This window comes from Homarus americanus, unplaced genomic scaffold (genome assembly GCF_018991925.1).
Source record: "Homarus americanus isolate GMGI-L3 unplaced genomic scaffold, GMGI_Hamer_2.0 scaffold31742, whole genome shotgun sequence".
NCBI classification, from domain to species: Eukaryota; Metazoa; Arthropoda; class Malacostraca; order Decapoda; family Nephropidae; genus Homarus; species Homarus americanus.
This window is the reverse complement of record NW_024742078.1, coordinates 2,641-146,819: the sequence shown is the minus strand read 5'-3', so window position 1 is coordinate 146,819 and position 144,179 is coordinate 2,641. Positions and strand designations below refer to the sequence as shown.

At 40.4% G+C, this 144,179-nt stretch overlaps 4 protein-coding genes across 7 annotated transcripts; 3 read left to right on the top strand and 1 right to left on the bottom strand.

Annotated features, from left to right (window-relative positions):
* Positions 1-26,920: 26,920 nt before the first annotated feature.
* LOC121876479 (polysialoglycoprotein-like) lies at positions 26,921-29,202 on the bottom strand. The gene is made up of 4 exons (XM_042381582.1): positions 29,034-29,202; positions 27,783-28,590; positions 27,453-27,650; positions 26,921-27,161 (listed from the first exon to the last, which is right to left on the bottom strand). The coding sequence occupies exons 1-4, from the start codon at positions 29,200-29,202 to the stop codon at positions 26,921-26,923; spliced, it is 1,416 nt and encodes a 471-aa protein (XP_042237516.1).
* A 33,270-nt stretch (positions 29,203-62,472) lies between these two features.
* Positions 62,473-74,635, top strand: LOC121876481. Its single transcript, XM_042381583.1, has 15 exons — positions 62,473-64,077; positions 64,222-64,458; positions 64,882-65,198; positions 66,108-66,191; positions 66,425-66,631; positions 66,771-66,924; positions 67,079-67,242; positions 67,532-67,639; positions 67,905-68,042; positions 69,028-69,189; positions 70,093-70,182; positions 70,485-70,641; positions 71,193-71,404; positions 72,229-72,394; positions 73,673-74,635. Exons 1-15 carry the CDS (start codon positions 62,484-62,486, stop codon positions 73,888-73,890), a joined length of 4,008 nt encoding a protein of 1,335 aa, XP_042237517.1. The 5' UTR covers positions 62,473-62,483; the 3' UTR covers positions 73,891-74,635.
* Positions 74,636-86,848: 12,213 nt separating this feature from the next.
* LOC121876477 (2-aminomuconic semialdehyde dehydrogenase-like) lies at positions 86,849-109,861 on the top strand. 2 transcript variants are annotated; one of them, XM_042381577.1, is made up of 10 exons: positions 86,849-86,986; positions 93,294-93,468; positions 94,538-94,738; positions 94,981-95,192; positions 98,633-98,799; positions 103,865-103,960; positions 104,956-105,035; positions 105,355-105,526; positions 107,800-108,009; positions 108,677-109,861. In XM_042381577.1, the coding sequence occupies exons 2-10, from the start codon at positions 93,299-93,301 to the stop codon at positions 108,824-108,826; spliced, it is 1,458 nt and encodes a 485-aa protein (XP_042237511.1). In that variant the 5' UTR covers positions 86,849-86,986; positions 93,294-93,298; the 3' UTR covers positions 108,827-109,861. The 2 variants fall into 2 exon arrangements, with proteins under 2 accessions (XP_042237511.1, XP_042237512.1); XM_042381578.1 differs by lacking the exon at positions 86,849-86,986 and adding an exon at positions 91,327-91,422.
* Positions 109,862-113,618: 3,757 nt separating this feature from the next.
* Positions 113,619-141,339, top strand: LOC121876478 (acyl-CoA dehydrogenase family member 11-like). 3 transcript variants are annotated; one of them, XM_042381579.1, is made up of 14 exons: positions 113,619-113,773; positions 118,392-118,535; positions 119,736-119,908; positions 120,073-120,214; positions 123,785-123,975; positions 124,212-124,311; positions 125,419-125,573; positions 128,120-128,213; positions 128,335-128,485; positions 128,615-128,758; positions 129,964-130,153; positions 131,547-131,655; positions 135,011-135,175; positions 138,625-141,339. In XM_042381579.1, the coding sequence occupies exons 2-14, from the start codon at positions 118,415-118,417 to the stop codon at positions 138,798-138,800; spliced, it is 1,911 nt and encodes a 636-aa protein (XP_042237513.1). In that variant the 5' UTR covers positions 113,619-113,773; positions 118,392-118,414; the 3' UTR covers positions 138,801-141,339. The 3 variants fall into 3 exon arrangements, with proteins under 3 accessions (XP_042237513.1, XP_042237514.1, XP_042237515.1); XM_042381580.1 differs by having other exon boundaries at positions 113,701-113,830; XM_042381581.1 differs by lacking the exon at positions 113,619-113,773 and adding an exon at positions 114,111-114,168.
* The last annotated feature ends 2,840 nt before the right edge of the window (positions 141,340-144,179 follow it).

Here is a 144,179-nt window from a genome sequence, read left to right as displayed (position 1 = left end):
TGTCAAGGAAACCACCAACCAGTAGGGTAATGAAGCAGGGTGGTATACATGTATACATTTAATACATACATTGACACAACACATAGTATCTTATTCAGTACATCCGCCCCACAGTGTCCTTGAACCTTAGGTAACAAATATTCGACACATATGATGGAAGAGTGACTGACATTGTACTCTGTGTGTGTGTGTGTGTGAGACTGTTTACTACCAGGGCCGCCATTGGGCTCCACCTGTTGACAACCACTAGCTGGGCACAACGCTATTGACTCATGTACCGTTTGGTCTCAAGGCCGGAGAGACAGAGAGATTGAGTGAGATATAGATGGATAGATATGTAGATAAATGCATTAGATATAGAGAGAGAGATGATGATGATGATGATGATGATGATGATGATGATGAAAACTGAGATAGAGAAGGTAGGTAATCACATTGACCTTACACTTCCTTAATTAAATATAACCTTTTCATTTACTACCCAGAAGCAGTGGAAATAACAATGCTTCCTATTAACATCAGTAACCATACACCTCAAGTTACTCTTACATAACAGTAAAATGATTATTACCTAATGACTCGCCTCCAGCCAACTCTAACACTATCACCATTTATTATGCTGCAACATATGGGTCAGGATTATAAGGTTAGGTTAGGTTAGGTTTGGTGAATGTGCCTAGTTCGTTTAAAGGGTTCCTAACCTAGCCTAGATTAAGTTAGGTTAGGTTACGTTAGGTTGAAGTAGGTTAGATTCGTTTAGGTTAAGTTAGGAACCCATTTCACGAACTGGCCAATACATAATAAATTAAAAAGACTACACTGCGTGGTTAGTGTTCGGTTAGTAATACTTAACACGAATAACTGTACTGTAAAGACACGAATTTAGGGATCCTGTGTGTAGGGAAAGGAAAAGATGGTAGTGGGACGTTCTGGGATTAAGATAAGTAAGTTGGAGAGGTTCAAATGGCATTAGTGAAGATTGTTACACTATATGTTGAGAAGGAGTAAAGCATGAGAGGGGTGTTGGTATTATTGTAAACCAGACGTTGAGTGTAAAGAGATATCGGGTGGTGAAGCTTAATGGACTTGGTAGTAGGCCTAATATAGGTTTATACACCAACAAAAATTATAGTGAGGATGAAGTTATAGAAGAAAAAAAATGAAGATTTAAAGAAACCAAATGAGGCCGCAAAATTTAATGAATGATTGATTATAAAAGGGGGATTTTTATGCAAAAGTTGGGAAATGGAAAGTAACATCAGAAATATTAATTGACTTATGTAATGAAAACAAGATGATAATTGCAAATCCATGGTTTGAACAACTCCCTAGGGAAGCTCAAGTGGGTTTAGGGAAGCTCAAAACAAGGGATAGGGAAAGAATATGAAATTGAAACCGAATTTGGATTTTTAATATTGTAGGAGAATGACTTTGATGAACAAGAACCACGACAACAACGTATTAATTACAAAGAAATAATATTAGAGACTGTGGAAAACTTATACACAACTCACTAATGTGAACCTCTATATGTATACACTTGTGTGTGTGAGTGTGTGTGTGTGTGTGTGTGTGTGTGTGTGTGTGGTTTACTTCACTTTCTACACTTGTCTTGCATCACTCCCCATTTTCTGCCTTTGTTGAGTCTTCTGATCTCCCTTATCCCATCACATGAAAAGAGGCGGAAGGTTATACAAAATATATATATATATATATATATACGTATATGGAGGAGAACAAGAAAACGACGACACATTTACAGCGACCTCCTCCTCTACGCCGGTCGGGTATTATCTCAGAATTTGTTCATGTTAATATTCTTTTCGAGATATTTATGTTACCAGAACGTTCCACACACTAAGTTTTGCTTCCCTAGGCGCTGAGATTAACAGAGATTAATATAGAATAGTTATTATCCCTTATAATATAATAATGTAAATACGACGGATTAAATACTAATGAACTGTAGTGACGTTTCCCATATCCTTCCGCCTTGGTTATAAGACTGTATTAACTGAGTGCAGTGATTCCCTAGTGTTGACAGACTCATATTCACGGTGCCTTGGCCTCCACATAGAGAAAACGACATCTAAAAATCACTTACTTTTAAATAACGAAAAAAATAATTATTAACAAAAATTTTAAAAAGTTATGCGGATTTTGATATATTAAAAGGTTAATTCATTTTATATTACAACCAAACTATAAAAAAAGACAAAAATATAAGCTAAAATAAGGAACATGGAAGAAAATAAAGATAAAGAAAGAAAGACTAAGAAACCCGAAATACATAGAGAGACACAGCCAACACAGACGCAGCTGAGCTTCTCTGATTGGACAAGTAGGAAGAACCTCCGCGAGATGATAGGATCACAAAGTGGTGTTTAGGTATGATACGAGCAAGAGTCGCTCTCTCGGTGTAGAAACAGAGGAATATATATTATACACTAAATGCCGAAATGATATGTACAAACACACACACACAGACACACACACACACACACACACACACACACACACACACACACACACACACACACACACACACACACACACACACACACACACACACACACTAATCACCAGTAAATAATTTGTTCATATAATGTTCATCGCTTAGCTCAACTGGCATTTTAATTATAAACAACATTTTTAAATATCTATCAGCCTTTGTAATTTTTTTTCCGCTAAATCTTACTTGTCAACGGCACAAACACTGTAAATTAACTTTGTATATTTTTACCCTTTAAATATAGTACATACTTATTATTAATAAAACACTCGGTATCATATGTAGTAATTTTATCATTATTGGTTTTAATAATTGGTATTATAAATGTCCACTGAAAAGAATGGACTAAACATCACACAAACAGACAAACACACACACACACACACACACACACACACACACACACACAGACAGACAGACACACACACACACACACACACACACACACACACACACGCACACGCACACACACACACACACACACACACACACACACACACACACACACACACACACACACACAGCACACACACACACACACACACACACACACACACGACAGTCTCATCATCACTGACTCTCTATCCTCACTACTTGCCCTTGGTACCCTCGACTCAGGTTGTCACGATCTTGTCTCTGAAGCCAGACACAAATATGCGTGCCTTGTTGACCGGGGTGTCAGGGTCAAACTGTTGTGGATCCCCTCTCACATAGGCCTCATAAAACATGACAGAGTTGATGCCCTCGCCAAACTCGCGTCTAACAAAGACACCGTTGAATACAATTTGGGTCTGTCAAAAAGAACCCTTAAAACTGTAATTAGGAAAGAACTTATTGATGAGTTTGACGCAAGTAGACAAGTGCAAACAGGCACTAGTCGATCCATAGTTTACCATGATGAGATGTATCATGAAACATGTATATGGAGCAAGTAACAAGATCACTAGATTACAAGATGTTGTAACCGCTAGATTAAGGTTAGGATATAAGTACCTCTGGCAGTATGTTCTCAAGCAGATGTAAACAAAACTAAATGTAAAGTGTGTGGCCACACATATGGCCACACACTTGAACACTACGTCCTCGACTGTGTGAAGATAGAACCTTTTAGGGACAGGTCCAAGCACACTGTGTGTGAAATGGCACAACACTTCATCTCTAATGGCAAGATAGCCGACATATTAAGATTGTATCCACTTTTTTGCACTCAGTAACTTTATCAGTTCTCATGTACAGAACCAAATACGCAATGTGCTTGAATACCTCCCACGTAAATGTGAATAACAAAGTGTGAGGTCAGACATACTGCCTCACACGCCTGTTCTCACGCATTTGTGAATAAGTTACCCTTTATGTATAGAACTAAACAAATAATGTAAATGAAATACTGTGTAACTTTCGGTGCCATAATATCCTGACAACCGGGGTTAATTATTATGACCCTTTGTAAACCCTACTCTGTAATCCTTTTGCGCTACCGCTCACAGGATGAGTGTGGGGTGCACAATAAAGTAGCCGCTGCAAGCGGCAAAATCAAATCAAATCACACACACACACACACACACACACACACACACACACACACACACACACAAACACACACACACAAAACAGACGTTCATTAACCTGGTCATTGTGTTTGGTAATAACAAACATTGTTAACATTTATTGTCCTGCCCTCACACCCCTCTCTCTCTCCTCCTTTTGTCATCTTCTCTCAATCTTATCTCCTCTATCTTCTCACCCTTCTTCTCCCTCCCCCGTTAGTCTTCCCTTCCCTCTTGTCCTCCCCTTTCTCCTGCTTTCACCTCTTCCCGTCTTCCCCTTCGCTCTCCATTTTCGTTCTTCCCTCTTATTTTCTTCCCTATTTTCATCATATTTGCTCTTCCCTCTTCTGCTTCGCCCTCTCCCAATTTTCCCCTCCCACCTTCGCCCTTCCCTCTTCCTCTGTTCCTTCTCTTCTTGTCTTCTCCTACCACCATCTCCTTCCCACTCTCCATCATCCTGTTACTTCTCCTTGTTATTATTTCATTAACTGGGTCCTCTTGTCTCTCCCCTTCACTCGTCTACAGTTCCTTCTCTTTCCTCCATTCCCTCCCCTTCCTGTCCCTTCTTTTTGCCTCCACCCCCTCCTCTTTCCTCCCTTCTCTTTCCCTATCCCCCTTCCTACCCTTCCTCTAACCTCCAGTGCCTCCTTTCTCCTTCCTCCTACCCTCTATTCCCATCACCCTTCCTTATCCTTCTCCAGCCCTTCCCTACCCCTTCTCCACCCCTTCCCTACCCATTCCTCACTCCTCCCCGCCATCACCCACATCTGTCATTTACATACGATCAATCTTCTCAAGGAATACCAGTGAAATTAATTAAAACAAAGTGATTGGTTGATGCTACTACTCTGTGTGTATGTGTCAATCGCTTTTGTACTGTCATATTAATAGTTAAGTACACTTTGGTTCAGTCAATTTAACGTTATTATCAAGACTTTTGGCAGAGTCTGTTCTGAAGTTTCTCCGTTTTCTGTGTTAGGTCGGTGGGGTCAGGGAGTCTTCGCTTAGGCATGGAGGTATTTGTTCGTGAGGAAAGAAAAAAAAAGATGTATGGAGGAAAATAATGATATATAGTAATAGAGAGAGAGATAAAATGAGGGAAAATATGAAATAAAATGTGAGAAAAAGAGAAAATAAGGGATAACTTCATTAAAACTTTATTCTTGGTTCTTTGATGTAGGAAGGCAATTAGAAGTATTGTAGTTTTAGAAAGTAGTTTATTTGTGTAGATTAAATTATTTAAGATATTTAATAATTATATAGATAAATATCATGAACAACGAAAGTGGCTTAAAAAGTAAAAAAAAATGCGTGTACTGTATGTGTGTTTCTGGGTGTGTATGTATTCAGTGTATGATGTGTGTATGTGTGTCTGTGTACGTAAAATCGCTTTAATGCATTCTATTAAATCAGATAATCAGTACTTTACCAGATGCAATTAATCCACGAGTAGATTATACTTTGAAATATCCATAAATTACTTTAAACTCTGCTAAATTAGGTAAATAATTTGTTCAGCCCATATGACTAGTAGTAATACAGTGATCTTGATGTGTGTGTGTGTGTGTGTGTGGAAGAGCAGACACAAACATAGAGGTGGTCATGTGTGTGTGTGTGTGTTGGTGTGTGTGTGTGTGTGTGTGTGTGTGTGTGTGTGTGTGTGTGTGTGTGTGTGTGTGTGTTGGTGATATATCCATCTCCTTAACACAGCTAATTATTTGTACAATTTAACCTAGGGTGTTCAGTGTAAATTTCTCGGCCCAGAGGTAAACACTCACCCCCCACAAAGGATCATCACGGAGAGGATCGGTGAATTCCACAATGAACACAGGACTGAGTGATACACGATAAACATCTACTTTACTCTCATATACACACGACCATAAGAGAACCAAACTATGAACCTTTTCTATGATACTTTAATAACTATACAATTCACACGTGTATGAGCCTAAGCGCCTCCCGTAAATTCCTTCGCTCATCCTGACACTTGAGTTGGAAAGACAAGCAATGCAGATGTTGTGTATTTTTTTAGTACTTGTTTAAAATATTCCTACAGACGCACAAAGACACATGAATAAACTTGTATGGTTAGTTGATGTTTGTAAATAAGGAATAGCTTTTGTTTGTGTTCTCTGTATGTGCTTGTTTTATATCAGAACTTGTAAGTTTAAATTGATATGATTATACTGTAATGATACAAATTTACCTCTTGAGTAAAACTGTATCATTAAGAGTGAAGATATGTGGTACATGTGGTGTAAAATGTGAAATATTTCGTTCATTTCATGCCATTGTACTTTATGAACACAAAATGAAATCCAAACAGTTTTCATAATTGATGTTATTTTCAATAATTAGTTTGTGTAACAGTGACAGGGGTAAATTCAGGCTGTTAATTACAGTTTACCTAGATAATCAAGCTGTCTGTTATACCCGTCACGATCAATTAGACGAAAAGTGCTGCTTTTATCATTTTGAAAGAGTAATTAAGCTATCGGTCATTAAACGTAGGGCAGTTGGGGTGTCAGTGATGTATGTGGCTAGTACGGTAGTTCTGGCTCGTAGTTAAAGCTTCATATAGTACTGTACGAGAACTATTAAGTGGTAACCTTATAGACGAAGACGAATTAGGTGCCAGACTTATATCTCCCGTGAAGATCAACTCCTCAGCCCAAAGATGATGACTATTCACTTATATGGTGTTTCATCATTGTCGAATGTTTACGTCTGATGATCCTTTAACAGCTAACAGCGACCAACACTACACAGAGGAGCCACAATAATTTAAGGATCACTGATAATGCATTGAATGTATTAAAGATGAGACGAGATTTAACTTTGACGCCTGTGTTATAACCGCCTAGCATACCGTCAGGGAAGACCGGCCAGAACAACACAGTGGTACATCCAGCAGGACAAGTCGGGCAGCTCACGAAGGCACACATTGACCAACTGCACGACAAAAAGGTTAGAGGTAACTGTACTCGTGTTACTAGTATATACGGATAATGATAACTCTGAGGGTCCTGTCATCCCGTAAAGGTAAAATGAAACTTAACTCTCATTTTGAGGCTCCACGTTCAGTAATGATGAGACATGAGATGACTCAGAGTTTGTGTTGGGGTCTGTAGAGTAATAGCTTGAGGATTCGAACTTGAGTAAACACATCAGAGGAGACAGTTTATATCCCTCAGCAGAAGGGTAAGAAAACTTCCCCCTTTTCTACTATGAATGGACACAGCGCCATCTATGACCTGTATACGTCACAAGACTCTCTGTTCCACTACTGGTTTTCACTGATTTTCGTATTTTATATTATATATGAGGACTGTATATGTAAGTTTCCTGCCATGATGGACTGTCTTGTGATTGGTGGATGATCAGACTTGGTCGGCACTGGGCTAAAAGTAGAGGAACAGAGCAGAGCCGGGGAGAGGGGGACGTCAGCGGCGGAGTGGAGTGCCCAACCCTCACTCTCGCCCATGGATTCAGAGAGTAAAGGCGAATTATACCCATAAGTACAAATCAGATAAGTTTATTTTTGTGCTATGTATAAGACTTTCAGCCTCCTTTTTGATAGTGTCATTAATAGATCATATTAGTTAACTTTGAATATTTTTGAATCCATAATGTAAGCGTGTGAAGGTGACAAGTGAAATTCATTATGCCAGGGTTATGAAAAATTATAACATCATCCGTAGTCGAAGTAATAGTCTGGAGTTTTTTGTGACAGTTTGGGCAATGGAAGTTTATTTATGTTCATGAGTGAGAGGAAAGAACCACTACATCACAAGCATCTTCCATTGGATGCATTGATGGAGAGACTGGAATTTTTCTTTTCGTTTACCAAGTGAAACAAAAGTATAAATGTCATTGTTTACAGGAATAACAACCACAAAATATTGAAGATTTCATTTTTTTTCTTTAATGCTAACGATTAGTTTTTGTGATGTAGCTATCCCTCTTTTTTTTTAATTAATAGATAAATAAAGGGGTTAAAAACACAATATTCTCGCCTCTCATAACTCACACAGACAGAGACAAGTACCACCACTTTAATTTCTTTGTTCTCTTGATTATGCAAGTGTATTGAATTGCTGGAGGTGTAGAGGTAAGCTCCTTATTGATGAAACACTCTACCCTTGCGTTACTAAATCCCCGCCAGGTACTTAACGCCCATATGACCTTCCATAAACACACTCGTACCTTCATAAGCACCATACACTCCTCTACAAACACCGTCCGTGATTCAGCAAAAGCATTCGTGGAAATACACACTGAAGCTTTTGTACGCTCGAGCAGGTAAATCCATTTTTGTATTATTATGAAAATCTTATTATATGAGTATGAACCTTTGAGTATTTATTGTTAACTCTTACAACTAGTATCCGAGTCTCTGAAGATATGTTATGAATTAGTAATGTAAAACAGGATATATCAGACCAGTAATATTAATCCCAGGAGCAATTCATTTAATAGTGTTATTCATCGAGTTAGTATTGTGGATTGTTGAGAAAATTTTGTGAAGCGCTAAAGCCCATTGTTGAGTTTGAATCATCGAGACAATATTTTAAATGAATAAGACGGTATTTTGAATCACTAGAGCAATATTATGAGTTATAGGATAAATATTAGTGAAACGTTGAAGCATTGTCATGAATAATAAATACATTAATAACAATCGTAGAAGCAATATCATAGATCAATAGATGAAGGGACTGAAGCGTTTAAGCACTGTCATGAATCATCGATACAATAGTGTGATTTATAGCAGCACTATCATACATCATCGAAGCAACATTTTGAATAATCGGAACATTGTTTGGAAAGATTGGAACTACATAATTGAAGCAGTGTCGCGAATCACTGAAGCAATATAAAAAATCTCTAAGGCTTTAAAAATAATAACTTCATATCCCCGAATGATGAAATTCCCTTAACAGCTAAACTTTCAATATAACTCATATAATATATTTTAAAATCTCTGAAGTGAGTTTAGAACCATGAAACACTACTTGAAGCGTCTCGAACAGCATCATTATTGTGAGTCTGTCGGAACAGTGTCATAAATCATTCGAAACAGCCTCGCCAGATACCATGTCAACAAACTCTGCCGCCATTCATAATAATTAAATTTTCAATGCGAGAAGAGTGAGAGGAGAGGGGGGAAGGTCGGTGTTCTCACAAGAGTTTAATATATTAACACTGACAAGGAGTTAAGGAAAGCATTTGAGTGTTGGCTTTCAATTTCACCTCATTCTGAAAGTGTCTGGGTTATTTTATATAACAGAGAGGCGGAGGTGAGTGTACAGACAGACTTTATACAACGGTAATAAAAACTGAATTATGTATGTGAACTTTTTTGTGTCGTTCGTAAATACTGTTTTAGCCACACACACACACACACACACACTATAGGGAAAAGTTTGTGTTCTCGCATTATAGCATTATGGAAATTAATCCACTTGTGGTAAAAATTTGTTGAGCTTCATCTAAGACGTCTGTTTCTACTGTTACGCAACCAGACTGTACTTGAGCTAGATAATATGGTGTTGTGGCAGTGATGAGGCTCTTCAGCTATAGTTTGTGTTATGGTTGTCTTTATAAACCAACCATTTTGAATTTTCGAACAGAACTACATAGATATTATCGCTTTTTATTACATAATCAGCGTGTCATATTTATATTATTTAGTATATATAAAAATTAAAATATGTAGATATATATAATCTGTAACATGGACGATATATAAGTTATACAAATTTCTATATAATGTGTAGAATATTTTCAATGTGACTGCGTCCAATTTTTAATGTTAAAGACCTTTTAGTACGACAGTATAACTCTGATGTTTAATAAATACTTTCCTTCCATGTTAAATAAAAACATTGTTATAGTAGGACGGACATACAGTATCTATTTCCATTACCGAAACAATTTTAAAATAATGCGTGTTATATCGCTGGCAAGGAAAATGTCGTCTGAGAGAGGCCAAGTGTTCCCTGGTTCTGTTATTTCAAGTCATCCCCTGGAAAATGTCAACACTGAGCCCCGCCCTTCATCTTCTCACCTGTATGTAGAGGCTACAGGTACTGTATACACCCGTACAGAAACACCCCCGTCACACACACACACTAAAGCTGTGTTCGCCATTGAATATTCCCCCTAAAGGAAACGCCACTTTCCTGTTCACAGGCAAACTTTCTGGTCTTTTGTTTATCCTTGATTATGTTAGAGAATACGTTTGTTGTAAGACCGTACACTGGGCCTGCTGCCGTTTCAGCCAGTTTTAATTCACTCAGAATACTTAATACAGTAACTTGGGTAACTTCTAGTCTTCCGGCAGTTTCATGTGGTAACTTCCGCTGGTAGTTGGACTTATGATACAGATCATCGACAGAAGAATATCACTGATACAAAACCAATATTATATAGAATATCCAAGGGAAGTGAAGGAGCGGAGGGAGTAGACGATAACAACCACTAGATACACGTGGCTGATCATCTCCTCAGGCACTGTGGCCAAGAAGGCCCTAACGAACCATGTGGTTGTGATGAAGGAATCATTACCTCTACATTAAGTGTCAGTAAACTATGAATACTGTATATTCAAATACTCCGAATTATACAAAAGGAGTTCCAGCAGTTTTCTGGAAATCTGAGGTATTGAAACCTCTCGCCCTTGCTTCAGATTAGTTACTCCCTCAACAAAAAATAATTATTTAATTCAGAGCGCATCTGACCATAGCCTCGCTACTATCCTTACACTATTTATAACTTCCAGAAATTTAGAGAATGTAAATATTAGAATTACAAATCACCACTAAATTGCTGGTCTGAAGATTACTCAGCTCTGTCTTGAGTTATGCTCCTGGTGTTGTGAGATACTGTACCTGAGACCTCACCTCTCGTGGCTTCATCTCGTTTCACTCAATGCCTTGGTCTCATCCCGTCTGCTCCTCATCTCTCCTTATCCTCACATCGCTTCCTCCTCTCCTTGCCTGAGTGTGATGTCAAATATCGATTGTTTATATAATCTTGTTTAACTTCAGTGAATATCTATCAAAAAACTAAGCAATTTATAATATAACCGGCTTACAAAAACCTACTGTGATACCTGAAGTGTAAATTCACCTGGCGTACCTGTAATTAAGAATGATTTACCTGGCGGACCTGTAATTAAGAATGACAGGATAGACATAATATTAAGCCAGGAACATAAAGACAATCGTCCCCATTGTTGTCTTGACTGGCTTATGTGAGGCTTTTGGCTTGGTGTTGGTCACGGTGTCACCTACAGTATATGTCTCTTACCATCTCGTTGTTGTGTTGTCATGTTTACTTCAGATGTGTTCATGTAGTAGTTTTATTTCTCTTCTCCCGTTCTCTTTCTTCCTCTTCCCTTTTATTTCTTCTTCTTCTTTCTCTCTTATTATCCACCTCCTCTCTTCCCTCTTTTTTCTTTTCTCGCCACCTTCTACTTTCCTTTTCCTATTACTCGCTTCCTTCCTTCCTCTATCCTCATCCTCGCTACCTCTTTCTCCCCTCTGCCCTCACTCCCTTATCCTCCTCCTCCTCCTCACTTCCTTATCCTCCTCCTCCTCCTCACTCCCTTATCCTCCTCCTCCTCCTCCTCACTCCCTTATCCTCCTCCTCCTCCTCACTCCATTATCCTCCTCCTCCTTCTCTCACACAGTAATGGGATTGGGGGTCAGGTTAGTGAAGACTCACAAGCGCTGTGAATTACATGTGATCTTGGGTTTGATTAAAGGCAAAGTGGATTATTTTCTTTGATGAGAGAGTGAGTGAACTTCCTTCCACCCACACACCCGCCCCGGCCAGCAGAGCCCAACTGAGACTCTTGGCTTCATGTTTTACTTTCTTCTCTTGACCTCTATTTCTTCTTGAACTTTTCTTTCTTTCTTTCTTTCTTCCCTCTTTCTTTCTTTACCATTAGCCTCGCTCGGTCTTTTTCTTTGTGCCTGTCCATGTGTCAAAATTCTGTAAAGAGTATTCCAATGGATAGAAGCGCCTCTTAGCAACATTGTCTTGTGCAACAGTTTCACATTACAGAGAATAGCAGCCTGACATAACAGCATTACAGTTTAGTTTATAGTACAAGCACATCCCCAAACCATAAATGAATCTCAAATATATATATTTATATATATATATATATATATATATATATATATATACAGTATATATATATATATATATATATATATATATATATATATATATATATATATATATATATATATATATATATATATATATACAGTATATATGTTTGGCTTTTCCCATAACATTAACCAAAATAACACATCCCGTTATAGCGGTTACAGCGCCAATTTCGGCCCATGTCTATTTGCAGTTAGAGAGGCTCTCACAGCTCCAATTGGGAGGAAATTTCAACTTACAAACCTTTCTGACTCCGGGTCCACCTCGTCACAGTTACTGGGGTCAACTTGTTATTACCTTTGATTTGGGTCAATTATTGTACTGTACTTTATCCCTGTTTGACTGTGTAACAACCACCAAAATACTCTGCCAATTTGGTTCTATATTGAGCAGTAATAGTCTTTGACGGTATTATCTGTAAGTCCTACAAAGTTATATTAAATATGTTGGACAAAATCCTCACATGGTGAACAACATTGGTAGTGTGTGTGTGTGTGTGTGTGTGTGTGTGTGTGTGTGTGTGTGTGTGAGAAGACCGAACCTTTACTCTGCCAACTTTAATCTGGTCATAAGGTATCACAAAGTTATCAAGCTATCTGGGGGGAACAGGAGTTTGCTCTCTGGATACAATAAAAAAAATCCACAAAAGTCTCCGGTTTATATTAATGTAGCATCAGTGTTTTAGCCGAGGTATAACTTTTTTCTTTTTTTTTGTGGAATGAATTAGTAAAGAAATTTACCAGGTTGTATTGTTTATTCATTTTGTAGCCGTGAGTACAGTTTTGAATGTCTCTCACTCTTCATCTTTGTCCTTTTGTCTGTCTGTCTGTCTCTGTCGCTGTCTCTCTTTCTCTCTGTCTTTCGATCTGTTTCTCTCTTTCCTTCTATCTTTCTCTCTGTCTTTCTCTCTCTGCCTTTCTCTCTCTGTCTTTCTCTATATCTTTGCCTCTGTCTGTCTGTCTGTTTCTGTCTTTCCCTCTGTCTGTTTCTCTTTGTCTCCCTCTCCCTCTCTCCTCTTCAGCGCCTCTGTTTGTTGTTGGACCACTGAGCTACACTCCTGGATCTCGCATGTTTGTTGACAACCTGTAGCGTCGAGTGGTTGCATGCTTCTTTCCCCTCCCTCCCTAACTCTACGCATGGGAACTGGACTAACTAAGAAAGAAGTTATTTTCAAGGTTACGTAGAATTTATTTATCTTTAGATTGACAAGAACGCATCAGACTTAATATTATTTAAATTTACTCCTCAAGGCATCAAACTGAGTCATTAAAGTTGCGTCGTAAAAACAAAAAATAAGGGCAGACAAAAAATAAGAGTTGTAATTACACAGAGACTCAACCCCACCTGTTTTCTTATCCGTAATTACGAAGAAATAAATGAATGCTGCGAGGATTTTAGAGAATGGACGCTCATTTATACTGATGAACTTGTCTGCCTTTGTTTCCAGGAAAGTATTGCGGTGCTACACGATGCCACAATCTTCAACAAATTCCTGCAGGTGCAGAAATTAACACACAGGATGCATGACTTATAGAGGCAAGGCGAGTTAGTCGAGGATTAACTGAGCTACAAGGAACAACGCTGACTAGCTCTGTAGAATAATAACTGGGGTAGTAACTGTAGAACAAGGAGGGAGATTAAACAACTATCCCTGTAGGCCACCAAGGTCTGAAGACGGCAAGCGAGTGAGCAGTCATCAATTAGTCTGATTTGCTTTGGCCTGGATGGTGTCTAGAATATTTAAGCTAGACGACAGAGCGTCACCTTGAGAGTAAGAGCAGCACTCAGACACAGGCCATGATTACTGTAAAGTGTGAGGAGGTGATGGGATATTATATTTTAAATGCTGTGGGCAGGAAGACTGTACCCCCGGGGGCCTTCTTGGAAATAATAGTGGTGCTGGATTGCCTCGGGAAAGTCTCAGTGAATATATTCCAGATGTATGATGTTTGTGTTGACCGTCAGGAAAGAGAAGGGGTGGGACACTGGAGTTAATCTTCCAGAGTATGAGGATTGACTTTTGTATTTGTTTAGTTGATAAAAACGAGATTGTCTGAGTCCCAAGTGGAGTTTAGTGATCAGTGAGTAATACTGGACGCAGAAGACAAAATGACGGAGCAGGTCTCGTGAAGTTGACCCCTGACCTCTGAAAATGGTAAAAACACAAATAAAAAAGAGGAGAGAGTAACTTAGTGGTTTACTGAGAGCGACTGTGTGCAACTAGGAATGGAGTCATCGGTGAGGGTGTAGACGGCGCTGGTTGTGGTTGAATAGAAGTGCGGATCTTTGGGAAACAACAGAGAGGTTCACTGTTACACTTCTTAGGACGCTTAATGAATGAATGTAAATTTCTCCGTTTATGGTGATTTCCTATTATATATTAATCTCGATGAAATAATTTTGTGTGTTAGAATATTTTACTTCCATATGAAAAGCAAAGAGAAAAACAACACTGTGATAATTCTTGAGCTGACACCACCGCCTCATAGTGATCTAGATGAAAGATAAACATTCCTCTTCAAAAACATCATAAAACAAACGAAATAATTTTTTTTTTTTGGAGGGAGTCAGTCATTTCCCCCCGAAAGACTGACCCCCCTCCCCTCAAAAAAACAAACAAACAAACAAAACATACCGGGTCTCCATAAATGATTACCCTGAAAACCGTATGATCTCATATTTTAATCAGGGTAATGATTTATGGACACCCTGCATTTATTTAATAAGTCATATATGTGTGTTACTGAGTCTGTCAACCTGTGACCCATTTTAATAATAATTACTCGTTGTTATGATGATTCTGTTCCGTTCAATTCGTTAGGTCATTATTTCCTTTCTGTTGTCAATTACATTTCATTCCTTGTTCACATTAGCCTCATTTCCCGTTATTTCCTCCTCCTCCTCCTCCTCCTCCTACCCCCTCCTCCTCCCTTCCTTTATTCCTGGTATTTACGCGGCCCTTCCTTCTCACCCTCTTCGTTTCCTTTGATGTTGTCTGCAGCAACATTTCTCTCAGTGAATTAGAGAGATTAGGTTTTCTTCTCTTTGTATCTCTTAATTGTTTGATCACTCTCTAATGTGCTTTGTTGTTTGTCTCTGTCTCTTTGTCTGTGTCCGTCTGTCTATCTCTCTCTCTACCTCTGTCTGCCTGCCTGTCTGTCTGTCTGTCTGTCTGTCTGTCTGTCTGTCTCTGTGTGCCTGTATGCCCGCCTGTCTCTCTCTTTGTCTGTCTGTCTGTCTCTCTCGTGTCTATCTATCTGTCTCTCTGTCTCTCTAGCACACCAGGGGAGGGGACCACCCCCCCGTCCTTCACCACCACCCCATAGTGCGGCAAATTTAATCAGACTCATAACTCTAAAGCACCGTAGCTGGGCCTACCCCTCTAACTTATGGTAGGTAGTCCTTTCTTGGAGGAGGGAGTGAACACCTATCCTCCCTCCCTCCCACACTCCCTTTCTCCTTCCCTCCTTCCCTCTGTGCCTTCTTCCCTCACTGACCTTCTTTTCCCTACCTTCCTTCCTTCCTGTACTATCTCCCTCCTTCACCACCTCTCCCTCATCTTTGCCATTTCTCCCTCACCATCTTTTGTCTACCATTCCCCCCTTGCCATCTCTCCCTTGCCATATCTCCCTCATCATCTCCCCTCACCTCCCCTTCCTCATCATCTCCCCTCACCTCCCCTTCCTCACCATCTCCCCTCACCTCCCCTTCCCCATCTCCTCACCACCCCTCACCTCTCACCACCTCCCTCTCACCACCTCACCTCCCCTCACCACCCCCTCACCTCCTCACCATCCCACCTCACTCACCCCTTCTCACCATCTCCTCACCTCCTTCTCACCATTCTCACCTCCCTTCTCATCATCTCCCCTCACCTCTTTCATCATCTCCCCTCACCTCCCCTTCCTCATCATCTCCCCTCACCTCCCCTTCCTCACCATCTCCCCTCACCTCCCCTTCCCTTACCACCTTCCCATGCCTTTGTGATGGAATAAAAACATTACTCTTTGAGCCAACTCGGATTATTGACACCTCTTTGACATAATCCTTTGAGAAGCAAGTTGCTTAATCTACATTTTTATACACACTGTTGTACCTTGGGATGCAAACAGCGCATTATAAGTGAAACCATATTGTAAAAAGCAAACTCCTGAACGAGCATAAACAACCAGCCCTTACCGTATATATTGTAGTGTCATCCATCGCCACCTCAGATACATATTGTACAGGTGTATTTTATAGTTTTAATTACCTGGAGTTAATTATCTAATCTATGAAATACCTCAATTCTCAACCTGTTTGTCTCAAAAATTCCCAAAACCTGACATGAAATGGGAAAAAAGAATAGAATTACAGGAAAGTTTTTACGAATATCTTAAAGAAAGTCCGAAATAGTTTGTTCTCTTTTGGTATACGAGTTACTTAAAGTATATATGACTACCAGTTTGTTGTTGTTTGAGACACTGAGGTACTGTACTGTATCTTTGAGAGGTATTCTATTTGGGTTGTGACGTGATTTTACTGGAAGGAGAACGCGTCTTGGGTCTTGTTTCGTTGAAGAGAGACAGACAATGACGGGAAGAGACAGATAGTGACGGGAAGAGACAGATAGTGACGGGAAGAGACAGACAGTGACGGGAAGAGACAGTGTCACGAAGGAGTAAAATTAGTTAAATATACCTGGAGAAATAGAACAGAGTTAAGCATGAAAAAAATATAATAGTCACAGATAAAACAAAAGTGAATAATGTAAAGGCAGTGTTTGTGTGTGTGTTCGTATTTGTGTCCGTGCGCGTGTTTGTTTTGTGTGTGTGTGTGTGTGTGTGTGTTACGGCATTTTTGCGAAATTGACTCTTTGCAAAATGGCCAAACAGCTGGAGGTGTGAGGTAGACACTAGAGGTTACTGGAGGTGTGAGGTAGACGCTAGAGGTTATTGGAGGTGTGAGGTAGACGCTAGAGGTTACTTGAGGTGTGAGGTAGACACTAGAGGTTACTGGAGGTGTGAGGTAGACACTAGAGGTTACTGGAGGTGTGAGGTAGACACTAGAGGTTACTGGAGGTGTGAGGTAGACACTAGAGGTTACTGGAGGTGTGAGGTAGACGACGTTCATCACTTTAAGGCTGACAAGATCAATAGTATCCAGTACATTATTTCCTCACGTAGTTTAGTATAAAATCACGTTTCTTCCATCACTCAGAACCATCAGACTTCAGAGCATCGGAAAACTGGACAAAAGTAATAAAACAACACATTTTACACTAAATTCTTATTAAGTAGCATTTTTGTCTTTGATGTTCTCAACTGGTGCAAACATTCAATATTTTCTTCAATTGTTTATGAGACATGGCAGATGTAAGTAACAATGTGCATTTGTTTCAAAATCTGATCAAACTAACGAGGATTGTAATAAAAATGCCGAAATTTTTTATCAATTTACTTTATACTGTGAAGAGATATGTTTTACAGTTATGTAATATTGGTATTATTGTAATTGTACCCGAGACCAGGCAAGCCAATACAAGTTGCACATGATCATTTAATTAATTTCCTATTTCTGGAGGGTGTATGTAGTCAAATTACTGAACAATCTGTTTTCTAAATGAACTTTTGAAGTACAATTACAATAAAAATATTTAATATGTACGACTGAAGAGACAGTTGTTTATGAACGAAAATGGTTCCTAATCTTAGAAGCGCTGTGATAGCTTAGTTGTTAATGGTCCTGTGTCTCTTGGGGAAACTGAAACCAAAACCTTACGAGATCATCATATGTGTTAATCATCCTGGTTTCGTTGTTAGCATGAAAATCTACTATTACAAGATAAAAAGAGTCATACGTGCTCGCTTCACACTTTAAAATAGAAAACTGCACAAAATGAAAAGACTCAGTGGACAGCTCTGGGACTCTTATCATGAAGGCTTACGGAAATACTCCAGTAACTCCGGCTTCTACCCCGTAAGGTCCGCTGTGTCAACAAAGCCCAAGTTTATCGTGGCTGAGAATTTTAATTAATGAAGGAAATTGAAAATACTGTCATCTTCAGTTTGGCTTTCTAGTATCTGAAAGAAAAATACTTATTTGCCTTTATCTTGAAGTTCAGTATTGACTTTGTTAAGGCACTCAAGTACATCTGTCAGAAGTACAGGAAGAGGCGGGGGTGGGGGGTGGGAGGGGGTGACGGAAATATTGAGTGTTCCTTTGACTAATTTTGTAGGAAATTATTTAGTTCATAACAAAAAAGGATCACTGTTTCATGATCTTTCTATAATACAGTCATCTAAGACCAGTGTACATCAGCAGTGTATGGTGATCGATGTTTTCGATTTAATGACTTGTTTGAACATGAGGCAATTTAAGCCCCTCACATTGACGTATTTAACAGTTGTAGCCACTAGCCTTTCACACCTGAGAAAAATAACTTAGTTCATTTCCTGACTTAGCCAGATTCCCAACGCCACACTTTTGCAAAGACCCGTGTGACCCCATTGACCCTCTTTGTGACCCCATTGACCCTCTTTGTGACCCCATTGACCCTCTTTGTGACCCCATTGACCCTCTTTGAGACCCTTCATAATAAGGTTTCCGATCCTATTTGGGAGGGCGATGCTAGTAGATCTGAGACAGACACTAGAGGTTGTCGGTGGTGCCGGAAAACAAACGCGTTATTCTATTCAGGAAAAATAAATAAAAACACTTGCATAATTTACAGGAAGTCCGCCATTAATGAAGACGAGAGGCAGTGGTCGAGGGTGTAGAGGAAGTGACCCGTAAATAACAGGAACGAGGGAAGGGGAGGAGAATACTAAGACACAGGGAACGTTGATAACTGTGTGTGTAACAAGGCAAATGATTTATGTGAAGAAAACAACGTTAATTACTGTGGGGGACTGTTATCACATCACCATTCACCTTCTAAGAAACAACACCTACTTACACACACACTCGCTAGTGGGAATAATTATATATGACACAAAACAAGTTAGAATTATATGATTATTGCTTAAATTTCATAAAGGGTTTTGTGAGTGTGTCTTTCAATAATTTATTTATTTAAGGAAATGACAAACACTAAAAAAAAAATACAGGTACTTTGATTTATTAGTTTCATTTAAAATGTTTGATCAGAATTTAATACCATCTAATGTTTTGAAACTTAACATCTTTTTGGTCCATTATGTGTCGCTATGTATATGGTGGTGTAGCAACAGGGTCTTGCTCACACAGATTCCTAGTGGCACTGTACACGAAGGCCTGCAGACTCTCGGTGACTCATTATTGCTTCTCTGTGTCGTGTCATCCAGGTATATAGTTTGCTTGCCTCCGTACAGTCAAACTTGGAGTGATTTCAGCAACTGTTTTATTTTCATTGTGTGGAGTTGCGTTAAGGCTAAAAAAAAATAAATTTGAATACGTTCTAGTTATTAACGTTGAATACTATGTGTTAAGGATAGTCGTCGTGGTTCTGGTAACAAAATCAACTTGAAATATTAACTTCTGATTCTAATTCCATCAGCGACTATTCTTGACGTTGTTTTGTGGTGTATTATTCGTCCTTCATATATAAAAGGACCTCGTAAAATCATATAGCACCAAAGATCCAGCAAGGACTTACAAAACCTTGAAGGACTCTTTTGGACCCCACAAGATCTTATATATATCCTTGAATCATTATTAGATGCACTTTTAGAATCACGTAGAACACTGTAGAACCTAAATACCATAAGACCATTGAAATCTTACACGAACTCGTAAGACCTTCCAAGAGCCTGGCTGTATGACCTCCTACGATCTTACAGGACATTGGACAGAGGTAACTTGGAAAATCTTACCGGGTGTTATAGGAGTCTGAAGGGCCAATACACATACATATATAAGCCCAAGTTGTCAATAAACGTCTAATATCCTGTAGCAGCTACTCAAGGAGGAGGTCCTCGGGTTGTTGGCCTCCTGAAGGGTGACATTGATGGACAGGAAGAACAAGACCTGTAGTTGTAATAATAATAATAATAATAATAACAATAATAATAATAATAATAATAATAAAGATACTTCAGAAAATTATTTCCCTCATTAGTGTCACTCTGTCCGGTGTCTATTAAAGAATTAGTTCCTTACGAACCTTTCTGACTCCGGGTCCACCTCGTCACAGTCACTGGGGTCAACTTGTTATTACCTTTGATTTGGGTCAATTATTGTACTGTACTTTATCCCTGTTTGAGCGTGTAACAACCACCAAAATACTCTGCCAATTTGGTTCTATATTGAGCAGTAATAGTCTTTGACGGTATTATCTGTAAGTCCTATAAAGTTATATTAAATATGTTGGACAAAATCCTCATATGGTGAACAACATTGGTAGTGCGTGTGTGTGTGTGTGTGTGTGTGTGTGTGTGTGTGTGTGTGTGTGTGTGTGTGTGTGTGTGCAGAAGCTAAGTCTCTGCATGTAGAGTTTTGTTATTCTTCGGGAAACACTAAATATCACTCTCTTTGTGTTTATGCATAAGTGTTCAAATAATTACTGTATTTATCTAAGCTGCTACCCAATATCTATCTTACCTCATCATTATTAACTGAGGCACAAGTTTGCCTCTGTAAGTCCATCAGTACAAAACACGGCTTCAGATTTGTAAGTCGCGGGACACATGTTCTCGTGTGGGAGGAGAGACTACCCAAGGCCCCCCCCCGCCCTCAGAGGTCAATATCATTATCCTTCACACTCTATACTGATTATCATTAGACTTGGCTCTTATGTGTTTTTATTTATTTTATTTATCTTTAAGTTTCTTTTGAACACCCATAACTCCTTAACGTTAGATAATACTGAAGGCTCGAGGACTAGTTTTTAAAATAAATATTTGTTTTGATGGGATCATTATCTATGAGTCATGAAAACAGTTTTATGTTGATGCCATTATCGGTGGTCATAGGTCAAAGAGTCGATAACAGAGAAAGAAACAAGACAGAAGAATTAGTGAACAATAAAACAATGGGTCTCTTTGTTACACCTTCTGAACCTCCCTCCCCACATCTTCACATAATCAGGTAAAAGACAAAGACTCGCCCAACGTAATTTAATAATTAAGTCAGGTTTGCCCAGCAGGTAAGAAATAATAGGGTATCATCTGCCACTTTTCTTTGTCTGATAATAATATGGGTGATTATATAGCGGCCACAAATCCTTCAGCTCATCACTGTACATCAGGACTTGGGTTCACTAAAGTGCCAGTCCAGAGCGGTAACTACTAAGTCACTCAAGTGCTAGTTTAGAGCGGTAACTACTGAGTCACTCAAGTGCTAGTCTAGAGCGGTAACTACTGAGTTACTGAAGTGCTAGTCTAGAGCGGTAACTACTGAGTCACTCAAGTGCTAGTTTAGAGCGGTAACTACTGAGTCACTCAAGTGCTAGGCTAGAGCGGTAACTACTGAGTCACTCAAGTGCTAGTCTAGAGCGGTAACTACTGAGTCACTCAAGTGCTAGTCTAGAGCGGTAACTACTGAGTCACTCAAGTGCTAGGCTAGAGCGGTAACTACTGAGTCACTCAAGTGCTAGTTTAGAGCGGTAACTACTGAGTCACTCAAGTGCTAGTCTAGAGCGGTAACTACTGAGTTACTGAAGTGCTAGGCTAGAGCTGTAACTACTGAGTCACTCAAGTGCTAGTTTAGAGCGGTAACTACTGAGTCACTCAAGTGCTAGTATAGAGCGGTAACTACTGAGTCACTCCCAAGTCCGGTTTAATATTTGTGTTATGAAAGAAAATACTTATTTAAGTTTTGATTACTAATATCATATTACTTTATGCTTCGTCCTGGATACAGAGTGTGTGGTGGTGTGTGTTGTAGTGTGTGGTGGTGTGTGTTGTAGTGTGTGGTGGTGTGTGTTGTAGTGTGTGGTGGTGTGTGTTGTAGTGTGTAGAGTGCATGGTGGTGTGTGTGTGTGTGTTTATGTTACAGACTGTACAGTATAGTGATTGTGTTACATAGTGTTACAAGCAGTGTATGCGGGCTGTGTGTTACGAACAATAAAATTAACTTCACGTTCTTAATAACATCATCGTAAACAAATATTTATTACCTGATCTAAGTTTTATATTCCACCACCACCAGGAAGGGAGTCTAGCCAGCGCAATGACTTACTAAATAATGAATAACTTTTGGGTACGTGTTTGAAGTGACCGATGGACCGCGTCACTCAGAGCTCGAGCCCTTTTGTTCAATGTGGATGAAACTCTAAACACACACCACAATGATTATGCTAATTTCTCTGCTATATACTATGTTAATTAAAGACTTTTCACACATCAATCTTTCTTTAAAATCTTGTGTTGCATATCTCACCCCCTGAGCCCCCAGACATCTTAATTACATGGTTGATGATCTCAGAGACACAAAGCGTAACCAGACAGGAGGACTGAAGGTTACACAGTCTGTCGCCTTTAATATATCAAAAATGTATTGGACCATCAATCAATCTGGACATGAGTGGTCTCCTCTGCCCTGGGTACAAAGTTCAGTTCACAGGGCTATTGATGCAGTGTGTCGGGGCATTGTTTTTGTTTTTATATAGAGAGAATGATTTAATTGTCGAGCTGTGACAAAAAAATTTACCGGGGGATATTGTTTATGGACAAATGAGGGTGTTCTCCCTTTCTTTGTTTTCTTTCTCTCTTTCTTTGTGTTCTCTTCTCTCTCTTCGCTCTTCCTGTATCGCCGTGTCTCTGTTTTTCTCTTTTTCTTTGTTTCTTTACCCCTTTTCTGTGTGTTTCTCTCTCTATTCGTCTCTTTGTCTTTCTCTCTCATTCTTTCTTTAAATGTCATTTCTTTGTCTCTCGTTGCTATGTATTTAATCTTCACCCTCTATTATTTTTCACCTTTTCTCAATATTATATTTATTTCACCCTTTCTATTATTCCTTCTCATTAAGACATTTGCTCTCTCTCTCTCTCTCTCTCTCTCTCTCTCTCTCTCTCTCTCTCTGGCCTCTCAGTGTTTTGGCTTCGGAATGTATTTGATTATTCTCTCCCCTTTTGGACCCAACGCACTTGCTGTTATCTTTCGTTGCTCCTACTGCTTGAAGCTGCTTTGCTGCTGTTCTAGTAATGCTGTTATTGGTACTGTTAGCTAAAGATGACTGACGGTGACATTACTTGAACGTTTTCTACTGCTGTGATGATTGCTGTTATTGCTCCATAACCACTAGTGTGATGGGGTACTGGTATAGCTGTTCTTATAGTGATGCTGTTATCGCTGTTATCGGTACTGTGGCTACTGATAGTATTGTTTACAGGGTTTTTCCTTTACTGCTGTTGTTATTTGCTGTTACTATTGTGGTTGTTATTTATCACAACTGCTGTTAGCCTGTTCGTGGTGCAGTTATTGGTAAGGTTGATATTGAATGTGTGTTCCTGTCTTGTCCTGCCTGCAATACTACTGCTGTTATCAATGGTACTGGCGATATTGATGTTATTGGTGATTTTTCTGTTGATATTGTTATTGTATTTCCCTTTTCCATTATTATTATTATTATTATTATTATTATTATTACTACTTGGTCAGATTTTTTAAAAGATTTTAAGAACGTGAAGTTAGTTACCCTTCATTACTCGTAACACACAGCCATCATATGCTGTCTGTAACGCTCTGTAACACACACACACACACACACTACCAATGTTGTTCACCATGTGAGGATTTTGTCCAACATATTTAATATAACTTTATAGGACTTACAGATAATACCGTCAAAGACTATTACTGCTCAATATAGAACCAAATTGGCAGAGTATTTTGGTGGTTGTTCACAGTCAAACAGGGATAAAGTACAGTACAATAATTGACCCAAATCAAAGGTAATAACAAGTTGACCCCAGCGACTGTGACGAGGTGGACCCGGAGTCAGAAAGGTTCGTAAGGAACTAATTCTTTAATAGACACCGGGCAGAGTGACACTAATGAGGGAAATAATTATCTGAAGTGTTGAATAAAATAAACTGATCTATCAAATAATGTTATAGACTGTTATGGGAGGTCGTTGTAGATTCTTCTGTTGATATGAAAAGCTTTTGTAATTCTGTTATGGAAGACTCTTGTATAGCCAGCTGTAACTAACACCTGTGATTCTGGCATACCTGTTGATAATTAGCATAACTACCTATAGTGACCACCTGAGATACCAGTACATCCCTGTTACCTGTTACAACCCTTCACTGTTGCAGCTTAACTCATATAATACTGAGAGTGAGTGAGGTCAGTCTCCCCTGCCTCCCTCACATCAACTATCTCAGCAATGTGGCAATATAACTATACTATGCAGGCTATACAAGTTAAGTCTCACACTATTCTGGCAATACTGGAGGTTCAATATGTTCAATCTAGCGCTAAGATACATTACTTAAGTGTTACAGTACAGTTTTAAAATGGAATATTTAATGTTTAATAAAATTGATCTAGCAATATAAATTTACTTGGTCATAATATAGCTCTAACAATAGGTATTTTAAGGTTCATAATATAAATTAATTAAGAGAATGCTCAAGACTTATATATTAGTCCTTATGATCTAGAATGGATGAGGGAAACAACAAGGCTTTATTTTCATCTGTCACCAATTACTTCATTTGGTTGGACACTACATTTTATCCTTCATAATATTCATTTCTTCTAATAATTGTGTTATATTTTATACTAACTTTGTGTGTGTGTGTGTGTTTATATCCCCTATAAGGAGTACGATACCTTTTCCCGAATTACTGGCAGCGCTCCAACCCCACTGCCAAATGCAAGATGAATATGATACCATATTACCTTACACAGCTTCACCAACAATGATTCCTGGAAATTGTCCTAGATAATTAATCAGGTGAATGTAAATGAAAGAAGAAAGAAAGAAAGAAGTAGAGGTCAAGAGAAGAAAGTAACACATGAAGCCAAGAGTCTCAGTTGGGCTCTGCTGGCCGGGGCGGGTGTGTGGGTGGAAGGAAGTTCACTCACTCTCTCATCAAAGAAAATAATCCACTTTGCCTTTAATCAAACCCAAGATCACATGTAATTCACAGCGCTTGTGAGTCTTCACTAACCTGACCCCCAATCCCATTACTGTGTGAGAGAAGGAGGAGGAGGATAATGGAGTGAGGAGGAGGAGGAGGATAAGGAAGTGAGGAAGAGGAGGAGGATAAGGGAGGGAGGAGGAGGAGGATGAAGGGGGTGACAGGAGAACAGGATTTAGGATAGAAGAAATAAGAAAGGAGAGGATTAGAGGAAGAAAGGGGGAGAAATAGCAAAGCAAGGAAGGGTGAGATGAGAAGGAGGGAGAGGAAGAAAGGGGAAGCAGAAAGAGGGCAAGAAGTGAGACAAATGGATGGAGAAGGGATTTAAGTAGGGAGGGATGGAAGGACGGGGTAGACGATGAGTAGAAAGGAAGGGAGAAGTAAGATGGCGGAGGAAGGAGATGAGGAAAGAGGAGAGAGAAAACGGAAGGGGAAGAGAAAGTAGGTGGTAGATAAAGAATCGAATTCCTTGTTGTCTTATTATTGCAGAAGCTGGGAGAGAAGGAGAGGAAAGAAAAGAGGGAAAGAAGGAGAGAGGAAAGAAGAAAAAGGAAATAAGAAAGATGACTGGAAATGAAAAGAGGGAAAGAATAGGAAGGGAAAGAAAATAAACTGAAAAAAAATAAAAGGAACGTAGATATGAACGTAGCCACTGTGAGCCGGATACAGTGACAACAGTCTACTTAATTCCAGAGTACGACAGGTTTATAACAAGTCAGGAGACGCATTAACTACAATACTCATTTCCTATATACCATTTCCCGTAAGTACTTAGTAACCCGGAAGACTTGTACAGAGCGTTTTGTTGTTTCAGGTTTACAAAAGTGTCTCTAGTGATTACGCCTCTTAGCTCATGTAACAATATAACGTAAAATTAAACATTAATATTATAAAGTAACAACAAAACTATACTGTGGTTCTACTCTAATTATAGACGCTTATATAACAAGTCAGAATATACATTTAAGGTACAAAACCACTGTGTAACTATCCTGTAATGGCGCAGCTTGTTAAGGCAGAATCTTTGTCTTGTTTTCATGTTCTGTGTGTGTGTGTGTGTGTGTGTGTGTGTGTGTGTGTGTGTGTGTGTGCGTGCTCTCATCACTACACGTGGGGAGACTGAACAGGAAAAAACGACGTGGAGAGGAGATAAGACAAGAATTAAACGAGACAAGTTGAAGATGAGACGAGATGAGAATGAGAAGTAGAGCCAGAGTATGGGAACAGGACCAATATATCACATGTCACCACTAATCGATAGTTAACAAGGGGTTAAATGGTGAAAATACCGGAGAAGTAACACTGCTTACATAACTCCCCTCTCTCTCTCTCTCTCTCTCTCTCTCTCTCTCTCTCTCTCTCTCTCTCTCTCTCGCAATAATTGCTTTCTTTACATGTGATTGTTTATATCCATTTTCAACGCAGGGAGTAACTGTACATTCACCCCCCCCTGGCCCCACCTCCGTAGCTCACCTGGGACGCGCCTTCCACCTTCAGGTCTGTCATTAATATTAGAGAACCACTGCCCACACCTGGGGGCTTGGCCGTCCATCTGAGGTCCACCAGTCACATGATAGGTCCACCAGCCCTCATGGGTCCATCAGCCACCTGAAGGGTCACCAGTCACCCTAATGGGTCCACCAGCCACCTGAAGGGTCCACCAGCCACCTAATGGGTACATCAGCCACCTGGAAGGGTCCACCAGCCACCTGAGGGAGTCCATCAGCCACCTGAAGGGTCCACCAGCCACCTAATGGGTCCACCAGCCACCTGATGGGTCCACCAGCCACCTGATGGGTCCACCAGCCACCTGAAGGGTCCATCAGCCACCTGATGGGTCCACCAGCAACCTGAGGGTCCACCAGCCACCTGAGGTCCACCAGTCACATGATGGGTCCACCAGCCACCTGGGGTCCACCAGCCACCTGAGGGGTCCACCAGCCACCTGAGTCCACCAGTCACCTAATGGGTCCACCTGCCACCTGAGGTCCACCAGCCACCTGGATCAGCCACCTGTCCACCAGCCACCACCAGCCACCTGAAGGGTCTAATGGGTACATCAGCCACCTGAAGGGTCCACCAGCCACCTAATGGGTCCACCAGCCACCTGGGGTCCACCACCACCTTGGGTCCATCAGCCACCTGGGGTCCACCAGTCACCCAATGGGTCCACCAGCCACCTGAAGGTCCACCAGCCACCCAATGGGTACATCAGCCACCTGAAGGGTCCACCAGCCACCTGGGGGTCCATCAGCCACCTGAAGGGTCCACCAGCCACCTAATGGGTCCACCAGCCACCTGATGGGTCCACCAGCCACCTGATGGGTCCACCAGCCACCTGAAGGGTCCATCAGCCACCTGATGGGTCCACCAGCAACCTGAGGTCCACCAGCCACCTGAGGGTCCACCAGTCACATGATGGGTCCACCAGCCACCTGGGGTCCAGCCACCTGAGGGGTCCACCAGCCACCTGAGGGGTCCACCAGTCACCTGATGGGTCCACCTGCCACCTGAGGGGTCCACCAGCCACCTGAGGGTCCAGCCACCTGAAGGTCCACCAGCCACCTGATGGGTCCACCAGCCACCCACCAGGGTACATCAGCACCTGAGGGCCACCAGCCACCCAATGGGTCCACCAGCCACCTGAAGGGGTCCACCAGCCACCTCATGGGTCCACAGCCACCTGAAGGGTCCTGTACCTGATGGGTCCACCAGCCACCTGATGGGTCCACCAGCCACCTGATGGGTCCACCAGCCACCTGGGGTCCATCAGCCACCTGATGGGTCCACCAGCAACCTGAGGGTCCACCAGCCACCTGAGGTCCACCAGTCACATGATGGGTCCACCAGCCACCTGAGGGGTCCACCAGCCACCTGATGGGTCCACCTGCCACCTGAGGGGTCCACCAGCCACCTGAGGGTCCACTATTCCACCTGAGGGGTCCACCATTCACCTGAGGGTCCACCAGCCCACCTGAAGGGTCCAACCATTCACCTGAAGGGTCCACCAGCCACCTGAGGGTCCACTGGCAACCTGAGGGGTCTACAGAGCCACCTGGGGGTCTACCATTCACCTGAGGGTCCACCAGCCACCTGGGGTCCACCAGCCACCTGAGGGTCCATGCCACCTGAAGGGTCCACCAGCCACCTGATGGGTCCACGAGCCACCTGATGGGTCCCCACCTGGGGTCCACCAGCCACCTGATGGGTTCCACCAGCCACCTGATGGGTCCACCACCTGATGGGTCCCAGCCACCTGATGGGTCCCAGCCACCTGATGGGTCCTCCAGCCAGCCACCTGATGGGTCCACCACCTCATGAGCCACCTGGGGTCAAGCCACCCACCACCAGCCACCTGATGGGTCCACCAGCCACCTGATTCACAGCCACCTGAAGGTCCATCAGGGGGTCCACCAGCCACCTGAGCGCCAGTCACATGATGGGTCCACCAGCCACCTGGGGGTCCACCAGCCACCTGAGGTCCACCAGCCACCACCAGCCACCTCAGGGGTCCACCACCTGATGGGTCCACCAGCTACCTGACCACCACCTGATGGGTCCACCAGCCACCTGGGTCCACCAGCCACCTGGGGGTCCACCAGCCACCTGGGGGTCCACCATTCACCTGAGGGGTCCACCAGCCACCTGATGGGTCCACCAGCCACCTGAGGGTCCACCAGCCACCTGAGGGATCCACCAGCCACCTGAGGTCCACCAGCCACCTGAGGGTCCATCATTCACCTGGGGTCCACCAGCCACCTGATGGGTCCACCAGCCACCTGAGGTCCACCAGCCATCCACCAGCCACCTGAGGTCCCCCAGCCACCTGAGGTCCACCAGCCACCTGAGGTCCATCCTGAGGGTCCACCAGCCACCTGTGTCCACCAGCCTGATGGGTCCACCAGCACATGATGGGTCCACCTTGACTGTGTTACCTCAGATAATACTGTGCACAGACAGACAGATAAGTGGTGATTTTTTGACTTGCAGAATCTTGTCGTTAATTCTGATTGCTGTACATTAGATGACGTTTGGCGGACGAGGAGGAGGGAGAATGGGAGGAGGGGGGGGGAGGAGGAGGGAGGGGAGGAGGATGTAGGGGAGGAAGAGGAGGAGGAGACGCGGTAATGGCATATTAATCGGTAAATACTCCAATTTGCATTTTACTCCCGCGTAAATTCATAATATATAGACAATATTTTGCATTATACCACTGGGTCATAATAATTGACACCATCTCATTATAAATCGACCTTCCATCAGATCACTTCGACAGACTTGCAGATATTACACCGACATGAAGCTCTCAAACAGTCTTCTAGTTTTACGGCATTCAGTTTTCCATAATGTTTCCATGTATACAGTATATTGTAATATTATAAGTGTTATTAATATTTGCCCTATTGACTCACATATGTTTATTAAATGTTTGTACAGATACACTTTGTCTAACTAATGAAGCGTGTCTCGAGTTTTGTTTCAATTATTGTCCTTTTTATGAAACTGATTCGAATGATAGTTACGTAATTGTTTAGAATTTTAAACTGTTCATAATAAACTGAAAAGTAGTGGAAGTAAAGTGTAAAAAAGGCTACTGTATTCTCCAGGGGTTACGCGGGCGAAGTTACGATCCATGCCATCCGTCTGTCTGTCTGTCTGTCTATCTGTCTATATGTGTATCTGTCTGACTGGCTGCCTGTCTTTCTTTCTGTCTATCTGTCTATCTGTCTGTCTGTCTCTTCATTCGTATTTCTCGACTTTTATTTTTTGTTCATTGATTCCTCTCAAGTAATGACACCGAGAACTTACAGTACCAAGATGATGTCATGAGCTGGGCCACATCAAGAGGTTACACTGTGTCGGACGAGTAGGAGGATAATATTATCTCAGTCAGTCAGCCCAGCTCAGTCAGTCAGTCAGTCAGTTAGAAAGACATTGATAAGGTTCACTAACGTAGTCAAAAAACGAAATCAAAATTCAGATATAAAAAAAAAAGCAATACACATATCTCGTCAGCACAAACATAGATTCATAAATAAAACAACAACAAACAAAGGCACAAAATCTACAATGTTTGCAATAAGTTTTTCGTGAGTTGTTGCTGTTATTGTTGTTGTTGAATAAACAATGAAAGTTATCAAAGCATAAAATACACACAAACGCATGAAAACCTCCCATCTAGATTCTTTTTTTTATCTTTACTTAGAAATTTAAACACACACACACACACACACACACACACACACACACACACACACACACACACACACACACACACACACACACACACACACACACACACACACACACACACACACACACACACACACACACACACACACACACACACACACACACACACACACACACACACACACACACACACACACACACACACACACACACACACACACACACACACACACACACACACACACACACACACACACACACACTAAGCAGGAGGAAATGTATAAGGCAATATGTTTCCCATTTCACCGCAGCAGATGACTCTTAAATAGTGAGCGAGGTAGCAGGAGAGAGGGAGAGAGGATGGAGAAGGGACTGTGGGTGAGGGAGAGGAAGAAGGGATGAAGGAGAGAGGTGGAGTGTGGACAGGGGAGAGGGAGGTATGGGGAAATGAAGGTACGACTTGGGGAGATGGTTGGGGAAAGGAGGAAGATGGGATGTGGGGACAGCAGTGGAATGTGAGGAAAGCAAAAGGAGAGAATAATGAAATAAAGGGGAATGAAGGAGAGCAGAGGAGAGGAGAGGAGAGAACTGATGAAAAAAAGATTGTCTGGATGTACTCGAGTAAACTACAGGGTGTCCCAGAAATTAGATCAAGAGTCTAGCTACAGGCAGCATATTTATCGATATTTCAAAAGCAGTTAAAATTTATTAAGTAACGTAGAGAACAGTAATAAGGACAAAGTCGATGGTTTTCTGTATAAGAGTCAGAAAATCCTAAGCATTATTCATGAAAATCTTTAACAGGATCGGATATAAAACAAAAGGAAAATTTTTACATATAATTTTGGGGGAGAAAAAAAGAGAAAAATTATATTCAAATACAAGAAAAATAACGAAAAATCTAATAATACAGATGATCTTGAAACGTCAAACGAATATAATAATGTTAATAAAGAGTTATAGTTCTCAGATTAGATTAAAAGAAAAATAAACAAGATATATATTGATAATTAATGTTAGTTTTCATAATCTTTGAGACGCTACAACCGTGAGGAAGGAAATAAGTCCTGTGAACATAGTCGTCTGGGATCCCACCTGAGTGAAAGACAAAAACGCATCATGAGGAAGAAATTCTACCTCTTAGTTTCTTTGGGTTATACTGTAGTCTGGCGAGTGTCCAAGGCCACACACCTTAATGGGGAAAGGAACAGAAAGAGAGGGATAAACGAGGAGTAAAAAGTGCGAAAGGGAAGAAAATAAGGAATAGAGAGATAAAGAAAGGAAGCCGGAGAGATTTATGTTGTCTTCTTTTACCACTGATGCATTTCTGTGATCGCCTCATATCTTATGAATGTGTTATCAGCCTCACCCAGTGTGATATTACTTTACAACTCACTCTCGTCTCCTCCTTCACCATTTCTTCATCATAAATCAAAGCGACTTTTAACCGTATAGGAATTTTATATATCCTTTTGAGTCTTAATAAAACTGAATTTAGAACAAACTGTCTATAAATAACTGTCAAAATATACGAGACAGACACAGCCATATGTCTTTGATCGTGTGCAAGTATTTGGTGCATCATTAGGACGTCCATCCCACGTTTGTGTATATCAGCAGAAAAATTCACGAAGGCCACAGAATGTTGCAAGTCTCTCATATTGCACAGTTGAGTGCCTCCACTACCCACTCCCCAATGAATACCAAACAATGATAAAAATTCTTCTTGGTCAGCAAGCCAAATGGCACTATTTTTGTTTTATTTTTTGTTTTCGCGTAGTTCTTTTCACAATTTGTTGAAGGTAAACTGCATCAATAGTATTAACCATTGTTTGACAAAGAGGATCTATATTTCCTAATGTAAATCAAATTCTATCATAAATCTGAATTGATATTTGACAAAATCCTTAAGCAGAATTCCTGTAATCATACAGTTTTTTTTTGCATATGTATGTATGTATGTTTAAGAAACGAAGGCAGTGTAGTGCACATTGATTCCTTGTGTACCAGTGACAGACCAGGTTGCATTCAGTGTACTGTATCCGCACTGCCTTTAACACGTAATCCTAACTAACTTTACAAGTGTTGTATTAAATATCATAAGTATTAATACGGTAGAAACATTATCACTATCCCTTTATTATTATTATTATTACTCTCGTCCCTAATGATGTTATTATCACGATCAGTTAAAAATCGTTTCTCGAGCAGTGACCACACCAGTTAAGGCCCGTGGCCGCGTCCCGCCTCCTATTAGTCGACCATTATCTCACCGCCTCCCTTTTAGTGGGCCGGATTTAACAGAAAAATAAATATCTACGAATACTACATGATCAGTGAGTAGCTGAGGCACTTTGGTCCTTAGGTTGTGCGCACGTCAGCAGTTTTATCCATCGAGTGGAATTGGATGTTGGAAACTGCGTACACGTTTGGGTTACTAGTTTATATGTAACAATGATCACGGCAGAGGAGAGAGAGAGAGAGAGAGAGAGAGTGTGTGTCACTGTCGGAGGTGAAAGGTTATACTACGTGAGCAGCAGTAATACATCCTCCCCCTGCCACCAGTTGTTCTCTCAGTAAGGGTAGGAAGGCCTCTTTGCCTCCACCTCTCCGTCAGACCAACACGATGACGCCATTAACGTCAGTCCTAGAGGTTCTATTTCTGTTTCATAAAAGAAGTTTGTGTACGTGTTTGTGAATATACTGTTACCCGGGATGTATATGTCATCCACAATTGTGTACCTGGTGTCTGTCTCGAGGGTTGACTGTGGATAACACCTTCACCGATAGAGGGAAGTCATATCTTTACTGCTTCAACACCCATAGACATCTTCTTCAGTTGAGTATCGACACTATGGACATGCTCTTCAGTTGAGTATCGACACTATGGACATGCTCTTTTGATGAGTATCGACACTATGGACATGCTCTTCAGTTGAGTATCGACACTATGGACATACTCTTCAGTTGAGTATCGACACTATGGACATGCTCTTCAGTTGAGTATCGACACTATGGACATGCTCTTCAGTTGAGTATCAACACTATGAACATGCTCTTCAGTTGAGTATCGACACTATGGACATGCTCTTCAGTTGAGTATCGACAGTATGGACATGCTCTTCAGTTGAGTATCGACATTATGGACATGCTCTTCAGTTGGGTATCGACACTATGGACATGCTCTTCAGTTGAGTATCGACACTTTGGACATGCTCTTCAGTTGAGTATCGACATTATGGACATGCTCTTCAGTTGGGTATCGACACTATGGACATGCTCTTCAGTTGAGTATCGACACTTTGGACATGCTCTTCAGTTGAGTATCGACACTATAGACATGCTCTTCAGTTGAGTATCAACATTATGGACATGCTCTTCAGTTGAGTAATTGATACTATGAACATGCTCTTCAGTTGAGTATCTATACTATGACATGCTCTTCAGTTGAGTATCGACATTATGGACATGCTCTTCAGTTGAGTATCGACATTGGACATGCTCTTCAGTTGAGTATCGACATTATGGACATGCGCTTCAGTTGAGTATCGACTTTATACTGAAGTGGATGTTTCCTTCTGACATCGTTGGTTTAATTTGCAAACGTTCTGTACTACCGCCAGAAACGTTTAGGACTGGCCTCTCAAGTATATGTGTATATGTGTATTCCATTGGGCGTCAACAAACACTTTGTAACTGTTATGATTGCCTAACCAATTAGAGAGCGTGTGTTCCTAAGTTCGCAGCCAACCAACCAATGCCTGTGTGTAATTGGTTACGGAGGTGTGAGTCAGTATACAGCCAGGAGAGTGGCATATGGGTTTATAAACAGTGTGTAGTGTGAGGCGGAGACACTCACTGATTGAACAACTTATGACAGCCAGTAGTACTCAACAACGATTGCTAATTTGTGATTTATTGTTAATTTATAAAGCACTAGCAGAATCGCCGCCCTCCAGGCGGCTCATCCGCTAGGCCACGGTAGGACGCCACCCTCCAGGAGACTCCACATTGTCTCACTGTTCAGTCCCCAAATCTTCTTCTTCCATCAATAGTTCATTAACGGTGTATGTAAGTTCCACCATGTTTACCACTACAACGGTACATCAAAGTATATTTTTTTAGCATTAAACTGCTATTATTTTATTGTCTAATCACCACTACATATAACACCACCCATCATCACTACATATAACATCATCCATCATTACTACGTATAACACCATCCGTCATCACTACATATAACACCATCCTTCATTACTACATATAACATCATCCATCATCACTACATATAACAACATCCATCATCACTACATATAACACCATCCATCATCACTACATATAACACGACCAATCATCACTACATATAACATCATCCATCATCACTACATATAACATCATCCATCATCACTACATATAACATCATCCATCATCACTACATACAACACCATCCATCATCACTACATATAACATCATCCATCATCACTACATATAACACCATCGATCATCACTACATATAACACCATCGATCATCACTACATATAACACCATCCATCATCACTACATATAACACCATCCATCATCACCACATATAACACCACCCATCATCACTACATATAACACTACCCATCGTCACTACATATAACACCATCCATCATCACTACATATAACAACATCCATCATCACGACATAACATCATCCATCATCACTACAAATAACACCATCCACCATCATCACTACATATAACACCACCCATCGTCACTACATATAACACCATCCATCATCACTACATATAACACCATCCATCATCACTACATATAACATCATCCATCATCACTACATATAACACCATCCATCATCACTACATACAACACCATCCATCATCACTACATATAACACCATCCATCATCACTACAAATAACACCATCCATCATCACTACATATAACACTATCCATCATCACTACATATAACACCATCCATCATCACTACATACAACACCATCCATCATCACTACATATAACACCATCCATCATCACTACAAATAACACCATCCATCATCACTACATATAACACTATCCATCATCACTACATATAACACCATCCATCATCACTACATATAACACTATCCATCATCACTACAGATCGGTAAAGTAGTTTCCGAGATTCTCATGCGGACACACACACACAAACACACAGACATACTTCTTTATTTTATATAAATAGATTGTGATACAGTATCTTGGCTAGTTGTAGGAGAGGACCGTGTTGTTGTTGTTGTGTGTGTGTGTGTGTGTGTGTGTAATAATAATAATAATAATAATAATAATAATAATAATAATTGACGGTTTATTGAAAAAGTTCTGCAGCCCGAAGGCTGAAAATATACATTGGACATAAATGACTTATTACATACATTGGTAGTTTAACAAAAGCCTTCATTAGAGAAAGGTAAAGGAACATACAGTGAACATACAGATTAATGTAGGTGTTGAACAGCAAACTCGTAGTGTAGTAACTCCCTCACAGATGGTGTTATGAGGGGCCTCACGTGGTGTAGTAATTCCCTCACAGATGGTGTTAGGAGGAACTCACGTGGTGTAGTACTTCCCTCACAGATGGTGTTATGAGGGGCCTCACGTGGTGTAGTAGTGTGTGTGTGTGTGTGATATGCAATGGAATTAACTATATTGGCAGGTGCGATTTGATTATGAATTTGGTGGAAATAAAATTTAATTTGTGAAATATATTTCACCACGGTATAATATTAATGAGTTGGAACTTAAAAATGAGATACAAATTTTCACAAACGGCTGTGTGTGTGTGTGTGTGTGTGTGTGTGTGTGTGTGTGTGTGTGTGTGTGTGTGTGTGTGTGTGTGTGTGTGTGTGTTTATGATCATTATGTTAGTACATGTAGTAATTATTATTATTATAGTATTATTATTATTATTATTATTATTATAGTATTATTATTATTATTATTATTATAGTATTATTATTATTAATATTATTATTATTATTATTATTATTATTATTATTATTATTATTATTATTATTATTATTATTATTATTATTATTATTATTATTATTATTATTATTGTTGTTGTTATCATTATTATTATTATTATTATTATTATTATTATTATTATTATTATTATTATTATTAATTATTATTATTATTATTATTATTGTTGTTGTTGTTGTTGTTGTTGTTGTTGTTGTTGTTGTTGTTGTTATTTGTTATTATTATTATTATTATTATTATTATTATTATTATTATTATTATTATTATTTATTATTATTATTATTATTATTATTATTATTATTATTATTATTATTATTATTATTATTATTATTATTATTATTATTATTATTATTATTATTATTATTATTATTATTATTATTATTATTATTATTATTATTATTATTATTATTATTATTATTATTGTTATTATTGTTATTACTGCAACTGTTATTTTGACATAGTATTAAACGTTTTACAACTATCCTGTATTGAACACACTTATAATGTCTGAGGTAAACCCACTTTCTTATGATCTCTGACATAATCTTAAAAGACAGAGACAGACGCTCCCCTGTAACACCGTCTGAGAATAATAATACAAGAACTACAGACTCTATACATATTCCCCATCAACTGGTGTAAATATGGCAATAAACTTTACTACTGGAATCTGAAAAAAATATAAAAGGTTATATGAAACAGAATTTTAGAGAGAAAATTCTCACTGCAAATATTTCAGTACAGTCCGTTTTCTCTTTCAAAAAGCCTTTCAATGAAATACCTGTGAATTGCTTTTGTTTGTGCTTTCAAAAGGGAAAGGTAACAAACTTTTGCTTTTCCCTTTTCGTTATGTTTTTTTTTATTGCAGCATTTCATTAGGCTGTTCTAGGTACCTGTAAACACCTGGAATATTGTTTTCTTGAATGGCGTAATTTATGTGTGTGTGTGTGTGTGTGTGTGTGTGTGTGTGTGTGTGTGAAATCAGTGAAGTGAGACAGCGACATGGGCCAGTGTACATTGTTGATATACAGTATTCACTTCGTCTTTGTAACAGTGTATTTCTCCTTGGCCTCACTTGGATTATTATATTGTAGACGATAAGCTTATATAGATCTTCAAGATAAAAATATGTACACCTTTCATTTATAAAGTTTCAGAATAAAATCTTTTACGATCATTCAGCAAGTGTGTGTGTGTGTGTCTCTCTCTCTCTCTCTCTCTCTCTCTCTCTCTCTCTCTCTCTCTCTCTCTCGCCGTGTACATCAGTGTGTAATTGTATCACTCTGTTAACGAATATATCTTTCTGTTTACTAAATATAAATCCCAAAGAATCAAGGTGAGGCTTTTTTTTTTTTATAGAAGGTTTTCCCCTTAAGTTGTACCTTCTCATACTGTAAGCCTCTACCGAGTCCTGGAGCAACAAGCCATCAGTGATACAGGCAGAGGTGGAGTAAATAATCGTGTATATACAGTCTATATTGGTTGTACAGTATATCATTGTTTTATTTTTTTTTCAGTAAGATTCTAAAAACAGTAAATAAATCGAGTTTTAGAGGCAAGCAAAATGAGAGGTTGAAGATCAGAGACAAAGCCGCTTGTGTGTGAAGTAGCAAGTTCTGGTAAATGATAAAAAGCTACTGAATAACTAAGCTTTGTCTAATTTTAGTATAAATGGATCTTTGGACACTGCCAAACTTTAACCTGTTATGGCTGAAATCAGTCGTAGGTAATTGATGGATTGTTTTGGGGCAGAGCTCAATTAGCGGTTTAATGAAAGAGCTTCTAACCTAACATTATAGTCTGTACGTATTAAAATCTTGTCATAAATGGTGCGGCCGTGACCATTTTGTCCAGAACCATACAAGCACTTAAAGAAGAGCCTAGTCCCAACCATTGTAAAAATTATCAACAACTTGTAATCAACGAGCGTGTTCACTCTCAGCCAATATTACCTTTTAGAACTGTTACCGTGTTGAAATGCCCTGTAGTATGACCTTCTCCCCACCTTATTTGTATCACTTATGTTACTTGTATACTATTTGTAAATCAAGTGATACATTCCCCAATTATGTAACTGTATATTTTCAGCCTTCCGGCCGCCATGCTCTTTCAATAAACCGTTAATTATTATTACACACACACACACACACACACTGGAGAGAGAAGGCATCAAGCTCCTGGTTCTTAGAGATTAGCGCTGTTATAGTCTTAGAGTAATGTCAACACCAACCATCGTTTGACCTTTGATCTGTTTACATTACCTGAAGGGCTACCTTTTATTTGTTTATAACCCCTTAAAGACCACCAACTGTTTGTTTACAACACTTGGAGGAACAGCTTTTGCTTACATCACATACCCTTTACTGCCTGTGGCTTTACATCACATAAAGTAACATGACTTATCTCTACTGCTGGTTATCGGAACCATGGCAGAGAGAGAGAGAGAGAGAGAGAGAGAGAGAGAGAGAGAGAGATTATCTAATTAAGGTTCCTCAAAGAGCAGTAACTGATCGAGTCCATTAAGGTGTAATCTGGGGATGTTTCCCTCCGCCACTTGCTAATTGATGTCTCAGGGTGTCTCAAGGTGGGTATTATACACAAGGAGGAGTTGTGTTGGTCTGTCACACACACACACACACGCACTTTAAAGGTGTTAGCCATCGTCATTTACGTTCTTATTAATCATATGTGCTGCCTGCATGTACTGTATACTTACATTCTCGTACGTATATTTAAACAATATATTTATACATTTATACCATTCATAAAGCGAAAATTAATGTTCTTCTTGCAGTTTGGGGTCCTTTTTGGCCCCTTTTTTTCCCCATGCTTCCCATAAAGAATACATGCCTTAGTTAACAACCCTACTGTGAGCACCGATAGTTTCAGAGTGTTTCACGAGGTCCCATAGCCAAGATACCGCTCACCACCGCACAGGCGTGACCTCATATAACTTATCACTAATGGTCAAATTCAAAAGAGAGCCAGAGTTGAGAGTGACATCTTGTGTGACTCGCTGAACCGCAGGTCGTCACTTACCTGGAGTATCACTGAGTCAGGTCATTTTCTAACCTGACAGTGTGAGCGCGTCAAACTTTCCTCACACCGGCCGATTGCGATTTATGAGTTCTCTCTCGCCTTGTTCACATTTTGCTTAAATGTCATCTTTATATTTTTGCACCAATTCTCTCGTCGATTTATAGCCAAGAATTTGCCAAACAAAAATTAAACCATAATTTATAAGTTGACTTTTACTCGATATACTTAACGTACTGGTAATTTGAAGGTAATTCTTCTGCTAGACAATTTTTTTTTCGGGGCTTTTGGGTGGTCAAATGCAAAATAAAAATTAGATAAAATAATTATGAGGGTATTTGATTTAATTTTCTTAATTTTATAATTGATAGTTTAGCAATACTGCTTTATGATGAGTTGGCACGAGAGGGTGACGTACTAGGAACACAAAGACAGTCATTTCGTCCTGTTCCACGTTTGAGTTCCAGGGGCGGATCCAGGAATATCAAAAGGGGAGTCCAAGACTTTTGGGTGGGAAAACCACCCAGCTATTATTATTATTATTATTATGTTTTTTTTTGGGGGGGAGCACTGTAAGCCCCCCAAGATTTTTTACTTATTTTTTAATCTGATCAATATCGTGGGCATTTTGAGGCCATTTTGAAGCTATGTGCACTTGATATTAAGGGATAGTCTGAGGTCAATAGTGATTAATTTTAAATTTACAAAACTGTCTAAGTTCAGTGCCTTTCATACGACCTTCGCTTCAGAGCCTTTGTCCAAAGTATCTACACGCCGTTTAACAGTGACTTTCGGTGAGTCCTTAACTCTTAGTTCTTTACTTGTTGTTGAATCAGACATTTTGAAATTATATATATTATTAATAGTCACCTTTGTTAGCAGTACATTTTCTATGATATTCACCCGTAGTATCACTCTATCTTCTTCTGGATAATTATGGTTAATAATTATTATAAATTTTAGAACTTTTATTCGATATAATACTACTCGACCTAATTTAAAGTTGCTTAAAGAATCTGTTGTGCAGTATGTCATACTATATATACATAATGATAGTTAAGAGGAAATTAAATGTTACTGATAATCTTTATAACGGTCTTGATTTCAAATTACCTCCGTTATCCTGTGTAGATGTCACATTGAAGAAATAAAACGTTTTTTATGACGTCTTGGTCTCGTAGCCAGTCACAACTCATACACAGGAGTGAGTAAAACAGGTGAAAAGCGATGTAGTTAAGACGTCAGGTCAAGTTCTCAGCTCAACAAAACTCGGCTGAAACAAAAGTTGGGAAATCTTAATAGTATTTTTATTGTCTTAGTCGGAAACCGTTTACTATAAGAGATAAGTTACACCACTAGCCCTAGAGCCTCAAAAATCGTACAAGAGCCTCAAAACCGCACGAGCCTCAAAAACCGTACTTTATTTATTTATTTTTATAACTGGTGATTGAAGAACGCAAATAACAGGCTAAAGTCGGGTGCAACTTCAAAGTACAGTACGTAGCCGGAATGACGTCAAATAATACAATGGAACTTTGTTATATATTAAAGTGTGTTTACATTCTCATTTTGGGGTGAAATACGAGGCAAGGAGAGGTGTGCCCGTGGTGGGGGGGGGGAGTATACTTGCCGGAGTGACGAGGATTTTGGTGGTGGTGGTGAAAGGAGTGTTGGTGGGGGTAGTGGTGGTGGAGGTAATGTTGGTGTATAGGTATTAGTAGTGGAGGGAGTGTTAATGTAGGTAGTGTTGGTGGAGGGAGTGGTGGTGGAGGGTGTTGGTGGAGGTAGTGGTGTGGAAGTAGTGCTAAAGGTTGAGCTTGCAATGGTGGGAGTGATGGTAGTGGTGGTTATGGTGTTGGTAGTCGTGGTAGAGATATTGGTTGTGGTGTTGGTAGTGGTTGTGGTGTTGGTAGTAGTGGTTGTAGTGTTGGTGGTGGTGTTGGTAGTAGTGGTAGTGATATTAGTAATGTCGAAATAATAATACAAAAATCTCTTCCCAAAATACAAGGAAAATAATCACTAACTCCTAATTATTTTCCAACATTAACAAATTCTACTCTTCTCTCATTCATGAGTGATTCTGTCAACAACTTCACAACTGTTTAAGATGAAGGAAAAAATATCAGCTTTTCATTATGTTTCTGTCAGCTTTTAAGATTTTTGGGGTCTGACGTTATGGAAACAGATCCCTGAGTTTCTGTAACTTAGCTGGACTCATTAACTCTCTATGTATCCGTTTGTTCTGAGGTGAAGACAAAAACCAGGAAACTACCCAGACTTAGAATATATCCTTTTGATGCTCTTGTAAAAATTTGCTTTGAGTAAATGAACATTCAGTTTTGCGAAGCTCTCTGTTACCTGTTGAGAACTAATTCAGTCAGGAACTTTTTTTTTTTGCTTTTTTACTGTGTGTGTGTGTGTGTGTGTGTGTGTGTGTGTGTGTGTGTGTGTGTGTGTGTGTGTGTGTGTGTCTCTATCAAAAAACCCACCATTAACCACCAGTGTGTTGACTAAAGAAGAACACGAGGATAAGAAAATAAATATATATAACCATGAACCTCTAGAATAAAGGTCAACAAATCTCTTTTCTTCAACTTTAATCTCTCGTTTACCCTGGATGATTATTTTATCCTCGGAACTGGATCATATGCCACTGAGGTAAGGATTTGTGGCAATTAAAACTTAGACCATGAACTTTTTTTTAATGGAGGCAGCAATTTTCGTGAGCCCTGTTGACCAAGCGTTGTAGTGAAGATGTCAGTCAGTGTTGTGACCCTTTTTGGGGATTGATTTTTTTCCTTGTTCTGTCTACTATTATTTCTTCTATCTTTATGTCTTTCTCTCCTTCTCTCCTTGTTTACATCTCCTCATCTCTTCAATCTGTTGTTTAATTTCTTCCACACAGGTTACAGAACTGTAAATCATATTAAACAAAATAAATTCAAGAAAATTGTGATATTTATTATTAATATTTTCATTCTTCTCTCCTTTTTCCTTTATTCGTTATGTCCTCTTTTCTGTTTTTTTATTTTTTATTTCATATTAATCTGTCTATTTTTTCTTAATTTTTCTATTCCCTTTTCATCTTCTTTGTGTTTTTATTCCAATTATCATTTTCTCCTTTGCTTTCTTATTCTTAGTGTTATTTCGTTTTCTTCTAATTTCTTTATCTTTTTTCTTGTCTTTAATTGTTATTTCTCTTTGTCTTCATCTTATTTGTTATTCATCTTACTCTTATTATTCTTTTTTTTCCATTTTCTTCACATATTATTATCATTCACCTTATTTAATCACCCCGATCACGTTATCTATCAGACCAAAGAGCGATGAGATGATCTAAGCCGTCTACCGCAGTATTCCCTCCATCATGTACTGTATGTCTGTCATCGGAAGGCGTTCAGCAAGGAGAATCTCTCACTCCACTGCTGTTCTGCCTATCACAACAAAGGAACTCTTAATTTGTTTACCCAATTACTAACATACAGCGCATCCTGGTAATTGCATCACCATTTTATAAGATATTGTAAACATCTAAATTCGTTGATTTTGTTGTTGTTGTTTTTTTTTACTCTTCTATTGGTGTACACGGATTGCTTGAGCTAATCTTGGCATGACGGACACCTTTGTTCCCCATTAATTACATGTTGAACACAGACCTCACCCACCTACCACCTGTCCCTCAACGTGTTTCCAGGTAATTGCCAGGTAATTGCCGAAATAGCTCACAGGGGGAAATAAAAAAAGCTCCCCAAAAATGGACAGCCTCGCTATGGACCAGACCAGAGGGCTAGTCTTTGGTTGATCCGGCTGATACCTTATGTTGAGTCACGTTAGGTTAAGTTAGGTTAGGTTAGGTACAAAAATTGCCCTACACTGAAAACACAATAAATATTAAGTATTGGTATCGTCTATACGTATATAATTAGTGATGTGTTCGCTCACTAGCTAGTTGTATGGTTCGCTCATTACCTTCACGGGTAGGTCGCTTGTAGCTAGTTGTATGGTTCGCTCACTAGCTAGTTGTATGGTTCGCTCACTAGCTAGTTGTATGGTTCGCTCACTAGCTAGTTGTATGGTTCGCTCACTAGCTAGTTGTATGGTTCGCTCACTAGCTAGTCGTATGGTTCGCTTACTAGCTAGTTGTATGGTTCGCTTACTAGCTAGTTGTATGGTTCGCTCACTAGCTAGTTGTATGGTTCGCTCACTAGCTAGTTGTATGGTTCTCTCAGTAGCTAGTTGTATGGTTCGCTTACTAGCTAGTTGTATGGTTCGCTCACTAGCTAGTTGTATGGTTCGCTCACTAGCTAGTTGTATGGTTCGCTCACTAGCTAGTTGTATGGTTCGCTCACTAGCTAGTTGTATGGTTCGCTCACTAGCTAGTCGTATGGTTCGCTTACTAGCTAGTTGTATGGTTCGCTTACTAGCTAGTTGTATGGTTCGCTCACTAGCTAGTTGTATGGTTCGCTCACTAGCTAGTTGTATGGTTCGCTCACTAGCTCCGCGCAGTATAGTATTGTCAATCTCGCATGACTGGTTGACGCAAACTGATCGAAACCTAAAAAATACACATCATTCAGGCTAAAACTACCAGGCCAGACTCCTTCTATGCTGGACACTTAACACTTAAAATTACAGTATCTATGTCATTGATATTGACAGTGTAATATGCATAGAGTCTTCTCCTTGAAACTCCTTAAAAATCAGCAGCTAGGTGTAGTGTCTCCTTAAAAATCAGTGACAGCTAGGTGTCAGTGTCATTGTGTAGGGGTGAAGGTGTATATGTGGTTGCAGGGTGTAGTATGTGGATGCATTGTGTAGTAGGGTGTAGGTGTGTATATGTGGGCAGGGTGTAGTGTCATTGTGTAGGGGTGAAGGTGTATATGTGGGCAGGGTGTAGTGTCTTGTGTGTCAGGGTTGTGTAGGGGGTGAAGGTGTATATGTGGGCAGGGTGTAGTGTCATTGTGTAGGGGTGTAGGTGTATATGTGGGCAGGGTGTAGTGTCATTGTGTAGGGGTGAAGGTGTATATGTGGGCAGGGTGTAGTGTCATTGTGTAGGGGTGAAGGTGTATATGTGGGCAGGGTGTAGTGTCATTGTGTAGGGGTGAAGGTGTATATGTGGGCAGGGTGTAGTGTCATTGTGTAGGGGTGTAGGTGTATATGTGGGCAGGGTGTAATATTATTGTGTAGAGGTGTAGGTTTGTGGCTTGAGTTTTATGAAAGAGTCTGTTGGTGTGTGACTGAAGGTGTGTGACTCAGTGTACCAAGTTTGATTGATGTAGGAAACTAGCTGATCGTGTAGGTACCTGTGTGTGTGTGTGTGTGTGTGTGTGTGTGTGTGTGTGTGTGTGTGTATGTCTTTTGATATTTTTTTCGGGAATGAATGTATTAAAAACTGTACACTTTTATGTTCCATTTTCCTGTATATCACCAAAAACAAAAATGCAAAACGAAACTTTACAGAGAGAGAGAGAGAGAGAGAGAGAGAGAGAGAGAGAGAGAGAGAGCACCATCATCGGCAGGTAAGAGGGGCAGAAGCGTCAAGGTTTCCAGCCACGTCTTCCCTGACCATCACGACGCTCACTTTCCCGGCGTTCTTGTGATGCTCTTTGCTCGTTTCTTAACCACTTTAGGGCAAGGAAGACTTTACGACATCCAAGTATGGAGTCCAAGACGACGCGAACAAGATTCTACGGCCTCCGCTCCTCTATCTTGAGGAATTTTCTCATTAGATTTGTGAGTTGGTTGTCCCTGTTTGACACACGACGCGGTGAGACTTGATGGGACTTGTGCTCTTTACTACGAGAGATCGGCGTCATTGCAGGAGGATGACAGCCAAACGCTCCTACTTCATAGATTCCGTAAGAATTTTCTCATCAACTCTTCACACTTTGCGTCAGGAAAAAAAAAGAAGAAAGAGGAATCGTTTTATTTCTTGGAGTTGATGAGATCATTTTCGTCAGCCTCGGTGGGTAGTCTTGTCGTGAGTTGGACATGGTGTTAACTTTCGGCCTCACTGGCGTCGAGCACGTGGACACAGATTTAATAATACTATTGTTTGTAGTTGTTTGTGGTATAGGTTAGTAAACTGTAATACAATTGATCACTGCTCAGTATTTATTATTATTATTATTATTATTATTATTATTATTATTATTATTATTATTCACACCAGTGTTAAGTTTGTAATGTAAGTTAGAAGAGTCGTCACTGAGGACCTACTGGCTAAGACTGACATAGGTGCGTGTGGGGGGGGGGGTCTTGTATATGAAGAATGTTTGTATTTGTGGAGGGTGTTTGCGTCTATAGATAATTTTGCGTGCGGTTTGGTTTTTGTGAGTTAAAGTGCTACAAGGATGGATTAGATCGTCTGGAGAACTCCTTGTGGACATGTTGAGGCAATATGTTGGTCTGATGTTTCAGATAAACATCACCGTAACCTACAATTCAGTTCTAACATCCCACCAGAATCCTCTCTGGGTGTCTGTGGTTCAGGGTGAATGTTACTGTGTGAGAAGTCAAGGCGTATGGGGATGTTTTTATGAGTGTTTATGTGAACTGATGTGCTTAAGTGTGAGTGTGTGCAACACGTGTTTGTGTACAGGTATGTACACTATACTATTATTTTACAAAGTCTGTTTTATCAAACGGACCTAATTTTCCCGTGCGGAAATGTTTTAACAGACCACGTCAGTGAAATTTATATTTTAAACGTAATGGCATATCATTCTGCCTCATTTACATATCAAAACAAAAAACCTTTATTCATGGTATGACAGTATTTCCCTCCATTGTTCAGTAGAATTTATGCAAACCTCTTTTATCGGAGACTAGAACAATAATTGCTACACACCGGATAATACTCTTTTGAATGAGCAAGTTTACCCATGAAACATTTTTCACGTAATACGAGAAGATTGTTTCCTCTACCGCTAGATGGCAGTACAATCAGCTGTTGTGATTCATGATGTAAGCCTTCTGTTGAGTTTCGCTTCTGTTTTTGGCCAAATTAAACGAATAAGATTGTTTGGGGTTTTCCACCTAGCCGTGCCACACACATGCACCACTTCCCAACCTGCACCGACAGTGGGTGTATGGGCAGCTCCTACTTTACACTATCACGATCATTCATACCGACGACACTTTTTCGACGACGTGTTGACGACTCGGCGAAGAACGAAGATAAATTTAGCGTGAAGACCTTCCAAAGTCGACAAAACTGGAGAACATTCGAGTTGTAAGATGACACATTGATATTATTGGTCACTGAAGTTTCAGCAGTCTGTTGCCAATTGCTTTTGATTTAACAGGACGGCCTATCGACGAATCACAGAGGTGAGTTGAGGCGGGGGTAAAGGTACAGTACAGTACAGTAATCCTCGGTAAATTTTTACAAGTGGACAACCATGGATTTTTTGTTGAGCAATGTGCTTTTTCCGATGGTTTAGATAAAGTTAAGACGTTTTTCTTCTGTGACGTTTCCCTCGCAAATAACTTGATTATACCAGGGGATTCAGCGGGGGCGGGGGCGGAGCCAGGAGGTTAGGTAATTTTAAGTAATTTGCGAGGGAAACGTCGTTGAAGAAAAGCGTCTTAACTTTGTCTAAGCCATCGGAAAAAACATATTGTTCAACAAAAAATCCATGGTTGTCCACTTGTAAACATATGCGGAGGAAAATTTTTACAAGTGCCCATGACAAAATTTTGTTCAGTCGTTAGGCTGTTAGTAGCCATCGGTTTGTGTAACTGGGAATAGTTACGATATGGTTTACAGCGGAGTTTAAAACACCATGTAACCATATGCTAGATTAGTTTAAAGCGAGTGAAAATAAACCATCTCAGAACTGATCTTGAGCATAAACTAGTCTTTGGATATTTGCCGAATTTATTAAACATGTGCGCTGTTGATGCCGAGAGGTCGAAGAGAATAACCATTGTTCAGTTAACCTCTTCTGATTGTACTGTACATTTAAGTGCTGACATTTATCCCTCAATATCTGTACGTGGACGTAAACATTGGTTGGGTAGACATGACAGATACGTTGCCAGGTAGAAGGAACGAGCCTAAAGATATATTTTCCCAACAGGTGATGAAGGCCTTGGTATTGACGATACTCTGGACAGTGGCGGTGTGGGCGCTGCCGAAGAAAGAACTAAAACCCTCAGAGATCCTGTTCAAGAATCTGTCCCCAGAGAAGGTGGGTGGGTGTGTATGCTGGTGAGAACAGGTGAAATCGGTAGTTGAAACCTCTAGAAAATGTACTTCGGGTCAGACAATTATTAAGTGTTCATTTCTATACGAGGATAAGCTCTTCAGACCCTTCACAGCCTCCCTTGTAACAACTCCTTATTCCCAGATCTTATTTTTCTCATTTTTTATTTACATTATATAAATTAAAGGGGAATGAGATACGTTACGTTCACCGCTCCTCTTACTAGATAAACCTCCGAATGGGAAGGCAGAAACTTGGTTAAATTCAATAGTGGTAAAACACAGTATTTACCAATTACACATTCCAGATTAGATGATCTCCCACCAATCACATTTCAGGACGCAATCATGCTGCCAAATTCTAAAGTAGATATGCTGGAATAGCACCTGTAGTCCATTCTTCTTTACTCACACAGCCAAACAGTGGAATGCTCTGCCGTCGGAGTTTCTCATACTTATTTTTTCGCCCCCTAGGCCCCGTTGTGGGTCGATGACCTGTGCTCGGGTGGGCCATTCCCCGTAAAAAAAAAAAAAATACCGATACGAAATTTTATTAAGAGGCTTTGTTACTGCTATCTTTGAACCCCCAGCTTACTTCACGTTGAACCACTCAACTTAACACCCCCCTCCCCCCCAGGTAGCGTTAGGGTGTTTAATCATCAGGTGAAAGAAGCTGACAACTAATCTTCAGCTATTCCGCTTAAGCTGACGAGCAGACTTAACCCATACAATATGTCGTGTAAATCCATCTCTAATCCGGATGAAGCGGTGTGAAGTATTGATAATGCGAAACCTTACTTCTCGCAATTAACCCGTGTGTGTGTTTGGTAAGAGTCGTCCAGCCCGGGTGTGTTTGGTAAGAGTCGTCCAACCCGTGTGTGTGAGTGGTAAGAGTCGCTTTGAATATAAAATGTTCTGTTAATTCCTCCTGGTGGATGATAATTACCAGACCAAACCTTCGTCCCATCTGTGTTTAAATATAAATAGACTTTTAACTGGACGTCACTACAGCGAGGAGGGAGAACTGGTGGTGCTGATTAGGTAGTGTCATTAATTCATTGTTTTTACCACAGTGGAGCGAGTGGGGAGTGTTGTCAGGTCTATATTCTTTGGTGATTTTTTTCAACCCCTGTGTAAACTTTTCATACTAGTTTCAATTTCCTTGTTAATGGTGTAAATTAACCCACTATGCAATACGGATTCTGTTGATGTAGTAAATTAATATTCCAGTCAGTGTTTACCGATGTATCAAATATTTCTACATCTTCACAACGCCTCCATATACACGATAAAATATTCCCGGGAACACTAGTGTGTGTGATGCTGGTTGGTAATTGGTGCTTGCCTGACATCCACAAAGAAAAAATTATTATTGCAAATTTTGTTTCGCCTTCAGCCAGAACATCTTCACACACACACTTCATCCCAGGGTAATGAAAATGAGACCTTCAGGAACCAAATAGACAGGAATTAACTTAAAAAACCAAGAGCTCTATAACCCAAACAATGACTTCCCCAGACAGTGTGGACCAGGTCATGTGCCAATGAACTAAAACTTAACGAAATGATCAAAGTAAAGTTAAATAGCACTGAGATTAGATGGCAAGAGAATCGGTGTACTGTCTTTCGTCTCTCTCTCTCTCTCTCTCTCTCTCTCTCTCTCTGGCTATATCTATTCCTCCTCCCGTCTGTCACAGCTGGACAACCTGCTAGAGTCGTACCTGCAGAAGCTAAAGACGGACATCACGAAGAGCTACGAGGATGAACTGAGACAACAGGAGGTCAGTATAGAGAACCTCCACCGTTACCGACGAGAGGCGAGTACGGCGGCAGCTGGGTACAACCTCGAGCCCTACTCCAGTCCCCACCATTATTGGCACTCCTACACCTATGACACAGAGATAGGCAACAGGGAGGGTGAGTAGTGGAGGTTTGACACATTATGGTCCGTTTGTGTTAATTGCTATATAATATTTTCTGTACTTTTAATATGATCAAATTTGTCCTTGGGATTTGGGTGACTGTCAAGAGATGTTGGACTAGGGCAGTGCAGCAAAAACGTTTACTCTAGTGTAGGCGATATATAAGCAACTATCTGCCCTCAGAGTTGATCGTCGATGATGTCTCCGTGACGGGGTATCCGGGTAACATAGTCATCAAGAACACCTTCCCCCTCGGCCTGTGGAATATCTCTGCTATCTATCAAGTGAGAAATTTGTCTCGTATGCTTTACACCATTAAATCTGGCAAGAAGTTTTTTTTAACTATATTCATACAATTTAATTCGTCTTTTCTTCCTCTTTTCTCTTCCACTCCTCCCATGTTGTAGTATGACGGCCCATTATCAGATTACCTCACACAGTACTTAGTTAGATTCCCAGCACATTATTCAGATTTAATAGACCAGCGGTTCCAATTAATGGGCCGTGGCGGACATCCTGGGTGGGCCGTGGCGGATATCATAAGGCCAATAAATAACGTTTGAATAACTGATGATTGAAGACTGTTTTACATTTCAACATAACCATACGATCACCGCAGAAGAGATATATATATATATATATATATATATATATATATATATATATATATATATTCCTTAAGCACGCATAATCCTCCACCAGATACTGTACATATGTTCAGATTTTCCTCGGTCTATTTGTGGCGCGGTTTTGGTACGTGTTTGCTCGGGAGTTCATTAGCTGTCCTGTTGTAACACAGAATAGGCAGACTTGAGAAGCAGTCCCAAGCATCTCAGTAGACTTGTTAGATACCGTATGTTCCTTGATATATTTACATTAAGCAGTTAACCTCCAGCATCGATTTTTGAGCAGCAGCAGCAGGTACAAGCATCCGGGTAAAGTTTTATAAAATGTTCTGTGGTACATTATGAACTCTGGCATCAAAATAAGGTCTTTATTGTCCAATGGTATTAATTTCATTGTGATTTTTCTTGAACATGTGATTTTCTTTACCAATATCATAATCAGTTTTAATGAAGATAATGTTCAAATCTTATGCTGTACGCGTATTAATTACCAGATGACACAATGAGATCTGTGCCACGAGTTCTTCAGGCAAGCTGTAGTGAGCGAGCCATCCATCGATTCGGAAAGGTTGGGAACAGCTGACACTATAAACTGATCTAATAAACGTTAGATGATATACTTTATGTACTTGGTTATGGTGTTGACAGAGTGATGGCCACATTGGCTACGTAATGAAGAACGGGAAACTGGAGGTGGTGAAGGTGAGGAACGTGTGGACCAAGTCGCTGACCGGCTGTACGTGTCATTATGGCTACTCTCAGGTGAGGCCACATGCTAACTCCTAAATTTGAGTTAAAAATTTCCTAATCAGTCAGGTGAAGAAACGCTTAATTTTCACCATTAACCTTACAGTAGGCAGCCATCCTATCACTGTTACCGCCTTGTTGACCAGTAGCCCCGGATGCGACTCAATCTGGTATTTGCTGATATATTAACACATATTTGTGAAATAAAAATGAAATATTTAAATATTATTTAGGAAGGAAAATTATTTTAATTTAAAGAAATTTGAAATTAAAATAAGATTTATATAAGGCAGTAGTCCCTGATATGGTGACGTCAGCCAGACTACCTCTACCAACAGTCAAGCAAATTGTAGATATTTATATAAATTTTCATTCTTGCGTGAGTACGTTAAGACTGCCAAGCCCTGGGTACAACTTGGTCAGCCCTTTAAATCTTAAGTGAAGACATTAAAGCCACTTCTCCCACCATGACGAACCTTGGTGTTAATTTCTCCCCAGACCTGATCCATCGACCGTATTGGGCCTTTTATCTTTTACAGCAGCAGCAGTGAACACAGGTTTGAGGTGCACCTTGCTAATAGGCCACTCAAGTAGCAGGATGTGTAATGTGGGGTACTTTGTGTTTACAGCTGCTTCCTGGAGTTTTTCACAACGTAAATGATAAAGTAAAACCTGACGGACTACAAATGGAACAATTTTAGAACACATTGTCAATTTCACATCCACTTTGCGAGGTGCAACTGTTAGGAAATGTCAAGAGAATTTACGGGAATATCCATCCGACTTTCATCTTCCTCAGACCTGCGCCTGTTGTGAGGAGGGAGCGTGTGTGTGTCAGTCAGCGGGCGACACCTGCGTCCAGTGTGGGCTCGACCAACGCCAAGACATCTGTGATCTCAATAGTAAGTGTTGTCCATCCACACCAGACTCTATCCATAACATGCACACCAGTTTGTAACCCCCTAATTTCTCAAAATACCCATTTCATGGACGTGGACAATATTTCATTGTAATGCATTTCCCCCGGCCACAAGCCTCGGCTGTATCCCCCAACATCACAACCCAACAAAGTCTTCCTCTCCCGTTTCTATCTCTGCAAAGTAATGCAACAACCACCGTAAGTCACCACTCCTGCATCAATAAAAGATGCCAACAGCTTAGTGTACCCCACCTCATAGAGCAAGTGTCGCCTCGCCCATAGCTCTCAACCCTTTAATGTTCAATGCAGTGAAGCTAACCGAGGATATTTCAGAACCAGGTTTGCTCGGACTGGACGCTGTAGTGGGGTTCCAGTACTACTTGGAGTATTACGACCCTCTGGAAGGTTTACAGCGGATCATCATTACCTCTAATAACACCATCGTCACTTTTTACAAGATCGTAAGTTTATTCTTACTAGTATTGAACCGGTTTCTATAAAGAGTCTAAATTATGACAACCATGTTCCTATGCAATTAGGTTATCAAAGCCAAATTTTATCAGGTGTTCGCAGTTTTTAAAGAATCACTTTTTTTATATTTAGTTTCCTCATCGATGTTCCACCTGTCGCTCATTTCTCTACGACGAATCCATCCTGTTGATCCTTGTCCTCCAGTTCCTACGCGAATAATTTTTAGTTTCTCGTCTTTCTTGTAACGAATGACTAAACCATTTATCCCCGCAGGACGAGGACAGCGCGCAACTCCTACAGTCGGAGAACGGTTTGGGCACCATCAAATTCGCCAAACCCGTGACGCATCTGGGCTACAGTGAGATCTACAAAGACTTCCACGGGATGATCAAGAAAGATCGCTTCCTTATCACCTTCAAGGCCGGAGAGACAAGCCAGCAGTTCCACAGTATCAACATTCACTCGACGGGGCTGGCCAGTGGGTAAGTAGAGGGGAATGTTGTGTGAAAAAAAGTCAATATTCAGTAATGCGGACCCAAGGCGAGAGACTGTAGTGAAGACTTGCTAATAAAGTTTCGTGACATCGGATGCTAAAGTATTCGTTGTCAACATCATTCACACTGGCGAGTTCTAGGCATGGAGAATTTTGGAATTTGTTTTATTGATAAATCTCATTGTGATGCCTTTGGATTGTACATTCGTGGAAGAGAGAATGTTGTGATAACAAGAGGCCCGTGGGTATAATGAGTGAGGCGAGGCGGCTGGTGCTCGGACAACTACAACTTTTAGATCTGATGATTTTTTCCTGCAAGATATTTTGGCATACACATCATGAAAGTGTAGTGTCCTAGACATTAAGAGAACTTACTTTCAATACTGCCATGTCTTGTGATGCATGGACATTTATGGTTCATTGACGTGGGTTTATGAATCGAGAAAACATGTCTAGTTTTCTTTATCGCTCGTGCCTACGGTACCCACTATCACGTGTTTAGTTCTACCATTTGCTTCAGACTTTCAGCAGTAGTCGAAGATTCTTACCCGTTTTATGCAAGACGCCTCATAATTTATCATTGGGAATGAATGAAGTCGTATAAACCGCTGTTACATCTTGCATAAACAGAACTATCTAGTGACAACCTCTGACTACGTTAGAAAAACAAATCTCCATAAGAATAAAAATATAATTAGTTTATTCCCGAGTTCAACACATGGCTCGAGCCCTCTCCCACCCTATTCTTCCTTTGCTTATGTAAAAAGTCCTGGTATTGGTTCTCTTGAACCATAATTTGTTGTATAGTTAATGTTATTCTACACATTTTGTTGGCGCTTCAGGATGTCTGAAAAGTGGCAAGCAAGCGGGAGCGAGATGAAGGCGTGGCAGAGTGGAGGTCGGGTTATGCTTGGTGTTCTCAACAATGACGAACTCTTGGTGCACGAGCTTAAGGTGAGCTTTTACGGCAGCATACGGGCTGTAGTTACTAATGTAACGCCTGCAACCATTTCTACTGCTAAAACTATTGATATTATTCAAACATCAATGTTAGTTTTGATAGTCATTAAGCACACCCGGGTGTTTTCCCTGGCAGGCCAATCAGTGGTATGAATACCAAGTGCGTGCCATGCAGGCGCTGAGCATTGGGGAACCCATCCTGTCTTGGAGGAGCTTCTGCATGGGGTTCGATAACTACTTGGTGCTGGTGACTCTGACGAAGGCCCGCCTCTATCTTCTCTCCGGCATGCAGTATCATCCCATCCAGGACCTCGTACCTTCCCATGGCCTCTACTCCTTCCGTGCCATCATCCCCCTCACTGTAAGACACTGACGCCCGTAGTTTTAAACACCCTTTTCCGTTGAAGAGGGTCGTCGTGTTTCAACCCGATTTAAAAAAAAAAAGACCCTATTCAACGGAAGAGGGTGTTTAAAACTTGGGGCGTGACACTCTTAGCTGATATGTTAGTCTTATATACGGTTAGGTTAGGTTGTTTTCAGACAAGTTTATTATGTAATAGATCTATCCCATAACTACGTCATGACTGTTTACCTCAATTAATTTTGGGAAATTACGGGGTTGACTCGGCTATCATGGTTTTTATCCAGCTATTTTTTACTGATAATATACCTAGTCAACTGTTGTGCCGAATTGTTTCAACAGCAGTGTACGCCTTTAAGTTTGTCAGCTACCAGCCGTTGATAAGAAAACAAAACTTTGGAAAGTTTTAGTCGAGGGAAGACGGCGGCAGTTGATGTCCCAATACTGTACGGCTAAATATTGGTGTGTAATGGGGGTTTGTTGTGGTGGTGGTGCTGCTGCTGGTAAGTGGCGTTGGTGGTAAGTGGTGCTGGTGGTGCTGTTAAGTGGCGTTGGTGGTAAGTGGTGGTGGTGGTGGTGCTGCTGCTGCTGGTAAGTGGCATTGGTGGCAAGTGGTGCTGGTGGTGCTGTTAAGTGGTGGTGGTGTGGTGGTGGTGCTGCTGTTGCTGCTGGTAAGTGGCGTTGGTGGCAAGTGGTGATGCTGCTGGTAAGTGGCGTTGGTGGTAAGTGGTGGTGGTGGTGGTGGTGGTGTGGTGGTGGTGGTGCTGCTGGTAAGTGGCGTTGGTGGTGGTGCTGCTGCTGCTGGTGCTGGTGTGTGGTGGTAAGTGGTGGTGCTGCTGGTAAGTGGCGTTGGTGGTAAGTGGTGGTGGTGCTGCTGCTGCTGCTGGTAAGTGGCGTTGGTGGTAAGTGGTGGTGCTGCTGCTGCTGCTGGTAAGTGGCGTTGGTGGTAAGGTGGTGGTGCTGCTGCTGGTAAGTGGCGTTGGTGGTGGTGATGCTGCTGGTAAGTGGCGTTGGTGGTAAGTGGTGGTGCTGCTGCTGGTAAGTGGCGTTGGTGGTAAGTGGTGATGCTGCTGGTAAGTGGCGTTGGTGGTAAGTGGTGGTGGTGGTGCTGCTGCTGCTGGTAAGTGGCGTTGGTGGTAAGTGGTGATGCTGCTGGTAAGTGGCGTTGGTGGTAAGTGGTGGTTTTGTTTCCAATTTAATATAAAAATGGGGGACGAAGGATAAGTTCAAGACATTAAAGTGAGAAGAAAGAACAAATTGAGTTCGGAAGAATGTAAGTCGGAGGCGTGAGACGTCTTCAGAAAGGTGTAGATGTAACAATCCTATTTATTTTTCTTCAGATTCCGTCGTGGCGGGGCAAGGCGGTGCTGCTGACGGGACAAGGCACGCGGCTCATCGTCTACGTCTGGAACGGAGCCCAACAGATGGTTCAGGTGGTGAGTTGAACACGGGGGTGACAGTCAGTCCACCAACTCCTCTATTGTATGTTTTTACCAGGGTTTGTTTACATAAATGCTTGTTTATTTTTCTAATGGTTTACATTGAGGTCCACAAACGTGTCCTGAGCTATTCAGTGGAGATGTTTATTTACCTGTCTAGTGTGTACTGGTTTGTGTTTTGTCAATTTTGCTATCTACAACATTCTTGAGTATTGTCTCGTGTGTTTTAAGTGTTTTTATATTGCTTTGTGTGAAGAACAGGCAATGAGTCCTTTAAAAGGGGATTTTGACTATGATCATTATACAAATGACCACATTTAAATATAAGATCAGTAGTTTCTACATTTACTCCGTTTATTCTATCTTGTCTACGTTTGTAATAATGTTGCCATTTTGTTTGTAATCGGCCATTTTAACTTTAAGTGTTGATCAAAACTCTCAAATTGACGTGGGTGCTGCCATTTTGATCTGTATTGATCGGACTTCGAACTACACAGTACTGTATATTCATCATTATTAAAGTTCTATCAAAGGAAAATGAACCATTAGTGCCAGTGCCTTGAGGTAAATGTCCCTTTGTTCTGTGAAGCCCACCCTGGAATGAACAACTCTTAATCATTTAATAAGGTTTACTTTGTATCCACTGTCCCGTTAATAACCGATCCAGGGCAGGGGGAGTAATGTATTTAGTGGTCACACTTAATCTGCAGCTGCCACTAAAGGTAGGGTTGTGGTGTGGCCCCTGGTGAGGATGAAGCACCGGTATCTTTACTCCCGCAGCGCCTCTCCGCGTCTGTCGTGTGACCGATGGTCTTCAGCATGAACACCAACGTTGACTCTGTCCTCCCTTCCGTCTTTACTAAACTGTCCATGACTGTTTTGTAGGGTCTAGGGAAGGGGCTGTCAACGAAGTATACGGAGTTCATATACTGTGTACACACTATTTTGAGTTTATAAACCTCACGTCTTGGATGAAACCAGTCCCTACCGTCAGCCATAACACCAATCCGCAGAACCATGACTCCTCCGAGCTAAACATCTAATAAATTAGTTTACTTTATCGTCCTTAACTTTCATCCCAGCCTTCCCGGGGGATAAGTAGAGGGAAGACTTTGGTTTTGCTGCTGAACAGAAACCAGAGGGGATCCGAACCTTTCATGTGTTGACGTAGGCTACAAAACGCGTGCTGCAGGTGTACATCATTTCGGTCACTTGGTGTACAGCTCCTACTCTCATCTGTACGGCAGCTAAGATTTGTTTGTTATTCTGTCCACGCACTCCTAGGTGTTTGAGGTTTATATTGTTCCGAATGTTTGCTTTACTAAACTACTCAGTGGCTGGTTTGCTAGTTATTAATTAGCCAACACCTTCGCTGAGGCCACGGGTATTCCAATGGGAAGGTAACGTTATATTTAAAAGATATTAATTAACCAGATGAGGGGTCTGGCTCGAGGCTTTTTAAAAGCATTTCGTTTCAGGTTGGGTGTTTTGGCAGGGAGTTCTGGGGAACTCCGTGTAATATGTTCTTTTAGGGTTTAATACGTGGTGGTGAACATTTTGGACCCTGCCACAGTATTGGGAAAAGGCCGAGGTGAACTTGGTCTTTTTTAATGGGAGCAGCTGAGGTTAATTCCCAGCAATACCTCCTACAGTAATCCTCTAGAATGGCTGATCTTCCCCTTGGAGGGAGGGGGGGACTGACCATGCCGCAGGAATAAGGTGGTCTTAAAAAAAATGTATATATAGAATTGTATGGCAATTTAATTTGCATTTTCTGCTGTTGTACTTGGGGAAATTCTACTTGCATCATATTTACCCGGTAACGACGGGTGCCTACACAGGATACACACTATGTAACGAATATTTACTAACAAAATCCGCCTATTGATGCTGCTGTATTCATAATTAACTTGTACGGTATTTGTTCAGGTCAAGATAAAGTTTAATACATTTGCAGGCATTGACGAAGGACCTGGATTTCTCGGTCCCTAACTGGGAGACGGTGTACGGCCATACGGACATGAAGCGTGACATTAACCTAGTGAGTAACACGAAGGGCTAGTAACGAAGACAACGGGTTAGTAACAAAGCGAGTAACAGTATTAGCTAGTGATATTAACAGTAATGGTTAGTGATAATACATTTCTGTCGAGTACAGCACATACACAATATGGTTGTCTGAACCGGATACCCATGATCTCCCTCTTCTTATTTTCACTGACGTACACCTTTAGACTCCTTGACTGTATAGATTTCTAAGGATAAATACTTAGTTAAGTATGGTGTATCTTGTAAACCATGATGTTGACAAATGGAGCCAGTGTGTTGAAAAAAAAAATCTGCGTTTCAAAATCCAAAAGCAAACCTTATTTTATAAAGTATATATGGAAAGGTTCTTGTGTAATGTTATGATTTCCTTGTAATGCCTAATAAGTGTTGTCATACCTCGGATTTCATCACTTAAATAAAAGGTAGTTGACTCGCCTTCATAAGTACAAAAGTTTAATCCATTCCCAACAGTGTCGTGAATATGTTTTCCGCCTCCCATAACCATTCTTTTAATAACCACATAGTCTAAGGTGTTTTGTTGATCTTGCAGCCTGTTACTTTTTCATTTGGAATATATTATCGCTGTGCACTACAGATGTACTTCATTATCTCTTAACACAAGCTTAAATATCAAAATTCTTTTTTTTTTACTTGCATCAGGTAATGGTGCCAAGTGACGTCAGACCCGTGACACTAGAGGTGAAAGCCAGACTGAGGGAACTTCCCGACCCCGTCTCCCTGCAGAACCAGGCACTGAGTCAACTCGTCTCTCAGCTCGAGGTTAGTGTGGTGGAGAGGGAGCCTTGAAGAGAGGAAGTAGGCTTTAGGTAGATGTGAGTGAGGGACAGTGGTTGCTGGTATTTAGGTGGCGAGGGACCCGGCCGGCTTGAGTGATTTGGGGGCCTCCTGCAAAATGCCACAAGAGCCCCTATACAGAGCTGTTTGTTGAGGGGGTCCCCCAATCTACTCTCCACAAAATAATGTACAGTAAAATAAGCTGGTTTGGGGGTACTAAAAAGTTTTAAATCTAAATCATATACACTGCAAATAAAAAAACGATGTCAATGTAACCTGTTTCAGAATTTAAACTAAAAAGTGATACTTTCTGGAAGGATCCTGTACTACCAGTAATCGTAGATAAGGGCGCTCAATAACATTTGTCTCGCTTGGGGGCTCCTCGATGTCACGGAGTCCCCTGCAACTGCACGGGTTGCAATCCCTAAAGGCCGCCCCCTGACCAGGGAGCGTTCGTGGCTTAAGTAGGGGGCTCGGTGTGTATTATTTTGATCACTTTTAATAACTATTGCTAAAGTGAAATAATCCTTTAAATCCGACCTGGGTGATCTTATGTTTTGAGGTGGTAGTAGTTTGTTGACTTGATAGTTTTGGTGACAAACGTTAAATAATGACTCGTAATTACAAAGTTACACATTAGTATGAGTTTTATTAAAGTGTTTGTATTCAATTTTTTTTAGTTTAGTCACAAATAACCAAATCCTGGCTGTTAAAAAAAAAATCTCACCTTCAGCAAGAATTCAAGCGACAGTCACAAGTGATAGAATTGGCTGAAGAAAAACTTGCCCACAGCGTCCTGGGGAAGACTACTATCAACGCTAATGTTACTGTGGTCGATGGAATTACCGTTGTTGGTGTAAGTAGCTGTCTCTCTAACGCTGCAAGTGTGTATATCTGACACTGCCAGTCTGTGTCGCTGCTGGTGTTGTAACTGAAATATTGAACCCTCACGTTGGTGCCGGGAGCCTTGGTCTTGTATCACCTTATTTTACCTTAACTCTGCAGATTCTGGAAACGGGGGAGCTAAAAGCCAAGGAGATTTTGCTGACGGAGGCGAAGTTCGGCGGTGACACGACCCACGGTCACCAGAGTTACCCACACGTCACCAACCTCAGTTACTACGAAAATCTGCTGGATGACCTCAGGTTCAACGTCAGCAACTTGATCCAGAAATTAAATAGTGAGTCAATAAGAGGGTAGAGTGGATTGGAGTTGGTTATGGTAAATTCTCAGGATATTATGGTATTTAATTTAATTCTGAAAATGAATTGCCACTATTACGGTGACTTCACCTTCAGGAGCGTTCAACTGTTGCTTGAAGTGAGGTCATCGTGGTTAAACTGGTTTATATTTTCTTTCGGCATCTAAAACTCTGCATTCTTAAATTGCACAACAACCCAATTGTGGTGTACATAAACTAATATTAAACTCTTTACTGAAGAAATCGCCGACAACTCGGAAAGATAAACAAATAAGAATCAACTTCGTGTGAAGTGAAAGTTATTGTCAGGTATTTTTTGTCATGTGAGGAAGGACGAGAAAATAGGAACGTTTAATTTTCAAACAAGTTAATATTTGATATTGTTTGACTCCTTCACTCTCTCCCCCATCACCTTCATCTCTCTTCGCTTCCTTCCTCTCCCCGCCTCCTGTTTTCCTCCGCCTCCCTCTTTCTTCCTTCATTCCTCTCCGTCTTCCTTCATTCCTCTCCCTTCCTTCCTCTCTCCCTTCCTTCCTGTCTCTCTCTCCCTTCCTTCCTTCCTCTCTCCCTTCCTTCCTTCCCCTTCCTTCCTTCCTTCCTCCTCCTTCTTCCTCCCTCCCTCAACCTTCCTTCCTTCATCTCTCCCTCCCTTCCTTCCTCTCTCCTCCTCCCTCCCTCAAACTTCCTTCCTCCCTCCCTCCCTCCCTCCCTCCCTCCTCAACCTTCCTTCCTTTCTCTCTCCATCCCTCCCCTCAACCTTCCTTCCTTCCTCTCTCTCTCCTCCCAACCTCCTCTCCCTCCTTCCTCCCCCTCCCTCCCTCCCTCCTTCCTCTCCCTCCCTCCCTCTCCTTCCTTCCCTCCCTCTCCCTCCTCTCCCTCCCTCTCTCCCTTCCTCTCTCCCTCCCTCCCTCCCTCCCTCCCCTCCCTTACTCTCCCTTCCTCCTCCAGATGCTGTGCCTAAGTCTGGTAGTAATCGCCTGATAACGGGGGTGAAGAGTGTCGAGGATGCTGGGTTGGATATCACAACCTTGATCACCGAGCACCTCACTGTCAGGCAGCCCCTCGACATTTTCGGGAACCCCTTCCCTTTGGACGATATCCTGGCGGGGATGGTCAGGTAGGTTAACACATTTTCCTGTAACACCATTAGACTCCCCTCGGAGCATAAATAAGAGGAAAGAGGATCATATTCCCCCTACCATAATGGCTGCTATAATACTGTAGAATATGGGTGACGTCACATTGATTAATTATAGGAGCTGATTATTTAAGAGCACCTGATAGTTGTAAAAGGTACTTGCTTGTTCACCCTCGATATAAACAAACCAGTACTTTATCAATAACTTGGTGAGAAGTGAAACAATAAGTGTACATAATTTGCTATACAGTACTGTCTTGGATAAAGTGTAACGTTCACGTGCAGGCATAACGACACGCGCGTCATCACCGGGCGGAAGACCTTCCTGGGCACACTGACAGTGGGTGACCTCAACACAGGTTATCTGGACGACATTCCAGTGAACGACATTGTGACAACCGAAGGCCCACAGACCATCGCCGGCGCCACCTTCACCTCCGGTTTGAAGGCGAGAAACATCGTTGTGAAGCCAGGAGGAACTGTTGGTGGCATCGACTTGTCAGAAGAGGCGGTACTTTTGACTGCAGAGACGACACTTGGTACATATTTCTGGTTGTCATTCTAATCCTCTTCTAGCACAAACCTCTTCATTTATCCAAGTGCTTTCGTTAGTCCTTCCTTATGTGTGTTTGTCGTTGTCTTTGGAATGTTTCAAGACCAAATTCAATAAACAAATCTTTATTTTCTTGTTCATTTGTTCCTATTAGAACGAATGGGAGTAACACGTACTGAAACGGCACTCGACTGTTAATTATTTTATCGTAAATTTATTCTTGTTTAATGAAGGATCGTTATCAAATATCCAGTTAAGATTAGGGTGATTCGTAATTGCTTAGGGTTTTTTAGTACCAAGGCTGCACCAGTACCAACCCCACATACCCCGAGTTTTAATTATATACTCGTTTTGTCCGTAGGTAATTTATCGATATATCAGTCGGGTAATCGCTCACTGATATTTTAAATTTCATTCTAAATCAAATAATACCGTCTCGCTTAACTTATCCTGTTCATCTTTATTGGCTCTGAAACCCTCCGCCTTTCCTCGAGTCGGTGTGGATATTGATAAAAAAAGAAAAATTACTGCATTTTCTTGCAATTCGTAAATGGCGAGAGTTGCCTTAATGATTATATGTTACTGTCCCTTAGAAAAGGAGACGACGAGAGGTGGTATTACAGGTCCTCCACTTCAGACAGTCATATGCCATCTAATAGACCGACATTTCGAAAACTAATACGTTATCCCTTCGACTGGTGGCCACTCGTTTATACCCACACTGATTCATTATACTGTGTATATATATATATATATATATATATATATATATATATATATATATATATATATATATATATATTATTCTGTTTATAGATTTTAACTCTATTGTATATTAAAAATTTTGCTTGCATCAATAACCGGTTGAAGTCGATAAAAAAAATTACTTTTTTACAACCATCTATCTTTTTTAGGCCACTTGTCTTCATTTTCTCCCCAACGTAGTGCTTGAAACCATATGTTGAAATAAAACTTGTAGAATTTTTGTTTATTACAGGTGTGTCTCTTGTGTTTCAGGTTCCTGCACCTTTACCAGAGATCTTTTTGTCGACGAGATGGTATCCGTGTCGGGGTATGTAAACGGAATTGACATTAACCAACTAAGCACCAACGCCCTTACGGTGAGAGGGGGAACTATACGAGGCTCTTTGTCCTTCTTTAATTCCTTGATTATTGACACTCTCGAGGCACAATCCATTATGGGAATCAACACCGCTTATTACATGTCGACGACGGTATTCAAACATGCGCCTGCCGTGATGGGAGGAACCTTGGTTGTCGAGACAGCGGTGGAGACCAAGGGGGACTTGATTGTTGAGGGATACATCAATGACAAGAGCTTCCCAAAGGACTATCCCCTTCAGACACACACTAATATTAGCTTTGGATCGAAGAGGTTTAAGAATTTGTACGTGGGTTCAGTGAGAGTTGGCCCAGACTGCCTAGTGGACGGTCTATCCCTCAACAGAATAGTGACTCTCCATACATCACAGATTATCACTGGAGAGAAGACCTTTGCCCAAGGTGTTTATATCAAAGGAAATCTAGACATAACCTCCAAGTTACTAGATGGAGTCAATCTAGACGAGCTATATGCCAGTATGTCGCATATAAACACTTCAGATTGGAAGTTCGATGTTGTATTTGAGGCAGCTGTGCAGGCGCCGTCACTGTCTTTTGGTGGATCCCTCAATGACTTTGATTGGGTTAAATTCGCAGAAGATATTGTGTATGATGACGAAAACATGGTTACGATTTCCTCGAAGAAGAATTTTAGGTTAGGCCTGACCATCCGTGATGCAATCTTCAAAAGTACATTTAACGGAGAGAGTTTCGATAACCTGGTTACGACCAACAGTAAGCAAACCATTGGTGGAAGAAAAGAATTCCTTAATGATGTCACTTTCGGATCGCTGACAGTTGATCTATTAGATGGTGTTGACTTGGAGAAAATGGTTAAGTCGGCAGTGTACCTGAACAAGGAGGGACAAGTGGTTATAGGCAAGAAGAACTTCACCAGCACACTGACGACCAAGGGCCTGGAGATCACAGGCGGGATTGGGAATTTAGACTTGAGCAAAGTTGTGACCAAGAGTACAGATCAGACCTTCAGTGCTTCGCAGTCACTACGGTCTGCCATCTTCAGCACCCTGTACACTACATCCATGCAAATGACTGCTGGCTCCAGAATAAACACGATAGACTTATCTTTACTTAACAGTAGACACGTGAGTTTGACGTCCTCTAGTCATCACTCCGGAGTATTGACTGTCGAAGGACCAGTGTCAGTGCTGGGGCAGCTCACTGCTGGGACTCTTAATGGTCACGCCTTGGAACCTCTATTAAGCAATTTTGTCATGAAAGACCAATCCTCTGTCATCACGGGACCCGTAACGTTCGCAAGTCTTACCGTGCACGGACCTATAACAACGTATGATAAAGTGGGTGCCAATGGCTTAAACATAAGTCATATTGACCTAAATGCTGTTAAATTAAGCTCGAGTAATGTAATAAGTGGAGGCGTTACCTGGGGTCAGATCATCTTGAGGAGCGACGTGGCAGTGGGGGGACGCGTTAACGGAATCGACCTTTACAAGTTCAGTCAAGATTTAGTTTCCAAGGACTCGACTGACCTTCAAGTCATAACAGGTTAGTAATTACCCAGTGTAGATGATCAGTTAGGTCATGTAATGAAAATGTTAACCGTAAGGAAAGTGAATAATGAAATGGTACCATTAAACCAAATGTTATAATTTGATGCATCACAACACTGTATGCTTTACTTATTTTTAGGGAAGAAAACCTACGTAGCTGGGCTGACAGTACTGGGCAACATCGAGGCAATGACTATCAATGGTATCGACCTGAGCACCAAAATGCTGACCCGGCACACTGACCAGACGATCAGTGCCTCTTACACCTTCCTCAACCTGGAGGCCAAGAAGAATGTCACCATCAAGGGTCTTTACAACCAGGTCAACCTCACCCGGCTCACTGCGTCTAATGTCCTGGGAACTGACACCATACTCGGTTAGGATCTTTACTGACCATGAGGAAAGAAAACTTGTAGGATGATTTTAGGATTATTAAAAATGAATCGAACGTATTCCATTCCTCAATAAATAAAGTAGAAATGGTGCACCAGGCATCACAGGAAACGATCTAGTTAGCAATACAACATAACGATACTACAGTACAGACAATACTAATGTTCGTTCGCCGCTCCCCGAACCACGAGGCCAAAGGTTCCGACCCGTGAATCTGAAGCATTTATGGATAGAATAATGTATCAGTGCGGCTTCGGGTTCCCGAGTCGAAATCTTGGGGCTCAGGGGAGAGGCGAACTGATTTATGTATCATTCTTTTGAGATATCTTCAACATTGTCATGATGATAGTGCTAGACATAGTCATAGGAAGCAGTCGGTCTTAAATAATTGCTTCTATTACTCCAGGTAACGTGACCTTCTTCGGCGAGATGAATGTGGAACACTTCCGCATCTCGGGCTACTTTAATGGTATTGACACGGAGAAGAGGATGGCGGACGGTATCATGGTGCACGACATGGATGTTGTCATCACCGGTAAGAAGAACTTCCTGTCAAATGTGACCTTCAGAAACATCAATGTGGGCAGCATAAACAGTGTTCCTTTTAAACACTTTCTGGAGCACCTTGTACTGAAGAACGTCGCCAACAACATCACACACAAGATCACCGTGCAGGGGAGTGTGATAACTCCCCATCTTATTGCCAACACACTCACTGTCCAGGTAAGTTTATTTTTATTTGACATTTAAATAAAAAGTCATACGAGTGGTTGGAATTTGTGAAGATAGTCCTCGAAAATTGTCTTCGTTTATTTGGAATAACCTCCTGAGTGTGTACGGTGTCTTAACACCTAGATCACGTACAGTACCACTACCGCCGCCTTCCATTTTCTAGCTGCCAGCAGTTACTAGCATCACCTCGTGGATTGCGTTTGGATAAAAACTAAGGTTTGGTCCTGAAATAACGTTTTCCGAGTGCAGTATGTAGTTTAGTTGTGCAGCTTAGAAATTATCAAACGTCTTAAAGATTAAGTTCAGGTAACCATTCGGTAGTCCCCCCAATTGTACAGCATTACTAGCGTGAGAGTAACGTTGACGGCCCATGAACTGGAAAAGTGTACTCGGACACACGAGAACGATTAAGTAATGGACTTTCTTGAGGATACAGGAGAAATTTGGTGGAGGAGAATAGGCCCACCATTTCTTGCCACTTAATGGCTTTTCCAAAGTATTTCCTGTGATCCAACTCCCAGAAGGATTCTTCTCCTTCACATTCTACCTTGATTTTCGTACTGTTCTAATTATTGGGTAATTTTTCTTAATCGACTTATTTGCAAGAATTCCATGACCTCTTGTGGATCTATCCAGTAATTGATATGCATTAAGTACCAACTTGCAAATACAGGTACAGTAGCTAAAACAATTCTCTAAAAGTGGGGGTTCGATATGCTCCGAAATTTTACGTGCGACTGTTAACAGCCCTCGTATACCAAAATTTATCGTCCATGCTCTCGTATTGTTTCCCACAATGTATGCACAGATAGTTGTTCAAGCTACTGTACGTACAAAGGGCGATTTGTTTATTTCTAAAAAAAACTTATGAAAAAAGGTAAAGGTCACGACTCTCTGCAGGGCTCCGTGGGAGGGGTGGACTACAACAGACTCCTGAGAGAGGCGGTGTATCTACACAGCAACCAGACTCTCAAAGGCTCTTTGGTAAGTGACAATCGCTGCAATTTGTCAATTTTAATCCGAAAAACAGAAAATCTCACTGGAATTTTGACTTTGTAAATCTTGGTCTTAATATTGATACACTACTTCTGTTCTTAGGAAATGATAATGAATATTGATAAAATGATTGAATAAGAGTTACGTACAGATAGTAATCAAAACCTCCTACAGTACTGTGTGTGTGTGCCCCAGCCATTCTTTGACTCGCCTGATTACAGGTGTTCACTAAGGACTTGACTGTGATGGGCGACATCAGGACGAAGAATCTTAACGGACTGAGCCTGGAAACGGACTACCTCACCACCCACACCGTACAGACAGTCCCCTTCAGCGTCACCTTCGGCAACATCACCACTTTTGACGTCGTAGTGGATGGCACCGTAAACTCCTACAACCTGCCACAGGAAGTGGCGAACACCATGAAGGTGGGTTTGAGGGCTAGATAAGGAAAGGGCACAGCATATAGTTAAGCAAAAGATAATTCATGGTGTAGGTGAAGGGTGAGGATTTTAAAGGTAATTTGACAGCTGCTAAGGGATTCTAACGACTTGTGGTGTTTGACAGGCTATGGACGGCCAGAATGTGACTGGCAGGGTAACCTTTGCTGGGTCACTTGTGGTCAACAAAAACATAAGGTTGACTGGTCTTGTGGGAAGAAACAAGAAAATTGACTTGTCGGAGCAGGCGATACCTTTGAATGCAGATGTAGAAATTACAGGTAAGACGAGTCATAGTTAGTGCCAATATACGAAGATAATAACACCTGGTCCGTTTATTTATCGTTGCCTGAATACTTCTGTTTTTTAATAAGCCAAGTCCTTGACTATTATGTCATTTTACACATTTCCACGCCTGTCTTCTCACCTAACCAGGCTCTGTGATCTTTACCTCTCCATTGACTGTATCGACCCTCACCTGCACTCCCGGCATCGTGAACGGTGTTAATATTCCAGAGCTGTACAATAACGCCTGGTTTGTTGACGAACCCGCGGACATCACTGGTGCCATGGTCTTCAAGGGACCAGTCATATTCTTGGTAAACTTGTCCCTTAAGCATATTTAACTTTCATTTATGTAATGTCTTTAAGTTTTATCTTCATGGATGGACTACAATAATGGTTTGTCACACCAACTTACCTTCTTTAAAATTTACGAGAATTCAGATTCTTTTCGTGTAGTATTTTTTTAGTTCATTGGTATCCTACAAACCATAAACTATATAATCCACGTCTGTTGGTATATCCTTGCTGCTGTTGTAGTCATAATTGTTACTAATGATAGCCCTCTGGCGTGTTTACTCTCCCTATAATAACGTCCACCATCAGGAGGCACTGCTGCGCGACCCTTCTACGGAGCCGCTAAGGATTAGGGATCTCCACCAGAACATGACAGCCGTCATGACTAGGTTCAACAAGACCAAGTCAGAATTAGAGGTATGTAGTGGCTGTAGGCGTAGTCACACATTACGTTGTGTAGGTATATCACAATACGGTATAAGAAGACTTCAGTGACCGACTTTTCCTGTCCTCAGCCTGATGTATGTGCCTCTAAAGTGTAGCTGTGTTCTGTTAACTACTGTAGCTTGAGTGTTTATCAGAGGCTTGCTCAGTTCAGGGTACACTCAAGTACTTGCTATCATGCTCAGTATCTACAATACTCGGAAGTTAATCCACTGCCGTTTCCTGTACACTCCTTCAGTTGCTGTACAAGAACACGTGCTCACCAATCATAACACTCTACGATATGCTGGAGAAAGCGATCTTCGAGGGTGACCACTTCGCCTCCATCTATGAATACCTGACTCCTCGCCAACGGCACTCCTCCGCCACCTTCTTTGTAAGTACTCGCCAGAGGCATCATTTGGTGTATATTACAGTGGTTGAAAGCCAGATGATTGGACTTGGCAGTAGTTTTTTTTTGTCCCATGGCCCACAGGGGTTTAAAAACTTCTAGTTATATTTGAAAATTCGGTGAAGGAGCAATGACACATTAGGATGGTTTATTTTTGTCATTAGTGCCAAGAAAGTGTTTTTGTAGTTTAGAGTGGTTAATGTTTCTCTTTGGTTCTCATAGTTCTCACCTGTTGGATTTTGAAGTTTGGCTGGGGACTAGCCAGCCCCTAATGGCAGCCTTGTTCTAAACACAGTACTAATTCCAATGCATGTAGATGTAATAAGTTTTCATTACCACAGAACTGAAAGTATTTGCTTTCTTTGCTCATGAAGCGGTCATAATGTTACCCATATTAGCGATGATCCTATTAAGGTGCAACTTCATGACATTTCTACCTAGTGTTATATTAATTCCTGGCTTATGGGAAGAGAAAGGACAGGTAACGGATGTGTGGCATTTAGGAGCGTTTGTGGTTAGTCTAATTTGGCATCCCACTGCTTTTATGCTGCCCTCCTCGTTCAGGTTAAATTACAATGTTAGCGTTTGGACTAGATTTTCTGACTTTTTTTTGCTTGGGACAGATGAAAGTTGTAAATGGACTGGTCCAGGAAATTTAATTTTATGGATGTCGGGTAGCTTCCTCCATTACTCGTTGTACACCTGACATAACGTCCACCTTTACTGATAACATCTGTATCTGTTTTTTCAATCTGGGGACGACATGTGACTGGAAGGTATTTGAACTAGCCGATGTATTGAGTTGAAACCAATCTTGTTCAGGTGTTTTCCTGGGACCAACACCGGCGCCTTGAAGTGGTGTAAATTCACAAGTCCCGTGTGTGGACTTTGACAAAATAAATATTTCTGGGATCAATCGACCATGTCAATTTTTAAAGGTCTCTCGAAGAGTTCTTGTATTTACTTGCAGGCTTTCAATATGTCATACATTGTGATGAGCTGGGAAGGAGGAAATTGTGACTCGGCTCTGTACAGCTTCAACCCTACGACGCCGACCGTCCAACTGATGTATACCATTCCTGGGTCCGGCTACGGTCACCATTGGCTCTTTCTGGGCGGCACTAACTATGAGGTGAGCATCGGGTAGCATTGTAAAGAGGCGTACGAGGAGTTTCACTTGTACTCGCAAACTGTCAGATCAATAGTAGAGTTTATTGAAAACACACGTTATTATTTTACACTTCACCTAAATAGTTATTTTTGTTGAGCATAGGGATATATTTACTATAGTTTTATTATTTAGTATTGGTATTATTAGCGTAATTCCTGTTAATTTTCTTAAATAATAAGTGTCGTATAACTAAGGTTATTCAACTTTAGTGACAGTGTGTGCCTTAGGTACATAAGAGCACACCAGTAACTGGCACTACTTGACCACCTTACGTCTAGTTAGGTCACATTTACAGTTGGATGTTATGGGGCCGAGCACTGTATCCACTCAAGACGTCTAATTTTCATCCAACATTCATATATTCTAATAGTTAAGTTGTCCTTCATCTCAAACATTATGGACAACATAATCGATTAAGGTGAATATATTACATTAGTTTGGGGGAATACGAGTGTAGTAAAGGGAAAGTGGTTGGTCCCTTAACCTCCCAGAAAGGATTGCTAAATCCTGATATGTAAATATCCAATATTTTTTTTTAATTTGAGCAGCAATATGGATGGTTTTATTAAGAAGTTTTGTTTTAACGCAACTCGTTAATGCAATCTTGTATTTGATGTGCCAGTTGTTAGAGCAGTGATTAAAAGTTTTTTCTTTTTTCCTGGAGTCATATCGTCATTGTACCGTTTTAAGTGACTTTACTGGTCTACCACCAAGCAAAGATGGCTTCATAAAGTATGGACTCCATTCACCCAGACATTACTCTTCACCTACATCTCTGACGACAATATTTTCACTCCCTCTGGACGTTTGATCTATCACTAACACAACAGTTATAGGTAAAGTTATAACCCTATCTTGTTGTAGGTGTATCTGGCGATGGCTGCTTCTGGTTATCACAACAGCTGTACCAGGAGGAACAGCGTCATCTGGAAACTAACGAAAACCTCCATTATCGTAAGTCGAACTTCACACTGTCGTACCTGGTCTTTGGCTCTTGTCCTGCCTCCTGTAATTTGAATTCTTTAGCACGATTGACTGAGCTATTACACGTGCAAGACTGTTTGCTTAGTTATGCAAACAGATAACAAATTGGTTTATACATCCATTGTTTTTATATTTGTCATTGGTGAAGATTCACGGATATAAAGTGTTTTGAAATATTACCATAAACTGAAACCGGTTTAAGGTTTCCTCCTAGTGATGGAGCAGATACTGAACTGTAGATATATACTATGCCTCTGTAAACTGTACTCCAGGTGCACCGGGAGCTAGCCGCTGGAGAACACTTAACACAGGAGTCCTCTGACGATGTGGTGATCCTCTACGTGCACGCCACCAACCGCACCATCACTTACTCTCTCGGCCTTACCACAGGAGACGTCAGACAGATTTCCAACATCCCTGGAGCTGTTGGTAAGAATGAGGTTTGGTGGACGGGTGAGGGGTTTGGGCCCCCGGTGAAGGATTAGCTCTGACCCTTACTGTCAAAACATCTCCCTGGCACCCACCACCACCTATGTTTTTTCTGAACTCCTACAGTATCAGTAGGACAAAGTTTCACCCAAATTGAGAGAAATGATCAGAAGCAAGTGAAGGTGTGCTTGTTAGGGCACCCTCTCTCTACTACTTCTGCAGACGGTAATGGTCCCCTCTGAACTGTAGGAAAGTGGTGGACCTTTGTTTTACTCCTTGATATCTACAGCATCCTGTAAATATTACTGTTCAACTTCCCTGAAAAATTTCCTCTGCCATAAAATGCATAAATTGCTCGGCTCTTAAGGTGGTAATTATTAATGAGAAAACGTAGAATGTGGATCCTCAAATATTGTAAGATTTTCAGAGGAAGAATCTAAATTTACTTAACCTGAGTGGACACTAAATTTCATGTCCTTATTGTACTTAACGCATCACAGAGAACATAAAACCATTCTACACTCAAGGTATTGTAATGCTCTTGTCCTCAGATATGTACAGGATGCTGGAGACAAAGAACGGGGTGAAGGTGTCATTCCAAAGCCACCAGGGACGAGGCACGCTGTTTGTAGGAGGGCTACCAGGAGCGATCGAGGTGGCAGAGAGGATCGACGATAGTGTGCTGCTGGAACAAGGCGACAGCGTCTTCCTCCTCCTGGCTGTCACGAGGATCAAGATGCACAAAGAGGAGTACGTGCTTGAGGTACGAACCACAATGACCTACTTTAGAAATCTGAGAGGGTACCAGGGTCATGCTACTACTACAGTGCTCTGGTGAATCGTGGGATGGTACTAGTGGTCTGGTGAATCATGTAGGTCTTTATCAATGTGGTGATCAATTGAGACTGAACAAATTAGTCTTGTAATCATGATAGTTTGCCTTGTATAATGCTGGAGTTTATTGATCGGTTCCTCATTTGTCCAAACTATAATATTTCGTATACAATTTGAGATTAGGTTTACTAAGTTCTCATAATCTTACCTTTTGTATACAGGATAGTTTTTAGATTACGTTTTTTTATTAATATTCAGTCCCTCGATAACTCCAGCTATGGGGGAGAACTTTTGGAGCTCTGAAGACCGAATCCTTTGCAATGATTGTAGAGGTTTATTATTCACTCGGTCAGTTATTTTCCTGTAGCTGTACATCATCCATCACCTGCTCGGTCAATCGTTGCAATCTTGAACTAAAAACTTTTTTTATGAAGTATTTCGGCTGCAGATCATCAGGTTGTTGCAAGAGTAGAGTACCCACAAAGCAAACGGGTATTGCAGCTGTATGTTAACCAGTAATTGATGACGATACACTACCTAGCCTCGTTAGTCAATTACCGCAGCTGGGTTTTTTTGCTCATTAGCCAATCATTAAGGGTATGCACTGCATTACGCTGGGTTTTCATTGCAGCTACTGTTATCCATTATCGAAGCTGTATATTTGCCCACTAATCAATAATTAATTATACATGAATGACCCTTACACCAATCATTACAGTTTTACATTATTAACAATTCCACCAATCATTGCAGTTGTACTTGGTGGACATACCAAGAAGGGCTCTGACTTGGATGGATATACACATACTGCCAGCCAAGATCCAGCTGACTGTGTTCTTCGCTGGGGTTCCAGCCACTGGCTCCTACATCATTATTGCCCTGCAGAAGAACCGAGTACCTGTGGTCTACACCTTGATCGGTGAGTGTATATTGTACTATTACAAGTAATTCTAAATTGTTTACTCCATTACAGCACTATAGTAGGGTATTTGGAATTCGATTTTGTTTAGCTTGTGCTGCAGTCTTTTGTTCCGGAAGTAGAATTCCGTTACAACCGGTTCCTCTGCAGAGTTCTCTTCTATACGCCTAGTCCTTAAAGAAATCTGCACCCATAAGGCTGGGGGTTATTTTATTTTCAGTGATTCTAGAGCAGCACTGTCTTTGGAATCTTTCAATCCCACCCACCCTCTCGTTTTAGATAGTTTTAACTGCCTAGTGGTCCTCTGGCGGCGGGGCCATAATGTGGATTTCTGTTGGGTTCCTGCTCGTGTGTCTGCGAGGTAATGATGGCTGAAGAAGTGGACAAGTCTGCTGCCTCGCATGTTCCTTTGTGCTCCCTCCCTCAGATTCTTCCAAGCAGTCAGGTCAGCCGTCCAAGCCTCTTGGCAGCTGCAGTGGGACAATTTATCCGTTCCCAACAAATTGCGAGAGGTTACAACAAAGCTCTATCCCTGGATGCCACGCTGCTATGAGACTTGCCGTTCTACGTGTTGGCCACTCTCTCCTCACCCACAGTTTCCTTATGGCCAGAGGACCACAGCCCTATTGTGATGGCTGTCTGGTGCTACTGACAGTGCGACACTTACTGGTAAAGTATCCGTCATGGGGACTTCAGGAGTTTTCTGGCAGTTCCGAGTGCTCAGCGGGGAAGTTCAATAATTGGTCGTGGAATTTTTGACAAATAGAAGGAATTAACCACATGTGATTTTTAAAGGAGTATCGATAGTTGTTTTTAATTTTGATATTTAAACTTCATTGAATTTTTTATAACCGTTTTTAATTTTCTTTTTTGGCGTGAATTGGCCACAGGCTGCGACGCCAGATATTTATTCCAATAAATCAAACATTGTTGCGTGTCCACTTTTTCCATCTCCAGGTCGGCTATGACTTGAGTACCTTTCTCAAAACTGTAATCATATCTACTACAGATGTAACTTGCATTACTTAAACTAATTTTAGTCCGTCTTTCAGCTTTATCTTTAAGAGCTCCCACTTTCCCTTACAAATTATCTATCTTCCATCATGACCTTTACCTTCACAAAGCTAATGTATCGATGACCTCCTTCCCAGTCCTGACCCCAACCAGTCAATTATCCAGTACACTCGAGTCCCAGGTTGAATAATTAAGTGCTAAAGTAAACACTGCTGCCCTACACCAATGTTTCTCAAAAGCGCCAATGATGCCCTACTGTTTCAGGAGAAATGTTGAAGGAATTTGCACGCCTGAGTACACCGCGGGTTGGCTGGTCTCAACACCTGACAGTGCCCAATCGCTACGTGCCTGGCATCCAGGACCATTACCTGCTGCTGGGGCAGAACGACCGTACCACCATCCTCTCTCGCCTTGTAATGAAAGGTGCTGCATTGCCTAGCAAAGAACTTCATTGTGATCTAAATGAATTCAACATCCCCTAAACGGCTTCTTGTAAACTTAAGAACTTTGTGATCTGGTCGACAAAATAGATTACATCATATCGTGTGACTTGGACGACTTCTCCACATTCTTCCTGCGCTGTGATCTGAGGAACTTAATCATTTACTAAGTAGATGGATAATAAGTTTATTGGATTGTTTACAGCCACAAATGGACCAGCTCAGGACCTTCGGTGAAACATAGAACTTGACTTGTTCTTACATACTTAAATACGGCACATGTTGATTTTCTTTAAGCTGAACAATGAGCTCTTTTAAATATTTATTTAAACGTTGTAATTTTTAAATTTGTTTTCTAAAATCTGATTAAAATACGGTCTTAGCTATGAGTTTTGCTGACCTTTTACGGTAATTTGTACGATGTGGACGAATGGTAAAAGAACTCGTTACTTTGAGACTATTCTATGGTGTTGATCTTGAGCGCTGAGGTTCAAGAACTCTGGCAGAAATCTTAAGACATCCCCAAATGTTCATGTTGCTGGTTACCATATTACCGAATAACCTGTCAAACCATCCTAGGCATATATTCCATCACCTTTGTTGCGTCGGATTGCTATAACCAAACTTCCTAATAAGACTCGTCGGTGGTAACAGACTTGGTTTATTACGGTGACATATGAGGGGGCATGTGATGTACACTCCCACCTTATGTCAATGAATTTCCTTCGCTCTGAAACCTAATTTTATGACACCGATGTTCAATTTAGCAAATGTGTAAATTTAGACATCTGAGCCAATAAATGTCATTCATATTAAACACTGTATCCAAACCTTCATATTTAAACAAACCCGCCATATTGCTTTACCCCTGAATTGCAGAACGTTTTGACGTCCCTCGTGTCAAATCTCGACGGTGAACAGTGAGGATGCTTAGGTTAAAAGTGGAGGAAATTTTATATTTACTGTGGTTAGCTGCTTCTTTGTCTACCGATTTTATCCTTGAAATATTTTTTCAGTATATTTTGGCCTAACAGAATAGTTATTGATGTGGAATTTAGTCTATTTTTTTTAAATTCATAAGATTTATTTTAGACATTTGTAATGATATATTGGACGTCAACAACCAACTCTTTCGGGACAACAGGAGAGAAGTCACTCGGTCAAATTAACTTAAAACGACATTTGAAGGTAACTGTTGTGATTGAAATGCCCAAATCTTTCTTCATGGACAGGTAGAGCCAATAAGAAGACAGAACTGCGATTGCCATACAATGAACATCTTCCTAAATGATCAATACACTAATGCCACAACCTAACCATCAACATGAACTACGACGTTACACACAGTTTGCAAGATTAATCTTTACTTCCGAGTCTGCATAAGACAATACCTACTCTGGATAAAACGAACTGTCGCTAGTAATCTATATATGGCATTTTACAATATTCATAGTAGGTGGTGGCAATGTTAGCAGTGAATTTCCTCGTTACGAATATTTTCTAATTTATATATCTCTTATTGGGAAACACTAGAAGGGAGTTGGGAGAGGTATTAATTAAGGCCCGTCCACACGATCGAGCAGTGCCCGGTGGGCACGCGCTAAATGCCCGTTATCAGGCAAAATTGGCGGGCAAACCAGTGGAGTGCCCTTGCCCGTCGTCGAGCGAAATCATGGTCCGCCTGCCTGGTGGTTTGCTGCCTGATCTGGAGAGACCACTTTAAGTACTGCAAATGTGATATGCATATGTTCCCAGCTCGGTCCAGATGTCCAGTGTATAACCAAATAAGCTTATGCAATGTACATTATTGGCGTGACAATAAACAGGAGATTGTTTGTATTATGTAATGAGAACATTCGTGTGTGTTCTTCGTTCCTGCCGCTCTCCTCACTCTAGTCCCATAGCTTCCTGTCTATGCACATCATAATTCTAACATTATTCAATGAATTTTTATGTATTACAAATCTCACCTGCAAGTAATCTTCCTTGAGTACTTCATACATGGCTTGACAAGTTGCAGGTATTATGCCAGACAAACTTTGTTTTGATATCTTCGTTCTATACTGAAGTGACGTGTAGGTGCACCCAGTTGAAAGATATGAGCGTTGCCTCTGGACGAGCCTCTGCAGATATACTCTCCCTCATATTGGTATCCTGTTATATATATATATATATATATATATATATATATATATATATATATATATATATATATATATATATATATATATATAGTTCCATTTTCCCTAGATGTTTGTCAAGTCTTGCTCATGTCCGTCTTGTCCATCTTGCAGTTCACGTAAAATCGTGGCATGACTTCAATGCTTTTCTTCGACCTAATCACTCTTTGCACCATTCCATTTTCTGCATTTGGTTCTTCTTTTTGCACATAGCAGCAATTATTATAGTACACAACGCAATGCTCTTCGCTGTAACTGTCCGGCGATTATTCCTGCAACACCATGGTGATCGTACCGCCACTGCCGACCACCTACTAGCTACCGGCGCCAGACTATGACTGCCGCCAACCACCCCCGTGTGTACAACAACTCAGTGTTTGCCTGGTAAACGGGCAAACCCCACCTGGCACTGCTCGATCGTGTGGACGAGGCCTTAGTGAGTAGAAACACTGGAGAATAGAGTATGTGAATAGGGAGGGGAATGAAAGGAGAAAGCTAAATGGAGAAAAGGGAAGAATTAAGAGAAAAGGCTGACTAATGGAAGAGATCAAATTTGGAGAAGGAGGATAGAGAAAAGTAATGGAATGAACAAGGAAAGCCGCAATAGTAGTAGGTAGTGGGTACGTCGATGGGAGAAAAGGGAGGCAGGCAGGCAAGTAACAAAAGAGTGGGAGGAAGGTAACCGAGGGAGAGAGAAGATCCAAGTGGACAGATTTCCCAGACAATGTCCCAGGTCACTCCTCCTGCCGAATCTAATGAATTAAAAATGTTCGTCGGTCCCGGAGCTTCCTAATGGCTGCCTCACCTCCCACGAATTTTACCACCAAAACATATTGTGCACAAGGGCAGAAAAATTTCTTGTGCATATATACATGTATGCAGCACGTGTTAGGCCATGTTTGTGAAATTGTCCAGTTCGTGAACTGGGCTGCTTACCTAAAGTTAGATTACGTTGGATTAGATTGTTAGGTTTAGTCAGCAGCCCATTTCACGAACTGGACAATTTCACAAATGGGGGGCGACGCTCGCACGCGCGCGATTACAGCTCAAATCAAGCAAGAAAAGCGGGCAACACCGGTACGGCAATAAGGTTAATCATCTCAGCCGTTATAATTTTTCTCTCGGATGTTGACACAGCCTACAGGGCAAGTCTCCAAAACATAACATCCACTTGGCGCCTCAAACAAGAACAGTGACCTCCCTGACAACGTCAATATGAAACCAGTATTTAAAGCGGCCTTATTTTCCCACCTGATTCTGCAGGTAGGGTCACAGGGCTAACACCACGATACTTAAAGTAAATGGTTTTATCTACTGGGCGATATTCCACTCTACTGCCACTCGAGCTGCTAGGAGAAAATGACTGAATCAGGCCTATTACTGTTGACACTTTTCGCCGCTTTGTTGCCAAGGTAACTATGACCAGAGAAAACGGAGAAGTTCTTCCTTGTTAAAAGCAAAATAATTCGATTCTGGGATTCCCCAAAGTATTAGGTCAGCATCCAGCTAGGGCGAGACCTCATCAGTCTTATGGACGAGAAAGGCTTGGTTAAATTGTATTTCAAGAATACCTTCAACATGGTCACAAGTTGTGGTTTAAAGCACTTTGATATTTGCAGTGTCACCAACCCGTCACCAGCTGTTATTTACAGTGGTGACACTAATCGGAGAACGTGTGATTAACTCGCACAAAAGTGTTTGACAGTCATTTCTTCGACCCTTTACTCTCTTACCTTATAACTTAGGAAAACACTTCAGCTTGACAGTTAACTCCTTATCGCTGGCACTTTAGTTCTCCCAGCAGAACCCTTATCTCTGTATTAAACCGCTCAAGTGTAAAACGGTCTCCAACCGTCACATCGTCGACCAGATGGTAACTGCCTCGTTGGGGATCACGTCACTGGCCCTGCACACTACACTGTCCTTGATGCCTCCCTCATAAAACAACGCTGATGCCATCCTCGAGTGAGAGGTGACCTGACCAGGATGAACGACATACTCCTGACCCTTCGGCCTCGTGCACAGGTGTCCGACATTCTTACTTCTAGAATTACTCTTCTTTCTACACCTTCAGGCTAAGTGAGCAGGATACTCTGCTGAGGTCCATGTACTCGGAGATTTGCTCGACCCAGTCAGCTGTTGATTAATAAAGTAGTCTGGCATTACTCACATTGACAACTGCCAGAGATCAAGATTTACCAAGTTGCTGGTGTGTAGCAGTAGACAGGTAGCTCCTTTTCTCGCAAAACAAAATGGTGAACATTTATGCACAGTAATTAGAACATCTCATGAACTGCCTTTTTACAGTAAGCAGAAGCAGGTGCCATATCGTTCCTATAATAGCGGATATAACGGTGAATTTTAGATAAATAAAATCTTAATATTCCTGAAGATTCGAAACTATTACCTGTGTGTTTCATTTATTCATTATAATTTTTATTAGGGGGAAATCACTTGTTGTGATTTTCCCCAACTCGCTTGATTACTTCCTCTGATCTGGACCGTTTCATAATCTTTCACATAAATTTGGTGTTGATCAAACAAAAAAAAAAAACATACAAACATACCTTCATACATACTCTCTAGGTATATACACGAATACATAAAAGATTTTCTTTCTTTTATCTCTCTCTCTCTCTCACTCACTCACAAAATAACCTCCACGCCACCCTCCCACAGAGCTTCCTTGGTGTGCTCAGTCGTGTGTATGATTGTCTGAAGGTGATCACGAGTCTTCCAGTCAGTCGACAGATTTTTTCCCCCCTGGAGAGCTGCAGCAGCTGCGCCAAGTCACTGAAACTGAATATAGATGCCGTTTGTTAAAATCCGTTCGAGAATTGTTGCTACGTTGTTCCTTCCTTATGGTAATAAAATGTAAAGTAAGATCTTAGAATTTGATGACGCTTTCTTCCGCCCCCCCTCCCTTGTACCTCATATTAAACCCCCTCCCACCTCTATACGTTCGTCTCCTAGATTAAGGTAGCCGTCTCCGGGGACATCCAGTAGAGAATTAGTGAGACGGAGGGAAATGGAGAAGGAAAAAGACAGAGTAGAAGGAAGCAAATGGAAGAGACAGTGAAAGGAAACAGAAAAAAAAAGGAAGGCCGAGACAAAAAATAAAAATAAAATATGGCAATAGTAAAGGAACAAGCTGCTGTAATTTCCTCAACACTTTAGACGATAGTAAAGATAATCGTGAAATGAAGAATCCAGTAGATGCAACAAAGCCCACACAAATAAACCACAAGGACGTACCGTGAACCTGTGTCGTGTGAAGGCTGACACACCCCGCCCAAACGGAACAAGAGCCGCTGAATAATAAATATAAAGTTATCAAATATCTCAAGTGTGTTTACTTCGGATCTCAAGACAGAAGAAAATTGGATTGTCGCTTCGCCACATACACTCCGACATAGGACGTTGCCAATCATATTTGTCAATGTTTCGGAAATAATGCAAGAACGACACCGGTCCCTGTCGCGAGTGGGCAGAGAGAGAGAAAGAGGAAGCCTCCAATCACACTTGCCAGTGCTTGTGGAGCGTCAGAAGGCTCTCGTCCTGATCACAGGTTCGCCTCCCCCCCCCCCTTAACCTCCGCCCACACCCTCTTTTTATCGGAATACATGATCGAATGTTTAATACGTACGAGGAAGATGCTTTAAGCATCTACCGAGGAAGGTTACTGAAGGCAGAGCGAGGCATCGTTATATTTCTATCACCACCAGAGGTAATCCTGTTTTCCAGTATAGTACGAGGACACGTAAGAGGTGGTGTGTGGCTATGATGGAAAAGAAAGGCATAACTACTTTGTGTGAAGGATGAATAGAGGGATACACCAACCGGGAAAGGAACATGCTAGAAAAGGGAAGGGAAGGGTGGTATCATGGGGTGGTGTAACTATCCATGAGAGGGGAGAAGTGTCATCAGGGTGGGCTAGTGTTACAGAGGGATAGAATACCATCCCCCACCCGCTGGTTGGTCACGCCAGGGGTGGGACGTGAAGATGATGGATCATCGTCGGTGTTCCCCACCAAACATAATTGGTTCGCATCACGTCCTGTGTTTGCCATCGGCTTGCTGGGGCGTGCCGGGACTCCCAATCAACAGGCTGTGTTTTATCGCTTGATTGCCTCGTCTACTTTTTTCTCCTGAGGATGTGTGGGGGGGGAGGGGTGCTGGACCCGGGTATTGGAGCTCGTGCACGGGCGTGCTTAGTCAGACATAACTGGATTGGTGACGTATTCAGAAAAAGACAACCTCCGGCTTCCCCTCCATCAACTTCATCAGGTTGCATCATTCCTTTGCTAGATGAACTTTTTCCCATGTATATTCAAAAGCTTCTGCCGGGCGTCTTTGCTCGTTCAGATCATCCAATACTGCGTTATCTTTAAAAATATAAACTACAGTTTTTCTTGGTTGCTTTCACATGTAAACCCTGGTTTTGGCAATTTATCTTTATTTAAATGTAACATCAAAGTAAACTGCTGCGGTAATAGCTACTTAATGACCACTTAATTATTTTTCTTATTTAATACTTATTAACGTTAACTTTTTTAAGGAGAAAAAGGTTAGGTTAGGTTAATATCCCATTAACAAATCGTTTCGTTAAGGCCGTACTAATAATGGCCAACATATACTGCACACCGTACCCAAGTCCCCAACACCTTTTGTCACCTTAAAAGAGAATGCTGAAAAACCTTTAATGTTCCTGAAAGTGGTGGTAATGAGTTATCTTCCGAGGCTTGTGTGTTTTAGTATCATTTAGAAGATATTTGTTGGTGTGAAAACTGAAACGATGCAGCGTAGAAAATATGAAGTTGTGTTTACGTCTGTGTGATGGACGATGGCAGACATCACCTGAGAGACTTTTGAACCAACAGGCGAGTGAAAGTTTACTTAGTTTACAATAAGGTATTGTGATAGTCAACTGTGTGGCTGATGACGACCATATCCTCTACTCTAATGACCACACCTTATTTACCTAATGGCACCTGACCACTCAGAGGACCACACCTGACCACATCTACACTCTGAGGACCACACCTGACCACATCTACTGTACACTCCGAGGACCACGCCTGACCACATCTACGCTCCGAGGACCACGCCTGACCACATCTACACTCCGAGGACCACACCTGACCACATCTACACTCTGAGGACCACACCTGACCACATCTACTGTACACTCCGAGGACCACGCCTGACCACATCTACACTCCGAGGACCACGCCTGACCACATCTACACTCCGAGGACCACGCCTGACCACATCTACACTTGAGATAACCACATCTGACCACAATCTGAAGGCCACACTTGACCACACTACACTCTGTTGTTATTATAATGTTATTACTGTCTCAACAAATACGGTCATTAAGCGCGTAACATGGTAAGTAATTAAGCTAAGCCATCAACAATTCAAACATTGCGAGAGATGGAACTCTCTTCCCTGACCACACCTAACCACACCCAGCACTTTGAGAACCACACTTTCACCCCGAGGAGCACACCTGACTACACCTACACTTGAGGAGCACACCTGATTACACCTACACCGAGGAGCACACCTGACCACACCTACACTTGAGGAGCACACCTGATTACACCTACACCGAGGAGCACACCTGCTTACACTTACACTGAGGAGCACACCTGACTACACCTACACTGAGGAGCGCACCTGACTACACCTACACTGAGGAGCGCACCTGACTACACCTACACTGAGGAACACACCTGACACCTACACTGAGAGAACACACCTGACTACACCTACACTGAGGAACACCTGACTACTACACTGACACACCTGACTACACCTACACTGAGGAACACACCTGACTACACCTACACTGAGGAACACACCTGACTACACCTACACTGAGGAACACACCTGACTACACCTACACTGAGGAACACACCTGACTACACCTACACTGAGGAACACACCTGACTACACCTACACTGAGGAACACACCTGACTACACCTACACCCTGATGACCACAACCAATTCATTGAAAGGTTAAAGTGAAAAACTGAAGAAAAAATTAAACTCGTGCTGGAAATTCCTGGTGAGTAAAAGATTGTTGTTGTTGTTACAACGTTTCAACAACTAAGGTCTTTAATAGCAACAATCGCCTTACGTATGATTAACTGCAACAGTGCGACATAAGGCGATTGCCGCCATCCAGCGGCTTGGTCGCACGGCCGCCGTTTAGCTCCTTAATACGATTGCCGCATTCAGTGGCTTGGTCGTATTGCCGCCGTTAAGCCCCCATAATGCGATTCAAATTTGCCCTGCGAAGGGACTAGATTTATTAGGCACCCCCTTGTACCTTATGCAGGGCTAAGCACAAAGTGTTTATAGCGCTCAACAGGGAAGCATGTGGAGTTCATGCTTGCCTTCATGACACATGCATTTAAGGCCGTAAGTGCCTGAAGGGCCATCCATGTATAATGTCGGTAAGTTACATATAGTGACAGGATGAGTGTGTGGACGGAAGATTCCCGATAAAATACATTCTTGTGGCTTCTTCAACCTTGAGCTGTGACCCCTTGTGGGGCGGGCGTTCGCCATCTCCAGGTTTAGACACTCGACTGAGCAGTGCCCTCTGAGGTGTTTATAAACTTCACTTAGGTCACCCCTTACCTGTCTGTAGTATAAGCTAGACATTTGTAGGCGTTCTGATCTCTCTGGGTAACTGAGGTGCGGTAGTGCAGGCGGGGTCCGGACAAAAACCCCGAGGACGAAAACCTTCGGTTCAAGTACAAAGTAGGAAAAAAACCCTAGGTTTAACATAAGAACATAAGAATGGATGAAACTGCAGCGGCTCTATTGGCCCATACTGGGCAGTCCCATTTACACCCAGCCCCTATTGCTCATATATCCATCCAACCTAAGTTTGAAGCTATCCAGCGTATTCGAGTTAATGATGATATTTGGTAACTTGTTCCAGTCGTCCACTACTCTATTTCCAAACCAATGTTTACCTATTTCGCGCCTAAATCTAAATTTGTCTAACCATTGTTACGAGTTCGCTCCTGGTTGGAAAGTTTGAGTACCTTTGTAATGTCCCTTTTGTTTAGCTCTGACTTCCATTTATACACCTCGATCATGTCGCCCCTCACTCTAAGTCTCTCGAGGGAGTGCAAATTAAGATGCTTTAACCTGTCTCTGTACTCAAGGTTCCGAGTGCCCTGGATTAGTTTTGTCATTCTTCTCTGAATTCTTTCCAAGGATTCTATATCCATTCTGTAATACTGTGACCAGAATTGAACTGCATAATCCAGGTGAGCTCTCACAAGCGCAAGATATAGTTTTAAGATGACCTCGCTAGTCTTGTAACTAACACTCCTTTGTATGAACCCAAGTACTTTATTAGCTTTGTTTCGAGCAAATACACATTGTTTACTTGGCTTAAGATTCCTACTTATCATTACTCCTAAATCTCTCTCGCAGTCGGATTTCTCAATTACATCGTTGTTCATCTGGTATCTGGTTTCCCTATTTACATCTCCTATACTGAGTACTTTACATTTGTTCACATTGAATTTCATCTGCCAATTTTCAGACCATTCGAAATTTTTTTTTTTAGATCTTCCTGTAGTTTTGCAGAGTCTTCGTCAGATTTAATTACACGTCCTATTTTAGTGTCATCAGCAAATTTACTTATGTTGCTGTCTACGCCGATATCTATGTCGTTTATGTATATAATAAATAATAATGGTCCAAGTACTGAGCTTTGCGGAATTCCACTAGTGACGTTGTTCCAATGGGATTTAGTGCCGTTAATGCTCACTCGCTGTTTCTGTCCTGTAACCACGCCCTAATCCATTTTAGAATATCACCTTTAATGTCATGAACCTCCACTTTTCTTATTAGTCTTTCGTGGGGGACTCTGTCGAAGGCTTTGCTAAAGTCGAGATATACCACATCATAATTGTGCCCCTCGTCCACTGATTCGAAAACTGATGAAAAGAATGTTAATAGATTAGTTAGACATGAATGCCTCCTTGTGAAGCAATGATGGGAATCATTGATCAACTTGTGCTTCTCCAGGTGATTTCGAATAGAGTTTGAAATTATTGCTTCCAGTTATTTGCTTACAATTGATATTAGACTGATTGGAGGATAGTGATCTATCTCCATTCTTGAAAATCGGTATTACATTCGCTATTCCCCAGGATTCTGGTACTACACCTGCTTTTAAGGACATGTTAAACAACTTTGCTAGGGGCATACTAAGCTCTTCCTTACATTCTGGCAAATATCTCATCGGGACCTGGTGACTTATTAGGCTTTAGTTTGTCTATTTGCTTACTCACATCGTTACTATTTTTTTTTTATAGTCACGACTATCTCGCTTAATCTATTTTCTTCAGAATCTCTGTATATAGTCGGTGCCTCGGGTATCATGTTTAAATTTTCGGTGGTGAAAACTGTTGAAAAATATTTATTCAGTTTATTGCTCATTTCTCCGTCGTTATCAGTTAGCTCGCCGGTATCTGACTGTATTGGTCCAATCTTTTCTCATGTATTAGATTGATAGATCAGGGCCTGGGGTCGAAAATATAATAATAATAATAATAATAATAATAATAATAATAATAATAAAAATAATAGTAATAATAATAAATACAAAAAACAAAACAAAATCACTGGTGAGAAACGATACATGTATGTTGTGTTGTCAATGGTAAGAGAAACAATTAAGACCCTGCAATTGTGTGTAAATGAGGCAGAAAGTCAGATCAGAAACCTGGGACTTGGTCACAATTTTTATGGTGCCATATGGCAGCAGGGTCTACCATTAGACAACACATGCTTTCAATATCTTCCCAGGCGGTAGTACCTCTCTGTTTGATGGCTGCCTACTACCTGCATTGCAAGTGAGGTCATGTCAAACCCAAAGGTGCTTTTACAACTAAACAAAGTCGAAATTAAAAGCGCGAGTAGGCATATCGGACCTGAGGCTTCAAGATGGTAGTTACGCAGATTCTGACCAGGACAAAGCGGAGGCGTTGAACAGTTTCTTTTCCGCGGTGTTCACAAGGAAGGATGCGAACACTCTTCCTGTGTTTGAGGACAGACGGTTTGACACAGTGCTGACCCACATTGTGTTCTCAGAAGTAGTTATAAGAAATAAATTGTCAAAGCTAAAGGTTCATAACGGTGCCTGGACGCTCCTGTTTAACACAATTACTCAAGGTACTGGATGTTTGGACCCAAATTCTGGAACAGGGTGGCAAAGTCGACAATATACAGTATACCTAGATTTTGTCAAGGCTTTCGACAGCGTACCCCATGAAAGGCTAAAAATTAAACTGGAAGGGTGCGGGATTCGGGGAAGTGTCCTAGCTTGGATCGGATACTTTCTTTGATCGCAAGCCAGAAGCTGTACATTCCTCCATACAAATGTTTGCGGACGTCACGATGCTAAGTTTTTCAGGGAAATTAAGAACCAAGCAGACTGTGAAGAGCTGCAGAAGGATCTCTGAGCTTCAAGAAGGGTCGAAGAAATGGCTGCTAAGATTCAATGTCACGAAGTGTAAGAGGATGCACCCGGGACGTACCAATGGTAAGAAGGTGTTTCATATGTCTCAACGGGACGTAGAAACCGCATTAATAAAGACAATGTGAAAAGGAACTAGATGTGTATGTTGACAATGAACTGAAATTCTCGGGCAATTGTGAGAAGGTAAACCAAACAACTAAATTATTAGGTCTTATAAGAAGGTCGTTCAGATATCTAGACGGTCCTTCCCTCGTAACGATCTGCAAGAGCGAGGTTCTTCCCCGCCTGGAGTACTGTCGTCCCGCCTGGTCTCCGAGATATGCTAGGGACTGTCAGTTTATTGAAACTGTCCAAAGGAGGGCCACCAAACTGGTGCCTGCACTTCGGCACCTCATTTACCCAGAGAGATTAAAAGCACCTGCAATTGCTTAGCTTATACTACAGACGGGCAAGGGGGGACCTAACTGATGTGTAAAAGCATCTCAAAGGGCACTACTCAGTCGAGTGTCTTTACCTGGAGCTCAAGGTTGAACAAGCCCCAAGTCCAGAAAACTGTGAGGGCAAACTTTTTCGGGGTGAGAGTTGTGAACTCGTGGAACAACCTGCCAGAGAGTGTTGTGACGGTACCGAGTGTGAGCTGTTTCAAGACCAGACTTGACCAACACTGGAGTAGGTTCAGATACATTCACGAGGCAGTGCATCCCCAGTACTTGCCAACAGTGCGTAACAGAGTTGTGATCGATCGCCCAAGCGGCTAACGAGCCGATCAGTGGTGAAGAGGATAAAAGTAAAAAGTAGATTAGGTATTACAGTCTTATGATATAATAAATGTAATATTTTATCTGTCAGAGAAGTGTTTTAACGTTCTCCCCGTTTCCTCCGGTACTAACACGGCTAGTGAGCGAATGCTTCTGTAATGTCATTTTTTTTTATAATGTTATTAATTACGTCAGTCGCGTGTTCATTACTAGCTTTCTGTAAAGTAATTTCTATATTTCTCATTACAGTTCAATATTACAACCACTGCTTTTCTTATCAAGTTTCAACATTAAGACTAAACATAAATAAAAGTTAAGTTAAAATGTGAGAAAAACAGTTATTCTCCTCGGCAACAAATGCATTTATGAATATCTTCACAATATCTGTAACATCATTATTCTCCATTCAACAGGACTAATTAAAACGTGGGGTTGGATCTGACTCCTAGATTAGATTATTATATCGAGTACATCATTAAATAAATGGTTTAATATGAAGGATCTAGCAACTCACCCGACGGGGACATCAACTTCATCAAGGTCAAGCCCAGTTTTACACCACCCAGCGGATGAAGGCGAGGCAGTTAGCAACTAGACTTCCCAGTGAACTGGTGAACTTAGTGGTCGGTGGGGTGACTAGGCGTCTAACAACACGTGTCTTCATATTAAACTGCAAAAGGTACCGTTGATTGAACGTTAATGAACTGTGTGGTGATAATTTTAAGGAATGCTCAGAGTATTCAGAGCCTTAAACGTTATTTATTCAGAATATGCAAATGGGATGAAAGATATACAGTATGTGGAAATTAACCAAGGATTTTCTCCAGTGTGAGGTACTACTGCCTGGGAAGATATTGGAAGCATAATGTGTTGTCTAATGGTAGACCCTGCTGCCATATGGCATCACGAAAATTGTCCCAGGTTGTTGATCTGACTTTCTGCCTCATTTACACACAATTGCAGGGTCTCAATTGTTTCTCTTACTTTGACAACACAACATACATGTATCGTTTCTCATTATTGATTTTGTATTTAATATTATATTTTTTTTATTATAGAATTTATTTATTTTTATTAATAATTATTTTATTTTTATTATAATGTTTATTTACTATTACTGTATTATTATTTTCATCATTATATTTTCGCCCACAGGCCCTGATGTGGGTCAGTGACCTGTGCCTAGGTGGACTAATTCCTGTAAAAAAGTACAATACACATTTATTTAAAAGGACAAATTTCATGGTGGTGGCTTACAATTAGGATATCACGTAATACAGAAGTTATAAGTTAAGACTTCACATAATTTTACCACAGGAAAATATTGATGTAGAAAAAAAACTAAAACAGGCTACTTTCGTCTTATCCCTGACCAAATTAGAGACGAATAGAGTTCAAGACTACCATATAAAACATGATGAACTTGAAGGAAGAGACAATTCCCATCCCAGGCACGTGAGAGAGCATGGCAAGGGGATAATTGATTTTGTAAGTCTGCCTCAACGCAGTCAACTGCCATTTTAACGGAATTTTGTTACAGCGTTGAATGTAACTAATGTTAGGGGCACTTTTGATTCTTATTGTGTAATATTTGATTGTATCGACTGCCAAATTGTCCAGAAACTAACAGAATATCTTCTTTTTCTATTTACCTGATTTCCCTGTACTGTAGCGGCCACCCTAATTAAGAGGTGACCCTACCTGGGAAAGAAAACCAATGGCTTGTGTAAGAATTCCTCATTGTTCTTGAAAGTCTTGTTCAGTGAGCTGGTAGACTTCCATTGGTCTACCATTCCATTCTTTGTGTGAAATCAAATAGTACTTCCTTCAGTTGCGAATCCAGGGAGGGGGCTTCTCATAAGACTCGTCTGATCTCAAATTAGACTAAGGGCAGCATCACACATGTACTGGCAATTTTCGCTTTCGACTAGTACTAGTGGATAATAGGCATATATACTAGTGAGGTATTGTTTGTATCTGGACGTCTGCGTGAATCGATGATAACATTTTCGGTGATAACCATATTGGTGATGAACAATGGCATCTGGAAGAGCTTCACACAGTTCATTGCACCTTTCAGAGTCAGTTTTTCCACTCGGTTGACGGATTCTTGCAGCTTTTCTTATTGATCTGAAAATTTCTTGGCTAATGGGATTGATTTTCTCCTTTGATGTTGGTGTAAAGCATTTGATGCAAGTGTATTCTTCTTAAGCTCTTTTTTTACTTTCAGTGGCTTCTCGTCCACCATTTCCACATCTTACTGAAAGACAAAGTGAGATAAAATGATAATATGGAGTGAGAAAAAAAGTTGAATGATTTGGTAAATAATTGCCAGTTTTAGACTTTCCGGCGGCCATTTTGGATTTCTAGGCATGATTATAGCATCAAAATGTAAAGGTAACGTCACCAGCGAATTTATCGTCCCCAAATTACTGGTAAAGAAGCCCTTAAAGATGTTTGTAGGCCAAATGGATCAATAGTTACATTTTTCTTAAATTTCACTTATGACGCATGGCGGCCATCTTTGCTTCCCATTATCGGGTACCCGCAACTGGATATCGCGCCTGTATTCGATGGTTTTTGGAAGATATACTGTAGGTACCAACTAACCAATCATAGCAGCAATTAAATAGACGGGGGGTGAGGGGGGTGGACCTTTTCGGTATCCGCTATATTGCAGCAGGGGCTACCATTAGACAAAACTAAAATTAAGAAAAGCTTAAATCCTACAGGTGAATATAGAAAGATAGGCATATATGCTACAGCAATCAAGAAAAGTGAATATCATGGGTGTGTATGTGTGAGAAGTGAACGTGTGTAGAGGCGTTTATAGCCACGGCCTTAATAACTACGTGGCTGACTCGCCAGCCTCGTACTGTACATTGATACTTGTAATGAAATTATGAGAGTTATGGAAAAATAATTACAATACTCTAATGCAGCTTAGAAATATAGGAAATAGAATATAACTACTGTATAATATAAGAAAAATGAAGAACATCGGTGTGTGTGTATATGTGGGAAGTGAATATATGTTGCGGCAGGGGTTACTTTGTTCTCTAATCTCTAGCTTCCTTGAGAACCGACCCAAGGCAGGTTGTTGTCCAGGGATCGACCTTTCGTTCTTTCTCTACCAAAGGTGGTGTCCCACAGGGTTCTGTTCTTTCACCTACTCTCTTCCTTCTTTTTATCGATGATTTACTTCACACTACAACTAATTTTATCCATTCTTTCGCTATTGATTCTACTAGTCACTCTTCTTCACATTTTCCCCTCCCCCTAACTCTCAAACTAGATCTGTTTCTAGCGCTGATATCATTACATCTATCAATGCGGATCTGTGCAGCATCTCCGAATGGGGAGGTAGAAACTTGGTTAAATTCATTAGTAATAAAACTCAGTATTTACTAATCACATTTTCCAAATTATATGATCTCCCACCAATCACATCTCAGGACGCTATCATTCTGCCAAACTCTAAAATATATATGCTAGGCCTCACCATTTCCTCTAACATGTCATGGAAGCCACACATCCTCAACATTGCTAAAGCTGCCTCCCGAAAGCTGGGAATGCTGTACAGATGCTGCAGCTACTTCATTCCTGAGTAATTGCTTCAAGTATTTAAGGGCTTCATTCGTTCTAACTTGGAGTGATGCTCTCATATCTGGGGTGGCTGTGGGCTCGAAACACACGTCTTGCCCGCCGTGCTCAGCATTTCTCTGTGGATGTCGGACACATTAGAGTAACCCATTACGGTACATCCTTCTTTCCTCACAGCCAAACTGTGGAATGCTCTGCCTTCTTCTGTATTTCCACACTCAAACAATGTCTCTCTTTAAAAAACTGGTTTTTCGGCATCTTCGTGGTATAGATTAATATAACCTTTTCCTTTTTCTATTTTTAATTTTTTTTTCTTTTCTTTTTTTTCGCCCCCGAGGCCCCGATGTGGGTCAATGACCTGTGCCTGGGTGGGCTATTCCCAGTAAAAAAATAAATAAATAAAAATAAACAGCAAACAGCATTTTTTTTATGCTTGGCTGAGCTCCCACCCGATGTGACGTCACGGCATACGTAACCGCGGCCAAGTAGCCCACCAGGGTTGCCAACTTAGCGACTTTGTAGCTAGATCTAGAGCTTTTTGTTTTTTTCTAGCGACATTTTAGAGCGATTTGCTACTTGTCGCAAATCTAGAGATATCCACAGAAATCTAGCGACTTTCTGGATACTTTTGGACTGTCCATGAAAACTCAGTTTTCCTAATTTCGAGCCATACTATATAGCAACGGGGTTACAGGGACAATAAATAATAAGAAAAGTTTAATACATTTGAATGGGTCGTGGTACAGAAGGAGGGACACGTCTATTTCCTGATCACTTGATGTCAGCCCGTACATGCATCTAACACCCTAAAATTGTGGTCAGAAGTGGTAAATTAGAGAGATGCGACAGGTGAAAACCCTTACCATGATCTGGCTGAAATTGCACTCGCTGCCTTATCTCTTCCGCATTCAAACGCAGATGTAGAGCGCACATTTAGTAATATGAACTTTGTGCAATCAAAATTGCGCAACAAAATGAAACTATCGACATTATAGGCAATTCTTACAATAGAGTATGGGTTAAAAAGACAGAACACCTGTTGTGCAAGTTATGAACTTCCTAGTGATATTTTAAGAAAGATAGGAACTGTGGAGGCATACAGTTACAAGAGAACCTGAACCAAGCACTTCACATGCTTCCAGCTCTACAGTTGTTCACACTACGAAGAGGACTGGGATGCAATTACTATTGAATAATAGGTAAGTGTGCACATTAAACTTTAAACAAAATAATATTTTTATTTTTACATAATGCATTTTATTTATACTCCGTCCATTATAGTCGGCATTATGAAAATATTATTTGCATCAAATTACTGAAGGGGGGGAATAATAGCTAGCGACTTTCCATGGAAGATTTAGCGACATTTAGCTACTTTTAGGTACCAGCCTAGCGACATTTGAAAATCCGAGTTGGCAACCCTGTAGCCCACGCCACACGTCTGTGAGTCAGCTGTTTGACTGCCCGAATTGCGCGTCGCCCAGTTACAGTTTGAGTGTGGAAGAAGCCCTTGTGCGTACATAAAAGTGCTATTGTATTTTATGATCTGCTATGTATTCATTTTATTGTTTATCATAGTAATAAATATGGAAGCTCATCCCCGTTACGCGCGGTATTCAAACTTACGATACTAGCTGATTTGGGAGGTATTTTCATTATTTCATTTTGGTGTCGGTTAGTTGAATATACCGTTTGCCTGGATAACTGGGATTCTAATATATTAAGGAGAGCCACCAGATTAGTGCCTGCATTACGGCACCTCGGTTATCCAGATAGAAGATCGCCTTCAACTGCCTAGCTTATACTGTGAGGTATATTTTGTGTTTGTGTTCACACTCAGAATGGGATGGAGGAAGGAAACTCACAATGCGCTTTCTGTATATATATTGTTGTACAGTGCAGTGCTTAGGAGTGACTAGGAGAGGAGAAGCTTGCTCAGAGGTCCTGTAGGGCGAGGAGGTTTCTGAGGAAGCTGGGTGGTGAGGAGCTGTGAGAGATGTTGCTGGGCCGGTATCCGAGTGTAGAATGGTCTCCCGGTCGTTGTTGTTGAGATTGTCGGACCGTAGTCCGACACGGGCCTTTGCCTATAGGCGGCCCGTTTGGTGGTTCCGGCTGGAGCTCCTGGAGCAGCCAGACCGGATTGGGATTAGAGGTGGTCCTACCTGCAGATTTGGAAGGATACTGCAGGTTGCAAGTGTGAGCGGACCCCCGATCAGTGGACGCTTACCACCAACCCCCACTCTTGGACGTGGTCGGTTTCGGAGTGGCGCGCCCCCCGAACTGGGGTCCGCACTTGCTGGGAGAGGATACTTTCTAAGCTATCTGGGTGGTGGGTATCGTGTGATGACCCGGAGAAGGTGGTGAATGTGGTTTGTTTGGGCCTTTCGGGTTAGAGTGGCCGCTGGTGTTGTGTGTGCTTCTTGGGAGTTTTGAGTTCTGTTTCGGAAGCTTTGTGTGACTTCGCAGTCGAGGAGATAGTGTTCAAGTGGGTTGGCTGCTGGCTCCTGACAGCAGGTGCATTCCATGACGTCATTTCCGATCATCTCCCGATCGATCGATCGATGGATGAAGTAAAGTATGAAGAAATCTTGATGCAGGTGCGTAGATTGGTGGTGCGGGAACTGGACTTGAAGAATAATGGTGGAACTTGGAGGGACTTGGGGTTGGTGGATAGTGCAGAAGAAAAGCGAGGAAATTGGAAAATAGTAGTAGAATGCTAGGTCTTGGGGCTCAACCCAAGTGCTTCTGTTTTCTCATGTTTGTGTTTCAGCTAATTTTCGTCTTAGGTGTTATATTTATGTCAGGTGTTTGTATGTTTAGCAAATATTGCAATTTTATGCCTTACATTTTCGTGTCTTATGTGCTAGCCAATGGTGAGGAGTCTAGGGCAGGTACTTGTGTTTCTGCCAAGAACATCCTATCTTTTTATGATCTAATGTTGTAAGTGGTTGGGCTGCCAAGGTTGTCACTGGGGTAACGTGGGGAGGGCTAACTAGAGTTGATAGTCCTGAACGCTCGTAAGGTAGTCCGGTGACAGTCGTGGTCGTTTCCAAAGGCGGAGACCCCCAAGGGGCGTTGCCCCAAAAAAGATTTCTGGGAAGGCCAGTGGTAGACAGAGAGGTCGAGTTGTAGTCAGGTCGTCAACAGTAGAAAGAAGGCTGGCTGCTTAGCAGTGAAGGGTCAGAAGAGAGGTCCGTCCACTACAAAAAACAGTGAAATTGTGGCTTTTTTAAATAATTTTCTATGAAAAATCGGCAGCGGGTATCACGTCAATAATTGCCTTATTATGAATGATTTAGTAATTATTGACGATAGGCTGATTTGGAAGTAGGAATTCCTTCTGCAAATCATATTTGTTTATACTGTACTGTAACTATTCTCAGACAAGATGGATGAGTTAATGGTGCTAGACAACTTCATCGCTGGGACAATGGTTCCATGTAAGCGCCTGTTAGACTCCTACAACCCCAGCACTGGTAAGGTTTGGGCAAAGGTGCCAGACTCGGGCAAGCTGGAGATAGAAGCTGCTGTGTCTGCAGCCAAGAGAGCATACCCAAAGTAAGTTCTGTATGTTCATCTAGGAATGACATTTTTCTCAATAATTTCAGTCAGATTAGCATCTTTCTTATCCATACTGTTCCAAGCAAACCTAGCATGAGTATGGGTCACTTGTGTACAGTATTACCTTCAAAGGAGGCATAACTGTGGTAAGGACAAGGAGTGTTATCCTTGTAAGACCTCGCATCCAAACTGAAGGGTGTACTGTTTGGGGTAAATATTTAGTAATTGCCAACACCTAGCTATATATTGAGTCATATAGGGAGAAAGAAAAAACAAATAATTTATTCTATAACGTTTTTGAAAGAAATTTATATTTTTAGAGTATTTTAACCGATGAAATTACCAACAATATTACTTGTTCAAAGTGCGCAGGACTTTGAAGTAGAGGGAAAACGTAGTGGTAAAAAAAAAAACATTTCTAACATTTAAAAATCCTAAAACTATACAATGCTTACCTTGATTATGTTTTCAGTGTTTAGTATGTGATGGTATTGTTTTCGGTACTAAGATGAAGAGGGACCCATAAACTCAAAAGCGATTCTTAATAGTTTTCAGGTTAGGTAAGGGTTTCAAAGGTTGTTTATTTGGTATTTTGCCCCACATTTTCCCTTCTCCTTAAAGCCCTACCCACTTTGAACAATTAATATTTTGGGTAATTTTATTGATTAAAATATACAGTACTTGAAAAATAAAAATTTCCGATGGAAATGCTATAGTGTACTGTAGAATAATTTGTTAGTTTCTTCTTTCTCCCTATATAAGACTCAATATATACAGGAGGTAAGTGTTGGCAACTACTAAATATTAACCCTGTACTGTAGTATACTTGCCTTTTATCAAATGCATACTGTTGACCATACAAAACTGCCATTAGTTAATGAAACGATGTCACATTAATAGATACTTTTTTCAATTTTTGGCCATGATCAAGTTTCCCTAATCTTTTAGTCAATCTTTGTGTTTAGCTCAGTTTAAATGGCCAGATTTTTTAGGTTTGTGTTTGGTTTTAAGTGATATTCAAGTGGAAGACAAAAGGTTTGTCCATCATTCTTTGTGTGTACTGTAGTTGGTCGAGCATGTCTGCCCAGAGACGAGCTAACTACCTCTTGAAAGTAGCTGACCTTCTTGAGTCAAGGCTGGAAGAGTTTGCTGTGGCAGAGTCCCAGGACCAGGGCAAGCCTGTGTGGCTGGCCAGAACCATGGACATGCCCAGGGCAGTCCTCAACCTCAGACACTTTGCTCATACCATTCCACACCAGCTCAACACGTGAGTTTTGACACACAAGATATTTAATATTATGTACTGTACTGTATACCAAAGTTTATATTGTATTCACAGATCTCTTTTACAGTTCTGTACAGTATTACATATAAAAGCTGTATCATAGTTGAGTACGGGTATTAACATCGCCCACAAAAGTATTTGCATCGGAAAGAAAGTACTGTATCATGATCATAAAGATAAGTGCAAAAACAAGCATGGGTTGTGATAATTTGGTTATCATACAGGTCAAGTGTGCAGCCTGAAGCTGGTGTTTTCAATTACACGATAAGAGAACCAGTAGGTGTTGCTGGTCTTATCAGTCCTTGGAATCTGCCATTGTATCTCCTGACCTTCAAGCTTGGCCCAGCCCTAATGTGTGGCAACACTGTTGTTGCTAAGCCATCAGAAATGACTTCTGTTACTGCTTACATGTTCTGCAAAATTCTTCAGGATGTTGGTAGGTTATTTCATGTACAGTATGGTCTTCAGTTACGCGGTCAATTGAACCCCCTGGAGGTCCTCGTAAACGAAATAACAGAACATATGGGATTAATTGAAATAGAGACTGGGCCGACCCCCAAACTCCACTTTTTCCGACACAATACGTACGTTGTAGTAAAAATAACATCTTAATTTTATGATGGTATGCACACACAATTAATATTTAAGAGAAATATCAATAATATTAGGTTTTTTAACACTTACGTTAGTAGAAAAGATGGCTGGGCACACGGGGATGGGGGGTTGGTTCCGAGGCAGAGGGCAGATTATTGGCCCTCACCTGTATCACTTGTATCAATTGTATCACTATCCACCACAGAGGCTTGCAGGGCCTCTTTGTCAAACCCCTCAAAGTCCATATCCTAACTATCACTATCACTGACTTGGGCTGGCTGTGGTGGGTGGCAGGTGAAGAACTCGGTAATGTTTTGCTGACTGGGCGACCTTGTGCGCACGCTTCCCGCGTAAATGATGGAATGAACCGTGTAAATAAAAATTGTCGGTCTGGCAAGGTGCCGCGTAAATGACCAAACGCGTAAACCAAATCCGCATAAATCGAGACTATACTGTATATGAAATTGAAATTCCTTCCTATGAATACTGTACAGTATATCCTTTTTATCACCACCTCCTAGAAGTTAGTACAAATATGTTTTTTTTTTTCAGCCTTATATAAGGAACAAAAAATAATTTAATGTGTTGCAGTACAGTAATCCTAAACAGTTTTAGGAATTTAGGTATACTGTACAGTATTTTAGGTCAATAAGTCAAGGTTGACATTTTATTGGTACTGTACTACCTGTACTGTTTAATTAGTATTCATCCCTTGCTACTGCTGTTGTTCCTCTCCCCTTCCCTTGTTTCTGTCATTGTTTTCTAATAATTCTTTATATCCTTTTATAAAATCACAACTTGACAGACTCCCTGGTTTCATAGCCTAACCTTCCCTAGAATATGCACCATTTTCATGTTTTTATGCTCCTTTGTACCCACAGATTTCCTGCTGTTCTACTGGTAATTTTTGCGACCTCTGCCTGTTTTATTGTATGTATATATTATACTGCCCGATTGGGGGTCACTAATACTAAGGGTAAATACTTAACTCTCATCTTAATTTCTAAGGGTCGCTGCCACCAGACCCCCTCTGGACAGCATGTAGCTCGTTAGGTAGCGTGCAGAGTGGACTAGGCATTGGGTTAGGTTTTCTATTGACCAGATCGATAAGGGAAAAGAAGGGTGAAACCATAACATGTCTTAATTAATTTATTCCTTATAAAGCATACTGGTAAAAAACATACACATGAATTGGTCTTCCTCGGAAGAACAACGAAAATGTTGGTTACCCAGATGGGCACCAGACTCTTACATTAATGGCGTGTCATCCACCTACTTATTGCATAACAATCTGTGACCACCTTACCTCGGTCATTCCTTCTTACACTATCCCTTAACACATCAGACTGCTCCACCTGTATGGAATATAGCACCGTCGGTTATCATACATAGTAGCACCATCTCAACACACATGTTACACTCCACCCCTGCAGGTATGGGACTCCTTGTAACTTTTAGGTATACACGACAGGCACCTCGTTCGCACACCGCCCTCGGTGGGTAAAGACGAGGGCTTCACCAAGAGACATACCAGTACTATTTCTACGCCTGGTATTATAGGTCGCTCCAAGTGACGACCGCAGAGTTTCTCACGGTCTCCTTATTTGTTACTACTCATTTGGAGTGGTGTGCTGGAAATCCACAGGTTCACAGTGGACTGGCATAGCTGGGAGTAGTCACCACCTGTTGGGACGCTCATAGGGATAATGGCTGCCGGGCAGCAAGGCACTCCGACCGCATGGAACCTGAGGTGACGGTAGAACGGAGGGTACTGAGGGCAGTGCCCTGCCGCTCGTCATCGCATAGGCCTACAGTTTCCAATCTTTAATTTTTATTTTTATTTCTTACGGTTCTCACCTGAACACTATTCGGTATATTGTCACTCATGCCGTATAAACACATATTTTAATTCTAAATTGCGCACTAAGGTCAGGTCTTGGTTTGCTAGTTCGTGGGTAAATTCATTGGGTTATAATATCAACGCGTCACACCCGAGGCGGGTACATGACGCACCTTAAAACAAAGGCTGAATGTTCATGGCGGGGGTGTATCAACTTCACTTAAAACTGTAATGAGGGATCCTCCTCTCACACATTGCACTATTTGAACACAGACATAAGATTCTCTGATCACTGTACCTGTCGTGGGTATATGTCACGTGAGGATACGAGGTGTATTAAGTTCATACCGACGCATACAAGATATTTCCTTTCAAGTATAGTTTCTGGGTCACTTCCAACACCTCACATAGTTCTGATACATTTATCCTTTTTCCAGATCATTGTTCTCATGTATTTTCATATGATATCTGTGGAAGTTATGTTCGCTACACGCTCACAGACGTAAATAGTATGACCTTCAAACCCTGATCCACACTTAGTCCTACAGTACACTAGTCCGGCTCAACTGGACTTTAACATTCATCTTATGGATACCCTGAGTTCTCCTTAATGCTATGAATACATACAATTAATATGATATAACTGTACCTGGGTACAATACAACACATGGTCTAGTAACATTGAGTAGGTGAGTTATCCTTTAGCAATGTTTCCCGTTTTCTGAAGTTTTACAAGCGCGGTGGATTTGAATGTTATATAGCGTAATATGAATTAAATGGGGTTTTTAGGAATGACAATGATGTGCGCAGTACAATATATATATATATATATATATATATATATATATATATATATATATATATATATATATATATATATATATAAAATGGAAACAACGGAGTTGTTTCATATATCATATCTTATCCACGTTTTCATATTTACATGATATATATATATATATATATATATATATATATATATATATATATATATATATATATATATACCCGGTATATATATATGAGCCCACTGCCTTGCCGGCAGTACACAGGATGCCAAATCCACCTAACTTTTTTCCCTCTTGTATTTCACCTCCCATTCTTTTATTTTGGGGGCTATTTCATGCGAGTGTGGGAGATGGCCACAAAATGGTAATAATGATAAGGATTTTTTATTTTTTGACTAATTACAGTAGTATGCCTTTGTTCATCATTATATTCCTTTTCTTTACTAGTCTTTTCTAGTCCCTCTTATTTGGGTGTACTGTATGTACTCTTGTTTAATCTCTACTTGTCCAAACAACTATTCAAGCCTACCCTCTTTTCTTTAATCAACTTTCTTTATGCTTGTAGCCCTATCTTATTTTCACTTTTAAGTTTGTGGATACTGATATTTTATGTTGAGGTTTGAAAATAATGCATTGTTTTTCCATCATGTGCAGATTTCCCAGCTGGTGTGGTGAATATGGTGTTTGGTTTGGGTCCCTCAGCTGGTGAGGCCCTAGTGACCCATCCTGATGTGCCTCTGGTGTCCTTCACTGGTTCCACAGTCACTGGCAGACACATTGCTCAAGCTACTGCTCCTATGTTCAAGAAATTATCACTAGAGGTAAATGTATCAATGCCTTACCTATATTAATATTTCAGTTTTCAAGGTAATTAGAGACTGAAGGAAAGAGTAAGCTCAATCAGGTTTATGTGAATTGTAAAAAAAAAACTTGTTGTAAAGTTTGTAGATGGAAACTGTAATAGTAATTTTCAATCAGAAAATTCAGTGATGATTTTTTGCTGAGATTGTTCAGTTTAGTGATTGTAATGACTACCCTAGTGTGAGTTTAAATTTATTTACTGCTTCACTACATAACTTTCATTATTGTTGGGAGAAACATAAGGACTCGTTTTTTGTCATGGAATGAAGGTACTGTATAATTGAGTTTGACTTTCTTAGATAAAATATGGATTAGAGAACAGACTCTGCCTTGCAGCTTATAAAACACCACCTGTCGTAGCACTCTACCTTGTAGCGGTGTATTGTCACAAGTACAGTCTCTAACAAAAGTCCTGTTGCTTCTTCTGCTACTCCATAAAAGGACATTTTCCTAAATTGTATTCTGTATCTATTCAATTTAATTTTCAGCCTTTCAGAAAGTACATTTAGATGCATTGGTAAAATCAAGTTATAGATTGTTAATTATCCCCCACATTCTAAAATTTTTGATCATGCGTCTGTAATGAGTTGTTACACTGAGTCAAAGATTCATGGGTTTTACTGAACTGTTTCATAGTAGCACAGTGGGGATCTGTTGATGATAAGGCCATTTGGTGTTGAGAAGCCATCAGCCATCACTTCTTATATCACTCTGCAGGGACTAGATTTAATTAGTTTTTGTACTCAAGATATTATTAACACAACATTACCGTGTGATACCTATATGGGCCACTTGTTATCAGTGTACCAGGGTTAGTGACCTTTAAGTTAGTGATTTCAAGATTTCAAAGGAACCATTAAGCTGGGTAGCTCTACAAGCTTAGAAGGGGGGGTAGTTAGAGAGACACAGACAGAGATGATTTCAGGAACCAAGATGTGTTCAAATCATATGACCTAAATCAACTAACACTGGATAGACCAATTGCCCAAAGAGCTAACAAGCTAATAATCTACAGAATGAGGTCAAAATCATGGAAAAATCTTTGTTGAACCGATATGACCGAGTCAAAGTTCACACACCATGATAGGGACTTGCTGATGGTAATTCTTAACTTGGTTTTTAAAGTGTTCATACATCTGCACAGTTTCACCAACACAATAAAAATGAACGACAAGATCCTGTTGCTGCAGAAAAAATTGGTGGTATAGTGTTGCGTTGGTGTGATTACCTGGGACTATGTCATACATCGTTTTCTGTGCTTTTAGTAGTTTATCCAAATGTATTGAGATGACTTGTACAAATGTAACAAATGTGTTTGCGTTGTGTGGCATTTAAGGAGGAAGACCAGGCAGGGGAAGCATAGGTGAGCTTGAGAAGTATGAATGTTGAGTAAACACTGAGGAATTCTGGCACAGGAACTCCGAGGGACTTGAGTCGGCGGAGGAGGTGGAGACGGAAACTGGAGGAATTGACAACTTCACTGAAGAGCGTTTTCCAATTTAGTTTATTATCTATAGTGATGCCGAGGAGCTTAGTGGAGCCTACAACCTGGAGTGTGTTGGGGCCTAAAGTAATGGAAGGGGTGGGACAACGTCGGAGGAGAGGTTGATGTGCATAACCATGGTCTTGGTATGGTTGGTGGTGATGCGGTTGTTAGTGGCCCAATTTTAGAGACTGTTCAATAAATCCAGGAGGGCTGTACAGTCGGGAGCGGAGTTGTTGACACTGATCCCAATGGTGGAGTCGTTGACATGTTTCCAGCGAGCAGGGGTTTCTCTTAGGGCTTCATTGATGAGCATAAGGAAGCAGAGCGGTCCCATCTTGGTGCCACAAGTGAGTGACTGAAAAGTAGACACATCTCCTTGGAAGCGTACGGCTTGGTGTCGGTCACTAAGGAAGTCTGTAAGTCATGGTATAAGACTTCTTCGAAACCCGAGGTCTATAGCTTTGCTGGTGATTAAATCATGGTCGACTATGTCAAATGCTTTGGTGAAGTCAATGAAAGCGACAGCCACAGACGTTTTTCGTTTTTCCAGATGGCGGTATATGTAGTTGAGAAAGCTGACAAGACAGTGAGTGGTGGAGGAAGTTTTCATATTGCCATATTGCCGAGGATCTATGGCACCTGCAATAAGCCCTGTCAAACACAAAGTTTTCACAGATTAAGCTGGGTATTGGGGTGATTGCAATGGGTCGTAGCTCATTTAAGGATTGTGGGCTGGTTGACTTGGGCACTGGTGACACATATGAGGTCTTCCAGTCAGCTGGGCATCTTATTTGGCTGAGGGAAGCATTGATGATGGAGCAGAGGGGTTTAGCTAGTTCCGGGGAGAACTCCTTGTAGAATTTGATTGGTAAGTCAATGGGGGTGGTGGAGCTCTTTAACTTCAGTTTGTCCAGACGTTTTGCAACTTCAAATTCTTCTACTAAGTCAGTGGGAAAGGGGGTTGATAGATAAGCAGGGAGATTGGTTGTGTCAAGCCGGGGGAGTGTCTGGCACATATTTGCGAAATGGTTGTTTGATTGCTCATCTGCTTCACCATTAGTGAGATGGCTAAGGAAGGGGAGGGAGTGTGTCTTATTGTTTAGTCCACAGAGTTCTTTAAGCTTACCATACCACTGACTGTTGTTGGTCTGCTTCAGGTGTTGCAACTTGGTTGGGTACAGAGTAGTGGGGCTTCTTTGCGGTGCGTATTTCGCGGATGATTTAGTTGCGAAGGGACCTGTAGCGGTTGTGGTCATTGAGATAAAAGGCGCTGTCTCTCTGTTGCATAAGTCTTTTGATCCGAGGTGTGATCCAGGGCAAGTCACCTGGGTGTGATCTGACAGACTTCTCGGGGAAGAAGTGGTGATGAGCTTCCGTGGTGGTGTTGATATATTTTATCCTTTTGGTATCCACGTCATCCTCACTAGGTACTTCAGTCCAGGGATGGTGAACTATCCACTGCTCAAAGAGACGCACTGCAGAGTCAGTAATCGACCTGTAGGTCTTGATGTAGGGTCTCTGTATTTGGCTGGTAGTGGCAGCTGGAGACCAGAGCACTGGTAGGTGTGTGCTACACTCGATAGGAGGCATTGGGTGTGGTGGTTGGTACTGGTCCGCTAAGTCAGTTAAAATAGGGTCAAGGGTATTTTGACCGTGTGTGGGGAAGTTCAAAACTTGTGATAGTGTGACAGCTGGTCCTGGATATTAGTGGTGTCAATTTCGTTGTCAGCCCCGCGTAATACTAGCTTGGCACATGGGTACCTAACTCTGAGGTGGTAATGAGGTGATTGATAAGAGTGTCACTGGTGGGTGAGTGAGGTGGATGGTATACCACATAGTATATGATAGAAGCAGTGTGGCGTGGATGGGCCCGTGGCACAACCTGTACCCATAATGCCTCTACATCAGCTGGGACTCGAACATCCAGGCAAGACGGGGGTGTGTGTATCTTAGTGTTGTGATAGCCTCTGTCAACATATTAATAGTAGTAATCATATGAATGGGCTATTCACATACAGTATAACTAACACTAATTGAATTAACAAGATAAACAGCAACTAAGCATACCTTATCGCATCCATCTCACGTGCTATATGACATTTTCATGTCCTCCACACACCATGTGCCCAGTCCTCAGCAGACTTAACCTCGATAGATTTGTTAAAGGAACTCAGTAAATTACCTCCTATATTCTCTCTTGAAAGGGTGGTTGCTTTTTATCGGTTGAGTTGGTATTGATATTCATAGAGTGTGCTATATTTTGGTAAATAATTAGAAAACCCATTTAGTGTTTGTGTGACTATAAAGTACAGTTAAACAAATTTTACTTTTTACTTTTATCTTCTTCGCCACTGATCTCCTTGTTAGCTGCTTGGGCGGTCAGTCACATCTCTGTTATGCATTGTTGGCAAGCACTGGCCATGCACCGGCTCTTGAATGTATCTGTACCTGTGCCAGTGTTGCGTTGGTCAAGCCTGGTCTTGAAAGAGCTCACACTCGGTATTGTCACAACACACACTGGCAGAAAGTTCCAAGAGTTTACAATAAATTGTAACTCCAAAAAAAGTTTGCCCTCACAATTTTCTGGACTTTTGGCTTCTACAACCTTGAGCTGTGACCCCTTGGGGAGGAGGCCACCGTCAGCTCCAGGTATGGACCCTCGACTTAGCAGTAGTGCCCTCTGAGATGTTTATAAACTTCAATTAGGTCACCCCTTGTCCATCTGTAGTATTAGATAGGCAGTTGTAGGCGTTCTAATCTCTCTTGATAACTGAGGTGCCATAGTATAGACACCTCTCTGGTGGCCCTCCTTCGGATATTTTCAATCAACTGACAGTCTTTAGCATATTTTGGGGACCAGACGGGGTGACAGTACTCCAGATAGGGAAGCACCTTTTTATATGACCTACTACAAGAGTTACAAGGTACCTGTTAGAGGGAACACCAGATAGTACAAGGCAATTAGTAGACCAGATTACCTGACATTCCATAACTAATTCAGTGTGTGTTTTTGTGTATGTATGTTAGTGTGTGTTAATGTGTATAATAATAATAATAATAATAATAATAATAATAATAATAATAATAATAATAATAATAATAATAATAATAATAATAATAATAATAATAATAATAATAATAATAATAATAATAATAATAATAATAATAATAATAATAATAATAACAATAATAATAGTAATTAATGGATTATTGAAAAAGTTCAGCTGCCTGAAGGCTAAAAATATACATTGGACAGAAATGACTTATTACATACAAAGACATGGGGTGGGTGGATCGCTTAGCAAAAGCTTTCATTACTGAAAGGAGAAGGAAGATGAATTGAACATACAAATTAAAGTTTACAGTTGAGGACAGGGGAGGGTCTCTTGTGAGGTCACGCGGTGCAGTAACTCGTGTGTGATGAGAACCTTTACTTGAATGTTGTTGATCTTCAGAACCCTAATTAAGTAGGAATATGTACAGAATGATTCTTATCTTTATCACTTAAGTACAGCACTGTACAGTATAACTATTTGCAGATGGGTGGCAAAAATGCTGCTGTCGTGTTCAGTGACTGTGATTTGGAGTCTTGTATAAATTCTCTTAAGCGGGGCTCCTTCATTAATCAAGGACAGGTTGGTACAGTATATCTTAATTACACATTTTGTTCACATTTTTGTATGAAAGGCTTATTGAAACTCGGTTAAGTGATTGTACAATTTTATCACTTAAAGCCAAAACCTCTAAGCTACAGCATAATCTCTCAAGTTTACCGGCACTGTACACACTTAGCAAAATGGGATAGCTTTTGTCAATTTCACTTAAAGGTCAGTGTGTGTGTGTCAGGTTCAGAAATGTCATTGTTTGCAATGTTACAGTAAATTTAGGTGAAAGAAATTAAAAAACATTTTATTTTTTATATCTTGGTGATATTATTTGAAGTGTTTTTGATGCCTTTCGTGATCAGCTATCATTGCAATTAATCATTGTTAAAGTCATTATTTTCTCAGCCAATTCATTTATATTCCTAGTAAATAAAAACCAATCAAAATTATTCCAGTTGAAATTTCTCTGTAGTTGAAACATCTGAGACAGGTGTTTGTAATTGCTGTCTCTTATTTTTATCTTTAGTTACTATTTTTTTTTAATTTACTGTGGATTTATTTTAATATTTGAGACAAATAATAATTTTGCTGTAACCTTTTACTTTCAGTGCTTCAGTACCTTAAAAATGAGATACATTTTACTTGTACTGTACTTGCGTACATTGACATTTGGATACTTTTACTTCTACTTGAGTAATATTTTGCCAATGTAACAATGTAACTTTTACTTAAGTAACTAAGTCCAGTACTTTTACAACTCTGGTAAACTTGTCATAAAAGGTTTACAATTGGATAGGCCTGTATATACAGTAAACTATGTACCTATAGTTATACAGTTCAACATGAGTATAGACAATATATATAGGTACTACTGTACACGGTGTACATAGATTGTGGGAGTATAGTTTTCTTTGTGCCTAGACATTGCAGGTATATAACAATGGTAAACAGTAAATTAATTTGACCAAGGACAGCTGACAAAGTTGTCAGGTACACTACTGAATTATCTATTTTCCCTATTCCAGGTGTGTTTATGTACTTCAAGGATATTTGTACAGCGATCACTTTATGAAGAGTTTTTAGAGAAGTTTGTGGCTGTGACCAAGTTAGTATTAATTTCCATTGAATAAGTTGGAGTAGATGGAGTACAGTATGTGCATATGTGGAGTACAGTATGTGCATGTGTGGTGTACAGTATGTGCGTGTGTGGAGTACAGTATGTGCATGTGTGGAGGACAGAATGTGCATGTGCAGTGCCATTTGAAAATTTTATTATTCAGTATGCCTTGACCCCCTTCAGTATGGGGACACCATTTTTAATATTTTATTTGGCCAACACCAGACGATGTTGTTTTACTAAGAGGTGACCCCATACACAAGGGGTTAAGATACTGTATATTTATTTGATACTAATTTTTTTACAGGGAGCTGCGGGTAGGAAATCCATCAGATGAGAGTGTGTTCATGGGGGCACTCAACTCTAAACCTCACCTTGAGAAAGTTCGCTGCTATGTTAAGTATGCCATAGAGGATGGTGGCACAATAGTGTGTGGGGAGACCATTGATAGCTGTGTTCTCTCAGAGGAAAACAAGAATGTAAGTAGTAATTGTTTTTGAACTCATAGGTGGGATTTACATTCAATAAATAAGTCTCCAGGGGTGTAGCGGGCAAGCAAATACATCACTTTTTTCATGGCCAAGTGTTGTCTGTCACTGTATGTGCATCAGGATAATCCAGTTCACCCATCTGTGAGTGGGTACCTAACTTTACAGTTGAGGAAGTGTGGTGCTGATCACACTGCTTCCATGTGTATTAAAATATGCTTAGCTACATTATACTATATCCACACTGCTCTATTAGGACCCATTTTCAAGTCTCCATCCTAGAACTTAATTTTTTATGCATTTTTTGTCCCATACACCTAGACTAGGGATGATGCCTTAACAAGTACCGACTGTGGAGTAGCCGTATCCATTTGTCAATGAAGAGAGATTTTATTAATTTTTCAACTGATATTGATGGCATCTTTTGAGAAAATAAGTTACCCTCTTCTTGCTTGAAGACTGAATATTTGTCATGCAAACAAATACGACTAGATTATAGATATTTTCTATTTCTATTGGACTAGATTTTTTCCTCCATATCTGAGGTTAAACAGGAGAGGTCATAGAATGCTAAGAATGGGGGGATCCTCACCACTTCAGTCATTCAGCATCATAATAGGAGAAGCTTATAAATAAATGCTATACTATACTGTATATGCCCACTGGTTCTTTGACTACAAGATCATTACATACAGGGGTGAAACATGTGGTGGTTGACAGAAGTTAAGAAAAAAATCTCAGAAATTGAAGTGATGTTTTGCAATAAATGAGCAGGACAGAAGGATGCATTATACTGCCAGATCTGGGGTCACTAAATCTAAGGGGATAATTTAACTCTAATCTTAATGTCTAAGGGTCGCTGCCACCAGACCCCCTCTGGACAGCATGTAGCTCGTTAGGTAGCGGGCAGAGCGGACTAGGCATTGGGTTAGGTTTTCCATTGATCAGATCGATAAGGGTAAAGAAGGGTGAAACCATAACATGTCTTCATTGATTTATTTCTTATAAAACACACTGGTAAAAAAAACACATACAACCACACTGTGGACCATAATTCCAAGGCCTGTCCCAGGGTATAACACTGGCGCCTCTAACAACTGTTGTTGTGGTCGGTTACACTCCGACCCGAGATGGGTTTGGGGTCCTTGGCCCACGAGGTAGAGTAGAGCCGATTAATCATGACGAATCAGCGCCATCACTCCTATATTGACTACTGCTGGGTATCCACCGGCTCCGAGCGACCGGTGGGTTTCAATTAAGCCCACCCTTGATCTGGAGATAAACGGGAATCAGCGTCAGGGAACCGAAACATGACAACACCAACAAACTCTCTTGTCCAGACGACAGACGCATTTACGTTATATTACTTCTACACTGGGTGAATGACAATTCAACTGTTAAATCATGAACACTGGTGAACACTGATAATCACTACAATTGACTGAATTAACTGAATGGCTAGGAAACACAGAACATACCTGGAGATAAACGGGAATCAGCGTCAGGGAACGCTGATTCCTCACCAGCTCGAGTTTATATACCCCTGAGTTGCCAGTGATCGCCACTCACACAATGACCATAATTACAAACAAACTAACTGTTACTCATTCAAAGACGACCCTCAGTTGACAAAGGTCTGGCGAATTACTTGGGTTGATTTACACAGACTAATTCAAGATTGAGCTTCCCAGGAGAAAGTGGAATAAACAACGCATTGATAACTGTCTTCACAAAGGCGGGGCTTACTGAGGGATCGCGAGGATAAACACGCACCAGAGATTCTACAAGCGCGGTGGATTTGAATATTATGTAGCGTAATATGAATTAAAACGGGTTTTTAGGAATGACAATGAGCTGCGCAGTACAGCATGCTAGGTCCAGGAATCGCATGGTGTTTTAAATGAGTATGTCCAATCCAATAGTGGCTTAAATTTTGCTGCATTGAATCTGCTGATCCTATAGCGATCCAAATAACCCGACATATAGTGATCCAAATGACCCTACATATAGCGATACAAATGTTCCTATTGTGTTTCAAATGATGTACTGATTCAAATGATCATGTGGTAATCTGAATTATTTGATTGTGGTCCAAATGAACCTGAAGTGTCCTGTGGGAAAGTATTTCTTGTAACTCGGTTTTATCACCAATGGTTGGTTATTTTGCACCATTCGCATTTCCCTTGTTATACTACAGTATAATATACCATTCTTCCCATATTTATTAAACATCCACTTGAAACCTGGCTTCTCCATTATTTTAGGGATATTTCATGAGGCCAACTATTATCACTGGATTGAGTGATGACTCCCGCTGTATGCAAGAAGAGATCTTTGGTCCAGTAACATGTGTTGTTCCCTTTGACACTGAGGAAGAAGTGATTACTCGTGCCAACAACACATCGTTTGGCTTGTGTGCATCAGTGTGGACCTCCAACTTAGGACTGGCGCATCGTATGGCTCATAAGCTGAAGGTGAGATGTGACTTTTGAATTGTAAAGTTAGTGAACTACAATTATACAGCTTTAACTAAGAAACAAAACTCACTTTTGTTGAGTAGCTTTGTGGTGTCAAAATGTATTTCTTTTTAATTTAATTTATTTTCAAAATATATTTAGAAGCTGCATGATAATTTTCATATTTATTACAGTACAATATTATCATATACTAGTTCAATGACATAAGTTTTGTGTTTTTTTCATCTTTCTCCAGAATTATCTTATTTGCCTAATGGTCACCCAACTAGTGGTGGCCATGCCAAGGGTAGGAGGCTCGTGGCCTGTGCAGGCTCCCTCTATTGTTCTTGACAACTTCGTCTCGGGTTATTTTCAAGCCCATTACTGCTTTTAATTCCACATGTTGAGCTGTTAGACTGTTGTATTGATCTACCAGCCTCTGTGTGAAGAAATATTTCCTTATGTTCACTCTATATGATAACTTGGCAGCCTGTAGTTATGTCCCCTCGTGTTGGTGGTGCGTGACATCCCAAAAACATGCCTCTATGTCTCTGCCTTATTTTTTTTCTTTTCTCCTTTAGGGAGAGACATTTCATATATTCTATATGATTTTATACAAATACAGAACTGTATGTATATCTTTCTGAATATATATTCGCATCAATATATGTTTTATCCTTTAAAGGTGGGGACTGTATGGACCAACTGCTGGGTTATACGAGATATTGATATGCCTTTTGGAGGAGTCAAAGGCAGTGGGATAGGTCGTGAAGGCACGGTCGACTCCATGGAGTTCTACACGGAGGTCAAGACAATCTGCACTAAAATATCTTAAGGAGGTGATAACAGAATTGTACTTGGTGTGCATATGTAGAAATTGTCATCACACTTACTAGAATGACACTATGTAGATTGTAGAGTAAGGTAGTTAAATGGTGAAGAGTCTGTAATACAACAGTGATGGGATTGATGAATATAATAACTATGTTGATTGTTGTCATTAATAATTGTAGTAGATAAGAGATATATTGCCACTGCTTATTCTTGTACTGTAGGGGGTGTCCACTTGAAAGCTATACAGTACAACTTTGAATCCTGGCGTGTCCTCATTTTCAGCTTCTTGATTTTGGGGTTGCTCAGCTACCTGCAGTCACCTGGAACACACACACACCAAAAAATTTGATGTAATAAACTTTTAATGTTGCTTAACAATATGCAAAAACCTGCACAAAATTATACAATCCCTTTTGGAAGTTATGCTTGTTCAGAGTTATCAAGGGTTCATGTGGACACCCTGTATTGTTCCTTAGTGGTGGCTTGAGAAAATATTAGTAGAAAAAAGTTGAAATTAACTCATTTTAAAAGGAATTAGTGGTGAATTTAAATGTTGTGTTTTGTCAAGCTGTTCTATGTTTGAACAGTACTGATAAGTAGGAAAAAAAATTATGTATATCTTACACTGTGGAGCATATTGGTAATGAGTTAGTTAATGATAGTCTTAGATTTTATTATGTTTGGTGATGGGTCAGTTCCGTGCCTGGGAATTTTATTTTGTGTAAATTGAGAGCTAATGATTTCTTTATATTTGAAGTCACAATAATATGGTTTCTTAAAGTCATGTAGTATATAGTTAAAGCATATGCAATAATTAAAAATGCCTGCTTTAGTCTCTATAATTAATTGTCACACTTATTATTCCATTTTGTGGTGGATGTGGACATAGTACAGGAATAACATTTTTTTATTTGAGGATTGGATCTCAAATTACAGAACTTTATACTGTATTTGGTGGTGTTACAGGATATTGTAAAAATCTGTTATCATATACAACCTCAGATAATCCTTTACAATACAAACAAATGTGGAGAGAGATGTCGTGTTATTCATTACCTCTGTACGTTGTGGTTCCCAGATTATTCATTGGATGACATTACTGATATTCCTCTTGAACACCATATTATACAGTAGTTACCTCATTTTTCATTAGGATGGTGAAGTTACCATCCTGGACTAGTTGTTCATTGGTGCTGGTACTACAGGTAGGTCTAAATCCCCATTAAAGAGGCAGTGTGTAATTGATGTCCAGTGAGGTGGTAGTATGGTACCTGTACTAGCAGTATAACCATATTACCATTGACTCATAACAAAAACTCTACATGTTCACCAGTATCCAGACCATGAGAGAAGAATAGCCTATTTTATCTCAACCCATGTGTGATGTGTGACACCTTGCTCAGGTGGTTGATCCCGAAGGTAGACTCAAATATTTTCTATGGGGACTGGATTGTGGGTCATTTCCTTTCCTCTTTGACCTCTTCAGACCTCCATACAAAATAAATATGTTTGAAAAATATATACAGTAGACCCTTGCCATTCGCGAGAGATCGGTTCCATGAAATGGCATGAATTGGCACAACCACAAATTGCAACTTATACTACCTTAGTGCACTACTGTATACCTATACAGTAAGTCCTCGCTTAACGTCGGGGTTATGTTCCTAAAAACGTGACATTATACAAAACGACGTTAAGTGGATCAATTTTACCCATAAGAAATAGATAAAATACGGGAATTACGTTCCTGAGCCTCCCTTTGCCCCATGAAAAACATTACATATACAGAAAATCATTGCCATTTCTATAGAAAATATTATATAGATATATAACTATTAAGTTTGTGTTGGTACGCACCGATGGGCTGAGGTGGTGGAGCGAGTGTGAGGTGGGTAGTGAAGCGTAGGAGACGGGAGCTGAGGCGAGTGGTGAGTCACTGAGACTGCAGCTGCCTCCTCCTCCTCCTGCGCTGACTGAGGTTCCTCCGCCGCTGTTTGCTCCTCCTCCGTTGAAGTTTGCTCCTCCTCCATTGTTGTTTGCTCCGCCTCGGCTGCCATTTGTTGTGAAGAAGCTGCTTCTGCCGTCCTGCAACGAACAAATGACTCCAGTGTTGACTGCTTGGTGCTACTCTTCTTCTCTTTATAGATCTCAGTGTAACAACCAAGACTGTCATCAATGCTGCGTTGAACCTTTGAGCTATGCTCTCTGTTTGGGTCGTCATCTATAAGGATTTGCATTGCTTGCTGGAACATGTTGAACGATTCTGCCATCCTCTTGGAAGTTAGCGTTCGTTGAGGTTCTTCTTCTTCGTCGTCGTCGTCTTCAACAGGACTGTGTTCTGTTAGATGTTGCAGATCTTCGTTGGTGAGCTCTTCTGTATGGGATGCCAGGACGTCCTCAATATCCTCTAATTCCAGCTCATCAAAGCCTGTCTGTCTAGCCAAGCTGAGGATATCCCCATTCACAGCTGGGACTAAGTCTGGTGAGCCTGTCCAGCATAATATGTAAAGTACTTGAGAGTATTATCAGAGATGCCGCAATGGAACATCTAATATGAAACAACCTTGTAAAAGATTGCCAACACGGTTTTATGCCGGGGCGCTCTTGCTTAACACAATTGCTCAAGGTATTGGATATTTGGACCCATATTCTGGAACGGGGTGGTAATATCGACAATATTTACCTAGATTTTGCCAAAGCTTTCGACAGTGTACCCCACGATAGGCTGAAAATCAAACTGGAAGGCTACGGAATTCGGGGAAATGTCCTAGCGTGGATAGAAGACTTTCTACATGATCGCAAACAGTGTGTGGTGATTAATGGCACGAATTCGTCATCTGTACCTGTCACAAGTGGGGTACCACAGGGCAGTGTATTGGGCCCACTGTTGTTTGTTTGTTTCATAAATGACATGCCTAACGTTGTACACTCCTCCAAACAAATGTTTGCCGATGACGCCAACGAGATGAAGAAACTACACTAGTTGAGACTGTGTGTGAGAAGGACCTAGGTGTGTATGTTGACAATGAGCTGAAGTTCTCGGGCTATTGTGAGAAGAAAGTAAATCAGGCAAATAAATTATTGGGTCTTATAAGAAGGTCGTTCAGATATCTAGACGATCCGTCCCTCGTAACGATCTTCAGGAGTAAAGTGCTTCCCCATCTGGAGTACTCTCACCCCATCTGGTCCCCGAGATATGCTAGGGACTGTCAGTTGGTTGAAAATGTTCAAAGGAGGGCCACCAGTCTAGTGCCTGCACTTCGGCACCCCAGCTACCCTGAGAGATTGGAGCGCCTGAACTTGCCTTGCTTAATATTACAGACGGGCAAGGGGGGACCTAGTTGAGGTGTATAAGCATCTCAGGGGGCACTACTCAGTTGAGTGTCCTTACTTGGAGCTGGCGGACGCTCGCCCCACAAGGGGTCACAGCTCAAGATTGAAGAAGCCGCAAGTCCAGAAAACCGTGAGGGCAAACTTTTTCGGAGTGAGGGTTGTAAACTCTTGGAACAATCAACCAGAGAGTGTTGTGACGGCACCGAGTGTGAGCTCTTTCAAGACAAGACTTGACCAACACTGGAGCAGGTTCAGGTACATTCAGGAGCCAGTGCATGCCCAGTATTTGCCAACAGTGCATGACATAGACGTGACTGATCGCCCGGGCGGCTAGCGAGCCGATCTTTTGGTGAAGAAGATAAATGAAAAGAGACGTGACCGATCGCCCAAGCGGCTCACAAGCCGATCAGTGGCGAAGAGGATAAAAGTAAAAGTACATGATGATTTCGTGCCATAATCACCACACACTGCTTGCTGTCATGTAGAAAGTCTTCTATCGACGCTAGGACATTTCCCTGAATTCCGTACCCTTCCAGTTTGATTTTCAGCCTTTCGTGGGGTACACTGTCGAAAGCTGGCGGATGCTCGCCCTACAAAGGGTCACAGCTCAAGATTGAAAACTGTGAGGGCAAACTTTTTCGGAGTGAGAGTTGTGAACTCTTGGAACAATCTGCCAAAAAAGTGTTGTGACGGCACCAAGTGTAAGCTCTTTCAAGACCAGACTTGACCAACACTGGAGCAGGTTCAGGTACATTAAGGAGCCGGTGCATGTGTGGGGTATGGGATATTTGGGTTCACACTCAGGATGGGATGGAGAAAGGAAACTCACAATGTGCTCTCTGTATACATGTTGTATTGGATGTACAATGCAGCTTGGTGCTGGGAAGTGGCAGCGTGGTTACAAGCGTGATGTAGAGAGAGCTGGTTGGTGAGGATGCTCAGAGGAGGACAGCTTGTGGGTCGCCATGCTCGCCGGCGGGAGCGAGGGCCGCCAGGCAGCGGTGGAGGAGGAGGAGGTGTTGCTTGCTGCGGCTGTAGCTAGAAGAAGAGAGCTGGTTAGTGAGGGTGCTCAGAGGAGGACTAGCTTGTGGGTTGCCATGCTATCCGGCGGGAGCGAGGACCGCCAGGCAGGCGGAGGAGGAGGAAGTGTTGCTTGCTGGTTGGTGTAGGTAGAAAAGAGAGAGGTCACCACGAGGTCAGGTCTTTTATAGCGGAGGTAGGCATGGGTAGATAGTTGACCCCTGCTCCGTGGGCGGCGCGGGTTGACCTAGACCACGAGGCATACACTGTGGAATTCGCGGGGTCGGCTACTCAGCGACAAACAGCGTTTGTAGGGGAGAAATCCACTAAACATGCCTAGTACTTGCCAACAGTGCGTAGCAGAGACGTGACCGATCGCCCAAGAGGCGAACGAGCCGATCAGTGAAGAGGATAAAAGTTAAAAAAAAGTAAAAAGTGTGTTTTTCGAAAAAAAAATTTTTAATTCTTGGTTATATTTACGTCATGTCGCATGCAAGAAATAGCTAGCTTTTTGGGTTCCAATCTAGCGGGTTTTCTAGGCCTGCCGCCTGTCTAGCGGGATTTAAATTACCTCGATGGCAACACTGGATCACAGGTATTATCTATCTTACTTTTACTTTTATCCTCTTCACCACTGATCGGCACGTTTCAGGTGAGTAAAGACTGCATAAGTTTTTAATTTAACAAATTTATTGGCAGAGCTTGTAGTACAGTTTGCCTATTCTGAGTAATTCAGTCAGGACAGAGGTTCACACACAAAGAGAATACATCATATTCATTAACAACCATAAATGTATATAGGTCAGATTCATGTGGGTAATGTCACTTTTCACTGCCATACAGGACAGAGGTTCGTACACAAAGAATGCATCATATTCATTGACACTATATAGAGGTCAGATTCATGTGGGTAATGCCACTGTTCACTGCCACGCAGGACAGAGGTTCATACACAAAGAAATACATCACATTCACCAGCAGCATATATAGGTCAGTGGATCACATACATTGGAGTCATATTCTAATTGAAGACTAATCAGTGTGGGCTAGCAAATTTGGGATAAACAGCAAGAATGTCCTCAAGCACACCTGATTCAATGAAGTAATTACATAGTTCAAGATACAATAAGTCAGGTGGACTGCATAAAATATATGATAGATTATCATGTATCAGCCTTGGTCCTTTGTGAGAGGAAAGGCATTAACAAACTTGAAAAATTTAAAATAAACCCTTGTATCACCTTAGACTGTCCAAAAAGTGCTTAATATGAGGAAAGAATCTAATGTTAGAGATAGAATTATTTAAGTCAACCTCATGATAACCTTGAGGCCTTTGCGTGGTGAATCAAAGGTATTATTGCGGTCCGACTAATTACCCAAATGTAGCCAAATATAGCCAGAATGAAGTCAAATAATGGTCCTACATGAATAAATCGGACTGCGAATCACTTCTCGACTAGTATTTGGTGTCACAAAGTCACAAAAAATTGGAAAACTTACTTTAATCTGAGTTAATAGATCGCCTGCATGTACCGACGGAGCGAGGAATTACCCAAATGTAGCCGCAATGAAGTAAAATTATGGTCGTACAAGCGTAATTCGGGCTGTGAATCACTTCTCGATTATTATTTGGTATCATAAAGTAAAAAAAAATTGGTAAACTTAATTTAATCTGAGTTGTGTTGTGTTAGATTAGGTTAGGTTAGGTTAGGTACATGCACTTGATCTATTAACTCAGATTAAAGTAAGTTTTCCAATTTTTTGTGACTTTCTGACACCAAATACTAGTCGAGAAGTGATTAGCAGTCCGATTTATTCATCTAGGACCATTATTTGACTTCATTCCGGCTATATTTGGCTACATTTGGGTAATTAGTCGGACCCGTATTATTGCGTATACACACCGTTCATTCCTACCACTAATCTATTATCATATTCGAATAAGATGTCTAATTATAAGATAATTTCATCTATTACAGTACCGGCGGAAATGTATAATAACGGAGATAGCTTTTCCCCCCAAAATTCTTTTTTCTTCATAAATCATGACGCTCGCGTACCCGTACACGTCACGCGGCCAATCAAAAGCGTTTTTGCTTTTGGAACTAATTAAAATGGTTTTGGGTTTAATTCAGAGTATATATGGCCCACTCAAAATCGAGTTTTATTTTGGGTCTCATATTTTGAAATTCAAGTTCAGTTCCGACCATGGAGGTCTGTGATGGATGTCACTTAAAGTATATGGAGCTGATTGCGAGTTTTTGGAAAAAAATCGTAGAAACTAAAGAATTTTTTCGATCGCATGGTGTTCTTCCAACCTCAGTAAAGTGTACTAAGAGCAAGACAATGTAAATATCGCAAAGACCAACATATGGGGCGTTGGGTAAGAATCCCAGAATGTAACGACGAACAAGAACCTGGCCAATAAGGTAAGAAATAGGTGATTCCATCATATGGTGAGAGTCAGTTAAGTTAGGTTAGGTTTTTGTTTTTCTAGTGTCTTTTTATTTTTTTTTTATTTTTTAGTCGCTTAGCCACTTTTTTTTGGAAAACATCAAACGAAAAAAAATCGCGAAAAAACCTTGGCTAATTTCCGCCAAAAATTAAGGTCATATTCGGTCTAAACACACACAAATACACTAGAAAAATATATTTATTACTTGCTAAAAGTGAACGGTGTGACAATGCAAATTTACTGAATCAAATAACCTACCCCCCCAAATAACGGTATTATTTTACTTTCGGTCATCCTGGGAATCTTAAGGGGGGGGGGGGTTGGCCCCCCAATTAAGTTAGAAAGAGGTTAGGTTAGGATGAGGTAATTATATAGGACTAACCCGTGAGCAAAATTGATTGAAAACAATTATAAAAATGCCGAATTTTCATTGTTATATTTTAGTGGACACTGTTGTAGTTTCTGGAAATATGTTAAAAAATTAATATTTTTAAAATAAATGCTTCTCAACATTTGTTGCTATGAAGAACAGACCTAACCAACCAAGCCAAACAAACCTACCTAACCTTACCGGTATGTTAAACAGAAAGAACTTACTATGATATGGTGAAATTTGAGGCATTTTCTGGATGTCAGATGATACAACCGCATCGGCGCTATGCAGCCCTTGCTGGTTAGTCCTATATATTAACCTAGGATGGTTAGGATAGGTTAGGATGATTAGGTTAGGTTAGGATGGTTAGGTTAGGATGGTTAGGTTAAGTTGGTTAAGTTAGGTTGGTTAAGTTAGGTTGGTTAAGTTAGGAGGGTTAGTTTAGGTTAGGATGGTTTGGTTAGGTTAGGATGGTATGGTTAGGATGATATGGATAGGTTAGGATGATATGGTTAGGTTAGGATGGTTAGGATAGGTTACACTGCATTAAGTTAGGTTTGGTTGGTTAGGTTACATTAGGCTAGGATGGATATTTTAATACATGGATGACCAAAATTATAATTTTACCCAAATAACTGATTAAACTCATTTTTTATTCCTAATACAGTGCCAAAGGCCCAAAGTGAGAGCTCTTGAATACATATTAAACTTTCAAACTGGATATACCATCACACACTTCAACTACTACAGGTATATACAAAAAAATATGATGGTTGCCCCTCGTGTAACGAGGATGGCCGGCCCAAGGGCCACCTAGGCGTTAATTTGTTTAAGGTGTCGCTGTCGCCAACACAACAGCCACACCCTAAGTTAACGAGTTCCATGACTTAATGTCGAGAAATAATGTGAGAAGACCGGTTCCCTGGGCAGGGTAAAATTATGGGCACGTTTCTTTACACCATTTGCCTCTGTCTACCCAGCAGTAATTGGGAACCTGGATATACGGGTATTAGAATCCCTACATCTGGTTTTGGATATTTGGGGGAAATAAACAAGTTTTCTTTTAGCTATAGGAAATTTGCCTAAAGTTGCTGGTTATATGGGGGCAGTGACCTAGAGTATTACTAAGCAGAAGATTAGGAATGATAAGAGTTTGACATTTCATGATTGGATTGGAGATACAGGGGCTAATTCATCTCTGATATCAGAATTAATAGACTTTGACATTTACTTCCAAAATTACAGTTGCCTTCAGAAATGCATGCACTATGTAAGCAAAGAATAATAATGGTTTAATCCATATTCAGGGTGTAAGACTAATTAAAGTACTGTAATCAGGACTGGTAATTTGTGTAACTTAGAGAACTACTGTATTGACATATCTAGGCTACAGTACTGTACTGTACAGTTAGTACAGTAATAAGGAAAACTTAATTCCCGAACATTGCCAATAGATGAACAAGCACAACTTCCTATTTAATATTTGAAAGGTATATTTGAGGCATTGCACTGCTGCAGAGCAGAACTTGGTAAGCACCAAATAAGAAAAGTGGTAAAAGATGTGGTCAATGCTATGCAACCTTAATTTTACCGTATATTTTTTACTAATAGTGATATCGATAATTTTTTGACACAGTGAAGCTTGGATACAATGTATATTGCAATACTTCAACTATTACATAAGCATTATGTAGTCATCCCCCTGATTATGCTGGTTAAGTGCTCCCCACAATGTTTATTTATAATTGTACTAGTAGATGAACTTTATTATTACTGAATTACTGGGTATGACCACTACCCTGGAACTGCAGCTCTATGCCTCTTCTGTCCTCTGGCCCACTCACGCTCCTCTACATCACTGTGGTCACTCAATGAACTCCTGATGATAATGCAAACACTCGTAGGAATGAATAATAATCCAGTTATGGTGTGGAAATGGTGGTGTGAGTGATGGGTGAAGAGATGGGAAAGGAGGGGGGAAAGTAATGTGGTGAGGTGAGCAGTAGGGAGGAGCATTGTGATTGGACCTGAGAGGTGGGAGTAGCTTGAGTGCTATTGGCTGGCTCTGTCCTGGGCACTTAACAAGTTCTGCTGGGGAAGCATTGTGTTGGGAGGGTTGAAAGCCTCAATGCAAAAGTGACATGCCTTAGATATAGGACTCTCTCGGTTTCACCTTTATGGAAAACTGTATTTCTTGTTATCTCCATATCTGGCCTCCAAGGTCACAGTCTGAGGAACACTGTACAATAGTGTAAAAATCACCTTATCGGGCACAGTGGATCTTAACAAGTGCTGCTGTGCAACTCCTCATATATAGTACTGTACAACGTTATCCCCTGTTTGTTGTGTAAAAGAGTTTTTATTAACTGTTCAGTTTTATTTTAGGTATCTACAAGAATCGGTTTAAAATGCTTTCTACACGTCCACCTCAGTTGAGTGTAGTTTTAAGATGTCTCTCAGCAAGTGGTGTACGATGGGTGACAACCACTTCACAAGGCTCCCAGCATTTGGCATCCCATCCAAAGACAGGTAGGATATGTCTGAGAATCTACAGCATATTTCTTATTGATTTAACTTATAAGTCTTATATGAATATATATTTTTTTAATTATAGGCTTATATTTTTAACTTGATACAGATCATACAGTATACAGGGGATCCCCGACTTACGAACATCCGCTGATACGAATGAGGTTAAACATTAAATGTACGGTATTTTATTTACCTGATGTCTTGTTTTTTTACTTTTATTAACTATATTCTTATTTTATCTTAAATTAAGTGATTTCAGATGTATATATAAGGACTTAGGCTATGATATAGTGGATTTTAAACATTGTTCTGTAATTAAGGTATGCACATAGCATGTGTTCCGACTTAAGAACGTCCTCAGGAATGGAACCCATTCGTAACCCGGGGACCCCCTGTACAGTATTGAATTACATGTACAGTACAGTGAACCCTCACTTTACGCGGTTAATTCAACCCACAGCGGCCCGAGTAAAGTGAGAAACGCTTAAAGTGAACAACATAATATATGGGATTAATTGAAATAGAGACCGGGCCGACCCCCAAACTCCACTTTTTCAGACACAATACCTATGTTGTAGTAAAAATAACTTCTTAATTTTATGATGGTATGCACACACAATTAATAATTAAGAGAAATATCAATAATATTAGGTTTTTTATCACTTACATTAGTAGAAAAGATGGCTGGGCACACGGGGATGGGGGGTTGGTTCCGAGGCAGAGGGCAGATTATTGGCCCTCACCTGTATCACTTGTATCAATTGTATCACTATCCACCACAGAGGCTTGCAGGGCCTCTTTGTCAAACCCCTCAAAGTCCATATAAGTCCATATCCTCACTATCATTATCACTGACTTGGGCCGGCTGTGGTGGGTGGCGGGTGAAGAACTCGGTAATGTTTTGATGACCTTGTGCGCACCCTGCTCGTGCTGCTCTCCGCGTAAAAGGGTACACACACCGCGGAAAGTGAGCATTCCGGTTTCGGCAGGGTACCGCGTAAACGTGGAAACGCGTAAAGTGGGACCGCGTAAAGTGAGGGTTGACTGTACCGTAATTTTATATCCTGATTTTAAATTTTGTGAACATTCTCAGTCCCTATCTTGTGAAATAACCCAGGGCTATTGTACATAAAATATAAGTAGAGTACAGTATTCTGTATATTTTTAGACATTTGAAACTGTCATTTGATACTGCAGGTGAGGTGAAAGTGTCCAATCCTGCCACCATAGAGGATCTTAAACAGAACCTCCGCATTCAGTTTTCCCGAGCAAAGTTGGGACACTTCACCCAGACACCACCATACCAGGATAATCTCTTTACCAACAATGCATTTCTCACATCTTATTTGACTCGGGTTTTGCCACAGCATGTGAGTACTGTACTGTACAATCATAATTCTTTGAGGTCAGTATTCAGTTGGTACTTAATGTATTGAGTATTAAACATGAAGAGGTACTGTACTAATTAGTTAATGGGTTTCACCAAAGCTTTCATAACAGTGTGGTAATTTAATATTTTGTTTCATCGTTGTAGGTCCGTGATGAAATATGGAGCGACCTGACACGATTTGGTCAGCGGGCGGTCACAGACATCTACCAGTTAGGGAGGGAGTGTGAGCTCAACCAACCTTATGTTCGAACATTTGATGCTTGGGGCAACAGAACAGATGAACTAGGTGTGAATACTGTATATTTTTTTGTTATTTGAACGATGTAAATGATAAAGCCTGAGGGAGTTTGAATCGTTCATTTTTCTCTTGAGAAGATTTGGAACTTCACTGAGTATTTATGGAATGTATTTAGTGAACAATGTGTTAAGTGCATTGTTTTTCTTTTTAAATGTTTAAGACAGATTTTGGTGATTACTGATCAAATAGGTTTACGGGCATTTACAAAATGCTGTGTACTGTATAATTTATTGGGAGTAGAATTTAGCTAAGAGAAAGAATGATTACAGTAGATCTTCTTCATACTTGATACCTACAACACTGACGTAAGACATATATTTTTTATTTTTTGGTACATTATCAGTTTCAAGTGATACAGAGAGTCCCCCAAATTCATGGGGGTTAGGTTCTCAAAATGGCCGTGAATCGCCAAATCCGCGAATAACATTTGCATAGTGAGGGGGTGGTACATTTTTACTTGTGTACAAAGAAATGTATATTCTCTTTATGTGTTTGCCCTTAGAACAATTATTTCTTTTACCTGTACTGTATTTTATATATGTGTGTGCGTAGACACACACACAAAACACATACAAATAAATAATCTTGCAAAAATTCTCTCATAAATAAATATAATCAGAAATAAATTTATTATAAATGTGACAGTATACCCTCAAGTCCGTGCTTTATTTATAAAGTAATAAAGTACAGACTTGAGGGCAGACTGTGCACATACAATACTGTAAACTGCAAACAAAATAATGTTTACTACTACTGTACTATACTGTATATACAGTACTATACACACCATTAGATGCTGTCGTCTTGAACCTACTGTAGAGTAGGCAAACACTGTCCACTCAACTGAATGTAACTGTAATCACGTGGTAACAATTGCAATGGAGGTCGGGTGGGGTATTAGTGGGACATGTTACTTACCTGACCTGATGCAATATCAGGCCACCAATTGTCGGGGTAGGGGATTAGTTGGTCTCATAACCTGAAGATGTCTTGAATAAAGATAAAGCTGAATGTACAGCACAGTATATGTAACTAATCACTTTTTACATTGTTAACACTGTATTCTTGGCTGATTTTGTTCGGGTACAGTATTGTACAGCACTACACGAACACAAATTGTTCGCAAAAACAGAAGTTAGCAAGGGAGCAAACCTTCTACAGTGGCAGCAGAATATGAACTCAGTGATCCAAGACATACCCGTGACAACAAGCTTATTTAACAATGAATTAATACAAAATCCCACCATCCACGCATATGAAAGTGCTATAATGCTGCCAGTACAAGCTGCTGTACTGCGCACATCATTGTCATTCCTAAAAACCCATTTTAATTCATATTACGCTACATAACATTCAAATCCACCGCGCTTGTAGAATCTCAGGAGAGACGTGTTTTTCCCATCCGTTTTACCCTCAGGATCACTCCCAGTAAGTCCCACCTTCAAACACAGTTGTCACTACCTTTATTCCACTCTCTACTGGCAAACGCAATCTTGAATTAGTCTGTGTAAATCGTCCTTAGTAATTCGCCAGACCTTTGTCAACTGAGGGTCATCCTTGAATGAGTAGCAGTTAGATTGTTTGTAATTTCTGTCATTGAGTGAGTAGCGATCGCTGGCAACTCAGGGGTATATACCAGTGCGAGGCGGGAGGACTAAACCTCCCGTATCACCTTTCATCTTCGTTCTCAGGTATGTTCTGGGTTTATAACCATTCAGTTTGATTCAGTCTGTTATAGTGAATATCAGTGTTCATCAGTGTTCATGCTTTAACAGTGGAATTGTCATTCACCCGGTGTAAGAAGTAATATAACATAAATATATGACGTGGCAAGACTAAAGATTTGTTTGTGACCCACCATGCTTCCCCAAAAAACCTCCCGCATCACCTTTCACCTTCGTTCTCAGATCGAGGGTGGGTTTAATTGAAACCCACCGGTCACTCGGAGCCGGTGGATACCCAGCAGTGGTCAATGTATGAGTGATGGCGCCGATTCGGCAGGATTAATCGGCTCCGCTCTACCTCGTGGGCCGAGGACCCCAGACCCGCCTCGTGTCGGAGTGTAACCGACCACAACAGCAGTTGTTAGAGGCGCCAGTGCTATACCCTGGGACAGGCCTTGGAGTTATGGTCCACAGTGTGGTCGTATGTGTTTGTTAATAATTACCCCATGTTGGGTAGTGGACCCATGTCGGTGTTTGTATCAGTATTAGTGTTTTGTGAGTAAGGACAAGGAACTGGCCCTGCTATGTAATGTAATGTGACACCAGTAAGAGTGTAATATCTGAGTAATTGATGTTGAGTAAATAAGAAAATAAGTAAATAAGGAATACAGAGTCTGCAATAAGCCCAGGAGTTGAGCCTGGAAGTTTGATTTTATATTAATAAACTTGTTCTTTGAGTATTTTAGGAGTATTCATTTCTCCCACAGTAGTTACCTTTATTTCCGTCCAAGTGACCCTGATATCAGAATTACACTACCCATATGCCTAGACCAGGGGTCACCAAACTTTTTTCACAGTGGGCCGGATAACTGAAAGAATGACGAGCGCGGGCCGCATAATCATTCTGTTCAGTACTTGCAAGCCAGAACGAAAGCTCTGGTAACGTCAGAGCGTAGTTTTGAGCTACCACGAGCCGGGGAAGGACTTGGGATCCGGCCCGCGGGCCGTAGTTTGGTGACCCCTGGCCTAGACCACTGACATGCTACCAAAATTAACTGAAGTAAGTAGAAAGAATAATTGAAAGAACTAAGACATGTTGTGGTTTCACCCTTCTTTCCCCTTATCGATCTGGTCAATGAAAAACCTAACCCAATGCCTAGTCCACTCTGCACACTACCTAACGAGTTACATACGGTCCAGAGGGGGTCTAGTGGCAGCGACCCTTAGAAATTAAGATTAGAGTTAAGTATTCCCCCTTAGAATTCGTGACCCCAGTCTGGCGGTATACCGCCATAATGCTATACATATCTACAAATCACGAATTTTCCGAGTAAATATACTGTACTAAATAATTTCCACAATTACTGTAAATAATGAGAGGCTTGTGGATAAAGAGGTTCAGTGTCAACAACTCTTGTACTGTACCACATTTTTTTCTTTGAACTAATTCAAGGTTATGCCACCACTAAAGCTGATATCTCTGCTCCTTGTCTGCTATAGCTGGGAACTTTATGCTCACAAATGCCACTACACATAGGTTTAGCTGTCTTCATATTTCTCGTAAACACTGTAGATCACATTAAAGGTAGACTCATGGGTTATTGATTGCAGAAGTGATCTGACAGTGGAAAATAACCTCTAGATAGTGACATGTGTGTATTTTGAAACTGAAGTGGATCACAGGTCAGTGAGGTCACCCATTTTAATAAACATTTAGTACTCAGGAAGTGGATCTCAGTTTACTTATTGGAATGAAACTTAAATGCATTCATGTTTTGCAAAATATAGTTAACCACCATTCTTATAAATATCTTTATTTTCCAAACTTTGTATATTTTTTATGTGAAGATTATTGTTGTAGTGCAATGAAAGTCATTTATATATTTATTTACAGTCACATGTCAGGCATGGAAGGACCTTAAGAAAATCTCTGCAGAAGAAGGTTTAATTGCTGCAGCCTATGAGGGAAAGTATAAGGAATATGATCGCCTTTATCAGATGGTAAAGCTATTCATATTTTCACCTGTATCGGGCCTGTACTCATGTCCCCTAGCAATGACAGATGGTGCTGCTAAAACAGCAAGGGTATGTTTCAAGTAGGTAATTTATACTGTAATATATCGTATTAAAGATTAATACATATTATATTTCCTAGTCTGTAGAAAGTAGCTAAGAGAACCTAGACTATTGAAAACTTCCTGCTTAAACATGCATTTTTTTTTCTTTTTAATCTGATGTGTCCTCTTGTGGTAAATTAATTTATCGGAATGTAGCAATGTGTTTTCATCATTGTAATAATTATTTCTAATTATCTTTCACAGATGATGAAGTCACCTCACCTGCAGGAAGCTTATGAGCATCTTACCTCACGAGATCCACAGCACTTTTGGACATCAGGGCAGTGGATGACTGAGAAGCGGGGTAAATTTTATTTATTTTTATTTATTTATTTATTTTTTATAACAGTGATCCTTGCTACTATATACAGCGGTTCTTGCTTAATAGGAGAGGCTAGGTTCTGTTAAGTATATTATCCTGTAGTCTTTTACTGCAGTTCATGGTGACCACAGTCACCTGTATCCATAATAGGTGTAAAAGAATACTGTAAAATGAACAGCCAAATAATGAGTAGATTTTATTCACCAATGAAATGATGATGAGCTTTGGAAGTGAAGGATTTAATGGCTTGAGGCCTCATTTGCCTCAAACCCATCGAAATCAAATTCCACTTAAAAACACTTCCACCTTTTCAAGATTAGGAATTTTCAAACATACTTGTGACATTTAAAAACTTGTCATTAACAAGATTCTTGTCCTCACTGCGCCAAATGATGCGTATACTCAACTCGACTAGTACAGTACAGGTGTATTATAATCTTCCTTCCTGATGGAGGATGTGTAGCTCATCAGAACACTGACTGTGGAGGTATTTGTTAATAAAAAACATAGTAAGGCATCAAATGAATGTTGAATGGTAGAGATTTTCTGGTTTGATCATTATTGTTGATTGTTTTAATGAGTTTATTATCAACCTAATTGAGGAGGTGAAGTTGCTGCATTACTGCACTGGGCCCACTATTGACGGTAGTATTTCATCTGGGAGAACATGACATATGTAAATGGTTGGGATGGAAGAATTATATTAAAAGCTTGGTTTTTAAAGAGATGCGAAATTTTGAAAACTTTAGCTGCCATCTTGCAGCCTTAAAAAATAGTGCCTTGATCGCTTGATATATGCAAATGTGATACGTAGGAAAAACTGCTCATTTTGTAACTTCAAATTCCAAATGTACTGTATGTCATATGCCGTACTTGGTCGTTTAATCTCGTCACCATATGATCTAATTTATAAATTAGGTCAGTGTTAGAATTGTTGAACTGTACTGCACATTGCTCTGAAAACTTACTAAACCATTTCAGGATCTGATCATTACTGGCTGTACCTTAGGAGTTAGTAGATATAATAAATTAATATACTGTGTAAAAAAAGATTCATAACGTGATCATAATTCAAACAATTCCTCATAGGTGGATCAGATGTCAGTGGTTCAACAGAGACAGTGGCACTGGCACAGCCTGATGGCACTCACCAACTCTTTGGATACAAATGGTTCAGCTCTGCCACTGACTCTGACATGACTCTTACCTTGGCTAATATCATATCTGAAGATCAACCAGAACCAGTAAGATGCAGATTATTAGAAGATTGTGTGTGCGCATGTGTTTGTGTTCATTTATCTGTGGGTGTGTGTGTTGCATTTTAATTCTGACATTAATAATAATGAGCAATGTAAACTGTAAAAGCTTTTGAGTTTATTACAGGTTCACCTAATACTGTAATGTATGTATGTATAAGATTTAAACATATACTGGATACTGTACTATCAGTCATTATCCCCAAGGCAGGAATTCTCCCCTCCTCAAAGGGAGTTCTAACTGGTGTTGTTCTTCTCTGTTGTGGGGGTCAATCTGACAGAATATTAGGGTTGTCACCAATCCAGAATCCTAGTGCTGGGTCTGAGAGTTTATCTTAGGCTTGGATCCTTTGATTCCCTTGATCCTTGAAAGACATTTGGGAGTTCCATTTGTGAACAGACCAATTTAATCAAAGTACAGGTTGTACCTCTCTAGTCCGGCAACCTCGGGACCTGACCGGTGCCGGACCATGGAAATTGCCGGACCATGGAAATTCACCCTTTTCCTGGATAGATAGTGACTTGTGCTTATGCCTGGCAGCACTAGCACCACTTTCTCTGCATCATGGTCTCTTTGAAGACATATTGAAGGGTTAAATGTCGTATAGTAGCTTCTCAAATTTCACGAGTTTTTAATTCTTAACGTATTTTATTGGAGAACACAAAAAAATAAATAAATACAAATTTTGACAGCGGAAACTTGAATTTCGACGGGTTTGAACGGCCCGCCAACGTGCAGACGACGTGCATAATCGTGTAAACAGCGTCATTTCTCTTGTGTACAAAAGATTCATTATTGTTTATTACTGAATGTCTTTTTTATTGAATTAATGTTTATGTGTGCAAAATGAGCTATACAATTCATTAATAATACATAGAATATTAAAACACACGAGGAAATGACACAGCATTGTATTCGTTGATTACAAAACCAGTGACTGACTGGTTCTACGGTACATATAAAACTGAAGAAAATAAGACCTTGGTTGTAGCTGTAGTAAAATTAATATGGTTGTTTTAAGTAATGTTATTTAATGTTAATAAATGGAACAACAGAAGTAGCTAACGATAATGGTAAAGAAAAAAGAGAGATCGCATATGTAAGTGCGCATGCGCACACGTGAAAACATATCATCATTACTTTACATAAGAATATGAAAGCAACACTTATTTACTGTTCATATATATTTTAATTAATGTTTCTGAATTTGTTTTTATTGAATTAATGTATGTGTGTGCAAAATTAACATGACAATTTATTAATAATACGTGGAGACGAGACGGCTGCCGGCATTGTTTATGTTAAAGCTTATGAAACCAGTGACTGACTGATTCTACATATAAAACTGAAGAAAATAAGACCCTGAGTTTAGCTGTAGTAAAATTAATGTAAAAAAATGAATATGGTTGCTTGAAGTACCTGTAATGTTATTTAATGTTAATAAATGGAACAATATAAGTAGCTAACCATTAATGGTAAAAAAAAAGTGAGACTGCTCGTATGTAAGTGCGCACATGTGAAAATATATTGTCATTACTCTACATAAGAATATGAAAGCAACACTTATTTACTGCTCATATATATTGAAGGGTTAAATGTTGTATACTCTGTATAGACAAGCAGAGAGAGAGAGAGAGCAGCCGAACTGCCAGATGTAAACAAACCTTAATTTCCCACGGCTTTTTTTTTTTAAGGGGATTAGCCCACCTGAGAATAGGTCACTGACCCACATTGGGGCCTGAGGGGCAAAAATTTAATACTCCTGTAATAATAATAATAATTCAGATAAGTAAAAAAAAAAAGAAAAAAAAGCTGCCTATCTACCTATTGGACAAACTAAAATCGTTCCGGACCAAGGGAGTTTCCGGACCACAGAATGCCGGACTAGAGAGGTACAGCCTGTACTGTATTTTATTTTATTATTTTTTTTTTTTATCATGGTTCATAGTACTGTATGGAGCTTTCAGGGCTTGACCTCACCATGAAAGTCAATAAACTTACTCACCTAGGGTTGCATCCTTTGCCCTTACGACCTTTGGGGATTGTTCTTTGCTTTACCTTCAGTAGAGGCTTGTCTTTGGAATAAGTCCTCTGTGAAGATGTCCAAACTTGGCAAGGGACTGAGAATTTGGGATACAATCTTCTAACTTGGTTGAGTTGGTTCCATCATACAGTCTAGTCTGGTTTCCCCACTGGTCTCAGAAATAACTACTGAATTCATATGGATTTGCCAGCTAGGTAGGATGCAATATGCTCAACACATCCAGCAAAACTTTTTCTGTTAGAATAATGTTTCCTGCTTTCAAATGCTGTATGCTTACTGGGCATTGGCAAGCTCAGTGCAGGAGGTGCTTACTGGTGGTGGTCTGCTCTTGCAGGTCACAAAAAGGGATTCTGTGACACAACCCTGTGTTTGTGTGCATCTTTCTAATGGGCACATGCATTTAAATTATTGGAAGTCTTGTTAAACACAATTATTAGATCCATTGAATTACTGTATATAGTAAATGGCCTCTTTATTATTCCATTTCAGAAATCTCGCGGACTGACAATGTTTTTCATGAAAACAAGAAAGGATGATGGCAAGCTGAATGGCATAGAAATTGTTAAATTAAAGGACAAATTAGGTGAGCATAGCTTATTTGCATACAATGTTCTGTGTAATATATACTTAATTGTCATTTATTTGATATTTCAGTGACAGTATATGAAATTTGTGCAGTTCAGTCATTTATGTTCTTTGTCTAGGTACTCGTCAACTGCCAACTGCGGAACTTTTGCTAGACGGGTCAGTGGCACACCAAGTTTCAGCTGAGGGCCGGGGTATTGCATCTATTGCCAACATGCTTACCATCACTAGGATGCATAATGCCATGTCTTCTTGTGCTGTTATGAGGAGGTAGGTTAATATTAGAGAACTGATAATTTCCCATACCTTGTAAACCCTGTGCAGTATACAGTACAAGAATATTTCTTTATATTATTATAGTACAGTGCCCATACATTCATTAAGTTATATTTTTAACAGAATAATCCAGCTGGCACGAGATTACAGTCTGCGTCGTTCAGCATTTGGACAAGTGGTCGAGTCTCATCCATTGCATCAGCTGACAGCCTCAAGAATGGAGGTTACTACCAGGGCATGTGAAGCTCTTACCTTCCATATGGCCAGGTAAGTTTTTCTCATAGTCTAAAAGCTTCTACTATTTATGGTGAACTCCTGCTCATAGTGTATTAAGGGTGTTCATTATTTCAATAAGTGATAATTATCGATGGTAAAAGAGTCAGGAACTATATATATATATATATAACTGTATATATATATATATATATATATATATATATATATATATATATATATATATATATATATATATATATATATATATATATATATATATATATATATATATATATATATATATATATATATATATATATATATATATATATATATATATATATATATATATATATATATATATATATATATATATATATATATATATATATATATATATATATATATATATATCATGTAAATCCACAATGAAAACGTGGATAAGATAAATCTTGATAAAATCACACGGGAAAATGGAAACAACGGAGTACCTTAGCTTTCGTCTTTATTCAAGACATCTTCAGAGGCATCTGGATTACATGGACAGAGAGAGGCTTAAATATACAGGGTGACCTTAAAAACATGAGGTCAGGTCATAATGATGTCAATCCCCACACCAACACACACGTAGAGGAGCTTAAGAGAAGGGTGGTGACGTGACTAGCCAGGTCAGGTCAGAAATAAGGGACCCACAAAATAACTATCATACATCTAGATCAAAGGTTTTCAAAGCATTTTTAACCTTGGGCCACTGACAAATAAATTTATGTAACATATTATCAGTTTTGAACTGACCATCACTAAGGTTTATTGATTTTAATACCTTAATCAAACTAGCTTCAACCAGAAGTCTTTCTGTGACACAAGATGATTTGAATACTTCTAAGCTTTTTTTCTCAAGCAATGGGGTGATTATTATTCCTAACATGAACGAACAAGGCACTGCTTTCAGATGCAGTTCTGATATTATACTTATGTTGTTTGATTCTGAGCTGCAGTGTTTTTCCTGTCTGTCCTACATAATTACAATTACATTTGCTACATGGAATACAATAAACACTTCCATTTACATTCAAACTTGGGCTATTTCTTATTAATAAGAGTGGCAGCCACTATCATTGTTTTTCATTTGTGATAAGTTCTTTTGCTCTGTTTTTGTGATTGTGAAGTGACGTAAGTGATTAATTTGGGTACCAGAAATGGGAAATCATATTTTATTCTATCATATTATTGTATGCATTTTCTTTCCTTTCAAGACTTCTTGGTCGAGAGGAGGCAGGTGTGGCTACTAGTCAAGAGTCATTGGTTCTTCGAACTCTAACTCCCATCATGAAGTTTTTCACTGCTAAAATGGCTATGAAGATAATATCAGAAGCCTTGGAGTGTTTTGGTGGGCAGGGCTATATTGAGGACACTGGTCTACCATCTCACCTGCGGGATGCTCAGGTGAGTTGGAGTGTCACTTAAGGTACATCCTATTATGTAATTTTTTTTTTGGCTTCATCATTGTTTGAATTATTATTCTTAATATCTTACCATTATTTGTGGTTGAATGTGTGCTGAACTTAAAGCAAACCAATCACAGTGCAGCATTATGGGCAAGTCCATTCTAAGAGTGGGGTGAATAAATTGATCATTCTCGGGTCTGAGAGGAGGAAATAGGTTGTGGGATTGCTTGCTGGCGGGAATTTCAAATGACTGCACGTGGTGGGAATTTCAAATGACAAATACATAAGGGTTCGAACAAATGTTTCTTGACTGGATTTGAGGCAGTATGGCACACACACACACACACACAGGTTGACCACTGAGTTTCCGGCACCCTGGGGACCAGAGCCACGGAATCGGACGATTGGGCACAGTCGTTTAGCCGCGGACGTTTGGTCGCCAGGTGATTTGGCGCCAGGTTTTTGGGCGCCATACATTTTGGCGCTAGGAAATAAAATGTTCATTTGATTCATCATAATTCAAAGGTCAAACTATAAAAAAATTTAAAACTGTAATTTACTTATATACCTAAACAGTTAAATCTGTTAATCAATAAAAAAAAAGTTATGTAACTTTTTTAGCTCTTCATTTGGTAATTATGAGCAAGGCTCCTCAGGTACTCGACAGCATCTATGTTTTCACATCTAAGAACGGTTTCATGTATTCTTCTATCTGCATCTCTATACTTTTTTAGTTTCAGCGGTGGTTCATGCCCAGCTAGTAACAGTTCATAATACTGTATGCATCTCTACCTTTCTGTACTTTATGCAGCCCATCTATTGATTTTCATATGGTGAGACGTTTTTCAAATAAACAATGTTCTTAGCGCCAAAGCGTCCGCCGCCAAATGGGCTGGCGCCAAAATGGGTTTGGCATTCAAGCGCCGTGTCTAATCGCCAGCGCCCAAATGGCTGTGCCAAAACATACCAGACTCCCATAGCCATGCTGGACCATCAGAGGTCTGTATACTGTATATAGGTAAAATCATAGACATAATTTATAGCAACACTCTAGATTCACACTAACGTATTGTGGCCGTGACCATCACCACAGCAGTTGACGCTATGAACAGTGTTACCAACTCTGAAACTTAATTCCCGCCTGTCCAGACCATCAGAAGTTTCCGACCAGTGATTGCTGGAAATTCGGTTATCAACCTGTATAAAGAAAGGAGTGTTGAGTTTTCTCTCAAGTCAATTTTCTTACAAACATTTTTACCATTTCATATAAATCCTTCTCATATACAGATACTTTAGCAGGAAGTTAAACAAGATAAGCTGAACATAAATCCCTATTTTATATGGTGTTTATTTAGTAGATTTTTGTGGCCATATTAATGTCCCTTCAACAGGTTTTGCCAATTTGGGAAGGAACAACAAACATCATGTCTCTGGATTTCCTTAGAGCTATGGCAAAATCTAAAGGAGAAGCCCTGACTGCTGTGTATGATGATGTAAAAGGTATATATGAATAACATTTGACATTTTTATAAGATAATTTTAAGTCATGGAGAACCATTCACAAAAAATTTAGCCAAGCATGACCAATTAATTTGTGAATTTTACTAATTCTTGAGAAGTACAGTAATCATTAAGAATTTGATACAAGAAAGTAAAGCAATGTAGGAACAGAATTTTCTTAATCTATAATAATAAAAGGATGTGTTTTGTCTGCGAGTGTTTGTTCCACTCATAGTTCCAAAATAAAAGTAGTTAGGGTCCTTTTAAACATAATTTGACTGGAAACAGAAAAAAAGCATTTATGTTGAAGAGTCTCAAACAAGATGTTCCTTCCTCTAAACTGGTAAACAAACTGACGCCAAGCTTGGTATGTTGAGTGGCTGTTTGGCGCGCAAAAAACTAGTTTCCTGTACTTCAATTATGTTCAATAATTGTTAAAATGACTAAAAATTTTAATATAAAACTTTTAAAATTATTGAATAGCACAACCTTCTTGATATTTTCTAAAATGGTAAGGAATTTAAGCCCTAAAACCGATTACTGTATTGGTGGACTAATACTGCAGCTGGTGGGCAGCCAAATGCAGGCGAAAACATGTTGGGAAAAATTCGTAAGGAATTAGTTAACCGAGGTTTGCTTGTTAACCAAAGTGAAGAATCTTATGGAAGGTAATTCATTAACCGAAATTTTGTTAACCGAGGCGCTCGTTAACCGAGGGATCACTGTATGTTAAATAAATTTCAGAATGACCAATACTGTAATTGTATACTGTAAAAACGTAAAAATACTCTGTGTTTAAGAGACCCACAAGCAAGATGTTTCCTCCACTGAACAGAGATACAAACTGAGGCCTTGGTGGGTGAGTGAAGTGGCTGATTGGCGCATCAAAAACTAGTTCCCTGTACTGCAATTATGTTAAATAAGTGTTAAAATGACTAAAAAATTTAATAGAAAACTTATTGAATAGTACAACCTTCTTGATATTTACTCCAATTTTAACAAATGTAAGCCCTAGAACCGATTTCTGTATTGGCGGACTAATCTTCCAGCTGGTGAGCAAGCCAAAGCATGTCGAAACATTTTCGTTAGAATTTCGTTAATCGAATTTTTGTTCGTTAACCGAATTGAATATTCTTATGGAAGGTAATTCGTTAACCAAAATTTCTTTAACCGAGGCGTTCGTTAACTGAGGGACCAATTTACAATAATATTTATTAATTTCTGATAAATATACTACAATATTATACAGTGGTCCCTCGGTTAACGAGCACAATCCGTTCTAGAAGGTTGCTCGTTAACCGAAAAACTCGTTAACCGAAACCATTGTTTCAATGGGTTTTTGGGTAATTGGTTCCAGCTCACCGAAAATTGCCTAAGTTCAACAAAAAAGGTAGAAAATTACACTTACTTTGAGGTGTGTATGTAGAAGGCTCCTGGATGATGATGATGATGATGATGGGAATTAGAATGGGGGTGGAGGAGAAGGGAGAAGAGAAGGCATTGGGGAGGAAGAGAAGTCACCCCATGGTGCCATTTCACCCATAAAATTTTAGTTCTCTTGGTGTAATTCAAGATTATTTTCTTTAAATCAACACTGCACTGCATTATATATTGTCAATATGTAAAATATATTTCAAAATGAACAATAATTTGCTTGCAAACAGAAAAAAAGCATTTAGTTGAAGAGAATCTCAAGCAAGATGTTACCTCCACTGAAAAGACACAAAGACTGACGCCTGTATGGTGTGTTGAGAGGCTGGATGGCGCGCATAAAACTAGTCACTTTACCTTCAATTATGTTCAATAATTGTTAAAATTACTAAAAAATTTAATATTAAACTTTTAAAATTATTGAATAGTATAAACTTCTCGATACAGGTATTTACTAAAATAGTAAGGAATTTAAGCTCTAGAACCGATTACTGTATTGCTGGACTAATACTACAGCTGGTTGACTGCCAAGTGCAAGCGAAAACTTTTTGAGGTCGGCTCGTAAGAAACTCGTTAACCGAAGTTAAGAATCTTATGGGTGGTAACTTGTTAACCGAAATCTCGTTAACCGAGGCGCTCGTTAACCGAGGAATCACTGTACTAAGTGCTCAAGAAAGGTCCTGTGTTAAGCACCGACCATCTTGAGCAATGACAACAATGGTGCTTGAGAGACGTTGATGCTCTTAACATTGTTATGGAGAGCTGTTACTGCTCTGAAAATAAGAGACTGGGAATATACTAAGGTACAATAGCTCTTCTGGAATTGAGTGTTGGATTTTATGGAGAATTTTTTTTATTTTTTAATATAGTTTTATTAACCCATCACCAAATGAACCGAAATAATATGGGAATTATGGTGAAATTGCATACTGTCATTATAAAGGGATTGCAGGTGGTGAGTTGTCCTCCCTCCTCCGCCACCATCTTTCCCCAGCTACACGCAAAAGTAGTTTTACACAATATCTTAATATAACTCATATTCTATTCCTATTCCTTAATCTATTTCATAATACAGTACAGTATACAGTATTCCTATAATAATAATAATCGACTTTTCGGAATCCCTCGGTTATTTCAGAGTCATTCCGAATTTAAAGCGATTAAATAATTTTTTTATAATGTTCTAAATTGTCGAGGGTACAGTGTAATGTGTATTTCTTGGTGTAATTAATATTACATTCAGTTACCAAATGTAGTAGGATCAGTATGGCACAGAGCCATGCACACCAACACTCCTGGGACATCACGAGTTGCTTGTGGCATTTTGGAAGTCATTGGACCCATCTCGGCAGATACTTTTTGAGATGCTGTACATAGGTAAATAACAAGTATATCTGGGAAGACCATGAAATTCCTGTGTCAGCACATCAGCATCTTCCAGTGCTGTAGGAAAAAAAAAGAGAAAAGAAATTGTAACTTCGTGATAAGAATTTTTTTTTTCTCGTAACCAGATCTTCTTAGATTGAGTGTATTTGTGTAGGGTGGGCCCTGTAAGAACATCATCATCTTGTTTAATTACAGTATGAATGTAGTATTTCTGCTTATTTTATTTTCTTGAATATATTGCAGTCATGAACAGGCATTTCACTAATACTGTACTGTATCTGTTACACTGAGAAAGTGCAGGTGGTCAGTAACTTCTGAAAGAACATATGCTAATGAATATAATGTTTTTTATTTTTAAAATGGGCATAGGTGTCATTGATCTTATTCAGACAACTGGAAAATTCACAAAACTGGATTATTAAAGTTCTATTATTTTGGGGTTTTCAAGGTTGTATTGTAATAAAAAGGTGGAAATTAAAATGCTCTTGAGTCAGAAGTGACTGAAAGTGTAATGAGTTTTTCCATGTTCATTTTGCAGCTCGCATAGAGGAGGTGACATCCATCATGACTGAAGATTTGCAAGACTCGTGCCACAAGGTGACCCAGTCCATGGATGAGCTCACTAGCTTCCTGCAGCAACATCCTCACCTTATCCAGCCAGCAGCACGAGACATTGCTACATCTGTTGCTCACATTTATATTGGTAAGAAATACCCTTAAGTCCTTTTTAATTTTAATTGTAATAGTAGGGATTTACATTACAGTTTTCTTCAGTTTGCTAACTTAGATTGCATTGCAGGTATGAGAGATGCACTTATATCATGAAAGAAATGTGATGGAATGATTCTAAAATCCCATTTTATAACCAAGTCTGAAAATATTGATTAATGAATATGCCTGCAAAGTCTATGGGCTTGGAAATCTTGGAAAGCTTTAAACTCAGTGGGTGGGGTGTAATCTGAAGGTCAGCCATCCCTAACAATAACCCTAGCTCTTAATGTAGGGGTCTGAAAAGTCACAACTATACAAAGATTGGAGACTATTGAGTTGTAACATTGCACAGTGTATAAGCTGAGTCCTTATCAGGCCCAGTTACAAAGAAGGAAGAACCATCCTCACAACCAACCAACTTTTGAGGAGGATCCCCAGGGAGGAGGGTGGAATTTGAATTGTTCATTATAGGCTCGGTTATAAATTGAAATTTCATTATCAATCCACCATTTATATCTTGATGCCTGTGAAGAATGGTGTTTGAATAAAGAGATCAACTAATGATTATGAGGGAGGTACTAAAGAGCTACAACTCAGTAAAATTGTGCAGAATAAATAGTACTTGAACTCTTTACATTATGCTGCTCCTTGATGTTCCCAAAATCATTTAAGGGACGACTCATTTCTTGAGTACTCATCAGTCATACTCATCCGTCTCAGGGAGGATTAACACTATTTACGGCCAGCCAACTACAAAGGTAATATAAAGGGACGGAGAGAAAGCTGTATTCTTTGTTTGTAGACTTGGAGAAGATATTTGACTGGATGACTGACAGTGGGCAATGAGGATGTTATGGGTCTCGTGTGAGGGCTGCAAAATCACTATGACACTTGGTAGTAAAGGCAAGGAAAGTGAAAAATTTAAGGTGAAAGGCCTTTAGCCTAGTGTCTTTGCTTATCTTAGTGTAAGAGACACTATCATCACATTATGTTACTAAAGGCTGAGTCAGTACAATGTTGGCAATTTTTTTATAAATTTTATCAGATGAGTACAAGGCTACTCTGCCTCAATTTGATTTTGTAGTGCAGGACAATTTTGTGGTCGCATACATTCTGATTCTCCTTCAATAACTTTATTAAGTAAGCTTCAGATTCCTGGGTCCAGGGTAATTTTTCCACTTGGTTGGTATTGGTCTTTGAACTGCAGAAGGAATGTTCCAACCTACATGTATGGCGAATGTAAACAAACATTGGCTTCAAGTCTAGATTCAATACATAACCAATATTTGTTTTATAAATTATTGTTGTACTGTTCTTTACATGGTGATTGTGTGAAGTCTGCTAGGTGTACATGCATGTGTGTGTGTGTGTGTGTATCAGCATTGTTCCAGTACGAGTGCTGCCCTCTTGTGGTCTGTGTGCGAATGAGTTGTGAATAAGATAGTCTCATACTTCATTGTACTATAGTGAATGAGACAGTTTCCATTCCTTATATGTATTGTAGTAGTTGACTTGCTTGTTAGATAATATACAGTAGTCATTCTGAATCTTGCCATCACCTACAGCAGTGTTGCCAATGTATACCATTTTCGTTTGCGATGTGAACTAAAAAAGTGCTCGAAGTTCGAAGGGGAAACTGCGAATTCACAGTTAACGAGAGTGTGAACAAAAAGTTCACACATGTTTTAAAGAGGAAAATACAAAATAAATGAAGAATAGAAGATGTATTTATTAAAGTTTAAATGGAATAGTAACTTACTTGTTCCAAAAATGATGTACAAAGTCTCTTCATTGATATACAGTGTACTGTATAGCATACATTCACGTAATTTTCCCTTATCACATGGCAGTTGCAAGACAGATAGAGCAATGGGAACCTTTGAAATTATATTTTACCAGCATAAGTATGGAGGAAAAATTTCACACAATTTCATCTATTCTAGAAAGCTTAAATGATCCATCCATATGCCTATACAATAAAACCTCGATTAACCAACCCTCGATTAACCAACTTTCATATTAACCGTCAATCCCGAAACCCCCTTTTTACGGGGATTAGCCCACCCGGGCACAGGTCACTGACCCACATCGGGGCCTGGGGGGCGATAATGTAATAATATTAATAATGATAATGATAATAATAATAGTAATAAAGAACCATAAAGAAATGCAAAAATTAACAAAAATCAAGAGTGAGAAACAATGTACCTGTATGTATGTTGTGTTGTCAATAGTAAGAGAAACAATTGAGACCCTGCAATTGTGTGTAAATGAGGCAGAAAGTCAGATCAGCAACCTGGGACTTGGTCACAATTTTTGTGATGACATATGTTCTTTGACTTTTCCATTTTTTATTCACGGTTTCTGTGCTGGTTCATATTTATTTACTAAAGCGGTTAATGTTTTAAAGCAAATTCTATTGAAATATGAATGGCAAATGAACAAAAATGAATACTGGGAATTAAATGAGGTACCAGTAGGTTAGGAAAACTACTTTGAAAATGTATGTTTTTTCCGTAGACTTTATGTACTATTAACCTACTTTTTGGATTATCCGTCGGCCCCTTTCCCCCATATGTAGTCGGTTAATTGAGGATTTACTGCTGCTGCTGCTCTCAGTCTCGTGTTCGGACTTCTCTACCAACCTGGACAGCTGGTGGCCTTTTTCCTGACGAACAAATTGACGCTTGACGCTCTGCTCGGGTGAAAAGTTGACTGCGTCACCTGTAGCGTTACCTGCCCAAAAAATTGATGGCGTCAGCGTCAACAAAAGGTTACTGCCGTCCATTGATGGCGTTAAACTAACGCCGTCAACATACAACACTACCCTATTGTACCCGGTATATAACCCACATTTATATAAGTACAAACACATGGAGGAACTACCGGGCCCATAGTTAAGCGTCACTGTTGTTTAAAGGGCGAGTTCATGCCTTGATTGCCATGTTGTCAGCACTGTCAGGAACAAACAATGAATACCATTAATAATTATTGCGACCCCCTCCCCAACACACACGCGCACACACACCACGCTACACTGTCTGCTGGACATTTTTGATGGTTGGCACTCATTATACAATATCTGTATATAATGAAATAAAATACACTGAATAAACTTTATACATTGCCAAACTTGAAACATAAAGGTGTACTGTACTGTATAATAAATATGATCATCTTGTGATGAACTGATCAACTTGAATACACCCACACAATTGGAGGAGTGCCATGGGTAGGTAGGACAAGAATGACATGGGGAGAGGTTGTAAGAAATCACCTGATGGAAAAGGCTGCAGGAGACGATGCAGCCTGGGGAGCTGCCACCAGGTTATCACGACTACTTCACTCAACCATGAAAAATGGCTATGATGTTTTGCTGAAATTAAATTCAGTTATTGACTGGCAAGTGTATCTAATATTTATTTTTTTATCTCAACACAGGCAGCCTCCTCCTCGAGCATGCAGCATGGGAGAAGAGCAGCAATAGTAAGGAAGTGGCCAAAAGATGGTGTCAACAACGTCTGACATGCCTTACCCTTGATGAGTATTCTGCTGATAATAAGGCCTTATATATGGAGGGCTACAATCTGAGTGAAATTTATGGACCCATGTTTTAAGCAAGAATTTTTTCTTTCTTTTTTTGTTATGTAACCTTTTTCATCAATTTTATTATTATCACTTATGTATTTTATTTATCGTAGGTTTTTTCATTGCTGTGGGTTGTTTTTAATCTTAAGAGTTAAAAGAATGAAGATTCCTTCCTTTGAATTATAATTACCCAAAAATAAAGTCTTACATCTTTCTGAAAGTTGCCTCAGGGAGAAGCCACCTAACCTTGCCAGTTATGAGATTACTTGCCACTATGGCAAGAGGAGCTCTATTTATAAAGCTTATTGAGCTGTAAAACTTAAAACTAGAATGGGGGCAATAATTTGTTCAATTAAGCATCTTTATCCACTGGAAGAATCTGTGGAGAGAAATAATGAAGCTCAGGATGACCCCAGTAATGATAATGTACTGTATCAACAAGTACAACTGATGCACTTCCCTCAGATATAAATTTAGATATAAGAACTAACAAATGAAAGGCCACTGAATGTTGCAAGGCTTGGCTCAAGAGAGTATGTCATGATGAGTCAGATCCTTAATAATGCAATACCTGTAATAACTACCTGTATTCATCAGGAATACAGTCTTCTGCACCCCCCCCCCTCCCAGATGTCACAAAAGTATGTACATATAATTGTAAATATTTCTTTAAAGTAAGCATTAGAATATTAATTTGAGTACAGTATAGTTATTTGGATGAGCTAACACAGTAAGTGTTTAAATATATCATACGAAATGGCCAAGAAGATAGGGAAAACGTACTTAGTGGGAAGTGAAATTTATATCTTCTAAAGGACGATTTGCTTAATTACCAAATTTAAGAAAGACCTACTTCGTAAAGAAATAATAAGTTTACCAAATTATAATTTATAGTTTAGAAAATTAAGTCAAATTAGGCATAAGACATTTTTCCATGTAAATATAGCGTGGGGGCTAGCTTCACGGCTTGACGCATATAAACACCAAACCTTGGGCGGTAAAGACGAGCATCAGCCTTCTTACAGGTGAGTCCAGCACAGACCCTCAGACGAGAAAGACCAGCGAACTACGTACCTGTATTAGGTGTTCTAATAACTTTTGTCAACTATTTATAGTCACCATTTAAGTTTATATTAGTTGTGCTTATCAAGATTTAAAAGTCATGATGCAATTGTAACGAGAAGCCCTCAAGATCGATGATTCCCCGGCTCAGTCATCAAGCTAAGAAACCCATATTTGTTACAGGGGGTCTTCATTATAAATGGTTAACAGGGACCAAAACAAAGCCATTGATAATCAAGCCACTAATAAACGGGAATTAATTCCCATAATAATTAATAGAAATACGGTCTAATTGGGATCATCACTTTGTAAGTGACACACAAAGTTTAATTTGATATCTCTTAACATTTATATATATAGTACCTTAGAAACATTTGTTAAACATTAGATTACACATTATTTTATTAAATTAACTGACTTTATAACTTATTTAAGGTACGGTACTTAAATTCGTTTGGGGTCGGCGTGTTGAAACGGCGCAAGCTACCAAACCACGTACAGTCCTCATACGCACCACTTCAGTGAAAATGGTTCATTGATACACGCTTATCACTTTTCTTACGACAAGCAACTTCTACTTCCAGGCCGTCCCATAGCTACTATGCTTTCCTTTTTTTTTTTTTGCCACTACACCACCTTGCTTTGGTTTGGAATTGATGGCTACAAAAGAGTCCACCAAAGGCACAACAAAATTTATAATTATAGTCCTTAGAACACTTAAAAATAATGCTTGTGGACGCAGCCGACTGGTACTGAACACGCAAAGCGTGGATGAGAAGGATGAACTTTAAGAGAATGGGAGGCGAGCGGGAATTTCAATCACCCAAATGCTGGTGCTCCCAATGATCGTTTTTCTGTTGATCGACAGATTTCAGCCATAGAATCCTCTTAACTTTTTGGGACTTCTTACATGTAGTCCCACAATTATTTGACCACTTGGGGCAAAACCACTTAAAATGAAGACACTCATAAGGGGGACCCCCTGTGTATCTTTGAGCAGAATTTTACACTCTCAAATCGTGACTGTGTATTGTTACCGGCGCTAATACAGTATACAGGTACAATTCAGTAGAGACTATGTTTAGACCAATTCATCTTATGGTGTTTTAAAAGAAAACCTGAGTTATAACATGGCGATTTACATCATCATTCATCATTAACTGTTTTAACAGTTTAAAAAGATTGCCATTGAATTAGTGTATAGACTACTCCCATTATAATAATTAAACAGTAATCATACGTAATCTTTCAGTTTTGATAGTGTAGCCGTGGTAAATTTATCAACTGCAATGGAGTAAGGTCTCGTATTTTTACTTCGTATATTACCACGGGATCTGCAGTCCTACCACCAATGTGTATGCATAAACCTCTATTCCAAAATTCCTGACAAAACCTGTACTAGCATCACCAAAATGCAAGTAAATAATTAACATGTCGGACTGATACACTGAATTGAAAGTGATTTTAACAAATTTTACAAAAAAAAATATAATATTAATACAGTAATTTGATTTTTTATCTATTTTACTCCTTATGTAAAGCTGCAAGAATTGGGGTTAAGTCTGCTCACTAATGTACAACCACAAAAAAAGTCCTGTCAGTCCTCCGTCCCATCCATGAACCTTGAGACTCATAAACTTGTGAATTCGAGACATCACACATTGTTGGGCCCATAGATGTGATGTCACTGATTCACAGGTTCACAAGTCTCAAGGTTCATGGATGGCACGGAACACTCACAGGATTTTTTCCATGACTGTACTGTACAGTTCACACAGTTTCTTAAGGCAGAATTGGAGACATCAACCTTTGGGGGAGTCTGAAGAGTGGGGACTGGAGGTGCAGCCTTCATCTTGGAAAAATGATTGCCAACATTTTCAAAATTACATTGCTCACTTCACTGTCACAAAAACAGAAGGAGAGTACCTCACAGTCACTAAAGTACAGTACTTCACATTCAGAGAAAAAGTACCTTACAGTCACTAAAGTACTGCACAGTCAGAGCAAAAGTACCTCAGTCACTAAAGCAACTTCAGAGTCAGAACAAAAGCACCTCACAGTTGTTAAAGCACTTCATATTTAGAGCAAAAGCATCTCACAGTCACTAAAGCAGAGAAAGTACCTCACAGTAACTAAAACTGAGTACACTACTGTGTATCTAAGGGAAAAAACACTGATAACATAAAAATAAAGATACCAGTTGCCGCTGCTCACCTCGTGTTTACAACAACACAGCCAAAGAACTTTTCAGTCACAAAGAAAAACAGCCCAAATCACTTCACAGTCACTAAAACAGTGTACATTGTGAACTTTAGTGATGTCCTCTCCCCATAAGGTAAAAAAAAAATGATGGCTAATGAACATTGAGTTCCATTTCTTACACAAACATGTAACCAAGAAGAAACAATGCCTAGATTGTAGTTCACCAGATGGCCACAAGTCAGCATTAGGGTAGATGACACCTCAGCTGACAAATGAGGTGAGTGATGAGTTCCATATGCTGACTTGGATGGATGATGAATATTTTTAATGCGAGTTCATTTACATCGAAAATAGGGAGGTGGTCTTAATATGACAACACCGTTAATGCAAATTATCATATTGGGACATCGTAAATGAGGTTTACCTGTACCTCGTATCCAGCATCTGCACTATTCAGCTTACAGTATTTACAAAGGCATCTTCATGCTTCTTAACCTTGTGCACCACCCATCTTCCCGGTTTTGCACAGTGCAATCTTCTTTTCTCAGTCTGTTCACTTGATCATTCCACCCGTATGTCTTGCTATGCTCTTTGTCCATCACACATAAACGAACATCCTGTAATGTGGCTTACTAACTTCCTGCAATGCCCTTCATACTATCAAGAACCAATTTAGTCAGAGCATTTAAAATTCTATGGGATTTTTGTGAAAGCAAATCCAATGGCCTAGGCAGCCTAAGCAGACACCAATGAACCATAAAAAACTTGTTGGTGGTCAGGAAATCTGATAAGTTTAATTTGGGAAGCTATTGGAATACAACCATGGAATCGACATTCTGATCGCTTGTGTTCGACTGAAAAGACACTTCATTCTCAAAATTCTCTATATTTAAACTCAAAATATATAACATACTATTTTTCACCAATTTTACACACAAATAATTGTAGCATTAAAATCCCCCCCACCAAGAAAAGGGGTGGGTTGACTATTGATAGAGAGGGTCTCTACTCATCATCACTCTGGTCACTCTCATCGTCACCATAGAACAACCAGACACATCAGTGTAACTGAGCCCTGCCTTCTTACAGGATTATCTAGCAGAATGGCATTGCAATTTAGATGTGCACTTGACCAGATGGAGAACAGGTGTTGGTGCTGGCAACTGCATGGTTATGATGAAAGTCTACCCAATCCCATCTTGTTTCCACCCCAAAGTCTGTAGGAGATGGAAACAGGCGTCACAGAAGTGTCAAGGTCAGCCAAGGCTCTTACAATGCTGTCACTTGCATCTTGGAATGCCTTCAAAATGCATGCTTCCCTTGCCAGCAAAATTACCAGTGTTATCATTGCCGATTTCATTGGACCCAAGGTATCATAGATGGAACCGAGTGGAATGGTTCAACTCTGTCTTCAAGTTCTAGTGGCAAAGGCTGAGTCCTTGCAAATTCCTGGATAGTGTCACACAGCCTGAATGAATATATCTGTGTTAGGAGAGCAGATTTTCGTGCTTTTAGCCCCATAAGCTGTGGCATCAGTAGCATGCAAGATCAGGTTGGTATTGGCCTCTTCACGATCACTGTCTAGGTAGCTCTTATCAGTGTGGGTTGCTCTGCACTGGATGCCCCATGCAGGCTACAACAACTGGATGCCCCATTGCATGTGCCTTCCCCAGGATCTTCTTGGCAAAGTAGCCCATCAGTTCCTTCTTGGGGTCACCATGAGACAGCAGCCTCCTCATGTGAAGCTTTACTATGTTCATCAAATCTGTGATGTGATAGGCTACTGCTGTCTGTGTCCCATCTTCTGTTTCTGGTAGCCTGCTTCAGTGAATGCTTGACATTGTCTCTCTTGAAAATCACTTGCATTTCGTCCATTTAGCTGTACAGTACTTATTAAGGATACAGGGGGTAAAGTGGTCTGCCAGCTGATGACAATTCAGGATGCAGGAGAGCATACCCATTGACTGACTTTCGCACATTCCATCTACTGTACTAGAGCAATGTCTGCCTCATGGTCAGCCAGCATGCTGTCATCATCTGGCCCTGGGTCATTGCTCTCTGCTGTTGGCACACTCTCCAGGATGGCTATCAAATCACTCTTCGTGTGGCAGTGCAGCATTTCTCAATCAGCAGCAAAGAAAGAG

Excerpts from the sequence above, each read along its gene's own strand:
- LOC121876479 (XM_042381582.1), bottom strand. The coding sequence starts at position 29,202 with ATGTGCTGGTGGACCCATCAGGCTGGTGGACACAGGTGGCTGGTGGAC. Across the intron at positions 28,591-29,033 it reads AGGTGGCTGGTGGACCCCAG|GTGGCTGGCTGGAGGACCCA; the intron begins GTGAATGATGGA and ends TGGACCCATCAG. Across the intron at positions 27,162-27,452 it reads GTGGCTGGTGGACCCATTGG|GTGGCTGGTGGACCCTCAGG; the intron begins GTGACTGGTGGA and ends GGTGGACCTCAG.
- LOC121876481 (XM_042381583.1), top strand. The coding sequence starts at position 62,484 with ATGGTATCCGTGTCGGGGTATGTAAACGGAATTGACATTAACCAACTA. Across the intron at positions 70,183-70,484 it reads TAACGAAAACCTCCATTATC|GTGCACCGGGAGCTAGCCGC; the intron begins GTAAGTCGAACT and ends ACTGTACTCCAG. Across the intron at positions 72,395-73,672 it reads TGTGGTCTACACCTTGATCG|GAGAAATGTTGAAGGAATTT; the intron begins GTGAGTGTATAT and ends CTACTGTTTCAG.
- LOC121876477 (XM_042381577.1), top strand. The coding sequence starts at position 93,299 with ATGGATGAGTTAATGGTGCTAGACAACTTCATCGCTGGGACAATGGTT. Across the intron at positions 94,739-94,980 it reads ATTCCACACCAGCTCAACAC|GTCAAGTGTGCAGCCTGAAG; the intron begins GTGAGTTTTGAC and ends GTTATCATACAG. Across the intron at positions 105,036-105,354 it reads AAGTTTGTGGCTGTGACCAA|GGAGCTGCGGGTAGGAAATC; the intron begins GTTAGTATTAAT and ends ATTTTTTTACAG.
- LOC121876478 (XM_042381579.1), top strand. The coding sequence starts at position 118,415 with ATGCTTTCTACACGTCCACCTCAGTTGAGTGTAGTTTTAAGATGTCTC. Across the intron at positions 120,215-123,784 it reads CAACAGAACAGATGAACTAG|TCACATGTCAGGCATGGAAG; the intron begins GTGTGAATACTG and ends ATTTATTTACAG. Across the intron at positions 125,574-128,119 it reads CTGAAGATCAACCAGAACCA|AAATCTCGCGGACTGACAAT; the intron begins GTAAGATGCAGA and ends ATTCCATTTCAG.